Here is a 108176-nt window from a genome sequence, read left to right as displayed (position 1 = left end):
TGATATTGATCGATAACGAAATTAATCACAATATATAATTTGATACTGCTGAAGCCTGAAGAAACCAGAGTTTTTATTAGTTAAACCATATACTTTTGTTTATTACTATATTTGTGATAAGGGAACATTTAATCACACTTAAATATAAACATTTAACTTCACAAACATGTTTTATCTGCCCCCAACAGAACAATATAAGGTAGCTTGCCTTGTAACCTATTGAAAATAATGTAAATAAATATAAAAGCTCTGACTTCTTTCACATTAAACTCCTTTGGCAGGGCTTCAGAAAACATGTTAAATCTTGTATAGGCACAACCAATACATAAAAGTAAAAAAGTCGATGAAGAAAGGCCCTGGCACATGAACTAAACTTTAATGTATAATATATTAACTACGTAGTGCTTACGTAAGTGCAAAATGTAAACATTGTAAAACCAGATATTATGCTACATAAAATAATGTGCTTAAAACTAAAAGATCTGTGAGTGACAAACTCTGTCAAACCCTGTCAAACTCCTTTGACAGGGAGGAAACAATCTCAAATGTTTGTAGAGGTTTATTTCTGCTGTGTGATTGGCTGTTAGTTAAAACCATATCAGATTTTTTTTTTTTATATTGAGCATTTATGTCTAATGATTATCGTCGTTATCAACGTGAGTTTTATCGCGATTAATAATCGTAATTGAATTATTGCCCAGCCCTAGTGTGCATGTTTGCATGCATGATTGTGTGTGTGTGGGTGTGTGTGTGATTGTGTGTGTGTGTGTGTGTGTGTACGTGTGTGCGTAATTGTGTGTGTGTGTGTGTGTGTGTGTGCATGTATGTGTGTGTGTGTGTGTTTGATTGTATTTGTGTGTGTTTGTATGTGTGTGTGTGTGTGTGTAGATGCGTGTTTTACTGTATGATGTATTTGAGGCAGGGTGAAGGAAAGGATGCATATAGTGAACAATGAGGTAAATGAGTTCAGACTCAACAGCCAGCAGGGTTTTCTTCTCAGGATGAGTCAGTGCATCCTGGAGTGTGTGTGTGTCTGAACATGTTACGCGTCTGTGAGAAGGGCGGGGCAGGCAAGGCTAAATCGAGTCAGAGAGGAACAAAGCCCGCTAACGGAGAGGCCTGGAGAACCACAAGTCAGCAGTCTTCAAGCTCATTTGCCTAACAGCACATACCGTATAGCTTACACACACATACGCATACATACATACGCACACACATACACATACATACACACACAGGCATATGCCTGCACACACAGACACATACACACACACCCACGCGCATATGCATGCACACACTCACACATACATGTACATACACATGTACATACACACATACACGCACACATACACATGTGCATACACACGCACACATGCGCACAGATACACACACTCACACACACACTTGCTGTCATAGACACTCACAATGGCACACACGTACACACACCAACACACGTACACACACAGTAAATACTGTATGCTATCCTAAATGCTGTTCAGGGAATGAGAGGCAGAAGACACCTCATCAAGGGAATGTCAGCGACTTTCCTCTGAGAGGATGGGAGAGGAGCGGGGATGTGGGGGAGGAGAGGAAAGAGACAGGAGGCGAGCAGAGAGAACGTCTAACCTCGGAGCCAGGCTACACCATGCAATTATTGCAGTCATTTTTTTTCCCCGCTCCAAACGAGGCGGAGTATTGGAAGACGCCCCCCCCCCCCCCCCCGTATGTGCAGAAGAGCAGGGTGGCGTCGCAGGACTCCTGCAGCCCTTTGCCGTGGCACTGTTCTCTTAGCAACACCACCAATATGCATTATTCATCTCAGCCGTTACGGAATGGAAGAGCCAAGCGTCGTGCCTTCCTGCCTGCACACCCAGACCAGGACTGAGTACACAGCATGGATACGGGCAAATCCACTCTCTCTCTGTCTGTCTGTCTCTCTCTGTCTCTCTCTCTCTCTCTCTCACACACTCTCTTTCTGTCTCTCGCTCTCTCACGTTTGCTCTCCCGCTCTCTCGCACACACAAACACACACACACTTTGCACATGCACTTGCAGACACACACACACACACACACACAAACACACACACACACACACAGACACACAAGCACACACATGTGCAAACACACCTACACACTTACATGCACACACGCTTTCTACTTGCACACAGTGTAACACACCTGCTGAGGGTGCAAGGTGAACGCCAGGATAAGACAGGGTTAGCTCGCTATGCTAGACTGGAGGAAACAGGCTAAGCAGTTGCCCTTAGCTAAGCTAAATGCATCCATTCAGGGGAAGATGCTAAATGCTACCCGAGCCCTAAAGAAGGATTCAATAGTGCTCCTCTGAGCTTTTTAATTACCTCTCTAATAGGCCCTGCGAAAGGATGGTGTTGTGAACACGAGCACCAGGGCACTTATTCATCCCTCTGCTGTTTAGCGAGGAGATCAGGTTGAACAGAGGCCTCACCAACACACCGTTGTTATACAACTATGATTCCTCTACCTGGTATCGACTCACAGAGATGGTACGGCACAATATTATTAGCAAGACTGTAAAGAGATTGCATGAACGCAGAATTCAAAATAACAATCTCGGGAATGATTATGTACACGAAGGAAATTTAGAAGGCTTTGAAACTTCCACGCTCATCCATTATTCAACGTTCTCATCATCAACATCTCGACTGTCTGTCGGTCAGTAAATATGCTCTAAAAATGTCAAAAACGTTATTTAGCATCTTGAAGATCATATAAGATAAGAATATGAAAACGTATGTTTTCAAATGTGTTTTGTGTGTGAATGTCTGTGTGTGAGTGTGTGTCTGTGTCTGAGTGTGTATGTGTATGTATGTTTGTGTGTGTTTGTGTGTGTGTGTGTAGGTGTAAATCTAATTGCATGCAATATTAATAATGATATTCTCAAGGGGATTGTCTGTAATAGAATATAATGTGACCTATCTCCAAAATCAAGTCCCCTCTCATCCTGCTGGAATTAGGGTAAGCTACAGATGTATCCCTCTACATTCCCCTCTCCATCTTGTCTTCAACATAACTGTCCAAAGAAGGAAAAACAGCATCAGACGTCGAATGAAGGCAGAAAAAACGTATGGATAATCTCCCTGGAAAGAAGTGTGCATCACCTGCTCATCTAAACTTTCCTCCGTCTTGCGGGGAACGAGACAAAAACGTTAGATGATGGAATAAGTGAAGTAAGACCTTAACTTCCAGCCTCTTTGGGGCAGTAAATGAGAGGCTATGTCTCCGCTCTGACTCAAGCCACGCTGGTGGAGCAGCTATAGGACACTCGGCTGATGGATTATAAGCAGGCTGAAAACTGTGAAGTAGAGCTAAAGCCATGGGATTTCCCACCCTATTAACCATCTCTATTTATATCCATATGGCCTACTGTGGACAACACTCCTTTCGATGGAAAATGTCAGGACTAATAAAAGCGATATGCTTGGATCTAAGCCAATAGTGTAACGTGTATGATATGGACTTGACCAATTCTCATCTACAGGGTTTGTTTAAGGGACAATTTGAAAGCTGCCTGGGTGTCTCTTTGTAGTTAAGTAGGCAGTTTAAAATCTCAAATTGTATTCACAGAGAAGCATTCATTAATGAAACTACAAACAAGGTGTCCTCTGGAGCACAGATTTCCTATGGAGGAGGGGAGCTAATATACCACACAGGCAGCACCAAGCTGATGGATCACAACATTAGGGAAAGTTGCGCAAGGGTTGCTGCTGATAAACGGTGGAATGGCAGCAGGGACAACAGACAAGGAGGTCTCAAAAGAACTGCCGTCTACCCTTTTCCACCATTGGATTTACGTCGTAAACATCACTTGACATTGTGGATACGATTTGTATGGGAATTGTTGTGCACCAAACGTGTTTATAGTTCTATAGGCCTAAAATACTACGTAACTATATTATTGTTGCAAGCAGGATTTGTGTATTTTTGTTTAATTAGTTATCCTCTACGTACCTTTTTTGTGTGATTTTAATAAACCTTTGCAGCACCACTGCCACTGATTGCTCAGCAATGGTGCTTCAAATCCACACAGGTATTATTTGTTCCAGCCACTAAGAAAGCTTTAACACATCATAGATAACCAATGACATTACCCATGTGCAATCCAATCTCCAGAATGACTTTTCCTGGATCTAATAAAGGTGTTGCTGCTTTTTTAGGTTCACTTGTGTCAATCTTTACCAGGAGTTAAAGTCGAGGCCAGATCATAGTTTTGATCCAGAATAGTGTTCACACTGAAAAGACTTTATGTAATTTTAAACCTTTCTCCTTCAAAGAGCCCAGTAGACCGCTGGATTCATCAGGGGACCCATCAGTCACAAAAGGTTGCATTATAACACGCGTTCATACATATGTGTATGAGAATAATTACTCTGTGGTTTCTCTCATTTTCAGCCATTACACCATTAGCAGAGCCCATTATACTAGTGTCTTTGGTTTCCGTGGTTACTTGACTAAGCACAGCCCTTACTATAGATACTTTTGAAAGGAAACTAAAAATCTACTTGCTTGAATATCATTAAGCTTATAATGTTTATAGAGAATTATACTTGATTACTGTATTAATAAGCTATATGCTAATAAGCATGATAGCCCTATTATTTGTTGTCATTACAACAAACGTTAAAAAATTCCCAAACAAAAAACTTTCTATCATTTTAGATTTGACATGACATATTGAGCTCAAACCCTTTATATGTTATATACGATTATATACACAATATATATCTTATAAGGCAGCACATATCCTGTATTGATTGTTAGATCACAGCCATAGATGGAAACAGGCTACTCTCCAATACAATGCAATAAATCCATGAGTGCCAAACTCCATTCAGCAGTAGTGTTGGCTGTAAATACGTGTAAACCAAGAGGGATGGATCCCACCGGCTGCTATAGCTCGGGGTATGTAGAGCCTAGCCATAGAGCGCTGATTCACCTGTGATAAGAGACCACACCAGCTTCTACTGCTTGGCAAACAAAAGAAAATTCTGCGATGATCAGCCACACCTAACAGACTTTGGGCCTTTTGGGAGCCCAGGCTGTTGTTGACACACCTTGAGTGTCAACAAGACAGGTAGCTAAACGGTCCAAACTATCTTCCTAGTTTGTGCATATACTGAAACACCAGTTGAATGGGTGTTTGTCAGTCACTGAAAGCCTGTCCTTTCTTGACAGTAGAACTTCATATGAAATTGCCTTCTGGGCGTTATTTCTTGTATGCTTCGTAGGTGCTGTTAATTAGAACAGGACATGGAGTTGGGACTTGATGGAGGAATAGGATTTGATGATTGGTATTAATGGGAGTAGCAAAGTAGTTCAGCTCCCAATAGTATTGCAGTTGGTGGTAATGTAATCCCTTGTCTGCTCAGACTTGAAGACACAACAGTGGTGGTTTCACCAAATGTTTCTGTGTCGTGAGGTAAAAATCAACAGGATAGATTGTAGAGGTGCTGAGGTGATGGCGTGGTTGTGGAGGAGGAGAGAGGCTGACATTGTGATTCTACATTTTAGTATTAGCAGGAGACACAGACATGGCATCTTGCATCGTAGCCTAGCAGAACAGCAGTAGCCTACATTTAGCAGAAAGAGACATTTTATACCTGGAAAAAATGCTTTGTCTCAAAATGTTGAACAATGAATTGAGAATATAAACAATAATAACATTATTATATTGGCTTAACACTATAGTATATATATATATAACAATATATATAATTACAATATAACACACGGATAATAATACCTGGCGTCAATTTAAGGGACGAGCTCTGTGAAAACCATACAAATCTGTGTGTAGTAAGTACCACACCCGCCTCTGTTGCTAGTGCCTACGCTGCAGGCTACGACAAGAGAAAGGGGGGGCTACTGAGGCATCACCATGGCAATGCAGTGACGTCTATTCCCCTTGCTCTAATTGGAGGAAACCCCGTGGCCCTAGCTGCAGCCTACTGGTCTTTCAAACTACCCTTGAAGCGCCGCCTCTTTCCCCCGCGCAAAATACCTATTGGTTGGTACTTCAACGATTAACTGTCTATCATGTCAAATAACCGTTTGTGATTGGACGTACAACGTTAAATCGAAACGCCCCGTTTAGCATGTTAAGTTGAATTTTACTGCCTCTGCTGTTCGTTGCCTCTGACCAATCCCTCAAATCGGATCAATTTTGTGGAGCAAATTTGGCCGCAGTAGGTCAGAGCCTTTGAGTTAATATTTATCTTCTGTATTTTTAAAATGATTCTCGTCTATTTTTTATCGTTGATTCGCGCGGTTACTGCAAGCGACGTGTCGGTATAAAACGCCTTAAGGAGCCGCTCTGATTGAAAGGAGTGGCCCGGTGGCTAGGCTAACGGTAGCTTGCGGTTCGGTGGCTACGCTATGTTAAGCTAGCTCCTGCGGTGGGTTGTTCCGCGAAACGCTTCGAAATATCTCGTTTTCTCCTCACGGTTGACGTCGGAGTGGTGTTTCGGTGGTCTTGGATCAGGGCAGGGCGTTTAGGTCGGTGGATCCAGGTTCTGGTTCTTGTTCTACAGCGGGATCTCACACGCAGTCGCTCGATAAGGAGAGTTGAATTACTACCAGGTCGGATCTAGACCTTCGTCCAGACCTCAGTCCGCTGTTCGGATGATCTAGACCTCCATCCGGACCGCCTTACTCCGCGATTCTGATGATCTAGACTAGACCTGCATCCAGACTGCCTTAGTCCGTCATTCTGGTGATCTAGACCTTCGTCCAGACCTCAGTTCGTGATACTGATTATCTAGACCTTCATCCAGACCTCAGTCCGTGATAAGGATGTTCTAGACCCTCGTCCAGAACTCTGTCCGTTATTAGAATGATCTAGACCTCAGTCCGTTTCTCTGATCTAGACCTCCTTATAGACCGCTATTCTGTTGCAGACCCGTGTCTTGATTTCTTGTGACACTAACCAAACATTCCACCCTCCCCTAGGTTTGAGGTTTATCCGGAGAACGACGCTGCTCCAGCCTCCTTGTTGTAGACCTTCACGTCCCGGGACCTGTAGCTCTCTTTGTGCGGCCGGTACTTGTTCTTCACCCGATATAAACTATGGATAAAACGGAGCTGATCCAGAAGGCCAAGCTGGCGGAGCAGGCCGAGCGTTACGACGACATGGCGGCGGCCATGAAGGAGGTGACGGAGAAGGGCGAAGAGCTGTCAAACGAGGAGCGTAACCTGCTCTCCGTGGCGTACAAGAACGTGGTGGGGGCCCGACGGTCGGCGTGGAGGGTCATCTCCAGCATCGGACAGAAGACCGATGGCACGGATAAGAAGCTGCAAATGATCACTGAATACCGGGAGAAGGTGGAGGTCGAACTGCGGGATATCTGCAACGACGTATTGGTAAAAAAACAAACATATTGTGTGTTACTGTCAGGAGATCATCCTGAAGATCAGGAGGAGATCTTTGGTCTTTAGAGATAATGTGCGCGGGTTGATGTGCGCAGAGTATCCTGACGACATGACATCAGCGAGGCTTAAAAGCCACCGTCGTAATGTTGCGGTTCACTAGTCATTGCGTCACTGTCCGATACTTATTACAATGTATATTAGACTGGCTCATTAACACAATTGGTGCTATTCCGAATCCAATCGTGCTTTCGAAGATGGCTGAAATACGTGAAAACGTTTTCGATCTGTTGCCATTTTCTTTCTGGACGTGAACGCCTCGCCGTGTGCAGCAGACCTCCGCGTCTGTTGGAAACCACCCTCAGACATTTGACAGAATAAAGCGACATCAATGCGGGAATCATTCAAAGTGAACATACTTAATAAATCTCATTTCGCTTTTTCTTCGATGAATCAGTTTTGGGTTTCTAATCACATATTCTCGACGGAAGTGATGCGTTATCGACTCATCCTGCCGTTCCTTCTGGGAATATGTGAGCGGAACAATATGCCAAACCCTCGCATGTCCGTCAAACGGTCAGAATGGCTCTGGCTGCCAGCAAGGTGTGTCCGTGTGGACGGGGGTTCTTCCTATCCTCGGTACGGACTGAGGACCCCCCCCCCCTAGCTGGCCCGAGGGGAGGGTATGCTCCCGGCCATGTGTAGCTCAGTGAGGATTTCCTCATGTAGTGTTTGACACACCCAGTCCCCCTGAGCGGCCAGCCCCCCTCTTCCCGAAATGTGTTCAGATGGAAACGGCTGCGATGTGAACACGTAGGTGTGGACTGGGCTGCAGTCGTACTGAGGCACAGTGAAGGATATGGTATCTGTTGGTTATGACATCAGTATTTACCCATGAGATAACGCTTCATGGGGAGCGGGTTTAAGTGAGTTTCGGTGGGCGTGTCAGGCTGTAGCCTTAACTTGTCTTCTCAGACCAGATGAGCTAGTTGTAAATTCATGAAGCAGACTGCAAAGGATGCAGGTCTTACCCTTGGTAAGACCTCAGGGTCTGAGGAGTTTACATAAGAGTACACCGAGCCCATCCTAGTTCTAGCGGTTCCCTGACACAACACTAGACGCAGGTAGTTCCTCCCTGGGGCTACAGAGCAGTTGGGTAAGTTCAGGGAACGTAGGTCTGGATTCCACACGAAATGGTCCCATGGAAACCGTTGCTTGGTTCAACATCATTTGAGGCTAGGTCTTTAATTTCTACGCTGTCTGCTCATGTGCAACCTTGACGAGACCCATTTCAAAGTCAAACGCTACCTGGGTTGTCATGCGGAGCCTCACATTGTTGATGACTGGGTGCTGGATCTCATTAGCGTGAGTTAGTCGTTTGAACACTGCACCATTATAGCCGCCTTGGTCAGTGACCTAGAGGTACAGCCATGACATGCTCCCGGGGTGAGCTTAAACCCACCAAGCTTCGAGGTGTGCGCACGTGTTGAAATGCGAGCCCAGTGAGACGGCACCGTGGAACAGGCCCCGCTGCTCCACCATTGTGCAGCATGCAGCGAGACAGGAATGCTTGGCACTCGAGACATGTGCATGTTGGGGCTGAGCTAATCTTTGTGTCGGTAAAGGCCGGGGAGTGGCTGTGGGACTATAGGCTGGGTCTGGGCAGGGCCCTCTCCCCCGAGGGTTTGTGAGGGGGGGTATAGCTTACCTCAATGTTACTGATCCTCCCCCTCTTTTTGATTTGATGTAGCATTAGGGTGGTGTTCAGGTTCTTCATCCTGTGTTCATTGTTTGTACACCACTGCATCGTTTGGTTTAAATTCGGCGTATCATGTACATAAAATTCAAACAAAATTATTGAAACACGGATAAGTTATGTTGGATTACAATCACATTATTAACGTCATAGACAATCCTTAATCATTGTTTAGACATGGTTACATGTAATGCATTTTTTTTTAACGATGCGTTTATGAAAATATGACAAGAAAAGGCTTAAGGCACCTGGTTGTTGGAAGGTGTAGATGTTATCTAATCAAATGATGCCGCACCCTACTACAAATAAACATTAAGTCATTTGTATTGGGTGCCAGATTCTGAACCACCTACCACTGATAACCTACCTCTTAATTTGAATATACAGTTGAATTAAATGGCTATTACACCTGTTGGAACAGTTTAAACCGATTTATTAGAAACATTTTATGTAATCAATGTTCTGTTGAGAGCGTGTGAAGGGATTCAAAGGCAGTTCAACTCTTTACTTTTGACAGAAGCAAGAGATGACCATGGCAGAGTCTAGGACTATATGATGGTGAGAATAGTTCTGAATCTGGGGCAGAAGATTGTCAGGGGCACACAGGAGGCCTGGCCTCATTCAGAAGGCTTCAGGCTGCCTGTACAGCGCTGCAAAATGGTTCCAACCACTGTCTGAGGCTGTGCACTTGGCTTCCTGATGTGGAGGAATTGTGCACATTCATCTTCGAGGACTAGAGTGGGGAGCGCAGCGCCCTCTTGTGGTTTGTGTCAGTCATGTTTCGCTCGTGATCAGGAAGTGCATGGCGTTGAATCTGTTTTGGAAAAGTAATTTTCAAAACGCCCTCAAGTTAAACTTGTGTTTCTTTTTCCCACAGGGACTGCTTGACAATTTTTTAATTGAAAACTCTACAAATCCGGAGAGCAAAGTCTTCTACCTTAAAATGAAGGGAGACTATTTTAGATACCTCGCCGAGGTGGCCGCTGGAGACGACAAGTCAAGTGAGTCCATGCCTTACCTCCTTCCCCCATCACTCCTCCCTTTGAGCTACCTCTAGTAAGCTCCATTTTACCAGGACTAAAGGAAATCACCTGGTTGTGAAATCATACATCATTACATTAATTTCTTTAGAAATGTCTGGAGTACAGATATACAAACATAATCCAAGTCTTATGCAGGAACATGGAACCTGTACCAAACATAGACGTTTGCATGTCTGAAGACACAATACTGTACATGTTCGGATGCTGGCTTTTGCATAAACAAGCCTGACTCTTTACCTTCCTACTTTGTGGCTTTGCTCAACCTTTTGCGTTTCCACTGCGTTTAATGCTCCTACATTTTTTTCAAAATCGATGTACCTCGCTGTACTGAACGACCGTTTCTTTCTCTCTTCCAGAAACCATAGAGAGCTCTCAGGATGCCTACCAGAAGGCCTTTGACATCAGCCGGAGGGAGATGGACTCCACACACCCCATCCGCCTCGGCCTGGCCCTCAACTTCTCTGTCTTCTTCTACGAGATCCTCAACTCTCCAGAGAAGGCCTGCGAACTGGCCAAGAACGTCAGCAGCCCTTACTTTTCTCTTTCCTTCTCTTGTTTACCAGTTTGATTAGCTGATGGAGCACGGTGTTTGGTAGTTAAGTGATGGCCCTTGTCTTTGTTCTCCCCCTTTCTCGGCAGGCGTTTGATGATGCCATCGCTGAGCTGGACAAGCTGAACGAGGAGTCGTACAAAGACAGCACTCTGATCATGCAGCTCCTGAGAGACAATCTGACAGTGAGTTTCCTCCTCCTTCCTAACCGTGGGCACGCATGACACATGACAGTCACAAGACCGGCTTGGAGCAAAACATGAATGGTGCAGATACTCGTGGTTGATTCACTCCTACATCTCCTTTAAAATCTTGACACTGACGGCTTGATGCTGCTTTATAAGTGCTTCCACTGCAACAGTTGGTCCACTGTAAAACGCAGTGGCTTACAGTGCGTTTACACCGAAAGCGATGTGAATATTCTACTCACGTCGTAAACCATCAAACTTTTCTCACATGAGTGATTTGGCATCAAGCGAAATCCGTGCCAAAGTTCAAATATTTAAACTCAAGCAAACGCGCAAAATTAGTTTTGTTTGTGCGGGTAGAATTGGCGTAAACCGCGTTGTTCACTCCGCGCACTTGGTGGCTGGAGAGAATGCATCTGTTGATGTCTTGGCATTGACTTTGTGTATTCGCTCCGCTCTTGGTGTGAACGTACGGTTCTTATTCCCTATGGCTCACCTCCGGTCTTGTCTCCACAGTTATGGACGTCCGACAACACTGCTGAGGAGGGCGAGGGCGGTGAGGTGGTAGAGGCCAGCGAGAACGAGAACTAAAACCACCGCCCATCAAGTCGGGGTTCATTCCTAAAACAAAAAGCAACAAAAAAAAGAAACTTTTTACACATCCTTCATTCCTTCTTGCTCCACTTAAAAACATTCTTGCATTGAACCCATTATTGAATTGAGCTGTGTGGGGAAATCTGGGGTTGGGTGGGAGGGAGGGGTTCACGGAAGAAAGTATTGGGCTTTCAAATTTGAACAAAAGTGAACAGATTTGATCAAAAGTGACCGGAGCGGCCCTCCAGTCCATCGCTAGGTTTTATCCCCCTCGCCCTCCCTATGTGGCAGTGACTGCCGTAGATTAATAGCTTTACTCGGTATCAGTCCCAGGAGGCTGTAGAGGGCAAACACTCCACAGAGCGTCTCCTTTAACAACTAGAAACTTTTAAAACATTGAACTTGGGAGTTTTCATTTTCAATAAAATTGAATGTTCAATAGAATTTGAAACCTGTTAGATTAAGACCATTTCGTCGTCGTTTCCCCCCCCTCCCCACCCTCTATGTTTTAGTGCGTCTGTCTCTTCACATTTCTGTGGTACGGCTACTGCTGCTGGAAGTTCATTTTGATGCTAATCCCAGAGTTCCATATGACCAGGGAGAGCCAGTGTAACGTTCAAATGTTCTGACTTTTACTATACCACCAGATGGTGCCAATCGGTTGAACACTCACATTTTGTCCTCTTCTAAAGCAACTGTTTCACTTCAGCATGCCCGAGTTGGTGGGAGGGTGGGGGCGTTGTCATTACAGGGACCTATTAATGGGAAAAACAGTTCTGCCATGCATGCAATTTTAAATATGACACTGGAATGGAATTTAAAAAAATGCTATAATGCACACAAAGTCCAATGGTTAAGTTTGGAACTTGTCAGGGCCGGTTTGTACACATTAAGAGGGTGTCGGTTAGTTCAGTGATTGTTAAGAGATTTGGACCACTATTGTGTTTTGCTAATCATCGATTGTAGTCCCCAAAAAGCCTTGTGGAACAGTTTGATGCCCTATGTATCAGCTATGTAACATGAATAAAACATTTTATAAACCCAACTTTGTCTCCTTGACTTTCTTTCTCTTATAAAAAAAATCTTGATGGTAAATCATTGAGATTTCATAATGGGTATTCACATGAACACAGCCTACATAGAGGAATGTACACTGACAAATCAAATAGAAAGTTCCTTCACCGAATGCTGCTTAAGACAACACGTATAATACTGCATGCATAGACAAAAACAAAACTAAACAGAATAGCCACTTTTTTACTGAAGAAAATACTGCCTTGCAACATTATTCTATAATGTTGCAAGGCAGTAACATTATTATTACCGTTTTTACTATGTACTATATACGTATATATTGGGGTTATTAATTGAATCACAAAATATTTACTTCTGCCTATATATGGTATAAACATGTGTTTGTATCTCTATTTATGTATAATTTTCATTAAATTGAGATTAATTAACTATTGTCTGCTTCCTAGTTGTGCATGCTAAAAAGGGTACAACAAACCAGGAAGATCCATACAATCCATAAATAAAAAATAAATAAACAGAAAAATGAACTCCAATGCCAGCATTTTATATTGAGAAGATGTTCTCTGTCCATGCGTCCATCAAGACTGAACTTGAAGGTTCAGGATGACTTGCAGATCAGCTGATCATTTCAAATGCTGTACTTCCGGGTTGACGCAGCTCTCCGTCATTTCCCGTGTTGTCGTTTCAGAGTAATTGTTTAAAATGTCAAACTTTGAATAAGAACTACAGCGTTGTTTAAACCTCTACAATGATGAGGCATCTGCTGTTCTTGGCACTGGTTGCTCCTTGTTGGATCAACTGTGCGGTTAAACGGTCTCCCCCTGCGGGGAAGAGCTCCGAGGACGAGCCTGAGATGGGTGAGTTTAGCTTGGCTCCCTAGCCCTGCTCCCTGGAGCTGGTCGACGCCTCTTAACGCGACGTAACGGGAACATAACCGTCTTTGATTGTGTGGTGTTATCTTCTTTATCTATAAGTCTTCCTTGGTAAGCGAGCTGAGTCATTCGCTCAGTGTATCAGCGGGTTAAAACAACCGTATTACTAAGTAGTAACGTTACTGTGATGTTGATGTTTAACAGACACTTTTTCATCGTTATATATTGGCTGGAATATTGTAATATTCTTCCAGAGTCCCTGAACTCGATCCTATCGGACTTTGAGGTGCTGCCCTGGTCGGGGCTCCAGCTGCACTCTGTCCGGAAGAGGGACGCCCAAACCAGGTCCCACTTGGAGCGGCTTGTCACGTTCCAGGCCCTGCAGAGGTACGGGACCCCCCGACCCCCTTAGATTGTGGCAATGCTTACAGGCCATTGTGTCTGCTATACCGTCTTTGGTTTGGGCTCACCTCATCTGTTGAACTACAATGTCTTCAGTAAAAAAATATCTTTATATGATATATTTATGTTACGCTGATATGGAAATGCAAAACCCGGTGACTACCAGTGTTTTTTGTTTCGTGTTTGTCGTAAAAGTGTTAACAACGCATAAGCAATTCAATTACATTCGTCCAAGCATTCATTTATTAAAGTACAATATTTAATTTTATTGTATTTTATTTGTCCACTGTCAGGAATTTCAAGCTATACTTGACCACAAACACAGACCTGTTCACAGAGAACTTTAAAGCCGTGTTTGTTGATGAACAAGGACTGGAGGAGAAGTACGACGTCCAGCTCCAGAACTACTTCACTGGACACGTTGTAGGTGGGTAGCAGCAACCGAGCCCTCAGCTGTCCATTTCTTTTTAATGGCGTCATATTATTATGTATTATGTATCCCCCTCTTTTCAGGGGAGGAGAATTCACGTGTGCAGGCACACATTGATGGGGACGAGTTCTCTGCCCACATTCTGACGGACAAAGCGGAGTACAATGTGGAAGTAAGGCGTTTTCAACACCATGAACAACCGAACACCGTATGACTGAACCTTTTCACTAGAACCCGCAGCCTGGGCAGGTGATGACGGCTAGGCCTGACTCTGAACCATACGAGGCCTATGTATGGGGCCTGTCTCACGTATGGTTCATCTCTGCATATCTGTGTTCAACTCCAGTCTGCTCTCATGACTATTTGGTCCTTCACTATTCAGTAAAAAATAGGTTGATAGATCCTCTGTGTGTCACCACTGAAACATCTAAATGGTGGAGCCGTTTGCTCGAGGTTCCTCTCTCGTTCAGCGATTAGTTGATCAAGGTGACCCGCGGATAAAATAAAATAGCTATATTGGGGCCAAGAACCTGAAATCTGTCTCGGACCCCATGGCTACTGAAACCTCAAGAGAACTGTAGTGGAACCCAACTATCTCAGCCTTTCCTCGCTTCTCCTTTCCTCCCAAGCCTGTTTCTCCTCCTCCTCGTCATTTAAACTTTTCATTCTCCCACATTCAGTGGGAGTCCCTCTCGGCGTTCTGTGACCCAGCTCTTGACCTATGGTGAACCAAGCCCTTATTCTCCCTCCCCAGCCCCTGTGGAGGTTCACTAACTCTCCCCAAGATGGCCGCGTGCTGGTCTATCGCTCGGAGGACATCAGGAACATCAGCCGCATCGCGTCGCCCAAGGTGTGCGGCTACATCCACGCAGAGGCTCAGCAGCTGCTGCCCGCCGGCGCAGCCAGGTCCGGGGGTCTGCCGGAGGACGGTACGTCTGTCTCCCTCTGTCTCTCTGTCTCTCTGTGCGTCTGTGTGTCTCAGGCTCTGTCTGTGTGTGTGTGTGTGTGTGTGCGCGTGTACGTGTGCGTGTGTGTGTGTGTGTGGGGGGGGGGTCCTACTCCGAGGCCCTTGAGGAAAATGAATGAGGCTAAGGGTTCTAATGGAGGGGGCAGCGAAAGGCAAGGAGGATGGCGTACGCTAGGACGGGATTGTGCTGGCACTGGTCCACCGTAGGGCCACCTTCTCCAGAGACCGTAGATCCAAGGGTGGCTTGTGATTAGCTTGAGGCTATTTTCTGCATTTCAACTTCAGTTTTTCAGTTTTGAATGCATTTAGGTGTTCTGCATCCTTATTGCATAGAAGTCTGGTTTAATAATCATGCTATGTTGCAGTTGTGCAATTCAGAGGAAAGAATTGGTATTTTACTGAATTGGGCACGAGCCATTCTCAGTGTGAAAGTTATCTATAGCTCCTATCTGTATTTTAGGACGATGAGAGGTGTTTTAGGAGACGGGGTCTGAAGAACAGGACGGCAGTAACACAATCTGTTCCCAGGCAAACAAAAATAAGCCATGTCGCTAAATGTGAAAACCAGGGCGGATCAAAACAGGAACACGCCCTCATTGTTTAACCTCTGCATGTCTTTGTACATCTCAATGAAAGCTGACTCTTATGGTGTTGTTACATTAGCATTTTGGCCGTGAGTCAAATCATCCGAAACTGCTCTAGGTTTTGTTCTAAACGGGGGCCGTCTCTGAGGTCGGGTCAAAGCGATCGCCATCTCTCCAGTCTGTTGTCTCCTAAGATGGGGGCGGATCAGTCCCCTGTCTCCCTCTCCTGTCTGGCCCACGCTGACTGTGTGCTGCTCCCCTGCAGAGCTCCTGCACCGAGAGAAGAGGCTGGCCCACGACCACAAGAAGAACACCTGCCCCCTGCTGCTGGTGGCCGACTACCGCTTCTTCCAGCACATGGGGCGCAGGGAGGAGAGCATCACACTGAACTACCTGGTAGGGAGCGCTCTCCATCCCCTCATCACATGCGTTACAACATACAGCATGTACTGGGCCGCATGGAGGAGAGCATCACACTGAACTACCTGGTAGGGAGCGCTCTCCATCCCCTCATCACACGCGTTACAACATACAGCATGTACTGGGCCACATGGAGGAGAGCATGCGGCCCAGTACATGCTGTACTACCTGGTGGGACGCTCTACCTGGTGGGACGCTCTCTCCTCCCCCTCATTCACACTCTGTTGCAGCAGCTAATGGGCAGGTAACCGGATTAGTTGTGGATGATTGTATTGATTCTTGTTGGACGTGTCAAATCGTTTGACACATTGAGTGGACGTAAGATGCTACAAAATGCTCAAGTCGGACATATTAGACGAATCTACAAGATGGTCCACCAAGGGTAAAACAGCTTCGTAACAGATGCAGAAACGTGTGCTGTGTGTAAACATTACTACGATTCCATTCTTCCAAACCAGATCGAGCTGATCGATCGAGTGGACGACATCTACCGCAACACCACCTGGAACGATGAGTTTAAGGGCTACGGGGTTCAGATCCAGCAGGTGTGTGGCTCAGGGTCTTTACTCAGTATATCGCACGTACAGGAGGAACCGCGCCGTCGTGGGCTGCATTTTTGTGACCTTTCAGCACTTCTCTGAGCCCCCCTTATGTGCGGTGGCCTTCCAAGAGGCAGCGCTAGCATAACACGGTCCTTTCTGTTGAAATGGATAACACCGTTTTCTGAGCAGCCACTGAGAGCTCTTGTGTGTGCCTCTCGCGGGGTAATTGAATTTGTTCCACAGGCTCCGGGATTCAATGGAGGGCCCTGTTTGCGAACGCTATGAACCAGGGCCTCTGTCACCCAAAGATATGCAATAATTTAGTCGTCTTTGTGCCATTCTTCCCTCTGGCCCTGATGATGAGTAACAGAACATGTAGTGTGATTCCAACTTTGAGGGAATTATCTTCACTCTCTGCATAAGAGCATGAAACAGAAGAGGGTGTCTGAAGAAATCTAGAAAATATATCATGCTGTTGAATATAGCGGTGAACTTAACGTTTCCTTTAGCGATTCTTTTAAAATTGTGCTGGATGTTGCTGCACTTTCTATACTTCATACACCGTATCTGTCATTCATTTGCAATGCATTTAAAACGCAGAAAATTCTGTTACCACCCCACTGTTATCATGACTGGCATCTCAGTCATTGTGCCAGACGTAGCAATCATAAATCAATAACAGAAAATATTGAATCATGTCGCACTTATCACTAAGGGGATTTTAGATCATTCCACTTCATTCTTTGATGGTCTCACCATGAAAGGACCTCACTACATTTACATTTACGGCATTTAGCAGACGCTTTTATCCAAAGCGACTTACAATAAGTACATTTGTCATAAGAAGTGAAACAATATATCGCTGTCAGTACAGTAAAGATGTTCATAGAACCAAGTGCAAGTACAGCAGTGATAGCAGCTACTGCAGATGCTACACAATTAAGTACTATAAATAAGTGCGTACCTTAAGTGCCAGGACGTACAACATACAATGGTGGCCGGAAGGGGCTGGGAGGCTATGCAGAGTCGAGGTGAACTCTGAACAGGTGAGTTTTGAGGTGAGCCACTGGGAGTTGACTCTAACAGGACGTCCCACTGCCCCTCGCCTGCCTGTCAGTCAATGCATTGTGACGTCCTCAGATCATCATCAACAAGGAGCCCACCGCCACGAAGGGGCGGACCAGGGCGCACTACAACATGAAGGGTTCTCCGCAGGAGGGCAAGGACGTGTGGGACGTCAAGAAGCTGTTGGAGGTGAGGGCCCACGAGGCATGAGGGCTCCCATCACTGCTGCCATTATGGGATGGACAGGGAGACGGACAGGGCAGGGTTAATCCAGGTTTAGACAAGTTCTCAAATGGTCTCAACATCTCAGGGTGGTTTAAATCTGAGCTTTGTGATGCCATATGATGAACATGAAAAGTGACTTGAATAACACTCTTTTTAAATGGAGCACATGAGACGGTTTGCAAATTTGAAGCGTTCACAAAAAATGAAGATCAGATGTCAACCAGTGTCTTCATGATGTACCATCTGTGCTGTAGATGGTTTGGGGTTTTTAAACTCTGTCCATGTGGCGTTTTCCAGCAATTCAGCTCAGACATCGCGGACAACGCGTCCACCGTGTGCCTGGCCCACCTCTTCACCTACCAGGACTTCGACGAGGGCACCCTGGGGCTGGCCTACGTGGCCCCGTCCAAGGCTCAGGCGCTGGGGGGCCTCTGCCCTAAAGGTAAGGCCCCCCGCTGGACTGGCGACATGGGAGCTGTGCTGTCCGCATACGATGAGCAATAGGTTCTGACGATGACATAAGCACCCCTGGCTCTAACCTGTGGAGGTGACGAGCTGCAGGGATGTCGGCACGATTCACTGCTCTGGACGTCGTGTTTGTGATTCACTATTTCAGCCGTTAAAATATAATAATTGGTTCCTCTTCCCTGTATGGTTTTGTACGCAGAGTATTACCCCTCTACCTCGGCCCGGAAGCCCAGCTACCTCAACACCGGGCTGACCAGCACCATGAACTTTGGGAAAACCATCCTGACCAAGGTCTGTTAGAATCCAATCAATCCAGTCGCTGTTTTCCTTTACCGATTTTGCCCGTGCAGAGTCCATCACCGAGTTGAGCCGCACTGAGTTGGGACCTCTCAGAGAAGGTCCATCTCTAAGAGAAGGTCCCTCTCTGATCGTGTCCACAGCCAAAGACACACCTTCCTAGCGGGAAGCTCTGTAATGAAGACACTGATCCCAGCCAACAGTCAGAGCCAGCGGAGACAGACCAGTGAGTTCAGCAGGATGACGCGACACCAGGCAACCTGCCTACTGGTGGAGGCATCAGACTCATGTCTCTTCTTTAGTGTTCAGGGAAATGCTCTGTAGTGCGGATCAAGGAGAGGTCCCATTGTTCACGGCATCGCTGTGCCAGACAAGGAGTCTGGATGACATGAATAGAAGTTGGATCACTTTAACCCCTGACCCATTTCAGGATGGAGTTCATGACACTGTCAGATGATATGCTATAATACCCCTGTGTGTGTCTGTGTGTGTGCCCCCCCCCCCCCCAGGAGGCGGACCTGGTCACCACCCACGAGCTGGGGCATAACTTTGGCGCGGAGCATGACCCCGACAACCTGCCCGCCTGCGCCCCCATGGACGACCATGGGGGGAAGTTCATCATGTACCCCATCGCTGTGAGCGGGGACCAGATCAACAACAAGGTACAAACCGATGGAGAACATCAGATAACAACAGCAGTGCACTGGTGGATACACTGGAGGGGGCTAGATGTAGTGTAGCTGTGAAACGCAGATACCCTTCAATAATGCCTCTAATGGACATTACTCTTTAGAAGTGAAGAAACACGGCCATCTTTCCCTTTGTGCGTTTGAGCACAAAGCACAAATCGTTAACGACGAGTTAAAACCCGCCGGTCTTCCTCTGCTGTCCAAAGCACTTCTCCAGCTGCAGCAAGACCTCCATCGGGAAGACGCTGAGCTTCAAGGCTCACGAGTGCTTCAAGGAGCGCAACAGCAAGGTATGCGGAAACTCGCGCGTGGAGGAAGGGGAGGACTGCGACCCGGGGCTGCTGCACCTCAACGACGACCCCTGCTGCACGGCCGAGTGCAAGTTCAAACCCAAAGCGCAGTGCAGGTACGGCCAATCAGAGACCTGCTCAGACACCTCTTGGGAACTCCAGGGATTATCAGGCTTGTGTCTGTTAGGAGTTTTGTTCAAGAAATGACAGACAGAGAGACACACACGTGCGTGTGAACCCTCCAGCTGTGGAGCCTGTGTGTGGAGCCACACAATGGTTCTTTGTGTCGTGCAGCATTTTCTAACATATTTATTTCATAGTGAGCCAGGCCCAGATCTTTTCAAACAAGCGTTTCCCTAACCCTTGAAGCTCGCTGCTGAGCGGGCTGCTGAATCCCGTGTTCTCCTCCTCCCCCCCACAGTGACAGGAACAGCCTGTGCTGTAAGGCCTGCGTGTTTGAGCAGGCGGGGAAGCGCTGCCAGGAGGCAATCAGCGCCACCTGTAAGGGCGTGTCCAGCTGCACAGGTGAGCGCCCCCTGCTGGCGGTAGGGGTCTAAACCCATGGATAAGCAATGACAGGCGTGCACTATTTAAGTAAATGAAATAAAACGGCAGGAAAACAATGAATGGGGGTTTATTCAAATCTTTTAGGTTAAATATTTTATTAAGTTTAATCAATTAGTTCTATTTTTGTGCAGAGCTGTAGCCAATGTGCATTTCACATTGAACAGAATGATTTCAGGTTTATCTTTTTTTTTTGACTGTTTAAGTGTGAGTGAACACACTTTGAATCGAACAGTCAAATTGGAAAAAAAAACATTTTGGGCTGAGCCTCCGGCCGACCCAGTGTGGTACTTTTTGAGTTCCGTCGTTGAACATGAGCTTCCTTGAGGCCGTGTCCAATCTTGAGCCTTCCCCTGACCATGTGACCCGTCACCTGGGTGTTCTCAGGTGAAAGCAGCGAGTGCCCGCCCCCGGAGAATGCCCTTGACAACACGCAGTGCGTGGACATGGGCAAGTGCCTCTCCGGGGACTGCAACCCCTTCTGCGAGGCGGTGCAGAACCTGCAGTCCTGCGCCTGCAACGGTAAGACCGGGCAGAGCTCAGTTAAAAGGGTGGTATCATGCCACCAGGCAACGGTAAGACCGGGCAGAGCTCAGTTAAAGGGGTGGTATCATGCCACCAGGCAACGGTAAGACAGGGCAGAGCTCAGTTAAAGGGGTGGTATCATGCCACCAGGCAGGTGGGAGTAGGATTAGCCACCTGGTGGCATGATATCTCCCCTTTAAGTCTCAGCAGGCTAAGTACTGTTTTTAAGTGCCAGAATGTAGGCTACATACTGTTTTTAAGTGCCAGGACGCACAACTTACAGTAAGTGCCTAACCTAGCCATTCAACTAGCAGCCCCCAGCCAGCAAGCGTTCAGAACAAAGATGAAGACATGAACATCCGGTTCCGGTTCATGTCTTCATCTTTGTTCTGAACGCTTGCTGGGGGGGGGAACTGAATGTGGAAACCGCACTCAAGATGAAGACATGAACATGTGATGGGTTCAGAACCCACATCAAGACACAAATGTGTGATGGGTTCAGAACCCAGATTAAGACATGCACATGTGATGGGTTCAGAACCCAGATGAAGACATGAACGTGTTTCCGGAAGTGTTGCTGTTCAAAAGGTGTTTGGTAAAATGTAATGTATGACAACGTCTCCCCCCCCCCCCCAGAAACGGAGAACTCATGTAAAGTGTGCTGCCGGGGGAAAGACGGAACCTGCTCTCCGTTTAAGGAGGCAGACGACGACTTCCTCTACCTGCGCAAGGGCAAGCCCTGCACTGTGGGCTACTGCGACGGGAGCGTGAGTCATCTGAACACCCAGTCTTTACAGTACACATGTTCTATACCATTTTTCTCCTTCCCGATACCGATTCCTGAACTTGAGTTTCGGCCGATACCAAGTATATACTGACAGAGCATCTAGCATTGTAACTACTTATAGCACTTGTTCTTATTGAAGGGTTCTCTTACGATGAAAGCAATGTTTAGTCGGTTCACTGACTGTCGACAACATAATTTTTTGCAGATCTAGATCATTTTGTTTTTCTAAGCTATAATTATAATAAATACGTGTGTATTCTTGTAGTTAGGCATCCATGTTTTTCCAACTTGGTAGCTCGAACGCACGTAGGTCGGAGATGACGTGTTTCCAATTCCGACTTTCCCCATCCGTCCATTAACGACACGGCATAACACCTGGTTGTGATGTTCTTTGCCTGTGTAGTAAATCAGCTAGTCAGCTGATGGTATCGGATCGGCGCATAGACTTGCGTACTCGTCGATACCCAGCTGGCTGGAGTCCCTGAGCCTGGGACAGGGGTTTGCGTTTCTGTGCGGTGGTCATTGTGTTATGATTTCTGTGTGATCTCACAGGGAAAGTGCATAAAGTCAGTGCAGGATGCGATCGAGAGGCTTTGGGATTTCATCGACAAGCTCGACATAAACACATTCGGTAAGTCGACTGCATTCTCCTTTTAAATACTACAGCCGTTATGAAATTGCATTTCAGTATTTATTGGCAATAAATTGACATGATAACGGGTACCAAACGTGTTTGGAGACCCGGTTTTTCATGTCCCCTTGTTACTTCCATGGTCTTATTTTATGAGTGGATCTGTGTTTCCTCAGGGAAGTTCCTGGCTGACAACATCGTTGGCTCCGTGGTCGTCTTCTCTCTCGTCTTCTGGATCCCCCTCAGCATTCTTGTTCACTGTGTGGTAAGTGGGAATCCAACTCACAACCCATGCTCGCTTTACAATGAATGAGGATCAGACACCGTGTATCTGATGATGATGATGATTATGATCATGGTGTCTGATCATCATTCATCGTAAATCGAACATGTGAAAAATGTAATAATTTCTTGAAAACGATGATCAGCTGAATGATCATCATGATCAGACACCATGTGTATGAACATAATTTTCTACAAGATTTCAAACCTGAAACATAATTAAAATAATGTCTTGTCCTCACCCTGCGACATAGATAATACAATAGTATGACCAGATAATATGATAGTATGATAAGATAATATGAAAGTTTGATAAGATGTGCGTTTCTCTGCAGGACAAGCGTCTCGACCAGCAGTATGAGCAACAGCAGAGCAAGCCCTACCTCTTCCCTCCCAGTGTAAGTGTCTCTTTATTAGACCACACCCTGCCTCTTCAAGTGTCTGTTTATTAGACCACCCCCTACCTCTTCAAGTGTCTCTTTATTAGACCAGGCCCTACCTCTTCCCCCCCCAGTGTCTCTTTATTAGACCAGGCCCTACCTCTTCCCCCCCAGTGTCTCTTTATTAGACCACCCCCTACCTCTTCAAGTGTCTCTTTATAAGACCAGGCCCTACTTCTTCCCCCCCCAGTGTCTCTTTATTAGACCAGGCCCTACCTCTTCCCCCCCAGTGTCTCTTTATTAGACCAGACCCTACCGCTTCCCTCGCAGTGTAAGTGTCCCTTTGTTTGGCTCAACCTCTAGACTAACTCTACTAATGCACTGTCCTGCCATCATCTCTAACCCACTGACCGCACTGATGAGGAGAGGGGATCGTGATATGAGGCATCACAACAGACTTTCATTGTGGACATAGACGTACTGTTATTTAAATGGCCCTGCAGTTTCACTGCGGCCACCAGGCCAGTTTGAAGGCAAACTGAATGGCAATGATGCCACCATCTAGACCTAGATAAAGCTCAGATAGTTGCAGTGGGTCAAGGAGATTCTGATTGGGTCAAAAGGCCTCAAATGGATGGGGGAGCACAACAGGTCGGACACAAAGCCCTGTGCGGGGTCTGAGCTCCAAGTGACCTGTCATCACCCTGTGCCTTGGCCCCTGTTGTTCTCATTGGAACCGCAGCAGAGGATGGTGGCCTGTAGTTGGGCCCCCGCCCCGGGTCCAGGTGAGTGCCAGCTCGTGGCTCCGTGTTGAATGGCGTGCCACTGGATCTCACCGTGTGCATGGTCGGTCGGGCGGCGCCGCCGCCGCCGCCGGATACTCTCGCAGCCCCTTATTTCTTGACGCAGTCACTTGGTTTTGTTGTCATGGCCACTCAGAAAGTCACATGACCTTCAGCCTGATGCATGCTAACCACCCCCCCTCCCCCCCCTGCCATCCTGTAATATGTTGGCTGTCATCCCATCAGCTCCATCCGGTCTAAAGAGATTTAGTCAAGAAATGAAGGGTGCGTTTTAGAGGGTATCCTGAGACAACATCCAGGGCCGCGTGTGTGTTGTTGTTGTGGTTCAGCCTGCACCGCCACACAGGATGTTGTCCTTATATGGTGTTCTGCGCTTGTGCTTTGACCCCATCGTACTGACCGGGGGAGGCACACACTCCATTTGATCTGTTCTGTTCCTCGATCTGTCAACTACTGACATGGAGTAAACAGACAGAGGAGAAGAGGGAACAGGTTTTAAAATGGAGTGGATCCCAGCCTCGGTCCCGACCAGCAGCCGGCTGTGTGGCCCTCCGTCTCTCACCCTGCCTCCCCCCCCCCCCCCCCCCACAGACTCAAGAAATGCAGAGCGGCCTAGAGGGGGGACACATGCCCCTCATCAAACAGGCGCCCTCCTTCTCCGGCGGCCTGGCCGCGCCCTGCTTCCAGCCGGGTTCAGACCAGCACCCGCAGCCCCCGATGGGCCCGGCGGGGGCCTCGCCGTCGGGCAGCAGTGTTACCCCGGGCCCAGGCCCGAGCTCCGGCCTCCCCGGGGGGACCAGGATGGACACCATCCAGGAGGACAGCAGCACCGAGTCTCACCCCGGAGAGGAGGGCCCCCCGGGGGACGGGCAGCCCACCGTCGCAGCCTGCTGGTCGGGTACGAAGTCCTCCTGCGAGGTTCCGATCGCGCGGAGCCCGGGGGGGCGGGAGCGCCGGCCGCTCCACAGGCAGGCCTGCGTTGACACCAAGGAGACGGAGTGCTGAGCGGCGCCACACGAGGGAACAACCCCCCCACATGGAGGAACCTCCTGCAGAGGCATTCGCTCTAAATCGACACACACATTGATAAGCATTTTAAGTGACACTGGGTGTTTAGCACTCATGAGACCGGAGGACCAGACACACAGGCACCAGAGAGCAGAGCTTCAGTAGGCTCTGCTCGCGTAGTCTCAGAAAGTCAGGGACTGCTGTTTCACAAAAAAACTGCTTATTGAGTTTCATGTTCCTTTTATACTCGTAGATAACTGTACTTTTCCTTTTTAAGTTACGCTTTATGGTTAGTTGTTTAAGAGCCACTACTGATCCGTGTGAAACGTCGGGGCCCCAGTATTACCAGTTTGAAAGTGATGCTTGGTTTGTCTTTAAATCTTGAAGATGGTTGGTCATGTGTGCTTTATAACTATGTTTTGATCTCCTCCAAATGAACCCTGACCCCTAATGAACAGTATAGTGCCTTCTGTGGTTTTTAAGCCTTATTGAGTTCTGATTTGTACAGAGAGCCTAACGATGTGAGGCTTTGAAGGATCAAGATTCCCCTGATCCATGTCTAATCACTCAATCCCCTCTTTCTTATTTCTGTGCACTTGTGTACCATTTGAAGCCTTTACCATCCACGGATTCATCATGTTGTAATGTCTGTATTATAGGTCAAGAAAACAGAGCTCTGTATTGTATCCACTGAATGGATGAGGTTGTCAATTTAGTTCTTATGCAAACAATTTGTCCGCTGTTGGGCTTAAAAATATGCTTGCGTTACTGTACATGTGTCAAATAAATTAAATTAAAAAAATCTTTATTGTGCATTTTAACAAATAGCATTACGATCATTTATATTTATATATATATATATATATATAATCCATAATATAAATGCAGAAATGCTCATCACCAGGCTAGTCACAATAGACTTGAGGTCCTGGGTCTCCCAGGTCTTCTAGTCACAGAGCAGGCTGCTCTCAGGGTCCTGGGTGTCCACATCCCCCCAGTAGGGCAGGATGAAGGGCAGGCTGTCCAAGCGGGCCTCCAGCAGACCCCACAGACGCTCCGACACAAACTGGTTCCCCTTTTCAGAGAGGTGCAGTCCGTCAGACAGGTACACCGTGTAGTCCTGGGAAACACGAGATAGAAACGAGGTCAGAACTCATTGGAACGTGTTTATGCATGCAGACACAGTCTTTGTCATCTGGAGACTGTGGCCCAATTCATTAACCAATAATGATTTCAATAAATAATGATAATTCCACTTTAAATCATCTCCCAGTAAAGAATGAAAGAAAGAAATGTATTTAACAACAACTTTTCCCCATGTATTAGGGTTTTAGACGAGGGATTAGGTTTGGTCTGAGCTTTGGTGGGGACACTACCCAGACACCACCACTAACTTTGTTTGATGCATTATCTGCTGATGCATATGCAGTAAGACATTTAGTATAGCAACATTCCAATTGTACACATCTGCTTGGTAAGCAAAGACAAAGATTCCTTCCACCTATTCAATTATAAAACAAGATCTGTCTCAAAAGACGTTTTTACACTGCCAAATATGCCCGTCTTATGCGCGCCTTTTTCCCGGCATCGTCCACTGCCCGAGGTAAATTGCCGGCTTGAGCTAGCACCCCAATTTACCCTCCCGGACCCTACACACATTGGCGGTTTTATTTTGATGTAAATGCAAATAGACAGGGTTTGGGTAGAGGTGTGGCTGCGTTGTCTAGACAGAGACAATGCAGCAATATGAGTAGTTTTAGCTGGAGAAGGGCATGTGTTCATTCTATTGAAGTCTAGCAATACTATTGTATAGCCTACTATTGTTGTTTATATAATTGCCATTTCACTATTTTCCTCAAATTCATGCGCTGAATAGTGACCTGGTTGTGCGTGCATGCGTGCGTGTGCGTTGGGTTATCTGGATTAAATAGGATGTAGCCGATGATAACCAGATAAGAAAAAAACACTAGCTGCTGACCATCGTGGGAGAGAAGGTGACGCAGGCGCGTTATACGAAGACGGGGAGAGATTATGCGATATACGAGAAAGACGCAGAGGAACTTTTCTTACGAGAAGCCGCGCCCAAACCGGCTGGGCAGTGTAAAAAGGAAGACGTATGTTGGGAGGCGGTACCGAAGTGGGAGTTTATCCCTTTGTGAACCGCATGAGCCGCTTTGTTTTCGCTTCAACCTGAAAATTGGTGGGACATTTCAGTCGTCCTTTGACATTGGTGGGGACACGTCCCCTGGTCCCCATGCAAATCTACGACCTTGGTATTAGACCTGCTGAGGGATCTAAAGTAACCTATGGTTATCGCGGTCAGCGTAGGCCAGTTCCCACCTGTCCATCTTTCTGCATGAGGGTCCAGAGATCCAGGACTTCCACCCCACACTGGCCCGCTGCCTCCACACAGGCCTGGGCATACCGCCCTGCCACCGCGTTGTGGCGATTCAGAGGGAACCCTGGGAGGTGGAGAAACACGGTGGTATGGTTAACCTCTTTAGTTTAACAATGCAGTGGATGCTTACCCAAAGTGACTTACATTAGATGTTAGATACAGGTCATAATGTGGCAGGCAATGGCTGACAGGTAACATCTTGTTCACGGATGCCTACAGATAGGAAATTGGGGGTTGAACCCACATCCTTTAGGTTAGGAAGTTACACCCACATCAGTCCTGCTCCTGTACGATGGCCAAATGTATGATGTAGGTTGATATGAATCTTAGGGTAAAGAACAGCAATCTGCCGAGTTACCTTTAAGCTGGCACTCCTTCTCCCAGGTGGCCTCGTGAAGAGGAGGGGGAGTGATGAAGACGACCCGGTCTGAGGACACCCCCACTGCGGCCAGGTATTTTGCGATCTCCTTCAGGTTCTCCGAGTACTCATCTAAAGGGACATGCTGCCTGGCTTTCATCTCTAGGACCAAGGGAAAGAAAAGGCAATCAGTAGATTTAGTCTTGGATCAACCAAACTGACACCTCAATAGTTACATTTGGGGGAAGTCAAGTGTGTGCGATATAAATGAACGATGAAAAGTTGTATGCCTAAGATGCAAACATGCAACTAATGTATACCCTCAAGAGCGCAGTCGTTGGCCCCAAAGAAGACAGTAACGCCCACTATGTCCTCTGAGGGTTTATTGGGGAAGAGCCGAGGCAGGAGAATCTTCCCCCATCTGGAGTTGTACCCTGATAGTCCTCTGTTCACCACGTCACACTTTCTAATAGGGCCAGAGTTTTCCATATTAAAGAGTTGTTTCCACGTATGAATGCATAGTGCTGAATGCACATGTTTGTGAGTTGCACACTCTGTGCACTCAATAAAAACGAACTATGAATGGCTTACCGAGCAAGTTTGTTCGCCATTTCGGAACCCCAGCCATTAGGTTGAAAAGAAACCTACAAGAAGTGGATCACAAAGTCACAGAGGTGAACAGAAACCTGCTGGACCTCGTTTCATTCAACACCCACTATCAGAACAGCTACTATCATCCATCATCCATCATCTATCATCCCATCATCTCAAGATTTAACTTGAAGGCTTGGATACGACTTCATACGACTCTGGCGTGGCGTTAATTTCAATCGCTAAATAAATATTGAATAAAGAACCAACCTGGGTGATAGAGTCACCAAATAAAACCAATTTAGGCCAAACTATAGTTTTTGTTTTGGACATTTTAAATCCCGGCCGGAGGCAAGACAGAGACAGACACTTCCGGCTTTTACGCGCTAGTGTTTTATATTGTTCTAGTGTTTTTGTGGGTAGGATCTGACCAGCAGGGGGCGCTGAGGCGGACTTGAGGATGGGTGCTAACCGGAAGTAAACAGTGCGGCCTGGCCCACGTAATCAACATGGCCCTGGTGAGGTCTCACATCGGGAGGAGAGCCGTACACCTTTCACACCAAACATGTAGCGGTTCTCTCCTGACCGCGGACGGTTGTCCCTGGAGGGACGTGCTCTCCGTCTGGTCTTCATCGAGAGCTTGTTGCAGGGGAGAAGGTCCCTCAGACAGCGGTCCGCCTCCCGAGGAGGTGACCGCTGCAGGTCAGCCGGCGGGTTATGCAACAGCAGAAAAGTTCCTGAGAAGCTCCCGGCTCAGATGTTGGACTAAATGTAAACCTTCGAAAAGGTCGTGGGTCGGCAGAATGACGCGCGGAGATCGGGGTTTTTTGGGGGACCTTTGGGGACCTGAAGGCCATCTCGTCAGGGCCTACAGCGGTAACAACAGTACACCTCTGTACAAAACCAAGACGGGCTATTACGATGTGCTGGAGGTGTCTCCCGGCGCCACACACTCCCAGATCAAGACCGCCTACTACAAGCAGTCCTTCAAGTTCCACCCGGACAAGAACGCGGGCAGCGAGGAGGCGACGCGCCTCTTCTCGGACATCAGCGAGGCCTATAACGTGCTGGGGAACCAGGGGCTGAAAAAGAAGTACGACCGAGGCATCCTGAGCCACTCGGACCTGGTGGGCTCCCCCAGACCTTCGGCCAAGGAGACGAGCAGCTCCACCAAACCGCAACCCACGTCCCGTACCTCCGTGCTGGGGACGGAGAGCCAGAAGATATTCGACTTCGATAAGTTTATAAAGTCGCACTACGGGGGGCAGCTGCAGAAACAGAGAGAGGTGCAGGTGCGCAAAGAGGAGATGATGCGGAAGAAGGAGTCGGATATACACGAGTGGAAGTTGGACAAGATCCTCGAGATGGCGGTGGGGGTCCTGGTCGTGATTGCGGTTACCATTGTGTTCAGTTTGAAGAAAGGGAACTAATAATATGAGATGAGACGGGAGTTCACTGGGTCTATTGTATAGACTACACGGGGTATTCTAGATTTAGTAACATTCAGAGTTGGCCTTTACATCTCTGTAAACTGTCGGCTATATACATTGTCCAACACAGCAAGACAATGTATGTTATGTTGTGTTTGAGGGTGAGTGCATTTATGGTAAATGGTGCTGCTGGGTATTTGAGGAAACATCAGCCCAATCCGATACACTACAGATCCACATGTCGGGTATTTGTGAAGTAAATTGATTCCGCACATCCACTCAAAGCATTGATAGTTCTACTCACTGGGACAGTGTTCTGTGCATTGGCCAACAGCTCATATCCCTTTGGCTTTTATAAAGTCATTGCATCAGGCATATTGTAATCCAGTAATTTATCTCTATGGGAAAATATAACGGAGCTTTTAAAACGTTTTAAAGCTTGTTGGGGAGGTGTGACAAGGGATAGGCAGTAGGTATATTTGATTAAGCCAAATAATTTATATGCCCGTTTTATTTATTTAATGGAATGATTTGTTCTGAAGACTTTGATCATATCCTTATGTTCATTTTTGCAATATGCCTTCAGGTCTCCTGTCAGCACATTCAAATAAAAATCATATGCTGGTGATTAGCATTGACCTTAACAAAGATGGTTGTTCGCATTTCTTCCTGTATTGTAGTGGCTACAGCCTACAGTATCAAAATGTGTTTTTTGCTTCTGAGATCAGAGCTATAGAATAGTTGGTACAGAGCTGCTAACCCTCAGACATGGACGTGAGACTCACTCAAATGACCCTTCTGCACTTAGAAAAGTGACTGCCAATCTACATTGTTTTGAACGGTAGTGCAATTTTGAGCCGTCAAGGGCTTCATGGTGCATTCAAGTTCACCTCATTATCTCAGAAATATGTCTTTCAAGAGCGATGAAAATTGTTAGAATCGGGAAAGTGACATTTTCTACCTTATCCCAAATCAAATATGCATGCATTGATATTTAGGCAGATATAGAAGATTCAAAAATATGTCAAATTAATTTATGTTAGAGTGGTGGAGACCCAGGTTCAAGTCCTGCTCATGTTTTTATTTCAACGTAGTCATTGTGTGAATATAATGTGATCCATCTTTCCGAATACATACCAATCTCCAGCTGTGGCTTAGTGGTCGGACACTCTGGATACTAAAGTGTTTTTTTTTAAACATATCAATGTTGTGATTTAATGTAAAATCAATCCTCCGACAGACTATTTCACAACTACTCAGTGGTAGAGCGGAAAGAACTAACGCTTAACATCACCAGTCCTTGGTTCAATGCATACAAAGGCAGGCAGAGAATTTCATAAATTCATTTTATTATTTTTTTTAAAAAAGGGTGACTTCAGGAATACTTCAAGGCAAGTAAATTTCAAACAAAAAGGTACAAAAATGTTTCAAGACCCTTTTTGCAACAAACATCGGCAGGAATTCAACCCGTGTCTCCAGAGAGTTATCGAACAGTGCATCACTGAGACAGTAATCAACGCTCAATAATAAGAGGTTACATACATGACATCCCTAAGTTTTAAATTAGATTAGTTTTCCTAGCTCCAGAACTGATACAATCAACAAGTTTTTAGTTTGAATACCAGACATTTATTCTAGTTCAAGTGTATTTAGGGCATACATTTTGACAATATTTTTAAAAATAACTTTAAACACACAACAAAACAGTAAAAACTCCAAGGAGCTGCAATAAACATTGCCTGACAAGTAACAACAAAACTCAACAATATTAGACAGTACTGTTTGTCGATTGTAACAAACGTTAACTTATTATCCATGAAGGAACAAGGACTATTTTCCTTCATAATTAGCTTAGAAAGTTATGCTTCTCCACATACAATTAAAATAAATAAATTAAACAAATCACAAAGATTAGTGGAGTTACGCCATGCATTAAAATCTCAAAAACAAACAACATACAGATATATTAAACAAACGAGAGGTGGAAGCTACACTTGTTAGCTGACAAGAAAATAAATGCAAAACGCAAACTAAAGTGCTCAACACAACTCACAACATATTGAATACAATAAGATCAAAAATCAATGTTCACCAATTAGCTTTACTACCATCATTAGTAGATTCACAGAGGCTGATAATTATTGGTTAATAAATTAGGTCCAATTCAAGAGCACAGCCGTCGTGATTTAAGACGGACGCTGGGACTATTCAAGTCCGTTTCTGTCATGTTCTGCTGATGTTCCCTGTGGAGACGCATTCAAGCCCCCCATCTTCACTATTCTGAAAGAAATAACATTCTACCAAAAGACCCACAATGCCCTCTGCTCCACAAGTAGTCCATAATGAATCCTGTGGACGCAGCAGAAGGTTGTTACTAAAGGAGCCAGCGTCTCCTCTCAGGGACTGCTGGTCTGAGCCCCGGTGTGGCTGGTGTTTCTAGGGGACCCCTCAGATGACGGGGTTCAGCGCGTCGTAGAGCCGCTGCACGGCCAGCTCCACCATCTCCCTCAGGGACTCGTCCTCCGTGGCCTCGGCCTCGTCCTCGCAGCTCGCCGTCTGGGGGGGAAGAGAGGAGCGTTAGTAAAACGCAGCTGTGCGTAAACGTGAGTGTGTGAGGGTGTTCCTGACGGCTCACTCTGGTCTCCAGGCAGATCAGCACCGTCTTCCCGTCCACCGTCACGGCCATGCTTCTGCTGTCTCTGAACTCCACACAGTCCTCCCCGAACATGTCTCTGTGGGTTTCACCGGCCACACAGCTGTCACTGTCTGATATATATCATAGTTATGATTAATGCTTCAGTGTGTCCGTGTGGATAGAAGTGGAGCGGACAGAAGACTCACTGCAACATGACCTCCAGCCGGGCCTGGTACACCTCCATGTCCACGATGACACAATGAGACTCCATCACTGGAACCAACACAACACCAGATATGAGCTCACACAGGAAGGAGCTACACACAGGAAGGAACTACACACAGGAAGGGTCTACGCACAGGAAGGATCTACACACAGGAAGGAGCTACACACAGGCAGGAGCTACACACAGGAAGGACCTACACACAGGAAGGAACTACACACAGGAAGGGAACTACACACAGGAACGAACTACACGTGAGAAAGGCCTTCACCCGGGACACTTGGTATCAATATAAGACTATTTTCACTTTAGTCAGTTGATGTTAACCTATTAATGATAATCATACAAAAGAATATTGAGAAGGTCAGCTACCAGCTGAGCTCCCCACGCTGCATCAAACTGAACCCACCTCTCTGGGCCTTGGGGTTGGACTGGACCTCCAGCACCACGGTGGTCACCGCGTCAGCGTACATGTCGTTCAGAGGGTTGGCGATCCACTGGAGGGAGAAGAACACACGTTTAGCTCAGAGCCAGCGGCGGACATTATCCTCATCCATAGCAGGCAGAGAGACGTGATACGGTGCTGGTTGGGGGTTCGACTCCCAGCCCAAAGGCACCGATAGTTCGGTCTCAGGTTGTGAGGTGACGTGGTAGTGGTGGGACAGAAACCCACGGTTAAATACAGCGCGATAGATGAGATCCAGAGCGACCTGAGGCAGCAGCAGGAACCACAGCAGAAATAAAGCGCTCCCCTCATCTCAGTAGAAGATGTTTGTTGCTACTGACCTCCAGCGTCACCATGCCGGCCTCGTGCACCAGGGTGATGCTCTTAAAGATCTTCAGGGTGTTCTTCTCCGTCCCGTCCAGCTCCTCCACATCTCCTTAAAAACAAAGGTTAAAAAGGAAATATGAGGACAAAAGAAACATTATCCAAGGGGAAATGAAGACATACCATATAACATAGATAATATCTATCTATTTATAACAGAGTAGGCTCCTCTCCCACCGGTGAGGTTCCTCAGATGGCAGACCAACAGAGAGTAGGGGCCCGTGAAGGGGATGGCCTGGGTCTGCTTCACCGTGCTCATGGCCAGCTCCGTGTACGCTGCAACACACAACAAGCAGGAACATTCAAATCCTACAATTCAAAACTTCAACCTAAAAAGTGTAAAATACGGCAGATCTTTCTTCTTGGTCTTAAACGTGTTCCTACGCAGCGTGCTGGTGCACTAGTGTTGGATTGACCTATGAGCGCTACAGAACCCGCTCCAGGTGCTCTACTTTGTGGAGGCAGGAGAAGGTGTAGGGGATGAGGAAGTGAAAGTAACCCACTGGACAGGTCTGAGGGGGTGAGGATGTGGTAGTTGAAGTTCTTCTTCACCAGTATGCCCGAGACCCGCTGGCCCTGCACACACTTCTTATCCGCCAGGGAGCCCATGACCTGCGGAGGGAACCAGGATCAGAACCTCTCCCTCCTGTGGAGCGCAGACCTCGTCGGAGCGCATTAGGTTCACCCCTATAAGACAGGCAGTTCGGTACAAATCCCCTTTATAATACAATGCTGTGTTTTTGTGTATACTCAATAACCACATAGTTATTGAGAAGACACACTTCTCAATAACTGAATTTGAATAACTTCTAATTCTAATTGAAATGTGAAGTGATTCTTATCCAAGCTATCTTTGTTGTATACGGGGAAGGAGCTGACCTAGCTATTGTTAGTGCTTGGCACTTGGATCTATGAACATCCTTACTGTACCGACAGCGATATATTGTTTCTCTTCTTCTGACAAATGTACTTATTGTAAGTCGCTTTGTATACAAACGTCTGCTAAATGTAAATGTACGTTCTTCATATCTATATTGTAGGGTCTTTAGGTGAAGCCCAACACTGCAGTATAGAGGGAGTTAGGAGCTACCAAAGGCCAAAGGTCACCTTGGCCAGCTTCTCCCCCCTGAAGTTGAGGGTGACGGCCTCGGTGTTGCGGGGGTTGTGGACCTCGATGTGGACCTGGTCGTTGTCCTCGTACTCCCGGATCAGAGCCGCCTTCAGACGGGCCATCTCGTTCTGCTCCCCGTGGACCAGGATCTGAGCGGCCAGGAGACAGGATGTACTGTTACACCTTCTTACGATACGGGATGGAGCATTACACCTTATTAAAATACAGGATGTACTGTTACACCTTCTTACAATACGGGATGGAGCATCACACCTTATTAAAATACAGGATGGAGCATTACACCTTATTAAAATACAGGATGTACTGTTACACCTTCTTACGATACGGGATGGAGCATCACACCTTATTAAAATACAGGATGGAGCATTACACCTTATTAAAATACAGGATGTACTGTTACACCTTCTCACGATACGGGATGGAGTATTACACCTTATTAAAATACAGGATGGAGCATTACACCTTATTAAAATATAGGATGTAGTATTACACCTTATTAAAATACAGGATGTACTGTTACACCTTCTTACGATACGGGATGGAGCATCACACCTTATTAAAATACAGGATGGAGCATTACACCTTATTAAAATACAGGATGTAGTATTACACCTTATTAAAATACAGGATGTACTGTTACACCTTATTAAAATACAGGATGTAGTATTACACCTTATTAAAATACAGGATGGAGCATTACACCTTATTAAAATACAGGATGTAGTATTACACCTTATTAAAATACAGGATGGAGCATTACACCTTATTAAAATACAGGATGTAGTATTACACCTTCTTACGATACAGGATGGAGCATTACGCCTTCTTTAGATACAGGATTGAGTATTATATTCTGCAGTCGTCTCTTTTCTGCAACTTTTGGAGACAACATTGTGTACAAATGGAAATGCTCAATTCTGATCCGTGTTCTGGACTGGACCGGCTCTAACAAAGGCTCCTACCACGTGGGGCGGTTTGAGTGCCCGGATGAACTCGCTGGTCTGCTGGTAGTCAGTGTGGGCCGAGAAAGAGATGTAGTCCACAGACATCTTGAGCTGCAGCTTCTGGCCCGACATGGTGGTGATCTCCTCGGGCTCAGACATGATGTGCTGCAGGGACACACTGCAGGTCAGCGGGGCTTCCAGCTTTACGTTGTACTTATTCTACTAATTCTATACTAATTGCGTTCTGGCGCAGATTGGCTGCAGTGCATCACCCAAGTGGGTGCTACACACTGGTGGTGGTGAGTGAGGTCCCCCCCTTCACTGTAAAGCGTCTTTGAGTGTCTAGAAAAGCGCTATATAAATTCAATCCATTATTATTATTATTATTAATTCTTATGTCTTTACTAAAGCGCATAGCTAACATAAAGAAACCGGAGCAACATCGACATCTCGGTGAGGTTGCTGTCTCAGCAGAACCTTTTTATGGTGTTTAACTTCCCATGTTATTACATCACCTGACACTTATTCACCTAAAACAGATTTGAACCAATCTGTGAAGACAAAAAGCCACTGCCATAGCAAGCTAGCTAAACCACAAGCTGACAGTGGCTTTGGGACGAGATTCAGGTGCATTGATCCACTACTAGGGTCAGGATTATTGTTCGGGGGCACCAGCACCTTGGCCAGGGTTAGGCCTAGTGCTAGGGCCAGAGCTAGGGCTAGGGTCAGGGTTAATGTCAGGGTTAGGCCTAGAGCTAGGGCCAGAGCTAGGGCGAGGATCAGGGTTAATGTCAGGGTTAGGCCTAGAGCTAGGGCCAGAGCTAGGGCTAGGGTCAGGGTTAGGCCTAGACCTAGGGCCAGAGCTAGGGCTAGGGTCAGGGTTAATGTCAGGGTTAGGCCTAGAGCTAGGGCCAGAGCTAGGGCTAGGGTCAGGGTTAATGTCAGGGTTAGGACTAGAGCTAAGGCCAGAGCTAGGGCTAGGGTCAGGGTTAATGTCAGGGTTAGGCCTAGAGCTAGGGCCAGAGCTAGGGCTAGGGTCAGGGTTAATGTCAGGGTTAGGCCTAGAGCTAGGGCCAGAGCTAGGGCTAGGGTCAGGGTTAATGTCAGGGTTAGGACTAGGTTCAGGGTCAGGGCTAGCATCAGGGTTAGGGTCAGGGTGCGGGCGCGACAGGACCTTGGACAGTCTTAGGGTCAGGGGTCAGGGTTAGGGTCAGCACCTTGGCCAGGGTTCCCTCCACACAGTAGCCGGCGATGATGACGCCGTTCCTCTTGTCGGTGCACCAGCTCTCGAACAGCTCCCGGGACAGGCCGCTCTGCATCATGCCCGGGGACGCCATGACAACGCTGGGGCCGATGTCATCAAAGTGATCCATACTCTGAGGACAGAGTTACAGCACTGAATAGAATACTCTCAACCCGGAGATCATCTATCAAACGGGTTGGATCATTACAAATGACCTAAGGAATGAACCACGACGTGCTTTCCATTCCGTTGGAATGGAAAGCACTTTATATTCCGTTGTTTCCAATGTCAGAGGTAAGGGTCGGGAGTCAGAGTTAGGGTTAGGGTTAACAGCCCAGATGGGTTTATTCTATTAATACCAAAAGAACCAATAAGGATTAGAAATGACTTACTTTCATCTCTAATATTGTATTTTTTTTTATTAACTTAATCATCTGAGATTTTAATTTTCTTCTGCGGCGCTTTGAGTATATGGTTTTTACCTTGTGAAGTAAACATCTGGTCCTATCTGACCGATTAACCAATCGGAATCCTGTCCTCAACATGGGATACATAATTAGAAAATGGTAGGCTGCCTTATACATAGTGCTTCCACCAAAAAGTCTCACGATGCATTCTGGCGTATCATCCTTACCTTGAGGTTGCTGATGTGCTTGAAGACAAAGGGATTGTTGATGTTGATGGCCTTGCGGATCTTGTCGTTCATGGCGTTGACGTACGTCTGGTACACCGCCATGCACTTCTTGGCCAGCGAGGAGGCGTAGTAGATGGGGATGTCGTGGAGCTCAGGGTGGTTCTGCCAGTACTCGTCTGAGGAAAGGGAAACATCCCAACCTCAACCTCAGCCGTGACGTGGTGAGGAGAGGAACCATCACACAGAACCTCAACCATCACAACCTAAACCATCACATGGTGAGGAGAGGAACCATCACACAGAACCTCAACCGTCACAACCTCAACCATCACATGGTGAGGAGAGGAACCATCACACAGAACCTCAACCGTCACAACCTCAACCATCACATGGTGAGGAGAGGAACCATCACACAGAACCTCAACCGTCACAACCTCAACCATCACATGGTGAGGAGAGGAACCATCACACAGAACCTCAACCGTCACAACCTCAACCATCACATGGTGAGGAGAGGAACCATCACACAGAACCTCAACCGTCACAACCTAAACCATCACATGGTGAGGAGAGGAACCATCACACAGAACCTCAACCGTCACAACCTCAACCATCACATGGTGAGGAGAGGAACCATCACACAGAACCTCAACCGTCACAACCTCAACCATCACATGGTGAGGAGAGGAACCATCACACAGAACCTCAACCGTCACAACCTAAACCATCACATGGTGAGGAGAGGAACCATCACACAGAACCTCAACCGTCACAACCTCAACCATCACATGGTGAGGAGAGGAACCATCTCACAGAACCTCAACCGTCACAACCTCAACGATCACATGGTGAGGAGAGGAACCATCACACAGAACCTCAACCGTCACAACCTCAACCATCACATGGTGAGGAGAGGAACCATCACACAGAACCTCAACCATCACAACCTCAACCATCACATGGTGAGGAGAGGAACCATCACACAGAACCTCAACCATCACAACCTCAACCATCACATGGCGGAGACATTAGCTCAGAGTTAAAAAGGACTCATCCAACACGGTCATCAAAGAACCTCCAGAAAGCAGGACTTGCAATGCGTGTTTCTCACCAAGGATGAGCAGCAGCTCCTGGGCTCGGCCCAAGGCGAACACGGGGATCAGACAGCGGCCCTCCCTGTTGACGATGTCGTGGACGGTGTTACAGAACCGGGCCTCCCGCTCCTCCCTCTTCTCGTGGATGTGTGTGCCATAGGTGGACTCCTGGGGACACAATCTCAGCATGAGCACCGCACGGCCACATTACAGCGGGTTCATATTGTATGATGTCACCACAGAACGTACTATGATTAAAATGTCTGGTTTGACGCTGGGGATCTCTGCCGCCATCAGATGTCTGTCCTCTTGGCGCGAGAAGTCTCCAGTGTACAGCAGCTGAGAGGGAACACAGAAAACAGCATCAGGTCAGCTGAAGTAATACTCAAGAGACACAGTTCCACTAGGCCCTAATAAAGAAACCCAACATATCCCAATAAACACATTACCAGTCTACAAACCAAACAAATACAATGAGATAAAAGGAAGCTACTAAATGAGTGATCCTTTGGAATTGGGGCCTCCACCTTGACACCGGCGATCTCGATCATAAACATGGCGGCCCCCAGGACGTGCCCCGCATGGTAGCACCAGAACTTGATCCCCGCCACCTCCTTGACCTCGTGGAAGTTGATGGTCTCGATCTTCTCCATGCTGTCCTCCAGGTCCGTCTCCGTGTACAGCATGTCATCCGCAGAGATGTTGCTGCCATCAAGCAGTCCCATCATTATTACATACAGAACATTACATATACAATGCTACCACTAACTATTAAATCATTCTGCCGAACAAAGAGATACACAGTGATTTATCATCAGTAGTTTGGAGTTAAGCATCTTGCAAACCAGAAGGCATTGGGCATCGGACCGGGAAACTTCCCAGTGAGAGTCGAAGATGCTTAACCGCTAAACTCCTACTGTGATAATTGTGATTGTACACTCTTACTCTCTCCTCCCTGTGCTTCTACACTCCACAACACTGCCGTCGCCGGGTATCGTATAAGAACCCTTCCTTTGTCCAGATTCAAACAGTGCGTGCTTCTAACCTGACTTTGACATAGTCCGACAGGAGCCAGCGGTAGATGGCCTTGGTGGCGTGGGTCATGAAGGTTCGGCCTTTGAAGCTGGTCTTCTGAAGGAACCAGGGCAGAGCTCCACAGTGGTCTAGGTGGAAGCTAAAAGAGGAAGGTCCAGGTTAATGGATCCACCTGGTACTGGTTATAACTGGTTATACTGGTTATATAGTTACCCACAGATACACCAGGGGGAGGCAAAGAGCGGGGATTCTAGCTCATATTAAATATGAGCTACAAATTAAAGACACACTTAATTTGGGCATTTATGTTTATGGATTACATCATTCATTATAGATATGTAACGCATATCGCATCCATTAAGCCTCCACTGAAACTTCTACTCAGTTATCTTTAATATTATTGCCTATTGGTTTACCATAAAGGTGAGTTGAATCTATATAAATATAGAGAAGAGGGATATCTTTACAGGTAAAATAGACTATACTTGTACTTATTGTAGAGGGTGATTGCATTGTAATCTATTAAATCCTGGATTATGTATTTGACTGAAGAAGGTGCCGTTCTCCTCTTCAGTGTGAACTCACTGGCTGATGAGCAGCAGGTCTATCTCTGCCGGGTCTATGAGGTCGATGTAGGGCAGGGCGTCCATCCCCTCTAGGCCTGGGTGGATGCCACAGTCCAGCTGCACTCCACAGTAGACATGGAATAACAGGTATGACATATTAGCAATATAAATAATACTGTCAATAATATTTATTAATATTTTTTTTCTAAAACGTGTCTTGTAATAATATTAAACATACGTGTAGAGGAACAGTGTTGCTGTGACAAACAGTGCACAGTTATAACCATGTATAATCCAAAAGAACCAAGCCATTCGCATAATATATAATGTAAGGATGTTACCACATTATTACCATTATTTTCCTGCCTTTGAATTCCAGGATGATGCATGACCGGCCGACCTCCTGTCCAGCGCCCCTGCGAGATATAACAGTTTCAACACATGAACAGATCAAACACGTGGCTAATATATATAAAGAATATGTATCATATGTTTGTAGCATGAGCGATGGGAACCCACAGGGGTCGGATGAGGAGCTGGTCGCTCTCCTCCGCGGGAACAGTCGCCTCCACTTTACGTTTCGCCGCCATCGCTGCTTCAGCAAATATATTTAGAAATAAAATAAATAGGCTAAATCATGTTCAGTATATTGTAAAATCAGTTTCAAATACACTCTTAATGTGTGCATGTGTTTATGAATGAAGGAGTGGGGCGGGGCGGGCCCTAGACATAGACACTTCCGGTGGGAACCAAAATACATCCGACAAGAATCAATTTCCGTGGTTCATGGTTCCCGGACAATGCATTATGTGTTGTTGCAGCGAGAATGATGCATTCAAATTAAATAATATGATTCGCATAGAGCTATACAATAAGATAATAGGTCAATGTTGTCTCTGTCATGGGAGCCTTGTTGAATATAGTGTGTCCCCCGTGTTGCATCCCTCGGTGCGGCTCCTTTAAGAGAAGTTGGGCGGCGGCTGCGGTAACGGCGCGCGGATGCGGCGGGCGCAGAACACACTGGGGCGCAACGCGACTCAGAAACAGAAAGCAGCCGAACCCACGAGCCGAAACCCCCGAACTCAGCCCGTCGTTCACCGGTACGTCCGGCCTGGATGCCCATCGCTCGTACGGGCAACTCCCTCATAGGAGTCGGAGTTTCTTGAAGCGAATGAGGATCACGTTACGGTGTGTTTATCCTAGCAACCAGTTTAGTTTTATTATTTATTTATTACTGCCCACCGATGGGCCAATACACTTAATATCCGATACTTTCATGTTTCGAAAACTTTTGCAAAGCTTCGAGTATATTTGGGAAGTGCCGAAATGTATTTTCTTTTCAGAAAGAGACAATTATAAGCAATGTTTTCGACTGACTAAACGAAGTAGCCTTCCTTACAGGAGACAGACACCATATGCTTCGCATACAGAGGGCAGTGATGGTCACTGACGTAACCCTCTGAAAGAGAAAGTATAAACTGTTGATTGGAACTCCTTTATATCCGCTGCTCAGGATGAGAAGGCGGTCGTCATGGTGATGAATGATGTTCCGAAAAGTCAAGAAGCGCCACAGCAGCAGCAGCTCTCAAAGCAGTGAGATCAGCACTAAGAGCAAGGTGCACCACGCACTCACTCACTCACTCACTTACTCACTCACTCACTCACTCACACACCCACTCACTCACACACTTCCAAATGAAATTAAATCATTAAAACGTTTCTGTTCATGTTAGTCGGTTGACTCCAGCTTGGGAGGACTCTCCAGATCCAGCACGGTCGCCAGCCTCGACAACGACTCCACCAAGAGTACAGGTGAGTAGAAAACAAGACTTTATTGAAAGTTTCCCTTCTCTATGTGGACTAGTTTGATGGAGTTGTGTGGTTGTAGGGAACGTGCCATCAGACGCATGCACTGAGTTCAGGGTGAAGTACGTTGGGGCCCTCGAGCAGCTGCACTTTGACATGAGCCGGGCCCTTCAGGAGCCCCTGGACCTCATCAACTACATCGACGCAGCACAGGTAGGGGACCCACCTGTCACAGATAAAACCAAAGTTAGAGGATAAAACACAAGTTAACAGATACAACACAAGTTAACCGATACAACACAAGTTACCAGATAAAACACAAGTTAACAGATACAACAAAAGTTAACAGATACAACAAAAGTTAACAGATACAACACAAGTTTACCAAAGTTAATAGATAAAACAGAAGTTAACAGATAAAACAAAAGTTAACAAATAAACACAAGTTAACAGATAAAACCGAAGTTTACACAAGTTATCAAATAAAACACAACTTAACAGATAAAACTCAAGTTTACACAAGTTAACAAATATTATACAAGTTAACAGATAAAACTCAAGTTAGCAGATAAAACACAAGTTAAGAGTCTTCTTCCTCTCATAGCAAGATGGGAAGCTGCCGTTTGTTCCCGGTGAGGAGGAGATGATGCTGGGGGTGTCCAAGTATGGAGTCAAAGTGGCCTCGCTGGACCAGTGTGTGAGTACAACACTAACATTCATACAGGATGGATCGCTAGTTTGTTAGTTATGGTTGACCTGGTAGTCTTGCGAGGCTAGGCTTAAAAAAAAAAAACACAAAACAAAGCAAGTTTAAAATAGAACACAACCTTTGGAGAATCACAGCTAGATTCGATAGGTCGCCTAAAACATGTTGGTATCGTGCTGTCCAACTATTTGGAGGCTGGTGCTGTGTTGCACCACCACCCTCTCTACCTGATCCCGATTGGTTTAAACATGTTGCTACCACGCTGTACCTCATCGTGATTGGTTGTAACATGCTGCTCTCCTATAGGACGTGCTGCACCGCCACTCTCTGTACCTCGTTGTGATAGGTTTAAACGTGTTGGTGCTTTCCTCCTGTAGGACGTGCTGCACCGCCACCCTCTGTACCTGATCATGCGCATGTTGTGCTACGACGACGGCCTGGGGGCGGGGAGGAACCTGCTGGCGCTGAAGACCACCGACGGGCAGCAGGAGCACTGCAGCGTCTGGGTGTACCAGTGCAGCTGTGCGGTGAGTGGACCTCCGGCCCCGGCCCCCTGCTCTCTGACCACGCACAGCAGGAGATATCTGATGGTGTAACGGTGATGGAGTTCAGGGAACAGAGGTGGGGATAGGGGGAGGGAGGATGGCGGAAGGGGCAAAAGAGGAGCTGATGTCCTTCCCCTTCTGGGTGAAGTAGGTTACAAGAGCATCAGCAGTGAGGGAGGAAGGATGGCGAGGGGGGTAGGGGTGAGGAGGGAAGAGAACACTGAAAACAGTTTCCTGGGGTTCGAGGCGCTGGAGTTGATTTTGGTAGGGTAGAAGGCAGATTTGGCTGTTGACACAATGGAGGTGAAGTCTGAGAGGAGGTGAATGTAGTGTGAGAGATCATCAGGACAGTCTGATCTCTTCCATTTCTAGGTGATAAAGGAGCATGTAGGGGGAGGGGCTGTGGGTGGGCTGTGGTCATCAGGTATCAAACCCAGTACCTCGAACCCAGTACCCTCCCCCTCCCCCCTTGTTCAGGAGGACATTCTCTAAATATGAGAATCAATACAACAACAGATGCTCTTGGATTATGATCTCAATATCCTCCAGTGGTATATTCATATGATGAATTTGTTGTTCTTCCAGGAGCAGGCCCAGTCCATCTGCAAGGTCCTGTCAGCCTCTTTCGACTGCGCCCTGACGTCAGAGAAGTCCTGATTCAGGCGACCTTTGACCCTCAGCCCGGTCGGACTCTTCAAAGGTCATGTTCAGGTTGTTTAACAATATCTGGCTCCCTGTTTTTTTCTCACATTATTATTTAAATGACGTCAGTTTCATTAAGATTTACTATTTGTGAATAGATAACCAAATATTAATAATCCAAAACATTTTCATTAATTGATAATACTAGTTATTATCTTCCGTCTGAAGGAGCCTGCCGGGTACAAAGCTTTTATTGGGGTGACAACCAAAGGAAATGGGATCTCTTCTTTGTATTTTACAGCCTTATAAACATGGTACTTTTATTGCACACTGACTTTGTATAAATAGGCGACAGGAAACATTGTGACTCATCTGGGATAAGTGTGGGAAATATTTAGATATTTTTGAAGAAGATATCCTTGGAGCAGCATTCGGATTTTGAAGGTACTGCTAGCTTCAAGAAAGTTGCCTCTCAAACTTGACTTAAGTGGTACAAAAACATTGGTACGTGCAGCGGCCTGCGGCAGCAAGTTCAAAGGTTGCTGTAACAACAACCTCATATATTTAGTGTTGAAACAGGCTATTATTCACCTCCATCCTGATTGCTTCCATCATCGTTGTGTTGCCTCTTATCAACTACACAACGTGTGGAATCATGTTTTCTTACATTCAAACTGCACATCAGGTTGATGTTATGAAGTAGACTGAATGCACATTAATGTTGATGGATTTCTCTTGGTATTTTTGTATTGTTTAAAAGGTAAATGTTGAATGCTAGTTCTGCATACCTCTTCATTCAACTCCATCTCTCCCTGCTTTCAGTTGGGATGATTCAGACTCAAAACATTATTGGCACAATAAAGAATTATTTATATTTTCAATACAGATTGTTATGAAGGCTGGTTTATGTTTTAAAGTCCATAAAACCTTTTTAACTTTAAACTAAATGTTTGGTGGTTTAAAAAATGCAATAAATCCGTCAACCCTCACAAATATATACAGCTTTCAATGATTTCCCTTCATAGGAAGTATGTCTGTTTACATTATTGAATAAATCAATAAACACAACTTGACCAACATTCCAGAGATGAAGGCATGGACATCAGTCCAAAAGGAAGAGCAACAAGACGATTCTTTCATGTTTTTATTATTCCAGTTTCATTTTACTGTTTACTTGCACATTTAAGTTAAGAGTCAATGTAGTAATCTTTAGTCTTCAAGAATTAATGAACCTGTGTGTGTGTGTGTGTGTGTGTGTGTGTGTGTGTGTGTGTGTGTGTGTGTGTGTGTGTGTGTGTGTGTGTGTGTGTGTGTGTGTGTGTGTGTGTGTGTGTGTGTGTACTGTTCCATCACAACAGTGCATTCAAACAACATTTAATCACCAAGGCAAGGTTAACATTTTTTTTTACAATTAAATATCACACAGAAACAACTTCTATTTACAACCTCGACAATCAACCCCCTTAGTTCCAGTGAGGAGCGCTCGTCGGATCCACCAATCACAACGCAGCATCACCTTTTGTCATTCACAAAATCCACTGCAGGCTCTTGTTAGGTCAAATGTGTAAATATCAACATATTTATATATTTATATAGATTTTTTTATAAACACAGAAAGAGATAGAGTACAGTTGCTCTGCAACCAAAATAAAGTTAATTACATAGAATGCTTTGTCAGAATATTCTTGATCTAGCGCTACAGACTGAACATGTGTCCCCTCCTCTGCCAGGTCAGGTGGGTAAGAAGGCTCTGGGTCTGAGGACCGGTGGGTAAGAAGGCTCTAGGTCTGAGGACCGGTGGGTAAGAAGGCTCTGGGTCTGAGGACCGGTGGGTAAGAAGGCTCTGGGTGAGAACCAGTGGATTAGACTGGATTAGGCCCTGGGTGAGAGCCTCCAATAGAGAGCCAGAACACATCTGTTTTCCCCTCATGAGGCAGAGTGTCGCGTGCGAGGCGACAGGAACACGGCCGACCACAGGAGCAGAGCGGGGGGGCGGGTTAGGAGGCGCGGCCTGCAGCCAGGGTGTCAGACGCTACACACGCGACACACGGCCACACACAGCCTAGCACAGGCCTGTGGTGCAGCACAAGGATGTGGAAGAATGGCGGATATAGAGATCGACCGTTACAGATAGGCATGTAGACACGAGGAGATGGACTCGCCCAGGTCAGGGACTTGCCTCCTCCTTTTTCTACATTTAGCACGGCCCCCCGTCTCCCTGATGTCCGTCTGGGGGAGAACTTGGGACGGGGGGGAGGAAGGGATGGGAGGCTGGCAGGTCCAGCGTGTTTCTGGGTTAGCACCGTTAGAAAGTGTCTCCACTTGGGAGAGCTGCTGGAAAAAAAAGGTCAAAGCAGCTAGAAGCAGCATCTCTAAAACACAGACGCTACAAAACGCTCAGCTGGAGAGGAGGTGGAATGTAAGAGAGTTGAGGGTGTTCACATTCGACGGTTCTACGTGTTAGTTACAGTACGTTGCCAGTAGGACCTTCATTCAGTCAGATGAGTTGACCTGTGACCTGTGACCAAGCCCAAGACTTGGAAAAGTGCGATTTATTGCAAGAGGTCATTCACTACAATCATATTTCTTATTTTTTTTTCTTCATAGTCTTTAACTGATATTAACAACTTTAAAATCACATACGGTGCCACTGAGATACTGGGCCCCTGGTGAACCCCCAAGGCGGACGCCGGCCCGTCACGCTGGGGAAATGGCGGCGTTTCATTGGTCATTCAGACGTCAGCTACTCCACAGAGAAAAAGTCGATGTCGGTTTCGTTTAGCTGTCTTTCGTTAGCGTTTTGAGAAAGGAAGTCCGGCGGCGTTCTAGGCCCCGGGTCAGTTCCCGTGCCCCCCCCCCCCCCCCCCCCCCCCCCCCCCCCCCCAGGTCGACCTCTCAGTCGGCGATGAAGTGGACGAAGGTGACTGGGAAGGCTCCTCTCCTCATCGGATCCCCTTCTATGTGACCCAACTGTGGAACAAGAGAACAGACGGGAAGGGGTTTCAGGGCGAATGGCGACACCTGGTGGTGAATAGGGCGCACAACACCGCTGAGGTTAGGGCCCTCCACATTTCCACACAACTCAAACTAGGACCAGTTTGAGGACAAACTGCACAGCTTCTAAAGCACAAACACGACACAAAAAGGAGCTACCTGCTATGGATCCACATGCTAATCATTAAGCTACCTGCTCTGAATACCTAACACACGCTAATAACTAAGATACCTGCTATGGATACCTACCACATGCTAACCACTAAGATACCTGCTATGAATTCCTACCACATGCTTATAACTAAGCTACCTTCCATGAATCCACACGCTAATAACTAAGCTACCTGCTATGGATGCTAATAGTTACAGGGCTAGTACGGAGGCTAGGTCACGCTAAACCCCTCGAACAAGAGTTACATTTAAAATATTACCTTGTGTGATCGGTACTTAAAGTACTTTAAAATGTCTGCTACACCTGAAAACACAAACCTATGACATGAGTTATCTCAGGAATCATTGAGGGTTCAAGTGTAAGGTCATGTCTGTAATACATAATTACTCATTCCCTTCCCAAGGAGACTCAGCATGGCAGCATTAGAAGATAACGACCAAAACAACTTTAGCAACGCGCTGAAATGCCCTCTCATTTTGACTGTGAACTGTAAGTCACAGAAATGTAAATAAAACTTAATGCATCTCAAGCTGAACAGATCAGACCTAATTAAGTCTGGCCGAGATGGAACGAGATCAGATTCATTAGCATCACACACACACACACACACACACACACACACACACACACACACACGCACACACACACACACACACACACACCTCCTCATCCATGTGGGCCATAGATGAGGGGGGGACGTGGGGACTTGGCTGCCTGAACAGAGGCGCCAAACATGGGCCAGAGATGGTGGCTAAATTCAGCCCAGTGAAAAACAAGTCGCAGCTGGTTTGAACTCGGACAAGGGGGGGCCAGAGGAGGACGGGATGGAGGGGGGGAGAGAGGGGCTGATGTTAAAGAATGAGGTCATTTCGTTATCGTGTTTTCGAGCCACCATGGTTACCAGGCCAACGGACATCCAGTGCTGCATAGGAAAACTTTTGTGTGAACAGAGCTGGAGTTGGAACGGAGCCCACTTGGAAGATACCGTGCCACGAAAAACACCTGCATGTGAACGAATCGCACACAGTCTCTCTCACACACGCAAGCTTGTGTACACACAACACTGGAATTCTCACGTCAGGTTCCCACCAAGTCACAGAGCCAACCTGCACGCACACACACACACACACACACACACACACACGGCCCCCCCTGTGCGGTACTGACCCACCACTCCTGGTCCTCCTCCCCGTCCACCACGATCACCTCCCCCTCAGTGAAGGTCAGCTCGTCTGGGTTGTCGGCGATGCAGTGGTAGATGGCCTTCACGCGCTTGGGCTTGTGCTTCTGGAACACAGAGTGCACCGCCGGAGCGGAGTTCACAGGAGAGCATTAATGAGCTGGAACTTAGGGATAAAAATAGCATCACGCATTTTCTACTTCAAGGAATCCTTGCCTAATCCGCCTGGGACCTTAACACAACGGTAGCAGGTGAAATATCACTCATGGTTCAGCGGCTTTAATTCCTCATGGTTTCATTGTTAAGTTATTCATGAGAGTGGAGCACAAAAAGGGGTCTTGAACATTTACGTCCTATGACCTGTTCCGCTTTCTGGACAAGTGCTCTCTTGTGGTCGCTGGTTAATTTCCTCAATAAAACAGGAAATTCACAGTACAGGGAAGGACACGGATGACTGGCACCCAATCACAAGGCCGGAGACACCAACGACAAACACAAACAGAGGACACACAGCCTGCAACGTTGTGTTCCTCCTCCCCACCGACACACAAAAGTACATCAACACAAACGCACAACTCATGTACCAGCCACGGGTGAATCCATGAATGCACACTCAGTTCAGAGGGAGAGGGGGAGAGAGGGGGTGACAGAGTGTCACAGACGGGGGCCTTACCAGAGGGCCCTTCCTTGGAGTGGGGGCCGGAGGCATGGATTGACCAATGGAATTCCTTGGGCATCCAGGGACTTCTTTAGCTGGAACAGGAAAAGGAAATGACATCAGGGTAAAAGAAACACTCTCCGTGTGCTGCGAGGAAGGAACCAAGTCTCGACTGATAAGGGGCAAAGTGGCTAGCGTGTAAAGCTAATATCTCAGGTCTGTTACGTTATTATCTCAGGTCTGTGTTATGTTATTATCTCAGGTCTGTGTTACGTTTTTATCTCAGGTCTGTGTTATGTTATTATCTCAGGTCTGTTACATTATTATCTCAGGTCTGTTACGTTATTATCTCAGGTCTGTTACATTATTATCTCAGGTCTTTGTTACGTTTTTATCTCAGGTCTGTTATGTTATTATCCCAGGTCTGTATAAAGTTTTTATCTCAGGTCTGTGTTATGTTATTATCTCAGGTATGTTACGTTATTATCTCAGGTCTGTGTTATGTTATTATCTCAGGTCTGTGACGTTATTATCTCAGGTCTGTGTTATGTTATTATCTCAGGTCTTTGTTACGTTTTTATCTCAGGTCTGTGTGATGTTATTATCTCAGGTCTGTGTGATGTTTTGATCTCAGGTCTGTTATGTTATTATCCCAGGTCTGTATAAAGTTTTTATCTCAGGTCCGTGTTATGTTATTATCTCAGGTATGTGAAACGTTATCTCAGGTCTGTGTTATGTTATCTCAGGTCTGTGTTGTGTTATTATCTCAGGTCTGTGTTATGTTATTATCCCATGTCCGTGTTATGTTATTATCTCAGGTCCGTGTTATGTTTTTATCTCAGGTCTTTGTTATGTTATCATCTCAGGTCTGTGTTATGTCATTATCTCAGGTCTGTGTTATGTTATTATCTCAGGTCCGTGTTATGTTTTTATCTCAGGTCTGTTATGTTATTATCTCAGGTATGTTACGTTATTATCTCTGCTCTGTGTAACGTTATCTCAGGTCTGAACACGCATGGTTTGATACGAGGTTGATGACCCACCTTGTCGTTCTATGGATCCCTTGCGGTTCAGAGGTATTCGGGTGAAGCTTTTGTCGTTCCTGGAAACAGAGCAGAAGCAGACCAGCGTTGAAGTCCCCTGGGGAGCCGGCTTGTAAAAGCTTTCACGTCATAACAAAATATTGTTTTTAGCTTTAGACACAAATTGTAACTCAGTGACTAAGTGGTTGTGGTTATGTCCCAGTTATAGTCTGAGTTAAAGCCACAAAAGAACAGACACCCTCATCAGCGTTGTGGGAACATGGCAACAGAAATGCAGCTTGGCAGAAGACGGCCATGGAGTGGCTGAAGAGCTCAGGGAAGAGACGAACCGACTAGGGTTATAGTACACACCTTCACCCAGCCCCAAGATAAGGGTGAGAGGAGGCGGCGGGAGTGAGTGAGTGGGCATCAGTTATCTTTGTGTTGTACTGTGCCTCGTAGAGTGGTAAAACATGGAAAAAAGTAAACATCTTTACTAGAATTAGTATTATAAATATTATGCACATGTGTGTGAGTGTGTGCACAGGTGTACCCTGAAGGAGACTTGGGCGGGCCCCCGCGGGGCCCCGGCGGGACCTTGCCCTCCATCACGTTCAGCAGCTTGGCTGCAGGAGGCATCCCCAGCCCTGGAGACACAGCGGACACACAGCAGTGCAGTCAGCCTCTCTGCCCTTTAGTACACACCACATGTTACCGTGTACACAATGCTCTTATCACTCTACTGGAAATATATCTTTATTTTTAGGGGAACGGGGAACGGGGAACGGGGAAGGGGGAACGGCCGGTACCTCCGGTGGAGGTGAGCCTCATGGGGGGCATGGGGGGGTGCATGTTGGGGGGGTCGGAGGAGGATCTCTGCCGCCCCGTCAGGTCCAGGGAGCCGGGCTTCCAGCTGGGGGACAGGGAGGTCTGCAGCGCGCCGCCGGCCAGACCGGATAACTGGACTGAGGGGGGGGGAGAGAGAGAGGGACGGAAGGTGAGGGGGGGAGACCAGGAGGGAGGGAGGAGGAGGAGGCAGGGAATGATGAGGTGGCAGTGGAGGCGGGAAATAAATATGAATGGACAGAGAGAGAGAGCGAGAGAGAGAGAGTCAGAAGAGCACACGCACACGCACACACACACACACACACACACACACACACACACACACACACACACACACACACACACACACACACACGGGGGATGGGGGAGGGATGGCCAGACCAGATTACTCTCGCCCAGAAGGGTGAGACAAACCCTCCCCTTCTGGAGCTCTTTATACTGGAGTGTAATTGGGAGAGACGGTTGATGGGAAGAGGGAATGTGTAGAATGCAGGGATTGGAGGGGGCGGCCATATTGCTTGGCAAGGCGCCAGATGGCCACTAAGGTTATTAAGATGCTCTGACATGGACACACTGTCTTGTGGGCCTGCAGAGAGAGAGGCAGAGGACCTGCACCAGAGGACCTGCATCAGAGGACCTGCCCCAGAGGACCTGCCCCAGAGGACCTGCCCCAGAGGACCTGCCCTAGAGGACCTGCCCTAGAGGACCTGCACCAGAGGACTATGATCCTTAGACCAACAGTGTTCGGTTTTTCAAAGCTTGACGGAACAATGTTCATAGCGGCAATTACAAGCCCAACAGACCCTCTCAATGACGCTTGTGTGTGTGTGAACCTCAGCACCTCTACGGCCAGCTGGCCCCCAGTTACTTCCTTCCATAGACCCCAGACACATCCATAGACCACATCCATAGACCCCAGACACATCCATAGACCACATCCATAGACCCCAGACACATCCATAGACCACATCCATAGACCCCAGACACATCCATAGACCACATCCATAGACCCCAGACACCTCCATAGACCACATCCATAGACCCCAGACACATCCATAGACCACATCCATAGACCCCAGACACCTCCATAGACCCCAGACACATCCATAGACCACATCCATAGGCCCCAGACACCTCCATAGACCCCAGACACATCCATAGACCACATCCATAGACCACATCCATAGACCCCAGACACATCCATAGACCACATCCATAGGCCCCAGACACCTCCATAGACCCCAGACACATCCATAGACCCCAGACACATCCATAGACCCCAGACACGTCCATTGACCCCAGACACCTCCATAGACCACATCCATAGACCCCAGACACATCCATAGACCCCAGACACATCCATAGACCCCAGACACCTCCATTGACCCCAGACACCTCCATTGACCCCAGACACATCCATAGACCACATCCATAGACCCCAGACACATCCATAGACCACATCCATAGACCCCAGACACATACATAGACCACATCCATAGACCCCAGACACCTCCATAGACCCCAGACACATCCATAGACCCCAGACAAAACCATAGACCACATCCATAGACCACATCCATAGACCCCAGACACATCCATAGACCACATCCATAGACCCCAGACACATCCATAGGCCCCAGACACATCCATAGACCACATCCATAGACCCCAGACACATCCATAGACCACATCCATAGACCACATCCATAGACCCCAGACACATCCATAGACCCCAGACACATCCATAGACCCCAGACACATCCATAGACCACATCCATAGACCCCAGACACATCCATAGACCACATCCATAGACCCCAGACACATCCATAGACCACATCCATAGACCACATCCATAGACCCCAGACACATCCATAGACCACATCCATAGACCCCAGACACATCCATAGACCCCAGACACATCCATAGACCACATCCATAGACCCCAGACACATCCATAGACCACATCCATAGACCCCAGACACATCCATAGACCACATCCATAGACCCCAGACACATCCATAGACCACATCCATAGACCACATCCATAGACCCCAGACACATCCATAGACCACATCCATAGACCCCAGACACATCCATAGACCCCAGACACATCCATAGACCACATCCATAGACCCCAGACACATCCATAGACCACATCCATAGACCCCAGACACATCCACAGACAGAAATATAAACATTAATAGAGCCCAGACTGATCCAAAGACAGACCCATAGAAACCAGACTGGCCTAACCCGGGCGAGGGGGCCTACCCAGGTTCCTGGGGGGCAGGGGTGGCGCCGAGGCGGTGGTGGGCCCCCCCGGGCCCCCGGCCAGGGGGGGGTTGTTGTTGAGGATGGTCCCGTAGGTCTCGTTGTTCACCAGGTTGGTCACGTAGCCCCGCTGCTTCTCCTTGCCGGCCCCGTCCCGGGCCCCCGGCCCAGGGGACCCGTGGAGATGGGAGTTGGCCCCTGGGGCGTAGCAGCTGACGGGTCGCTCGTCCCGCCGGTGGGGGCTGGGCTGGAGAGACGTGGGGGGTAGGGGGACGGGGTTACACGTGGGTCTACTTCAGTGGGACTTTATCAGTGGACATGACTTCTTATGAGACTCAGAAGAAGTGGATGGATGTGATTAGTGGATTTGTTTTTTAGCACTCTTTTCACTTCAAAATAGTACTTAGCATCGTGTAGCATCTTAATTTAGATAGCTTTGTTGTCTACGGGGAATGGAGTAACGTAGCGATTGTTAGTGCTTGGCACTTGCTTGACACAAAGAGCCATAGAGTGGAATGCAGAGTGTGTCCTGAGGGTGACCATTATGATCTGCAGGAGAGTGGGAGTCATCAAGGAATGAAAGAGGTCTGGTTTCCTCCAGGAAGGGGGCGAGACAGAGTCCCCGCTCCACCTAGTTAGGTTGAGGGATTTGGAACGGTGTGTGTGTAAAATGAATGAATGAGTGAATGGATGAATGAGTGAATGGATGAATGAGTGAATGGATGAATGCCCCCCCGCCCCACCTTCTCGTCCAGATCCTCGTCGCTCTCGTCCAGATCTTCGTGCTGCAGGCACCACTCGTACTCCACGTGGACGTGGGCGTTGAACTTCCCCGCCAGCGCCTGGTTCAGCTGCACCCAGGAACCCCAACGTTACACACACACCAAGTTATACCCACCCAGGAACCCCAACGTTACACACACACCAGTTTATACCCACCCAGGAACCCCAACGTTACACCCACACCACGTTATACCCACCCAGGAACCCCAACATTACACCCACACCACGTTACACCCACCCAGGAACCCCAACGTTACACCAACACCACGTTATACCCACCCTGGGACCCTAACGTTACACACACACCACGTTATACCCTCCCAGGAACCCCAACGTTACACACACACCACGTTATACCCACACAGGAACCCCAACGTTACACACACCACGTAATACCCACCCAGGGACCCCAACGTTACACACACACCAAGTTATACCCTCCCAGGAACCCCAACGTTACACACACACCAGGTTATACCCACACAGGAACCCCAACGTTACACACACCACGTTATACCCACACAGGAACCCCAACATTACACCCACACCACGTTATACCCACACAGGAACCCCAACGTTACACACACACCACGTTATACCCACACAGGAACCCCAACATTACACCCACACCACGTTATACCCACACAGGAACCCCAACGTTACACACACACCACGTTATACCCACACAGGAACCCCAACGTTACACACACACCACGTTATACCCTCCCAGGGACCCCAACGTTACACACACCAGGTTATACCCACACAGGAACCCCAACGTTACACACACCAGGTTATACCCACCCGGGAACCCCATGTGAGACCCACAACGTTCAACCCACACAGGGGAAGACAATGTTATGCTGAACCCCCAACCCCAACGTCACAGGGAACCCCATGTTAACCTGACAAAGGGGTGCCCTAACATTACATGACACTAGGGCTGCTCGATTATGGGGAAAATCATAATCCGGATTATTTTGGTCAATATTGAAATCACGATTATTCAAACGATTATTTTTGAGTTTAAAAACATGTTGTATTTATTCAGCATGTCTCTACCAAAAAAAACTTTGTAACTGAGAACTTTGAAATTTAAAAAAAATACTTTAAAAAAAATACACGAAAATGGTCAAAAAGAAAATGTTCCAATCTAAAATAATATACAGATATGGATCCAGCTGTTCTGGATACATATCTGTATATTATACATAATCGAAAAACTTGATTATGTTAGCTTTGCGATCGTTTGACGCTTAAAATCTAAATCGTGATCAAAATTTGATTAATCGCCCAGCCCTACATGACCCGGCCCGTGTTGGCCTGAGGCTTTACAGTGGACCCGGGGCTGTTCCCCTCTGAGGTGCCGACAGGTGGGTGCTCACCAGCTCCTCACACTGCAGGTGCTTCAGTCTCCGGGCGATGTCCAGTGGCGTCTCCCCCGACTCGTTGGCTAGCAGAGAGAGAACAGACCGACGAGACTTCAGCGCACCGTTTGAGGACCAGGCTGTGCCACGTTGGGTTCGCTGTGAGGTGTGTCACCACGTGGTCCTCCTCAGAGAACAATGGCCTCTTTCATCCACTCATCACTCACTCAGTTACGTTTCAGGGCAAATGAGAGTAAATAGAGGAAAATGTTGGGAGGAAGATTTCTCTGAGGGGCTTTTGGCAAGCCAGGGGCTTTGGGAACCCAGCCTGGAAACTACTTGGACCCTGCACAGTGTGTGTGTGTGTGTGTGTGTGTGTGTGTGTGTGTGTGTGTGTGTGTGTGTGTGTGTGTGTGTGTGTGTACAGTGAAAGACAGGAGATTTCACTGATTGTGAAAAAGGGATTTATAACCACATGGAGAGCGAGGGATAAAGGGAGATGGTTCTGTAGTAACCACAGCAAAGTGTCCGTCTGTCCCCCCCCCGGCAGACGGGTGGTCGCCTACCGATCTCGATGGAGGCCTTCCCCCGCAGCAGCAGCTTCAGACACTCGCTGTTGTCCGTCAGACAGCAGTAATGGAGCGCCGAGCTGCCCTTGGCTGTCTGCTTATCCAGGTTCAGGCTGCTCAGACACACAGGGAGAGAGAGGGGGACACGTGGATGATGTACAGGACGAGCATGGTTCACAGCCGTCATAAGAACATCGGATCATTTAAGTGAGAGTGAGAGAAAATGAGCTCATTTAATTATCTTTGGAAAACTAACAGGCTGTTTTTGTGACCGAGGATGGTGTGCCATTCTGTGATATAAAGAGTATGAAGCGGGTGTAGGGGGGTATTCCCTGGACCCTCTGAGTACCTGTTCTGAGTGAGGAAGTCCACGATGTGCAGCGAGGTCCGGTCCACGAGTCTGACGGCCAGGTGGAGGGCGGTCTCCCCGTGCTCCTGCACACGCACACGCACACACACACACGCACACGCACACACACTTTAAAGACTTGCCAGAGCTATACAGTGACATCAGAGGATAACTAAAGCCAGGTTCTAATCCCAGCCTAATAAAGCATACAGCCATTCCAGAGAGGGAGATTCATTTGACCATCATTCAACATACCTGGCCAACACATTGAAATATCTTGAAGAGTAAAGTAAGGTTATCACAAACTCTCATTGAACACATTTAACGCACATTGAATAACATTTAATAAAACATTCAATGTTTTATTAAATGTTATTAACATAGTAAATAAGGCAAACACGTGCACCGGTCTGTGTGTGTGCACGCCTGTGTGTGTATGCGTGTGCTTGATGTGCATGCGTGTGCATATGCTTGATGTGCGTGCGTGTGCATATGCTTGTGTGTGTGTGTGTGTGTACTGACGTGCTCGTTGCCCAGCGGGATGGGCTCCATGAGGTCCAGCCCCTCGGCGTACACCTGGATGAGGGAGAAGATGTCTCGCGCCTTCACCGCCTCGCTCAGCGTGTGCAGGCGGGCAGCGGGGCCCCCGGGGCCCGAGGGGCCGGAGGGGCCCGCGGTCTGCCGGCGGGCGAAGCGCTTGTCCGTGTATTTAGCCGTGATGAAGTCCTTCCTCGCCTGCCTGTTGGGGACAAGCAGGACGTCAGGGGCTTAGTCCAATACTGAGCACTACACACACACACACACACACACACTCCACTACAGAACACACACACACACACAAATACTGAATAAACACACGCACAGCCACGAATATTGAACAGACACACACAAATACTGAACGAAGTTCACTCACACACTGAATAAACACACATGCAAGCTAACCAGAAAACCGATTGAACACTCACACACAAGCACACACACGTACGCACACTCAATATCATCCTTGTTTTGCAGCCCAGCGAGGATGGGCGTCCATCACAGTATTGGAAGGGCCTTAATGAGCTCAATGGCATGCAGTGGCTGGCCATGAATACACGGTTCTGTTCTGTGTTAAGCAGCCAAGGGAGGCCTGAGGAGAGGTGTGAGTGGAGTGTGTGTGCGTGTGCTTCTGCTTTGTGTGTGTTTGTGTGCGCGATGGGTGTGTGAGTGTGTGTGCGCGTGCGCGCGCGATGGATGTGTGTGTTTGTGCTTGTGCGATGGCTGTGTGTGTTTGTGTGTGAGTGTCTGTGGAGTGAGAAAGAGTGTGTGTCTTACATGTCACTGGTAGGGTTCGGTTTGACCACATTTTCAGCCGCCAGAGAAGCCTCCATGATTTCATTAAATCCTGCATTCCCCACATTCTTGGCCAGCTGCAGAAGTCAAACACAAACTGTGAGTCCACCACAAACACCCACAAATAGACAAACACGCACATGGCAAATACACACACTTCAGTAGAGAATCTATTTCAGTCCAAAAGATAGTCAAGATCCACGTTCCGTTTCTCTGGTCAAAAGGTCGCCGCTTCCAACATCAGAACGGCATGGAGATCACAGGACGCAGGTACGTGGAGCACAGGTCTCAACACCAGTCAGAACACCAATGGCTTCACCATGGCGACCAGCGCCACTGCCTCACTCCTTCAGCATCGCTCCCTCAGGCTCGAACCCTCAGGCTCGAACCCTCAGGCTCGAACCCTCAGCCTCGAACCCTCAGCCTCCAGCCTCGCTCCCGCTCTCTGGGATTCTTCCTACATTCTTCCTTTATTTTTTAAGTTTCCCTACCCTCCTTTAACCCCTGACCTCCTCCCAGTATGACCCGTCTTCCATGTCTACTCTTTAAAATAAAGAACCCCGAGATTCATCCCCCATACAGAGGGGGCTCCGAGGCCCAACACCGGACTTCATTCTCCCAGGTCTGGTCCAGTTTGTGAACCAGGGCATAAGTAAGGCAGAAACTTGCCAAAACCCAACCTAATTTTCTCATGACACGGTTCTGCCCGACGCATATCAAACAGAGCCTTGAACAGGACTGTGAACCGAGCGGGGGAGAGGGGGTGGAGCCGACCTACCAAGAGCTCGGAGGTGCTGAGCACGTCCAGCGTGAGCGACTGGATCCTGGAGTAGTGGACCCCCAGCTCCCTGTGGATCCCAGAGCACTCGATACACATCAGGATGCCCAGGTTGGTGGCCAGCCAGGTGGGGTCTGGGAGAGAGACAGAACAATAGTTGAACCTCTGTCCTTGCCCAGAGATATTCTACTAAGCACGGTAACAAACTGCTGGAATCCTGAGAAGATTTTCCAAAAATAAAATGCCTTTTTCAAACTCTGTACTACTAGTCGCAAATACTTACTCTGTACTAGGTCTGAGGCTATCAAAATGCCCCCTTTTGGTATGGTATGGTAGTACAATAGTATTTATATACTTCAACCATGTGTGTAATGTGACTTGGTTTTTTAACCTGCTTTGTCTGTTAACATTTCAATATCCATAACTAACTATCTCTGCGCGTGCTGTGGGTCGTGGCCCCAGACCGGTCGGCCCCGGACCGATGGGCCCCCGGACTGCTGGGCCCCCGGACCGATGGGCCCCCGGACCGATGGGCCCCGGACCGATCTCCCCCCCGCTGTGTGCGTGGCGCCGGACCACTCACTGGGCGCTCCGCAGTCGCAGCACACGTCGTTGCCCGTCATCCTCTTCACCTCGGCCAGGATGGCCTTGGTGAGCTCCTGCACGATGTTGTTCTCCCCGGCCCGCGGGTCGCCCTTGAAGGCCTGGTTCAGAGCCTCCTCCTTGCTGTTCTGCAGCACCGAGATCCATCTGGACGGACCGGGATGAGCAGGGGCAGCCAATAGGAAGAGAGACGGAGAGGATGAGGTCGGAGGGAGGATATATGCATGTGATGGAGGGAGGAGGGAAATAAGGTATGGGGAAGGGGTGAAGGGGGGGTAAATAATTTGTGTACACGCACACACACATGCACACGCACACAAGCACACACGTCCTGAAAGGGGCAAAGGCTGAGGTCTTACATCTGGCAGTCTGGGTCGTCCTCCGCCTGGAAGTGGTACGTCCGGTCGTCTGGAGAGGAGAGCAGGAGACAAGAGGGTCAGAGAGGAAAGAAGGAGAGACACGTGACCAGAGGGGGACATGAACACGGTGCCGGGATGATCTCATCATGAAGATAAATGGGTTTCAAATCAAGCGACTCAAGTCTGTCGCTACAAATAGACTCCAGCACAGTACTGACATGCAGAGTGTAGAGAAACACAGCAGAATTTCTCTCCGTGTTTAAATGGCGAGTTACTCTGCAGTCCAGACATATTCAACAGTAGCATCAATAGCCTAGCCACTTGGATTATGCCATCGGCATAGCTAGCCATCATTCATTTAACCATTAGCAGTGATATTAAATGGAAATTAAAGACCCCACTACTGCAGGGGGGGAAAGGCAGGTCTACTCTAGTTGACGCCCTCCTCTTTATTATGAGCTGTCTGGCTCATGGAGTAAGAAGCAGCCATGACATCATAACCAGGGTGTGACATCCACAGTGTGGTCAGACCAGAGGTCACTAGGACCCTGGAGCCCCAGAGGAGCCCTACACCAGGGGGGAGGATACAAGGGGAACACTGTGGGGGAGAGACACCTACGGGATATGAGGTCGAAGCTCTTCTTCTCATCTGGATTGTGCTTCACCTGGCAGGTGAGCAGGTTCAGCTTTGCTGGAGGGCGGTTCGCCTGGGAGGGGGGAGAGAGGGGGAGAGGGAGGGGGGAGAGAGGGGGGAGAGAGAGAGAGAGAGAGAGAGAGAGAGAGAGAGAGAGAAGAGAGAGAGAGGGGACAGAGAGATGATTACATACTCCGTCTCTGTAGGTGATTGGCTTCGATGTTTGTTTGTGTGTGTGTGAGAGAGAGAGAGAGAGAGAGAGAGAGAGAGAGAGAGAGAGAGAGAGAGAGAGAGAGAGAGAGAGAGAGAGAGAGAGAGAGAGAGAGAGAGAGAGAGAGAGAGAGAGAGAGAGAGAGAGAGAGAGAGAGAGAGAGAGAGAGAGAGAGAGAGAGAGAGAGAGAGAGAGTGTGTGTGTGTGTGTGTGTGTGTGTGTGTGTGTGTGTGTGTGTGTGTGTGTGTGTGTGTGTGTGTGTGTGTGTGTCATAATGCATTCACGACTAACGAGGAACCATAATGACAGCCATGGAGCCTGGGCCGACGCCAGAAACACACAGCATTTGAAATACACACTCTTGCGGCTGATGGTTGCCACTGTAGTGTGAATGAGTGAGTGAGTGAGTGAGTGAGTGAGTCTCACCGTGCCGTGGGAAATAGTGAGGTATCCATTTTTTACTGAGCACTTTCTCTTCTGCCACACCTTCCGCAAGCTGGGAGATGGAGAAACGAGGTTCAGTGTGAGGCACCCCCACGTGCACATGTAAACACACATGTATGTGCATGTACATACACATATACGCGCTTCTGCATGTATACATTTACATTCAGCATCAGGCTTTTTATTCAAAGCTACTTACTGTACAGTCAGGATGTTCATAGAACCAAGTGCCAAGCATTAACAATCGCTAGGTTAACCCATTCCCCGTATACAACAAAGATAGCTAGGATAAGATGCTACACACATACAAGCACAGAGCCACAGTGACACAATAAACTCAGAATGAACCCTAGCAATGAAATATTCATCACAAGTCTAGAGTTATATTGAGCGGAAGAGACTGCTCATTAATATTCAGAATGCAAATAAATGATAGACTTTAAAAAGTCCCCTGCTGCTAGAGGTTGTTAAGATAATCAAGTAGAAGCATTTGAATATCAACATAAGGCGATATAGAACAAGCTCATACTGTGGAGCCTTGATGAAGGCAGGGCACAGGTTCAGGAAATAGTCTTTATTTACAAAGAATCAACGGTTAAGGGATGAACAGGATGAACGTCCGGACAGTGGTACAACAGACCCTGTTCACAGTGTCTCTACTTAATGGTAGGACACAGGTTTCACTCATAGCGCCAATTGAAAGGGGGTATCAGCGATGTTTGGTGACGTCACTTCTGTTGGTATTTGAAGCGAGATCCCAAACTAACAGAGCCAGCTCACCCCTCCCTCCCGTGTATTGTGCATCCAGTAAAAACTATCATGAACGCTGCACAAATCCACAAAAACACCCACCCCCTTGTCAATGATGGTCGGAGTACTACTTATTTTGTTTTTCAGTGGTTGGTATTACCATTTGTTTTTGTGTACAATCTCGGAGCAATGGCTGCCTACAGAGAAGCGTTTTTTGGACGGCCTGCTTATGCGAAGGGCAGCTAGCGGATTGTGAGGAAAGATCAGATGAATGTGATCATTTATGTTTTGGCCCAGTATCGCTGACACAACCTTAAAGGGTCTTCTCCCTTATTTACCAGGGCACATGATCCGTCCTCAGTGCTGCTGTCTTCACTAGTTTAGTGTACTTCCGCTCCCTGATGCAGAAATACAGCAGATCAGGATCAGTGCTATGAGCGGTTCTGTGAAAAGGGTCCATACTGCCTGAGGTGAACTGTAGTGAGGGACGTATGAAGTCACCAGACAGAAGCGGGTGATTAAGGCTGGGCTGTAGCTCTCTCCAACAAACTGGAGATCAGGTCGGGACAAAATCCAACCCTTCTAACAGATGGTCAACAGTAGGTTAAGTTAACTTGGGGTTGGTTTTATACGTCTGTCCAGCACGGTCAATGTACTAGTCTGTACTGGTGCACTGCCATAACTTCAATCGAACACAGAACTTGTTTTATGAGCTAAACCCGTTTTTCCTACTGTTCCTACCTTCAATTTGTCTGACAAATCAGTGAGATGACTCCTTGAGGTGAACACTGAGATGACTCCTCTAGGTGAAGTCACCCATGAGGGAGCTGACATTCAGCAGAGTGCCCGCGCTACAGCATGATACTGCTTTCATACACCCGTTCAACAAGCAGCATTTATTAGTGAACAGCAATAAGTGGGGACCACTTATGATTTGTTTGCTTGATTAATCATGGATTTGGCTCAGCGAACAGAGTTCTGCAAATGGACTGGCCTGTTGCCAAGCAACAAAAACTTTCCCTGCACACTGGTTGGCTGCGTTTTGTGGGTCTACACGTTACCACAGGCCCGCTACTCTAACAACTGCCTTTAACTGGTTTTATTTAGTGTGCGACCATTGAGCAACACTTCGCTGGCATACGTGATTCTGATGAGCCAACAGCTGACGACGACCGTTAACCTAATTAACGGTCATCAGGAACACTTGTGAGAGGGAGTGATACATGTGCAGTGAAAAGTCCCACAAACTAGTTCAGCATGCATGGAATGCCTCTTGTCCAATCAAATCCCCTGGTCAGGGACCAGCTGCTGCCTAACCCACACTGACCGTGGACCATGTGACCTGGTGCATCACAGCTCTGTGAAGAGGGTGTATTGTGTAACCTGTGCTTGAATGGTACCCTGCTGATGAAGCGTAGCCATGCCCACCTGCAGGGGGGCAGGGGTCAGGGGTCAGACTCACCCGTCACTCTTCTTGTACAGGTGTCCGCTGCGCTCCGTGCCGTGCTCCTTGTTGCCCTGTGGCTGGTGGAGGCTGTAGGTGGCGCTCTGACGCACCTGGGAGTCCTTCAGGGGAGAGGACAAATCACATGTCACCTTTCAGGGTGGAGCCGGTTAGAGGTCAACAAAAAGGTCAAAAACAAGACAGAATATAACAAAGTAAAGAACAGACAACCCTACCAACCAACTTGTGTTTGATTTACAGTTTTAGAAAAATAACAAACTGTACAGAAACCACTATGAAGACAAACATCAGGAAAATTAGGATGAGTCTATTAGTAGGAAAAATAAAAGTTTCTACACGAATGAGGTTTAATCTGAGGAAATCTACTTACTCTCCTAGACTTGGTTCACAAAAGTTGGAAGCAGTGAACAAGACAGGAAGAGAAAAGAGAGAAAGAATGAAAAGAGCATTCTTCACATGAGACTTTGTGCAACATTAGCTGGCAACTGTTAAAACGGTGTCCTTAAACACCAGTAACACGTTCATATGGTGAAGTTAATATGAAGAGAACAGGGATAGCTGATGGTCTTTGAGCTGTTTCTGCAGATCTCTGTTCTTGGCTAGCTGGAGGTGGGGCCAACCCCAGCTCCACCAGTAACATTGTGTGCATGCGTGCGCGCGTGTGTGTGTGTGTGTGTTACCTCCTTCTGCTCCACCTGCAGAGCCGTCTTCAGGACTTCTCGTAGCTGAGAGAGCTGCTTCCTCTCCTCGTCCTGCACCTGCTTTATCTGGTGTCAATCATACAATTAATAAAGAAAAATAGATCTATCATCTATGCATAGATATATAGATCTAGATCTATCTAGATATACATTTTGATCTATAACTGTATATATCCTAGAACAACATAGAATCTATAACTATATCTATAGATATAGATCTATAATTATAAATCTAGATCTATATCTATATCTCGGATAGACACAATGTCTATCTGAGGCGTACCGTGTGCAGGTCGGTGGCCAGCTTCTCAATGGAAGGCTTCAGGTTATCCACAGCCTTCAGACCGTCCTGGAAGAAACTGAGGAGAGGCGTCAGGTCAGTGGGGGTCAAGAATGTGAGAGAACCCCATGCTTAATGTTCACCTCATCTTCCCGTCGCAGGTCAAAAGTACATTGCTGAGACAGTTCTCAGAAAACCTTCTCTTGGCTGTCATATTTACAACTAAAGTAGAGGGAAGATGAATTTTGCTGTGCGCACACTATGATGTAATGAGTCATATCCTGTGGCCAATTTATCAACTGGTCCATCCAGTTTCATGTTCCAACAGTAACATCTCTGTGCTGAAGGGAAATTTATGCATTTAAACTCAAGTAAATAAACACTAAACCGTTAGTCATGAGCAACTGGTCACCTCCCCCACCAAAGAGCCCGACAAATCAGAGGCCGACAGAGACAGACATGTCTTACTTGCACTGGGCGTGGAAGTACTTGATGAGGTTCTGCAGCAGGTCCACTCCCTTCTTGATCTTGATCTCGTTCACTTTGAGCAGATACTGTTCACATGGACACAGACAGACGCATACCTTCAGAAACACCTGGGGCCGTCGTCGAAACACCACTTCATCATTCAGCCCCGTGCGCGAGTGGGGGACCGTTACGACCGGCCCCTCCAGTGCCCCCCAGGAGACGTTCTCTCTACGGACCTCACACATCTGCAGCTGGAAGAACCGCCGCTCCTTCTCCATCTCCTCCGCGACCTCGGCGCCGCTGATCTCCGTACGGATCATACCGTGCTGCCGGGCGTGCTCCTTCTTCTCTTTCTCGATCTTGGTGCTGAGGAAGAAGGTGAGACAGGGAGTCAGACAGAGAGACAGACAGAGGGACAGGAGGTGAGACAGGGAGTCAGACAGAGAGACAGACAGAGGGACAGGAGGTGAGACAGGGAGTCAGACAGAGAGACAGACAGAGGGACAGGAGGTGAGACAGGGAGTCAGACAGAGACAGGAGGCGAAGAGGGAGTCAGACAAAGAGACAGACAGAGGGACAGGAGGTGAGACAGGGAGTCAGACAGAGAGACAGACAGAGGGACAGGAGGTGAGACAGGGAGTCAGACAGAGGGACAGGAGGTGAGACAGGAAGTCAGACAGAGAGACAGACAGAGAGACAGGAGGTGAGACAGGGAGTCAGACAGAGAGACAGGAGGTGAGACAGGGAGTCAGATAGAGAGGCAGACAGAGAGACAGGAGGTGAGACAGGGAGTCAGACGGAGAGACAGACAGAGAGACAGGAGGTGAGACAGGGAGTCAGACAGAGAGACAGGAGGCGAAGAGGGAGTCAGATGAGAGAGAGTCAGACAGAGAGACGGGAGATACAGAGAGAGAGGCAGAGAGTCCAACGGAGAGACTCCGCAGGCCGGATCACAGAAGTAAAGTCAGACTGAAGATAAATGAAACAGGGCATGTCCGTTCCATGCAGGAGAGCTTCTTTTCAATGTGCTGTGGGTTGTTTGTATTAAGGTCATCTCCCCTCAAGGCTTCGGCGGTCTCTACTCTCTGAAGAAAGGTTTCCCATAAGGTTGGGGTTTGTTTGTGTCACCGGGTCTTATTCATGCGTTTGATACTTTAATCCCCTTTCTAAGAAAAAAAACCCAAGACTCCAACCTGTGACTTCTTCAGGCAGAAGAAAAGAAAGCAAATCAGTCGGATTGGTGTCATCTTGACTTTTGCTGCAAAGCAAGACAACACCGAAACGAAGGCTGAGGCGCTGTCAGGCTCAAGCAAGGCAGTGTGACGGCATGAGCAGTCAGCTGTTACAAACACTGATTGCAATCTGGCGTTTCATTAATGAATCATTAATCATCATCATCATCACCGTGACGACCAGCCTCCTGTTCATATCCCCTTCGTTGTGATTCACGAAGCCACAACACGCTGGAGAGAAGACAACTGAACTCAAGCTTCTGACGTCTCCGCCCTCACGTAACATAAACCTTGGACTAGGCGTTTTGGTAAACTAGTTTCATGTAGCAGCAGTAATGAGGGCCTTCTGTGTCATAAACCTTGGACTAGGCGTTTTGGTAAACTAGTTTCATGTAGCAGCAGTAATGAGGGCCTTCTGTGTCATAAACCTTGGACTAGGCGTTTTGGTAAACTAGTTTCATATAGCAGCAGTAATGCGGGCCTTGTGCGGCCAGTCGACTCAACAACAATCCTCCACCACATAGCTGGGGTGTATTAGTTTATCTAAAGGAGGCGCAGGCCAGCTCATTATGCTTTGAAACAGAGCTGTTCACTTTTGTCCATTAGTTCTTTGACACTTCAAATCCGTCCACGACACTGACTTTGACATATTTAACTGCAGTGTTGACACCGCGTCAGTACGTCTGCCATGTCCTGTCTCTCGCCTCACGTGTCGACCGCCAGCAGCAGAGAGATCAGAGGAGTGAATACTGAAGACGGCCTTCAGAATGGATGAGAGGCTGGAGCATCACAGCGAAGAGGAGGCGGTTCTATCAATCAGCCAGACAATTGGGCTCCATTGATCGCAGAAAGACCATCAGAGTCCAATTGTGAAAGGGGGCGGGGGACGGGGGGGGGGGGGGTCAAGCCGGGACAAGCCACACAGCATCCCGTGGAAAATGTTTGATTCTGGGACAGAGCCGGCGCTGTCCGCTCAGATCGGTTTGGAGGAGGAGAGGAATTACCCTTTCCGTAAGGAATGTCCTTTGCAGCTTGTAACATATATAATAAATATAAATATAACATAAAGATATATAAGAGTGCTATAAGAACACACACGGGCGTGTCTACAGTTGGAACCTCTTCATGTATTACCTCCACTAGTCATCTGAATGACTTCGTAGTCAAAGCTAAAACAAACCCCCTTGTTCAATACTCTCAGGATCCTTACACTTTGGTTTCGTAGTCCTTCCACGCTTTATCAAACGGCTTCTTCAAGTCCTGGGGAAAGGGCAGAAAGTGGAACATTCACTACAGAAACTGTGTTAGACATGTTATAACAACCAACAGCAATCAGTCCCAGAGTGGAGTATGTTGGAGATGGAGATGTTCTCAGTGTACGTTACTCAGATCACCCGAGGCCAACAGCCACCAAGCCAGAAACAAAGACTAATGATGCACAGGGACATCCCACCAAAACAGACACCAGTGGTCACCCTGTGTGTGTGTGTGTGTGTGTGTGTGTGTGTGTGTGTGTGTGTGTGTGTGTATGTGTGTGTGTGTGTGTGTGTGTGTGTGTGGCGTCTCATTAAGCCGTGTTGTGTTGCTAATCCAACAGCGATCACAACAAACCAAAGCAGAAATGACTTTGTTCAAATGACCATGTCATTCATTTTCGAAACACCCTCCCAGCCAAATGGAGGTAATCACCCAACACCAAACGAGCCGGGGTGGCTAATTAGCCCACAACAATAACATGGATATAATCAGCCAACGGGTAACTGTTGTAGGTGTATGCTATAATTAAATATGAAATCCTAATTGCAAACTCCCACTGTGTGTGCTGTAAAGTATTATTTACAAGAAAGAGGTGATGTTCTCCAAACAAGCTCTGCTGTGTTTCACCGCTTCATTCACATCAAACAAACAATCTGTGCAATCATCCGCATTGGGGAGATTTAATTGGTGCCTAAAAGCTTGAGGGTCACGCAGCGACAATACATGGCTTCCGCTTTAGCGGCAGGAGAGAGAGAAACAACAAAGCTTTTATCTGTGAGCGATGGAGGCCGGTGACCGTCTCCATCACAGCCCCATTGTTCTGGGTTCAGAGCGTGTCTTCATGACAACGAGACCCTCAAGCCGCCCCCCCCCCCCCCACATGAAGGGTCTGGGTCACTGGGCTGAGTCCGGCCCACACTCAGACAACACAGCAGGGTGAGAGAGTGAGAGAGTGAGAGAGAGACAGAGCTAGGGAGAGAGAGGGACGAGAGACAGAGAGCGAGAACACTTAACCAGAGAGACAAAGAGTGAGTGAGCCAGCGATAGAGATGAAAGGGAACAGGTGTGCAGTAAAAAGATAGAAGGATGAAACTCAATTGGTTATGACAGACGCTGTCAGCGAGACAGAGAGGGAGGAGGACTCAAGAGAGAAAGAGCAGGAGGAAGGAGGGGTCAGAGCCAGAGAGAGGGACGGTAGACCTGGTAGCAGTGGCTCAGCCTATCAGGACTGGGCAGAATTCCAGCTCACACATGCTGCCACAAAGTGAGCCGTGGCCTCCGGCCTGCTCACACATGCTGCCACAAAGTGAGTGGTGGCCTCTAGCCCACTCTCACTCATGTGATGTCTTTACAGGAAGATGAGGAATTGACCACCCCGTACAATGCCTTCAATACTGAGCTTGCTGCTGCCATCACTACGACTTGTAGTACTACTATATAAGTATCACTACTACTAGTAGTACTACTAGATTATATGGATCACATGTATTACTACTACTAGAAGTACTACTCTATAAGACAGTGGTTCTTAAACTTTTTGTCTGGCGACCCCACAAAAAAAGTATGGCGAGGTCTGACGACCCCACTTTCCCCAAACCCATTCTAAGTCCTTACTCAAAAGTTAACAACTAAATCAAGCAAAAAATAGTAAGCAAAGTAATTAGTTTTATTTATTCTATATGAACAAGAACCGAGAAAACCAAACAATCATGATTAAACAAGTGTAGGCTGCCTCTATCAGATCAGAACGCTATGTGCGTGGCGCGCGCGCACACACAAGCACACGCACACACACACACACACACACACACACACACACACACACACACACACACACACACACACACACACACACACACACACACACACAACTCACGTCATCCTCCAAAAAGTCATGCAGCTCCGAAAACATCTCAAAATCCCCACTCTCCGCACGGACTGCCCAACGCTGCAGCTTTTTTGTGAAAGTAGCGAACAAACACCAATAATTGCGCGACACTTGCCACGTCAGTAGACTCACCTAACTGTAAAGAAAACCTGCAGTTTTTTACTCTCTCGATTATCTGACATTTCATGTCATTAGCGATCTCGATAATGCGCTTGGACACTGTATCATTGGAGAGGGGGATTTGCTTGAGCGCACTTGCAATCTTTTCACCATGCGTTGCGGTGGTCATCGCAATTGCTGCAGGGAGGATGAGGCTTTCGGCAATTGTGTGTGGCTTCTGTGCTTTTGCCACAAGGTGGGCCACTTCGTAGGAAGCTGCCAAGGCTTTGGTGGGCAAGGTAGCTTGCCCATGCACTACGGTCTTCTGCCCTTGCAGGGCAGCTTCGTTTCACAGAAAGAAAGTCCCTGGTTTCGTAGCGTCCTCGGGATGGCGGGTTTCGAGATGTCGTTTCATTTTGACAGGTTTTAAGCTCTCATTCGCCTGAACATCGCCGCAAATCACACATTGTGGGTGGTCGAGGTTATCTTTTACTTGGCAAGTGAATCCATATTTCAGAAATTCTTTCTGATAATGCCGACGCCTCGTTTGTTCCTTTTTATTCTCACCGGCCTGTAGACTTGTCCCATCTGAGGATCGCGGAGGAGTAGACGCACTGGTAGCTGGCACTTCTGAGCTTTTGTTCGATTTTTTAGGCAGCCACCTTTCCAATTTGGCTATTAGGCAACCTCTGTCTTTTTATTTTGTTTTACTTGAAATAGCGGGAACATGTTGAGTTTGCATATAGTGGGAGCAGATAGTTACATTGTTTCTATCAGCAGAGTAGCCCATAGGCTGAACCAGTTCTCGTTGAAAGACGAAAACATATCTTCTCTCTTCTCTTAACTGCGTGTAAATGAGAAAAAGGCAGTTTTTTTCCCCAATATTATTTTACTTTGTTTCACCTGGCATAATAATAATTTCAGACTGAATACAGAAAATAATTGGCGACCCCACGGAAGTTTTTGGAGACCCCATTTGGGGTCGCGACCCCTAGTTTAAGAATCACTGCTATAATATGTATCACTACTACTAGGTTTAATCCTAGATGATATGGATGACATGTATCACTACTACTAGAAGTACTACTGTATAATATCATATGTATCACATGTGTCCCTACTACTAGTAGTACCACTGTATTATATGTATCACATGTATCACTACTACTTGTAGTACTACTGTATAATATGTATCACTACTACTTGTAGTACTGGTGTATGATGTGCATCACATCTATCATTACCACTACTACTACCAGCTTATGACTACTGATTGACCCCTACAGATAAATGACTTTGAGTCGAAACAACCCAAAACGTGTGTGGTACCTCCCTGCCTACTTTTCTCTGCCATTGGGAATGAGGTGTCCCACACACCTGTGATTGACAGGCAAGATGGATTCCCTCAACCAATCACGGAAGAGATGCCCTGATTGGTCAGAAATAAGCCAGGAGTAGTTTAGAATCTAAATTGGCTCATACCGACAGCTATTGACAAAAAGTTTATCGATGGTCCTTTGAAACATTCACTTTTAGGGCATTTGGCAGTCGCTACTATCAAAAGCGACCCACAATAAGTACATTTGTCAGATGAAAGAAACAATATATCGCTGTCGGTACAGTAAGAATGTTCATAGACACAAGTGCCAAGCGCTGACAATCGTAGGTTATCCCATTCCCTTTGTACAACAAATATAGCTAGGATAAGACAGTACACAATGCTAAGATTCTTTTTGTGCCAGGACATGAAAAAATACCTTCTTGCACAAGCCCTAACAAATTACACTCAAAATCCTTCTCTTCAGCTTGACCTACAGCTCCTTTAAAGCCCTCTTCTCTTAAAGGGCCGCCGCTGTGCTCCACCTCTGGATAAGTGGCTCCGAGTCAGGGACAACCAGCAGACCGGCTACTCTTTCATACACAAACACTGCCTCAAACCGGGGCCCGTGACGCAAGCACGACAGTAAGGAGCTTTTGGGAGCCATGGTGGGTTAAAACTACAGAAGCTAGCGGGACAATGGGGCCCAAGGGGAGGCTCCGCTGCAGGTATGACATCATGCAAGAGGCCATTCGTTAAATCCGCTGTTGGCAGAGCAGTCTGGCAGACTCAGCACTACTGTGTGTGTGTGTGTGTGTGTGTGTGTGTGTGTGTGTGTGTGTGTGTGTGTGTGTGTGTGTGTGTGTGTGTGTGTGTGTGTGTGTGTGTGTGTGTGTGTGTGTGTGTGTGGTACTTGAGAATCCCTAGCTAATCACAGAAGTCTTTCCCTTGTTTAGATTACGTAACGTGTCCAAGTTGCCGTAAACTATGTGCATCGGTCTTAGTGTTCTGATGAGGTAACGTTTCCATAGAGCCCTGAGGGTCGGATCCCATACGTCACAATAATCACAACACACATCCACTCTTTTCCTGTCTCCTTTCCGGTGTCCTTTCCTTAGCCCTCACTACAGGAAGCACAAAACAAGACAAAATGGCAGGAAGTTATGTAAAAGTAAATATGTCAGGATCACCCGGATTCACGCACCAACTCTCAATTCTTCTCTTTGGAGAAGAGACGTGTGGCTGATAAGGCGTGAAATGGAAGCCAGAGGCAGGCCTTTAATCACAGAGCCATTAGCCACTGTCCTCCAGGGTAAGCTGATGTGTGGGTTGGCTGATGTGTGGGTTGGCTGATGTGTGGGTTAGATAATGGATGGGTTAGCTGATAAGAAGTTTAGCTGATGTGTGGGTCAGCTGATGTGTTGAGTTAGCTGATGTTATAGGTTAGCTGATGTGTTGGGTTAGCTGATGTGTTGGGTTAGCTGATGTGTTGGGCTAGCTGATGTGTTGGGCTAGCTGATGTGTTGGGCTAGCTGATGTGTTGGGTTAGCTGATGTGTTGGGTTAGCTGATGTGTTGGGTTAGCTGATGTGTTGGGCTAGCTGATGTGTTGGGCTAGCTGATGTGTTGGGTTAGCTGATGTGTTGGGTTAGCTGATATGTGGGTTAGCTGATGTGTTGGGTTAGCTGATGTGTTGGGTTAGCTGATGTGTTGGGTTAGCTGATGTGTTGGGTTAGCTGATGTGTTGGGTTAGCTGATGTGTTGGGTTAGCTGATGTGTTGGGTTAGCTGATGTGTTGGGTTAGCTGATGTGTTGGGTTAGCTGATGTGTTGGGTTAGCTGATATGTGGGTTAGCTGATGTGTTGGGTTAGCTGATGTGTTGGGTTAGCTGATGTGTTGGATTAGCTGATGTAGCAGGGTTAACTCCACCACCGCTGCTGCCTGAATAGCAACAAGCTTCTTGTCCTTAAGAGAGACTTTCAATTCTGGACACAGTAGAAATCAACCCCATAGACTGAAAACGACGGTGTTCAACAGAGACACAGATTTTAAATCTTCTGCGTAGTTCTCGGTTCTTGTTGTTTGTTACCTAGCCCCACCAGCCTGCCACCAAAATCCACCCAGGCTGAATCCATATGAATTAGTGTGCGTCTGACAGCTTACTCATGGTACTTCAAGCAGGCGACTGCCTGCTTGAAGTACCATGAGTAAGCTGTCAGAAAAGCAAAGGTGTCAGGAAGGCAAAGCAACAACATTGCTTTCCTGGATGTCTTTGTGTCTGTCTTTTATCTCATTAATCCTAACTGGAGAGGTTCCAGTCCAATTGTAATAGATTTCAGTGTCCCTTACTCTGATGCCTGACTCAACCTTCCATTCCTCCGGTCGGTTAAACAGAGTCTCCTGCTGGAGGCTCCCTCTTTGGTTCCCAACAGAGCTGTCTGGGGACCGAAGAGGAGAGGCTGATAATGAGGAGATGGAAAAGCAAAAGTCCTCCAGGGGAGAAAATGACAGGTGTGTGCGTATGTGTGCGTGCGATACTTGACAGGTGGAAATGGAATTTCAAAATGGTTTCTTTCTCATTTCACCCATGTTTCGACTTTTCCCCTCTCTGCCCTACTTCCAGACAGACAGGGGTTGAGAAAGCTGGGATTGCCATTGACACGGACACGCGTGTGATCGTTAGTGCATGCCTCATTAGTCCCGTCGTTAGGGTAATGAGAGTCATCCATGGACCCTAATGAGGGCTGGCCGCCTCCACTGAGAAGACCTCACTGCCCACAGCCAGGGAAGAGAGCTGGGTGAGGGAGGTGGGGTGGGGTGAGGTAGTTTGGGTGGAGACGGAGGGGTTGCAGCGATGCAGGCATGAAGGTGAAAATGAAGGGAATCAGACAGAATGAGTGCAACAGGGAAAGGGAAAAATGGGACCTTATTATTAATTTAGCATTGAGCGTCGTGACCCAATATTAGTAAGTCAGTCTGCTCCATAACTACTGTAGTAGTGCCAGTAGTAGTAGCAGCAGCAGCATAGTGGAAGTAGTACTAGTACTAATAGTAGTAGAAATGCACTGCAAAGCGATAATTATAAGAATAATTGTTAAAGGGTATTTCACTGGAAGGACATAGGTTTCGCTTTTGTAATGGAAATCCACCAGCAACAGAAAGTTAAATCTGCATAATATGAACTGAACGATTTCATGTGTGTGGCAACAAATGGAATGAGATCCATACTGCTGAACCGCTGTGAGGAAACGGAAGAACGCAGAGAGGGAGGAGCAGGCTGCAGACAGCCGGCTGACGTAAGACGTGCGTTACTACGGTAACACCTCTCATTAGAGCAGGTAGCGAGCGTAGGGATAGAGGGATGAGCCATGAGACCGGGGTTACAGAGGGGGGGTTGGAGCATCCAGGGAGACTCGGTGACAAACACATGATGATGTTCACGGCCTCACGGGGCCGTTGAACCGGCTTCTCCTCCAGTACCAACACGTATCTTTGACCTGCTACAGCCGGCTGAACAGCTGGCAGATGTGTCACAAAGGCGTCAACCCATTCTACTGAGATCCGCATCTGTAAGGGTTGATACTTCAAATGTACTTTAGGAAATGAGATGGGTTAATTTCAAGGCACTCTGCAGAAGATTCAGATGTTCCACATTGTAGGAACATCAGATGATCATGCTTGTAACCAATGTTGTCCAATATGGACAAAATGACCAGCTACAAACCATCTCCACCAACACACACAGGGTGGTAGGGTTATGCTTGCTATGATTGTGCTTTCACCCAGAGAGAGAGCTGTTACAACAGCAGAGACAACCCCCTACAGTAGTGACAACAGCAGTAACAACCCCCATACAGCAGTGATGATAACCACCAACTATCCCTCGCTTCATAGTCCAATATCACGGTCTGAGAGGTCATCATTGTGAGTTGTCATTCTGTGAGTTGCAGAAGATAAACTCGAAGATTGCTTACCCCTTTGACTCCCTTCAGGTCCCCCTTCAGCAAGCTGTCCAGTGGGAAGGTGATGATATTGTTCATGTTCTGGAACTGGGGCAAACAGAGAGAGAGAGGGGAAGACAGATATGGACGGACAAAGGAGGCCAGTAGGGACACAGCCAGAAAGAAGAGCCAAGAGAGAGGGAGAAATGTGTACAACGATTAACATTCATGAGTTGACCAAGAATGCTGAGACCCTCCCTGTACATGCGTGCGTGCGTGTCCCATTCAAAACCCAGTGTGCTAAATAGTTTTAAATACTACCGTGTAATAGTTTTACAAAAAGCCCATGGAGGAAAAGCATTTCTTAAATAAAATCAGCTAAAGTATAAGTAAGAATCTGTACCAAGGATGAAGGTCCTCTCTCAGTTAGAGTGCTTTAAACAGGGATTGTGATGAGAGAACACAACATGAGAGTGCGTTAGGTGCAGGTGTTTTCTGAGGCTCTTTGTCACCCACAATACAAACCAATACTCGTTCCCCTGAGGGCTTCAGGTTCCTGTCGGACTTCCTGTGTTTTGTGTACGAATAGGTCATTGTGTAAAAGGTCTGAGCACCCCAGCCAGAGACACACAGCGAGTGACGAGGGATGGTAGGTCCTGTGTGACGGCTGAAATAACGCTCACTCCACTGGCCTCTACTGTCGCCTGCTGGCTTCATAGACGGGGGGGGGGGGGGGGGGGGGGAGACACCTCACTTTGTCAGGTAACCCGAACTCGTCAGGAGGTGACCCCAGCTCATCCGGTGACCCAACCTCCTCAGGTCAACACCACTATGTGGTCGTGTTGGTTCTGTCTCTACCCTGTACAACATTCCCACCGTACATGTTCCATGCATCCACACACACACACACTCCACTACTGATGCTGTGGATCTGCACGCCTGACAGGGTCCAACAACATGCGGTATGGGGCTTAGGAGGTAGAGCGGGTTGGCTGGTAACCGGGAGGTTGTTAGTGAGATCCCCGGCTCCTCCTAGCTGAGTGTTCAGGTGTCCCTGAGCAAGGCACCTCACCCTAACTGCTCCTGACGAGCTGGCTGTCGCCTTGCATGGTTGAGTGACACCGCTGTCGGTGTGTGAATCTGTGCGTGAATGGGTGAATGTTAGGCAATATTGTAAAGCGCTTTGAGTGGCCACTGGTTAGAAAAAGCACTTTATAAATGCAGTCCATTCACTATAGCATTGATTTACAGTCATTATGCGCCGTCTCTCTTCACGCCGCGCACACAGAGACACTGAGGACCCACCAGGTTCTTGAAGAGGGCCGTGAGCTCCTTGGTGAACACGGAGAACTTGAGGAAGGCTGACCCCAGGTCAGGGTCGTCTCTGTACACGCAGTTCTCCCCAAACTTCTCCAGGGCCAGAGTGTACTGCTCCTCGTTCTCCACATGGGCTGGAGCACACACAAAAATACACACACACACACACACACACACACACACACACACACACACACACACACACACAGTTAACAATACATTTCAAAGGGCTTTGCTTTGTTCAAAAACCATGTAGATTACTTTAAAATTTGTTTGTCTTGCAGTATTATATTGTTTATTTAGTTCACCACAAACACAAACAAACACCACCATATATAGCCCCATTTTAGTGGTCTTTTAGGGCAATTCTCCTCAACTCTATAACAGCATAAAATACAGTGTTTTTTTTACTTTTAAAAACTAAAACATTTAAACACACACACACACACACACACACACACACACACACACACAGAAACACCAAAATGGTACTTGGATTTAGATCAAGGTAGGGGGGTAATGTTGAGACCCTTTGGCCTCCAAAAATACAGACGCACACTAAACGAACCCATAGAGGACTGATTCCACTTGGAGATCAACTGAGGGATGGAGCGCGGAGAGAGGGGTGTGGAGAGGCAACACGCTGCCGTACAGCAGGTCATGCAAACCGACTCCACAACAAGTCCACTGGGGTCTCTGAGCAGCTGTCACAGCAGGCCCACATGGCCCCCCATCGCCGGGGGTCGGAGCGAGAGGAGCTACTTAGTACACTCTGCGGGTGCCAGGCCACATGTAATGCCGCCGGGACTGAGAAGGCTAGCAAGGGAGAGATGCATTAGCGCTGGAGACCGTTACCATGGCTACCCCTGAAGTAACGATAGGGAGGAAGCAGTGGGGGTCGACTAAGACGGCAGGAGGTGCCCAGTATAAAGATATGTGCAAAAGGACACGACTAGACACCTGCTACTGAACAAACACCATGACTCAGCTCTTTATGGGCTGGTGCACGCCGACACACACACACACACACACACACACACACACACACACACACACACACACACACACACACACACACACACACACACACACACACACACACACACACACACACACACACACACACACACACACACCTGGGCCCCAGAGATACGAATCATATTAATAAGGCAACAGGCCGACCTTCCAAGTAAGATAGCAGGTTATTACCTGCAGACCCCCTAATACTTATTTTTCAGGATTAAATAATAAGCGACATGGTGGCTGAGCTTGGTGACCAAGCCTCTCACAGGGCTGAGGAAGCATGATAAGACAGCGTTTAAGGTAGGCTAGGCTACGCCGTAGCTTTAATTTACTTCCCACATTCGATTCAACATTAATATTCATCCATGTTCTTTAAGGTTGATATACGTTTTCCATCTCATCCATCTTTATTTTGCTGACGATTCCATTTGAAATGTTAAACTTGCCAGGTGCTAAATGGTATTAGGCTGACACACACACACACACACACACACACACACACACACACACACACACACACCTTGTAATTCAAGCACAGCGATGTATCTTAGATCCTGTTCCCACCTGGCATCAGAATGAGTCACAGAGGATGAGACCGTTCAAACCACAGGCGTGAACACATCCGAGACACTCATAACTTCATCAATCTTCCAGGGAACTTTACTACATGAACACTCTTCCATCAACGCATTCCAGGACGCATTTGACCACTCACTCAGACATTGTCGTTGTTATAGAAACTCTACGTCACTCAACTCTTTGAGCAATGGATACCTGTGCTGGAGGATAAAGATAAAGTTTGAACACACACAAACACACACACACACACACTAACAGTACAGGTGCTACTGCAACATGGCCGACGCACATGTGCACTATTGTATGTTTAAAACGGTTTGCGAAATGGAAGAAAAACCCAGAACACATGTCTCTAGTGGCGTGCGTGTTGAGACCCATGGCCGCTCCAGGGTTACTCCCCTACATCTCCATCCCTCCCTCCCTCCCTCCCTCCCTCCCTGTCTGTCTGCAGCAGGAGGAACACATCCACACAGACCCCGGTTTGAACCGGGCTATTTGAGGCTCCGAGTCAATGACGTGTCAGGGAAAGAAAAGAAAGAGAGCAGCGCCGGCCCCCAGCCGCACATCAACAGCCTACTGTTGATGCCCCGCTTTGTAGTGGCACTGCCTGGGCGGGCTGCCAGGAGGGCCGGCCCCCTCTGGCTGCATCTGAAGTGGCAGATGAGAGCGCTTTGAGCACCGCTCCTCATGAACAACAGAAGGCAGAATACCCCCCGCCCCCGTGCATGTGTGTGCGTGTGATCTGAAACATGCAGGGTGTTGCGATGGATGTGTGTGAGTAATCAGTGGCAGCCGACAGACCCGAGCAACGCCAGCCCCAGACGAAGGTGGTGTGTGTGAGACGCTGACACACACACACACACACACACACACACACACACACACACACACACACACACACACACACACACACACACACACACACACACACACACACACACACACATTCATGGAGACAACCGTGGGAAATCTTCTGACCAAGAAACAGGGAGCGTGTTTCAATCAGGGAACAAAATGGTGGCCTTGTCTCACTCTCCTCAGGAGAGTGAGACTCACCCTCTTCCCTCCCTCACCCTCTTCCCTCCCCCTCTTCCCTCCCTCCCTCTCTCCCTCACCCTCTTCCCTCCTCTCTCTCTCACCCTCTTCCCTCCTCTCTCCCTCACCCTCTTCCCTCTCCCTCAACCTCTTCCCTCCTCTCTCCCTCACCCTCTTCCCTCCTCTCTCCCTCACCCTCTTCCCTCCTCTCTCCCTCACCCTCTTCCCTCCCTCTCTTCCTCACCCTCTTCCCTCCCTCTCTCCCCTCCTCTCTCCCTCTTCCTTCCCTCTCTCCCCTCCTCTCTCCCTCACCCTCCTCTCTCCCTCCTCCAACAGCCGAGTTTGTGATCCATTGACAAATTCTTTAAAACATCCTGGGACGCTGTATACACTCTATACACTGTTTATTCTGTTTCTCAGAATCCTTAATGTCTTCCCTTCCCTTTTAGAGATTCAAGCTATCCGCAAACAATATTATGGCTAAAACCAGAACCAAAACGCCTCAGAGCCGGTTATTTCTGTGTTATTCCCCAGCTGTATCCAAGCCAAACCACACCCACCCCCCACCATGGCAACAAGTCCTCCCAGCTCCTCCCGTCCCCTCTGGTTCTCCTCTGTCTCTCGGGTCTGCAGAGCCCCGGGGGTCCAGGCCTGCTGCCTCCGCACCCACCTCAGAGGAGGTCCGACCGCGACGGAGGTCCAACTGGGATGGAGGATGCGCTGCTGATTTACCCAAGCCCCCCTGAAGCACCGCCTGATGAGCTCTGCTCATCTCTCAATGTTTCCTGGTTTATATTAAACCAACTACAGTACTTGGGATTGGTCATATTTTCACCAGCACAAGGTGAATCATTTCAGCAGGGAATAAGTAAAGATTTAAGCTGACGTTAAAACAGAACAGGCCTAATTAAATCAATCCACTCCATTAGTGTGTTTTTTTTTTTTTTGGTATTTATTACTCTGAACGGTGGCAACGTAAAAATGACTCTTTCCCACCCCCCCAATTTTAAACTGGTTTGATGATTCACTTCCACACTTGAAGTATGCAAGAAAGAAACGCTTCTTGAAACGTTCAAAAGGGGAATATCCTGCTAATGGCTTACAAATGTGAAGCCGCTGTCTGAGGCTCCTTATGTGTATCCTTATGTACCTCCTCATTATTCTCCTCTCATCCACTGCTGCAGGACAACACACACACATGGTCATGTGACCTGGGCAGTTGTCGACGTCATTGATCACGTGACACATATCACGTGACACATGCACGTGACAGAAGGCTTCACCTTCCCCTTGAGGGGAACCAACAGTCCTGGTGGAACACTAAATACAGGCGCTTTTAATGTCAACACTGGGAGACTTCTGAACCCACAGCAAACATGTGGCTTCACTACGAAAACAGCAGAGCCCCTGAGGTCTATCGAGGAGGAGCTGGCCTCATGATGCCTTCTATTGTTTCTGGGGGGGGGTTACTACGTCTGTGCACCGACCCTGAACCATGAATAGTTAATGCAAACACACACACACACACACACACACACACACACACACACACACACACACACACACACACACACACACACACACACACACACACACACACACACACACACACACCTGTTTCTTATGGGGTCTGGATCAGACAGCTGTGACCGGGTTCTGAACAGAGCTCTGCACTGTTCCCGGGTAAAGGCCAGGTCTCCCCCCCCCCCCCCCTCTGACTCATTAATCTGGGGCTATCTTCCTTCTATAAAAAAAAAAGAAGTATTTTTTAGGATTTTCCCAAAGCCTCAAATAGTCGACAACGTCACCCAGCTGAGGCAGAGAACGACTCACAGGGGGAGGTGGGGGAGAGAGGTCACAGGGGGCGGGAGGTAGGGTGAGGGAGGGGGGAGCGAGGGAGAGAGAACTCACCCAGCCCAGATACGTAGATGGCCTTCACAGACTTCTTCATCTTGTACAAAACACTGCGGTCGACATCCAAAGCCTGCAGAGACAGGGAGAAAACCAGGGATGGTGAGGGTTTTAAGGCTTGATCCAACAGTACGTCTTGCTACTCCATCATGGCTTCAGCTGTCAGTCTTTACCTCAGGCTAGAGGTCTTCATCAAATGATAAACTCTGGAATCTCACGTTCGCATTCACTGTGTGTGTGTGTGTGTGTGTGTGTGTGTGTGTCTGTGTGTGTGTGTGTGTGTCCTCTGACGTCTCGTTGCTCTCTCCCAGTGATGCATTATTGAACAGAGAGCTATAAATAGACCACAGCTCCCCAATCAATCTAGTCTGAGCACAGAGGGGGACGTGTGTGTGTGTGTGTGTGTGTGTGTGTGTGTCTTCATACGCAGGTGGTAAGGCATGTTGGGGCAGGCAGACACACACACATATTTGTGAGCCCCAGAGCGAGGCAATGTACCACTGTACACCTGATGACCGTCTCAGGGGGCTCAAGGAAATTCGTTTTTTGGGGGACTTTATGTATAGGTCGCTGCAAACCAAGACAGGCTGGCGCCGTGTGTTCTCTCTCTCTCTCTCTCTCTCTCTCTCTCTCTCACAGCAGAGGACCACTGGGCCCACTGTAAATATAGTTAAACACACACAATGGCTTCCATTCAGCTGCCCCCCCCCCCCCCCCCCCCCCCCCCCCCCCCCCACACACACACACACACACACACACATATTGGCCTAATATCCATTTAAAGGGCATTTCCTCGTTTCGAATGCAATAACCGGAATCACGGTGAGTGCCCTCAGGTAATAGCTGACACAAGGGGAGAGGGAGGGAGAGAGAGAGGGAATGAGGGACGGAGAGAGAGAGGGAGGGAAAGAGGGGAGGGAGGGAGGGGGCGACAGAGGAGAAAGACCGGTAGGGTAGACAGAGACAGAGACTGAGAGAGACCGGTAGGGTAGGCAGCTAGACAGGTAGACAGACAAAGATAGAGAGGGAGAGGGACCAGTAGGGTAGACACAGACAGGGGTGGACTGGCCATCTGGCACACCGGGCATCGTCCCGGTGGGCCGTTGAACCAATGTGGGCCGGTTCGGTCCGCTACGTTTGTTTTTTTTTCTCTCTCTCTAAATTCCCTCCAATTGGGCCGGACAATTGACTACAGAGGGCTAGCAGTGTGTTGCCAGCATCGACACATAATTGGTCTATGTTTGTCATTGTCAATCAATCATGGGCTGACAGGCTCAGAGAGCCCTGACAGTGCTGTCAATCAACACAAAAACCAGGGTGGGCGGGACCTCATGGCATGGGCCGGAATCGCGGGACGGAGCTGAAAATGGATAAGCGTAAGAAACGCCCGGATGGCGCTGAAAAACTGCGACTTAAAAAGCTGAAGTCTCTGGAGGTGGAAGCTGCTAAATGTTCAAAATTGACAGACCTATTTGGTGCCGGGGTTACCACCCCAGCAGGTGCTGCTGCGCCGGGAGACGAGCGAGTGGAGGCATATATGGTAAGTAACGTTAGCCTGGGGCTAGCTAGGCTACATTTTGAGACCTGTCCAAAACAAAGTAGAAAACGTTTTTACATTGAATGTGATGTGACCTAATTAACTGCATACTTGTGACAACATATTAGCCCAGAGTTGAAGGGCTGTGACTGTTGGTAGTTGTGGTTGATTTTGTTTAAATATGCTGAATTGTGATATTATGGGTTATTATTGTTCAGATGATTTAGCTAAGCTAGCTAACAGCTGCTAATGTCAGCAGTCTCTTGTTGCCATAGCAACAGTAAACATTGACATGGACTAATGAGCTGTATATAGAGATGCAGAATCAAGCTGTATTGTAAATACAGATGAGATACTTTGAATTTTAGCACAAAATACAAGTAAACTTTAATATGCAATATTTGCCATTGAATTTATTGTAATCTTTCAATTAATTTATTGTTTACTGAGGTGATAACTATTTCGCAAGTATAATTTGTGTTTAACTTTAATTTCTGTGTAAATGTGTTACTTTTACTGTAGTTTTCAAATGTCTGTGTATAGTGCTGTCTTGAGCATTTTCAGGTATTGTCACCAAGATCTGACTTTTTTGCACTGAAAAAACACTAGTGTCATAATCAAAACATGACAAAGCCATTAGTGTTGTTACGCTTGTGAACGTTTAGTTCAATATGAACTAATCTTTTATCTTGTACATTATTCTGTGGTTTTGAGTTATTTCCCCATCCAATGATAAAAGCTTTCCCTATGTCCAGCCCAGACAGGTTCAGGGCAAGTCCAGCTGGTCAGTTCAGGGAGAGAGCCAGACCAATGCAGGCAGCCCAAAGACTGCGCCACCTGAGAGGGAAAAGGCTGTAGAGAGTGAGGAGTGTGTCAGCCTTCACTGCACCAAAGTTTGGCTGTTGAGTCTTCTCCAGTATGGTGAGTTTATAATTTTTTATGTTTTATGAAATCATACTTAATTTGTGATGATTAGAGACTTAATAATGTATCCATGTCCCTCCCAGGTTGACCACTTGACATGTGAGAGCCTGAGGAGTTGTTCCCCCTCCGTCCATTTTCAAGGACTTGCTCTCTTACTGCCTCCACTTCACCACTGTATGGCTACTGAGACGTCTCTGATTTGTTGAGTATGTCATGTGTCTTATACGGTTATATGAATTCATACTTGATTTGTGATGATGACTCTTTTAGGTTGACCACCCTATATATGAGAGCCTGAGGAGTTGTTTTCCCTCTGTCTTTGGAGGACCTGCTTTGTCTCCTCCATCATTCACTGGGCCACTTTTGGGTTCCCTTAGCTTATTTCATGTGATGAGAGGAATGCAATATGTGTATGTTTAAAGGTTTATGTGAAGAAACATACTGTATGTGATAAAATGACAATTGGTCATTCATAAATGTCTCTTTATATTCTCTGCTACCATCATCTCCTGTCAAACAGGTTTTCCTGACCTGCTAGAAGTTCTTCTATGATGCTTAAGAAACAGAGAGAGCTTTGTCTTTACTTTGTGAGTTTATTATGCAACTTTTTTTGTCTCAGATTGAAACAAAAGGTTTGATTATGATTATTTCCTAGTTGAAGATTTTCATATTGATGATTTTAATTTCAAACATCTGCATATCTTTTAAGTTCAATTAACAGTTATGCAGGTAGGCCTTATGGCTCTTTTGAGACTCAAGTCATCCTTCATGACAGATAAATTTGTTCACTAAGTGTCACTACATCACAAAAAGGCTACATGGCTACATATACTTCTCAGTTCATAGATACTGAGTACAAGTTCTGTTTGCTGTTTCTTGCAGGTCATGAATTTGGTGAGGAGTGTAGCTGGCTAGCTGCGGACGAGGAAGTTGGTCAATATCTACATGTGCACATACACGGATATGAGAATGCATATCTATTCAGACCTGTAAATCATGTCTTAGACTTTTTAACACAGCTATAGATAATTATCATTTTTTTTCAATTCTCTATTTATGGTTTCATAATGACTTGAGTCACCATTAAAACAAACGAGTTTCAGCTCTAATGCAGCTACTGTCTGTAATATGTTTCTATTTAGATTATTTGTCAGGATATCTTGTTATCCGAGTCTGGTTTTAAACTAATACTGGGCTTACACCAAAAAATTTTCACAGTCACAGACTAAAAACTGAAAGGGTAGCATGAGGGTTAGTCTCGTCCAACCCCTAGTCATGACATAACTTCTGTTGTGATTTGAAACTATAATGAATAAAGACTGAGTGATTGATTGCTATAGCTGTCAAATTTTAGTCCTTGAGTTCATAGTTACTTGCTTTATTTGTTAATTGCTATCAAGGAATATGACTCTCCTTTGTAGTATGCATGAGAGGAGATGCTGCGAGATTTGTGGAGATTTGTGGACACTACGTAGTGTCTGCTGATAATGTATGGGGCTGGTCTGGCAGAAAATGCCAGGGCTGAATTTTTGTCCCAGTCCACCCCTGGACACAGACACACTTACAGACAGACAGACACAGAGACCAGTAGGGTGGACCGAGGGAGAGACAGAGAGTTGATAGAAGATTCAAAAGATGTGACAACATGAGAGCGCTGTAGCTGGATTAATACAAGTGTATAATGATGAAACACCAGAGCATCATCAGAGCTAATAATATCCAGGCTTGTTCTTCTAGGAGCGTGTGAGGCTGTCTGATGTTCGCTGTAACAAGCTCGCTCTAGGGCTGATCAAAGCTCAAGAAAAAAACTGATTAAAGCAACATGAAGTCGATCTTCCTTGGGAATACGTGTGTGAAGTTCAAACCCTTTGGGTTTTAGCTTGGACTTCGTGTTGATGTGAGCGTGTACAGGACTCAAAGAGATGAGCAGCAGGGTGAGACCTGGAGTGAATGGGCCCTCACCAGGGCCCGTGGAGACCCCCTGCATGCTCTCAGCCCCCCAACAGACAGCCGGGACCTTAGATGGGTCCAGGCAGAGGACCCTGGTTTAGACCACCAGGAGAAGGCCTCCATGGGATAGAGTATAGAGTAAGATAAGATGAGTAAAAAATTATGCAAATCAATGTTTTGTTTAACATCTTTGGCATACATAAGATTTTGCATATAAATAGTAAAAAAATACTTGCATCCAGGGGTACCCAGTTACGGTAGCTTTGATGATTAACTACCTATCTATGACCTATCTAACTATCTATCTATGATTAACTATAGATAAACAATTGTTCTTACCACAACATTTTTAATTTTAAGTGTACTTCAAGAAGCTTACTGCTAGTGACCACGCCTACATCTAGAAACCCTTCTCCAGCGCTGTGTGGATCCAGCCTTGGTCCAGTAACTAAATCCTCTGCTTCACATACCATCATCTCATTAGGAACACACACTCGCTCACCTCCCCTGGGACCATACACACACACACACACACACACACACTGTACCAGTTCTGTTAAAGCACCCCGGTCTGCTAGCCACAAGGCCAGGAGGGAAGGCCAGGAGGACCACAGGGAGGGGACCAAGAGGAGGAGAACAGGAAGAGGAGGAGGACCACAAGGAGGAGACCAAGAGGAGGAGAACAGGAAGAGGAGGAGGAGGAGGAGGTGGAGGAGGACCACAGGGAGGAGACCAAGAGGAGGAGAACAGGAAGAGGAGGAGGAGGAGGAGGAGGTGGAGGAGGACCACAGGGAGGAGACCAAGAGGAGGAGAACAGGAAGAGGAGGAGGAGGTGGAGACCAGGAGGAGGAGACCAGGAAGAAGAGGAGGAGAACAGGAAGAGGAGACGGAGGAGAACAGGAAGAGGAGGTGGAGGAGAACAGGAAGAGGAGGTGGAGGAGAACAGGAAGAGGAGGAGGAGGAGGAGGACCACAGGGAAGAGACCAGGAAGAGGAGGAGGAGGACCACAGGGAGGAGACCAAGAGGAGGAGAACAGGAAGAGGAGGAGGAGGAGAACAGGAAGAGGAGGTGGAGGAGGAGGACCACAAGGAGGAAACCAGGAGGAGGAGAACAGGAAGAGGAGGAGGAGGAGGAGACCAGGAGGAGGAGAACAGGAAGAGGAGGTGGAGGAGGAGGACCACAAGGAGGAGACCAGGAGTAGGAGAACAGGAAGAGGAGGAGGAGGAGGAGACCAGGAGGAGGAGAACAGGAAGAGGAGGTGGAGGAGGAGGACCACAAGGAGAACAGTAGGAGGAGAACAGGAAGAGGAGGAGGAGGAGGAGGACCACAGGGAGGAGACCAAGAGGAGGAGAACAGGAGGAGGAGGAGAACAGGGAGAGGAGGAGAACAGGAAGAGGAGGTGGAGGAGGAAATAGTGTTCCTGTATCATTTATTCACCCTCCTCACTGTACAGTAAACTCCATCACTCGGGTACAGACCAGTTAAACATAATCTGTTTGTAGATAGCCGTAGCCAAATGAGCCACAAAACAAGCAGCGATTGATAGATTACAGAATATTTGAATGCCAAAGCTTTTGAAAGCGCTCCAATACACAGACATATTGATACTATTTCAATGACATTGACACACTTGGCAGAACCAGGGCATTTTATGAATGCGCAACCTTAATCCTTGACCAGTCGACAATCTGTGTGTTCGGTTTAAGTGTTCGCTCACCAATACAACGGGATTCTTCCCGCTGGACAGAAGCTGAGGGCCACAGGAACCAAGCGGGGCCCATCTATTGTGAGGACTGTGAGGGACCCATTGAAGCCCGGCTGTAGAGAGCAGCTGGGCCCCCAGCGAAGGGCCCGATTGTTCTCGGGGCCGGGCACACTCAATGGACAGATTTATAGCGACCCGAGAAAGCTGTGGTTTCGCTCGCTGGGAGGCTCTCCGGAGATGAGGGCGAGTAGGAAAGCACTGGTTTCCATGGGATCGGTATTAAAAAGGAACTCATGAGTTCAGGAAGAAATGGTGAATTGATTTGGCTGGAAGTCAATACCACTGTATAACTGTATTATCTGAGTGGGACAGAAGGATGGGTTAGGAAGCAGCTGTACTCCTCTGCTGCATTGAAACTCTCTGCGCTGAATGAGTTGTCAATAACTATGATTGTATCGGAGCTATAGATAATTATATCTCACCAGAAATTATTAGCCGAGCTGATCAGTTGCCATGACAACAAGCATTAGCTTGTTGTGGCTAATTGACCTGTTCGATGCTTAATGGTTGACCCCCCGAACTACATCACCAATCAGCTTTAAAATCAATATAACCAGCCATGGCCTGCATGTGTATATTGACACATTAATGTAAAATTGTTATTGACCAGGGAGTGCCCATCTCATACACACACACACACACACACACACACACACACACACACAAACACAAACACACACACACACACACGCACACACACGCACACAAAATAAAGAGAAGCTGCCACTCTCTATACACTATAGAAAGTCCTCCATCACCTCACACACACTCCAACACGCGGATCCTGCATCCTCTCCTACCGGACCCTCTTTTGTCTTCTCCTCAGCGTTAGAAACACGGCTCTCTAAAACACTGCTAACCCACAGTACAGTCAGGGGGAAGAGGTGCACTTTGGAGATGTGCTCCAGCAAATGAACAGCGCAGCTAAATTGCTAAATTAGCATTCCTCTCTCCTGATGGCAATAAAGCTAAATGAGCGTGAGCACGTCCTAACTGTCCTCATAGTGAATGTGCCCGTTTTAATAAGCACTGAGAGGTACCGGAGTGATCTAAATTAATCCTTATGTTTATGCATTACCTCAACATCATCATCATCAGAGTGTTCAGCAGCAGCTGCTGGTAGCTAATCTAGAAAGACCCTCGGGTCCCAGGGGGCTGGTGTGTTTCCTCCCCGTCGCCCCCCTGAACCCTCAGAGGGGACCACCATATGGGAGCAGGGTTTCATATTCTGGATGTAACGTATTTGTTCATTGGATACGAAAGCCAAATTATACTGAATACCAACTCAGTAAATGAAAGATACGAAGATTGTAAAAATAATGAACAATACTGTTGAGGGAAAATATTATATTCCAGTCCCAATAAATCAATATCAATCAATATAATGTGCGTGCGTGCGTGCCCTTATGACTGTGTGTGTCTCCTTATGACTCTTTGTGTGTGTGTGTGTGTGTGTGTGTATGTGTGTATGTGTGTGTGTGTGTGTGTGTGTGTGTGTGTGTGTGTGTGTGTGTGTGTGTGTGTGTGTGTGTGTGTGTGTGTGTGTGTGTGTGTGTGTGTGTGTGTGTGTGTTTCCTTATGACTATGTGTCTGTGCGTGCGTGTGTGTCCTTATGACCCTCGGTGTGCGTGCGTGTGGTTCTTCCAGCATGGTCCAGAAAAAGAAATCAAAATGGCTTTTCATTTCCTTTAACCGGTTCTAAACGCCTTCCAAACTTCCTGCTGACCCAGCAGTTACCACAGCCGGATCTGAAACCAGAGGCCATGAGTCTACACCGTGGCCCTGGATCGACCCGCGTGGCCAAACAGAGCAGCCCATTGACTCTTTGTCACCAGGCTAACACGGCAGCTAAGCCAGTGCTTAGCTAGCTCAGCCAGGCAGACACGATTCTGTCTGCCGGCTGAAACCTTCCTTGTTGTGCCCGGCTCGGAGTTCCCTTTCCCAAGGGCTCCACCGCCAAAGCCGGGCGGGGGAACGTGCTCAGGGAGGTGGAAGGGGTTTTGCATTGCCCTTATTGTCTGCCTCATAGCGATATCCAACTCTGTTATATTCTGCTACTTGTGCGTGACTAGAACTCAGAGGCCCGCCTCCGCTTCAGTCATACTGGGTTAATTACGTTTGGAGGGATTCAAATGATTAATTATGTCTGTGAAATAATGATACTCTCCGGAAAGCGGAAAGCTTACTTTTCTGCAATTGATGCGAGGCGTGCCTTTCATGACAATATAAGACTATACGAAGCAGCATTATCACAAAGATAAGGCCAACACAGACAGAAAGAGGAAATAAAGGCAAAGTAATCAGAGTGAAACAGGGGGGGGGGGGTTAAAGAGACGATGACAAAGCTGAAGTAGAAGAAGGAAGGGGGTGGAGAGAGGGTGATGAGTCCATGTCCACCTCCTACTCTCTGGGCCTGGAGAAGAAAGGCATTCCAGGATGATTGCATGTGGCAGACACTGACAGATGAGACGGTCCCCTTTGCCTCATTGTTCCAGTGGGGAATCATCTGCAGATGACAGCACGTCTGCTTGGGCCCGCGTTACTACGGAGGGCCTCCGTCCACCACAACAAGCACCCACACGGGTTTTGGTTGTGTTACAAACCGTCCACTCTGCATTCTTAAAGCTACACAAACGCAGACAGACACTTTGTTTTTTGGATCCAAGCCTCCCTCTCTAGATCGGAAAAATCCAAAAGAACACTTGTAATAGTGTGTAAAGAAATGTATCAGACACACTGGTTCCTGGAGTATTCTGCCAAATAGCAGAGTCTCCTGACCCCGTCTGATCCCTGCAGCCTCCCACCCCCGGTCAGAGTCACACCAACCAACCTGTCGGCCACAGACTGCGGATATAAGCCAATAAGAAGGTCATCGGGACTCAAACGTGCTTATGCAATTCCTTTTGTTTATGTGTGTGTGTGTACCGTGTGTGTGCATGAGTTCAACACGCTTACGACCTACACTTTCATCCACACACACACACGTATACGAAGCAATTGATGTGCAAAAGTGAATCACCGACACGGTGATTCACTTCATGTCTCCACTGGGGCCACGGCCCCATCCTAATTCTGACACTTTCAAAGTTAGCATCTTTCCATTTGCTGTACTGCCTCAGGAAACACAAAGCCAGGGAACATCCCTTTGTATGTGTTCTTTGTGGAAGGCAGGAAGTTCCAAAACACACACACACACACACCCAAACACACACACACACACACACACACGGTAGAGTTTACGCGCTGCCGCACTAAGTAATGATGTGTAGACGCGGTGCCAGCCTCTCTCTGCGGGGTGCTGGTAGTAATGGCATACAGTGCATTAGTGCGATTGGAAAACGGCTCTCTTCGTCCTTCACTCATCTTCCCCACACCTCCCCCCTCCACTCCTCTTCCCCCTCCCCTCCTACCTCGCATGATTGGCTCCGCCTTTCAGACCCCAGCTTATCGGGGCGGGGGGGGGGGGTGATGCAGCACTTGGTTGCACCACAGGGGGTGGGTCGAGCAGGGTTCAGTCCCGCCTTAGCCAGGGGCTCCAAAAGGAACAACGGTGGGCACGCGATGCATTGCATGACAACGCTGTTGACAGGCTCCCCAGGTCTAGAGGAGACGCACACACAGACAAACACCCTGTTCATTTGCCCCGGTCCCGCTGCAGTAGTAGCAGGACAGGGACCCAAGACAAGCCCTGCTGCCTAGCGGCTCGTCTCTGGACGGAGACCTGCTCCACACAGCTCCTTATGCGTCAACATGTGGGTGAACAGAGGAGGAACTCCTGCTCGGGGTCCACCGGCACGAGGCCCAGACGCCCTGCAGGGAAACCTGCAAGTGGTTTAGAACACGTGGGTCGGATAAACCGCTCACACGCAGCCGCCCTCCACCAGCCCTGGAGAGGAGCGGCGGAGACCCCTGGAGGAAACTGGCTCGGCTGGAGAGGGGGAGTCCAGCTGATTATTAGCCACAGCAGCAGAGTGATTTCAGAGTGTCATTTCATACCGGTTCTTTGCTTAAACACTGCTGAACATGGTGTATACTGCTGAACACGGTGTATACTGCTGAACACGGTGTATACTGCTGAACACGGTGTATACTGCTGAACACGGTGTATAATGCTGAACACGGTGTGGTACAGACGGATTTAGAATCCCGCCTTAGAAGGTGCAGATCCACCAACGTGGTCCAGTGTGTGAAACGAGTAAAGTCAATATTGAACTGGTAGAGGGTATCGTCGGGGACGACCGCTGGCTCCAGGCCTCCAGAGCCCCAGGGCAGGCTCACAGGGACTCACAAGTTTCAGTGTTTGGGGTCGGGGGGGGGGGGGGGGGGGGGGGCGCAGGAAAGAGAAAGGGATGGAGGGGGTGGTTCACTTATACTGTGCCCCATAAAACTGACACACTCTCTGTAGACGTCCCACCCAACCCCCACCTCGAGGTGAAGGCCTGAGAGCCCTGAGGGCCCTGCGGGCCTCACAGGGGCTCTGAACAGAGACCTCCACTCAATGTTGGGACAACATCACCATTTCAACTTGAAAGTTTCTTTCTCTGAGCAGGACCCTCGGTGGCACTACATGGTGTTCCCATCGCAGGACCCCTTCAGGAGCGGTCAGGGCTCCTGGAGAGAGCAGGCCTGGTAGTCTGGGGCCCGGCCGTTAACACCACCTGCCAGGGCTTACACTCACTGCAGGGGGGAGGACAGAGCCGGGGGCGGCTGTTTTAAAGAGCTAAAGAAAACAAACTTATGTCGTCGTGCCCCCCCCCCCCCCCACACACACACACACACACACACACATTGACTCCACCCCCACCCCCCCACACAAACTCCAACCCCTAGACACACACACACACACACATCCACCCTGACCCGACTCTCGTGCCTTCAACACCTCCTCCACTTTAACCCCTGTTAAAGTGCGCGACTGAAGTTTATTGTGTTCTTTAGTATAATCAACCGACTTTCAAGTGCGATGAAAGGAGTGAGCAGCAAATCAACAACAGGGGTGGGGGTAGTAAATATAAGATGAGAAACCTGAATGAAAATCACAGGCTTGAAACACACACACACACACACACACACACACACACACACACTTGATATTTACAGAGAACTGCAACTGGCGTTGATAAAGGTGACTTGATGCCTTGGTAAGAAAACTAAAAACGTGTGCGCTGTACTCAGAGGGAAGTATCAGATGAAGTGTGTAAAGCAGCGGGGGTCTTGATGGAGGCAATGAGCACCAAATGTTCAGCGCTTTGAGGGGGAAGTCAAATCCTCAGACCTCCTGTTTGCTTTGTCTCCCCTATTCTCTTCTTGCCCTGGCGCTGTTCTCCTGACCTGTAAGGACCTCATGGGGGAATGTGTTCTTTGGTTAGTGTCCGCTTCAAAGAGCCAGGCAGACACTTAACACAAACGACGCGCTTAAGTCTAGAAAATATCAACTTACACAGTGTGTGTGTGTGTGTGTGTGTGTGTGTGTGTGTGTGTGTGTGTGTGTGTGTGTGTGTGTGTGTGTGTGTGTGTGTGTGTGTGTGTGTGTGTGTGTGTGTGTGTGTGTCTTCAGCCTCAAAGGGAAAGCAAGGGTCTTAAAAAGGAGTATAGTCGTCTTGTCAGACCTTTCTAAAAACCACAGGAACGTGGCTCACATGACCTTAATGTTGGACGCTACCACCGGGACGAGGTGTGATTCATCTAACGAGACATCAGCCGCAGGCCCACGTGGGACTCACACACATTACTAAAACCAACATGTTCAAGACCAGTTCCCCAGTTCAGCTTCCTGTTAGAAGACCCCGGTCCAGTCTATGAGCTGCTGTGAAACGAACAGCATCTGGTGAGGAACCTCAGGAGATTGGAAACATAAATATAATAAATACGTTTCTTACATTATGGCCCCAGTAATACTGCAATCAGGTAACATCCGGTCATAAAGTTCTTCGACTTGGATGGCGTACAAGTAAAAGTTTTTCTGAAACAAAAATACACATGAAAGGGAGCCAGGATGTAATCACTTTACCAGGAGGAGGGGCTCACTGCTTTATTATTGGATTGGCGCATGTGGTCGCATATTTCATTTGGTAAACATTAGAAAAGTGAAAACACTCAAACCCAGCAGAAGCCCACCCTCAAACAAACACACTTTCCTCCACCCTCTTCCTCCTCCTCCCACTCAGCCATGCTGAGAGACAAACAAATCAATGATGAGTTCATTAATGGAGAGCCACTCCCTCCTGGAGCCCAGAGCTGGGACTCTCCGACGGGACGGGGTTCTATCCCCTCTGCCCGCCCCCCCCCCCCCCCCCCCCCCTCCACACCCAGGCTCCCTAACCCTGTGACCACAGGCCAGAGCCCCCCTCCAAGGCCTGCTGAGACCAGGGTTCCCCAGGGTTGTGTGGACCAAACCGCCCACTGAATCAAATCTTACCAGGCATGATGATGGAGCCCAGACTGATCCCTCCCCTCCCATACCCACTCACCTAACTTTGGACAGAAAGACACTTTGTTAAACGTTCCTAACCCGACTGACCTACTGTAGTATGCACGGTGCACTGCTGAATGCAAAATACCTCAAGGACAGAGGCGTCGTAGTAAGAGTAATACAATTATTCCTGCCAAACTTCCCGTTTCAATTACAGTCTGTATTCAGATTTTAACAAGACATGTTGAAGCCTCATTGGATAGAGGTACAGCCTGCCCCCTCACGCACACTGCTGACTGCTCACTGAGCGGCTGAATGAACGCCTGCTTCTGCAAACTCGGGTCCCTCGGACCTCTAGGTCTGAGTGAGGGGGCTACAGTCGGGGCTAAGGCCGGGGCTGTATACAGACATAAGCCCTCTGTGTAGCTCTGGGTGAGGGGGCTCTTGGCTGTGTGAATGCAGTCTTAAGCCCGCATGTGGCGCTGTGTTCAGATCCCCTGCCGGCCACCTGCTCCGGGCAGCAGCTGCGTGGCTGCAGCCGTTCCCGCCGGCAGCAGCGGCGAGAGGAATCTGGCGTGAGGAGGTCAGCCCCCTGGCCTGGGAACCGCTCCAGCACCAACACATGCTGGCTGGCTGATACGCCAATAAAGCCTTATGATGGTGGTGCTGGTGGTGGTGGTGGGCACACAGGGCCCGTCTCGCAGTCAGGGGAGGAAAGGCTTTGAACCCCGGGCTTTTGGGCTTTGGGAGGAACAATGGAGTGATGAGAACACAGGAGGAGCGATCGTCCACCAGGGAGTTGAGGAGATAAAAATAGAAGCCGTCTTGGTGCGTTCTGCCGGCGGTGCTCCGCCCACACACTGTCAACAACTGATGGGGAGGAGAGTCATGTGTGAACCCGAGCCAGGAGATGTGTGATGATCCGTCTCCGGGCCGCAGACAGCAGCAGTCTGGGCCCACAGCGGTTTTCCACAGAATCCTCAGAGTACTCCAGACAATATGCCACACACGCCAGCTCTCAGTACGGTTGGAACAGGGCCTTATCGCCGCACACAGCAGCCACGCCCGGCCCTCCATCAGATGAATTAACAGCCCCATGTAAGAGCTAGGAGTAATGGTTTCATCCCACAAATTGAGTTGTGACAAGCCCCCCACCTACCCCCCGCCATACCTTGATATAAATAATTCAACAGAGAGAAATGAGCAGAGTGGGGGGGGGAGGGGGGGCCTGGTGGGAGGGGGCCCCCATCACTGGAGGAGCTGAAGAACCTCACCACAGGGGGCAGGGTCCACCAGTGAGCCAGTGTTGTGGGTTATTGTTGGTCTCTGGCCGGGCATGGAGAACTGGGAACGTTGAACAGTAAATTAGATGGATAATCACTCAGAGATCAAAGGGCCGAGGGCCGACAGTGGTTTCTATGCAACGGATCTCTGAGACTAAATTACAAGAATGCGACCTGCACCGCATGAATCACTAGAGGCAAGACATGAGAAAGCAGAGTGATATCTGGCGGTAAACACATGCAGCTGGAGCGTTGGTTACCATATTGACACCGGAGACGTTTTGATTAATGTTTCCATGTTCGGACTCATATGGGGTTCATTTGTATTTGACGCTCGGAGTGGGCTGTTGCTGAAAGACACAGCCAATACCAACCCAGTCCTCTGTGCCACAGAGTGAATACAGTGGAAGATCCATTTATGGCAGCAATGCTTTTGAGAAGCAAATCAATAAACCAAAGTTTAGATCACCTGGGAATTCCACACAAAGAAGGCCTTCAGTTTGTATTCGGAAGGCCAGTGTGGCACAGACTGAGCAGAGACAGGAGTGGAACAGGAGACAGCTGGATAATGCATTTTTTCATAATAGATACAAGAGACACAACAAGTCCCTGGAGAGGAGAGGGACCGTTCTCTGGGCTCGATACCAAAGCAGAGTCCAAAAGGCCAGCTCCTCTCCCAGGCGTGTGGTGTTGTTGTACTGGTCCAACAGCCCTATTGAGCCCCCACCTATTGAGCCCCCCAACGAGACCTGATGCATCTCCAGTCACGTTGAAAAGCTCACATGAAATGTAAGAAGCTTCTCCATTCCCTGACCTTCTGCCTTCATCAGAGGACGAGAGCAACAAAGGGGAACAGGGAGTAGCCATGTTTGGGTCAGGACAGTCCAAACATCCGACTTACTGGACAAACTGGTTTAATAGCTGTGGTTTTGAGAGGACGCGCAAACACGTCAAACGCAGTCATTAAGTAGTTTCCGTCAATTTCGGAAGCCTTCCTAAAGCTAATGAGGTTATGTCAGATGTAATTGATTACGGGCATAAATAATTACACAATAGTTTGGTCCGCCAAAGTTCCTACTGGTTTTATCCCATCGCCTGTCAATGTCTTCAGGGAAACACAAGAGGGAGAGGTCAAAGGTCAGAGGTCCTCCTAAATAAGGCAATTTGGCATCAAAACCGGATATTGTTGGAATCTTAGATATACTCTGAAAATGTGCTCTCCATTTTGGTATTTCATCCCTCAGGATTTAGGATCAGAACCTCAAAGTCGTTAGCCAAATACTCTGGGCCATTTGGGTAACAGACTCCCCCGCTAATCGCAATCCACCGACAAATTTAAAACCTGCTTCTCCGGACACAGAGTCTCCGAACATCAGTCCTTCAGCCCTGAAGACGGTCCATCACTGCCAAACATTGCCACCAAAATGACAACTGAATTTTGTAAGCGTTTTTACTGCTCGCTCAGATATTTCTTTGCCACCAAAAACGACCATTCCTTTGGTCGTCTTCGCTTTGGCACTAAGTGGGTGGGGACCGAAACTCCACTATATTAACAATAACCTTTCTGTGCTCCTTTCCTTCAATAATAGAGGCGTTCATCACAAAGTGAGGTCCGGGTGTAAAAGCCCCGGTTCATTGTGCGTGGTGATCCAGCTTTCATTAATGACATACATAGTAACATTTTGTTAACAACTGTAACATTGCTAACCCAAAAAAATAGTCCAGGACCTTCAGGTGGTGTTTGGACTTGTGAACATGTAACCGATCACTTCCAGGGCTACAATGGCCCTGGCTAGCTCTTAGGAAACACAAAGTATACCCGAGTGAGCAGGAAAGCACAAGAGCAAAGACAGCATTTGCACTCACAGAGTAATCATTTGTTTGCACAGATGTGTCATCCTTGCTCACCAGTTTCAGCACTGATATGGTGCCAAAGGTCTAGATAGAAGTTAACCTTCTTTTGTTTTAACAAGTGTATCGTTTTTGGGGGTGTGCAAAGTGTTTTTAACCACTGTGAAATGGTGTGTTTGTGCTGAACTCTGACTTTAAACAATAGTTCTACATTGATGCATCAGTGATGCCTCATGGACAGTTGACATGTGGCGCTCAGGGGAAATAATAACCTAGCAGTTGTCAGAAACCACCAAGAACTCCAGAAGAAGGGTGTTAATAAGACGCCGCTCCCTGGCTGACGGTGTCCTCACTGTCAGCACAGCAAAACTGCCATTCCAAGGTAAAAAGGGCATCTATAATACTGCTGCTTCAGTGGAATATAATATGTGTTCTCTTACTGAATAACCAATTCATATGCAGAAAAATAAATGCAAAAGGAGGAAGTTATTATATCCTATACATAACATTTTCCGTCTTGGGCCATTTCAAAATGTTATTTTTAACAAATTACGAAACATGACCAAAGGCCCTGAGACGACCAGACGGTGCAGATTCCTGCGGGTTTGATGTAGAGAATGAGTGCAGGAGAGAGGTTCCAGCCATAGCCAGCCAGACAATACACGGATGTGTTCCTGCTCCCGGCCGCTGCGTGTGTGAGCGGGCCGACGGAGCGAAGTGAAGCAGGCCTGTTGTCCCAACAAGCTGGCCTTGTGTTGGTTAGGGAGGATAGGTCAGCCTAAAAACAACAACACAGAAGAACAAAAGCTCCCGGCCGACTATATGGCCCCGTTCTCTGGACAACAATGGTGGACGCATACGAAGAGCTTGGAGACCGCCTCTTCCAACAAACGCACAAACCAGAAACCACCATTTCTTAGAATAAGGGTGTTAGCTCTTTTATAAACTGAGGCTCTCTGCATTTAAATGAGTCTCCTAATCTCTCAGACACAACAGTACACAGACTCTGAGACACGCTGTCGAAGGCCCAAGGGCACCAGACATCTCTATGGACCAGTTCTCGTTCAGAAAGAGGAAGCTATGAGCACGTGGCTTTCCTCCGGCCCGCTGCACCTGTCCTCAGAGCAGGTGTGCAGCTGGCAGGCAAATGGAAAACAAAAGCCACAACCCTCACCAAGGTGCAAAGGATCAGAGCGCTTATGGTAAACCTGACATTGAGCCGGGACGTGGATTAGTGGAGCAACACTGACATTATGACCAGGAGCTCAGAGCCATTCTCCTTGTGTTGCTTTACAAGCAAATGGTAAATGGACTGCATTTATACAGCGCTTTTATAACCGGTGGCCACTCACAGTGCTTTACAATATTGCCTAATATTCACCCAATAATGCACACACTGAAGGCGGTATTAACCATGTAGGGCGAGGGAGCAGTTAGGGTAAGGTGCCTTGCTCAGGGGCACATCGGCCCTCAACTAATAGGAGTCGGGGATTGAACTAGCAACCTTCTGGTTACCAGCCAACCCGCTCTACCTCCTGAGCCGCATGTCGCCTAAGTGACCCAATGTAATAACTTATACCATTTAGATATTCTCTTTAACTATGACAAATAAACAACCACATGGAACTCGAGCAGCTGCTTATAACGGAGGAGAATAGAGAGATAGAAAGGTTATACAACTTTTACGTGCTTTGGTTATATATTCCCCTGCCAACAAACCCATTTCAACTGAATGGACATGGAGGGAGAAAGCTCTTCAATCTTGGCACACGAAGTGGGGGGGGGGGGGGGGGGGGGGGGGGGGGGGGTCTTAACATGGACGGATGGAGGAGGGCACCCTAAAAAAGCGGAAGTGTCCTTCCTGATAACGACCTGAGAGGCAGAGGGACTGTAACAGACTACTCCCGCAGTATAGGTGGGAAGAAGAGTAAACTGGGTCAAGAACATTGAGCATCTATTCCTGTATCTTTTGAAACAGGGCTGCATCTATTTTCGCAAACAAAGGTTTACGATTAATCCTGGGCAGTAAACTATGATGAGATTACATATATAGATGAATGGATGAATTAAGAAATACCTATATTCCTAAATGAAGACCTTTTATACAAGTCAAAGCCCACTTGGTAGGCTACCTATATTCTAAATGTCACCCTGAACTACAACGTGTTGTCTTTGATAGCAGACTATATTTATGAGAAGAAAATCTACCGTGTAAGTGTTACCAATCTAAAACACATCACTGTACCGTTAGTTACACACTAAAGCTGACGCTTTAACAGACACACACACACACACACACACACACACACACACACACACACACACACACACACACACACACACACACACACACACACACACACACACACACACTCTCTCTCTCTCTCTCTTACCTCCTCAAGAGCAGCCACCGTGTTCCTACAGTGGGACATTCGGGTGGTGAAGTTGGAGGCGGTCGGCGCCTTATAATCTTCATTTGTCTCCGTCACGAACTCCGAAACTGTTATCTGGTCCGGCATTATTAATCCTTTATGGTAGAAAGTGTTGCAGTTGGATTCGGCTGGTTATACCGCTGTCAAGGGCTCCGATCACAAAAGTTCACGACGATAGAGTGTCATAAGAAACTCCAAAGTGAACCATAGCTCCTCATCTGTCCGTCATTCCGCTGGTCGGACCACAACAAAACAATCCCGTCCACAGTGCTGCACGCTGGCTCCTGGTGGCTCCTGGTGGCTCCTGGTGGCTCCTGGTGGCTCCTGGTGGCTCCTGGTGGCTCTTGTTGGCTCCTGGTGGCTCGGTGCGCCCCGCTGGTAGACTGGTTGATCTTAATTAAGATCTCATTAAGTCAACACACGGCAGAGCAGATCGGATACCGTCTCTGAAAAGGTCAGTTTCTCCGCCAACGGTGCGTGATCTTCTTCGGTGGAAAGAGGGGTAACTTCTGTAGCGAGGCTCGTGCCTGGGAAACACGACTAGGCGTTTCAACCGGAGCGCAGAAACTGACAAAGGTGGAGGAGGAGATTTCATGGATGTGCACTGGCCAATGGGAGAGACTTGCTGGTGCCAGCGGGCTAATCAGAGTCCACGGGAGGCGTGACCGCTGTCTTGATTCCAGCCGCACCGAGACTCCTTTTTTAAGGTGGAGAAGGGAGTTGGGCCAACAAAGAAAGACTGTCGGACGATTCAGAAATATCAAAGACAAGTTTATGTTACAAATTTGCTTTCTTCGGGCTGTTAATAGTTACTTTATTAAGTTAAACACAGAGAACAGCAGAAAGGCCTATAATGTTTATTACTATTTGGCCTAGCATGCATATAATGACATAGATTGATGTGTGCAGTATGTGTGTAGTAGCCTATCAAAAGTACACAAAAACATAAAAAAGCACATTAATCAAACACATTTGATAAATACTCCGATTTAGCTTTACCGTTAAACAGATACAGTCTCTGGATCTGTATTGGCATTTACTTAGAAGATTAGCTGAAAGCCTTACACACAAATGTGTGTGTGTGTGTGTGTGTGTGTGTGTGTGTGTGTGTGTGTGTGTGTGTGTGTGTGTGTGTGTGCGTGTGTTTGTGTGTGTGTGGGTGGGTGGGTGGGTGTATGAGTGCCTGTATGCGTGTATGCATGCATGCTTCTATGTGTCTTTGCGCGGGCGTGTGTTTGTACATGATCGGATACTGAGATTGATTTTCTTATAAACCTTAATAGGGTCTGGACCCACTCTGCCTCATGTCCGTCCCCAGACTAGACACACTATCTGATTGAGCCCAGGAACCTGCTTTCAAAACCAGAGATTTGGAAAATGATCCAGAATGCTATAAAACAATGTGTTTCCTTCAGTGGGGACGAAATGCATTCCTCTACAGGCCTCCAGCCTGGAGAGGAAAGTGTAAAGTAAACAGTAAACAGTAAGCACTGATAAGCTGGTATGATTACAGTATGGAATATGACCCTGTTGTATGTTAACTGTTATGGATCCAACCGTCACCCCTCACCAGACAGAGAGTGTACAGCAGATCACCGCTAGTGTAATTAGCGTGGCATCCTTCTTATCTACAGGAGAGTTGTTGTAACTAACTGGAGCTGAGTTGCCATGGTAATGTCACACGAGAAAACACCCAATTTGTCTTTATAGGGCAAGGACCAAAATAGACGATGAGGTCGTCCTGCGACTTACTTAAGTCCCACAAGGGAGAAAAAAGAGAGAGAGGGAGAGGGAGAGAAAGAGAGAGATGATAAAATATTCCATCATTAGCGTCTGAGATTTGGAAAGATTTCGGCTCTCGACTCTCACACCTGGAGATTTGGTCGCCATGCGCTAGAGGTACTGAAACTCTCTGCTCACTCTCTCTCTCCCTTTCTCTCTCCCTTTCTCTCTCTCGCTCACTCTCTCTCTCTCCCTTTCTCTCTCGCTCTCTCTCTCTCTCCCCTTCCCCCCTCTCTCTCATGTGTGTTATTTCGGTGCTTTGTATAGGAACAATAAAGAATTCTGCTGACGTGGTGCAGTTCATTGGGGCCAGACGGAGACCCTTTGGTATAAATAGAGTGTCTGTGGTCAACAGGGGCCAGAGCTCTTGGTAGAGTCAACCCGATCTATTCCAGGGCATCGGCCCTGCTGATAATCTGGGGTCTTCTGTCTCAGGTGAAGCCAGGCTGATCTGGGAGCAACTCCTCCATGCAGGAGGATGTGAACACACTGCCTGCCGCTGAACATCTGTTCCCATGAGGCAGAGGGGCTTAAGCCTGGGGATGCATTTCATTACCTCACATAAGACGCCCATAGCAATGCTTGAAAGGGCCTGAGTAGGACCCAACAGCTTATCTTCTTAATATCCGGACAATACATAATATAAAAGACTTGCTTGGCGTTGAGTGAAGATTCATTATCTTGTATTAATAATTGTGTATTATTTAATTATTTAATCACTGCATTGACAATGATTGGACTTCATCCAAGTTCTTCAGCCAGATGCCTGTTTTGGATTTAATAATGCCTCTCACTTTTTATTGAACCTCCCTGGAATGGGTCGCCATGCGTGTGGAAATGTAACTCAAGGTAACAAGGAAATGTAAAGATATTGGTTGGATTAAAACATATTCCATCATTAAAATTCCTACTGAAAAGCATGTATTCTGAAAAGCATGTATTACATCATATAACCCAGTACAGAACATAAGAGATTTAATGTGTAACATAAGAGACTTAAAGCAACAATGCCAATATAATACTTAAGCAGCACTATATTCATTGAAACAGATTCATTTAACCCACTTTCTAGGTGTCTCTCTGACATCATCAACTTTGCATGACAATAGATTTGAATAAACACTGATGGTCTATACTAGTTTCCCTTCCTGGTTTACATACGGACAACCTTATATCCTCTATTTAATATATTCTCTGCCTAGTGCCTCAATTTATAGGTAAAAACTAGCATACAGAGTTGAAACATCTCATTGTTTCAACTTTAAGTCATCTCCTACTCAAACACAAGCAGCTACTGAGAGACATTAGCTTATATTTCTCTTGAAAAGCAACACAAGAGCCTCTTGCGATGTGTGTAATGTGATCATATTAGGTAAAAAAAAGTATGAATATTTGCCTTGTGAATGCATCGCTTGTTCAGATGAATCTGAACTAACGTCTACAACGGTTTCATTGGCTCGTTGGTGCCCACATGTGATTGGAAACAGGCAGCTCTAACAGGGGCATGAGGTAGGGGACCACGACTCACTCTTTCCCTCCAACATGACATCATGATTGTGCAACAGGTGGAATGGGAACACAAGTGGGCTTCTTATACAGCCTTCAACACACTTGGTTGAGGGGACGAATACGGCCCTTGTTGAAAACCTTGAGCACCAACTCTCACTCAGGCAATTCGGCATCCATTTTTTAAACATAGGAATACATTTGGGATGTATAATATATATATGGGCTGACGGGTTTTATCTGCAGAACCAGAGAAATGCACCAGAGCTGCGATGAGGTCGCTGTGTGGCCCTGAACCGCAGCTAAAGAGGCTGAGAAGTGGAGGAGGGGGTCAAGTACGTAGACAAGAAGAGGAGAAGGAGAAGGAGGAGGAGGGAGTCAGGGATGCAGACAGGAGGAGGAGGCTGAGGAGTGGAGGAAGGAGTCAGGGACGCAGACAGGAGGAGGGGGAGGAGGAGGAGGAGAGAGTCAGGGACGCAGACATGAGGAGGAGGAGGAGGAGGAGGAGGAGGAGGAGGGGAGGTGGTGACACAGACAGGAGGCGGAGGTTGAAGGGCCAATCAGCCCAGGGGAGCCAGTGCCCAAAGAGGGCGGGCGGTCAGCCGGAGAAAGCCTACTCTTTCCTCACCAGATAGAGGAGTCTGACCCTGGTTCTGCTGGGAAATGAACCCAGACTATTCAGCAGCAGCAGCAGAGCACTGGGATCTCCCCGCTGTGTAAAAACACTCGCTTTGCAGAGGTCATATGACCGGAGCGAGCTCAGCCGGGGTCGTGCCCTGAATTGACAATATGGCATGATATGGTATCTTTACATTTACATTTAAATTTACAGCATTTAGCAGACGCTTTTAACCAAAGCGACTTACAATAAGTACATTTGTGAGAAGAAAGAGAATCAACAATATATCACTGTTGGTAGAGTAAGGATGTTGATAGAACCAAGTGCCAAGCACTAACAATCGCTAGGTTAACTCATTCACTGTATACAACAAAGATAGCTAGGATAAGATGCTACACAATGCTGAGTACAATTTTGCAAGGACATACAACATACAATAAGTCCGTAAGAGAGGTGTGGGGGGGTATATGACTTTATGACATTTATACATCTTGGATAAGAACTCTTATTTGAGCTTCTTCATTTCTAGAGAGGCCATCAGGAACTCATTTAGCATGTGTTTCCTGGCCTGAAATAGGGACCAGCTGTTTGGTCATCGAACAGCAACAACATCGCACAGACCAATCGTATTGGTCTGTGCGATGTTTAGTATGTGCAACCCTGCATCTTATGTGATGTGATGTGAATGTGAGTATTGTCTATAGGCACTACTTCCTGTCTTTAAATATGTTATGTATATTATATTGTATTATAAAATAATTTAACTAGCAGGTCATTTCACACCAATGAGATGTGCGCAATGGAAAACTCACGCAATGGTAAACTCACAATATAATCCGCCAGCGGACTATATTGACAATCTAGAGGCCCATAACATACATGCAATGCAATGAGAAGAAATCGCATAACATCAAACACTATCTTCTCCTTTCCTATGCTTATTACAAGACTGACGTTTTTAAAAAGCAGCCTTCACTGCTCTAAACAGCAAGCAGCTCTCCAGTAAGTTATTTGTCTGAACTAACGTGCGACTGAAGAGGTGCCGTTCTGTGCTGGGACGTCCAACGCCCGTCCTCCTATGAGGCCTTCTGCTTACGTTTCCATCTATCGAAGCACTTCCATCTACTACTCCTTCAAACCTTCGACCCCCATGGAAAGAGAAAGGATTCACTTATGCAGACATGAAGACACACATCCCCGTGTCAGTTAACCAGCACTTAACCCCAGACTCGTGGGTTTGCTGATATCATCTTGCAGATCTCAACGTGCGACCGCGTGGGGGTAGACTCTCAATCTGCTGCATATTGCTACAGCTCGCATCCAATGTCAAGGTCATGACAACTTGTTTATGCTATCCAGACTCACAAAGTGTTCACATTATCATTGATTATTATCATTGAATACCTTATTTATTCACAATTGTATTTATTTGCATTTAAAATCTTATTCACAGACAGTGACCCCAGGAAGGTTCAGGAGTTCCTCAAATGAAAGCTAAAAAAAAAAAGAAGAAGAGGACAAACAAAAAAGAAACCAAAAGAAAAACAGTGTGGTTAAATAAAACCAGCTGCACCGAATGAAGAGAGACGGCCAGTAACCTGGAGACTCAAACCTGCACACTAATACAGTATATACTATAGTACTCTACTCCTTTGTGGCCAAATCCAACCGATCTCCTTTAGAGTCTGCATTGAAGTAAGATGAGGAAATGACGACTGGAGGATTCTTGTTAACAGTCGGGTCACATAGTGGCGGACTGCGGACGGGATGTGCCATTCCTCTATTCAGCTACGCAGGACCTTGTGTTCAGCTGGCACTACAGCAGTCAGGCTCTCTGTGGGCTGAACAGACATTGTCTGTCCTGCAGCCAATTTCTTGGGGAAGTAAAAAAAAACAAAAACTTTGGGCCCTCGACAAGAGGAGACGGAAAAAAACACACACCTCAACACCGCCTTCATCATCCCTGACGATGAAGGCGTTCAAGAAGAGGAGTCTTTTACCCCCCTTGCGCACTTATTGTATGTTGTATGCCTGGCACTTAATGTGCGCACAAATTGTATGTTGTTTGTCCTTGTACTTAAAAATAGTATTTAGCATTGGGTAGCATCTTATCCTAGCTGTCTTTGTTGTATACGGGTAATGGGTTAAACTAGTGATTGTTAGTGCTTGACACTTGTTTCTATAAACATCCTTACTGTAACAACAGCGAGATATTGTTTCTCTTTCTTCTGAGAAATGTATAATTATAAGTCGTCTTAGATAAAAGCGTCTGCTAAATGCCCTAAATGTAAATGTAAATGTTAATATTAGTGCTCATCTTGTTGGCCACACTGTGGCCTTCCAGCCCAGTCAGTCACTTCACAGAGCTGACCTTGTGAAGCCAGCCCCCTGACAATCCTATGAGCTCCCAAAGTCACTACCGTATCTCACCACCACTGCTGGAGGTGGTGATGCCCACCCTGGTTTCCCATTGGTTACCCTTACACACACTGACTGCAGTCATCTGAACGGCAAGAATCCATCCTCACGCAGGGAGGTCAAGGGGGATGGAAGTGTCTCCCAAGGGTTTTTGTAGTTTTGTCGTTTCAGCTGTGCTTTCAGCTCAGATGGTAACCATGACGACCTCCTTGAACCGCCACCACGATGCTGACTGCGAAGTGTGCAGCACTCGAGTGTTAAGGAGGGCAGCCACCAAGTGTAGAACAGTTGAGTGTGTTCACCATTTTGTGAACTCGGATGAATATGTGTGGTCTATGTGGTCTGGTGATCCATCAGTCACAGCATAGAGGGAGACTAGTCTCACTCCATCACAGCATAGAGGGAGACTAGTCTCACTCCATCACAGCATAAAGGTAGACTAGTCTCACTCTATCACAGCATAGAGGGAGACTAGTCTATTGTCCTTCATCGACCTGAATATTTCCTGACATTGATGCATGCCTGGTGTTTGATGACCTGGAACAGGTCACAGGTTGAGGACAATACCGGGACCCTGCAGTACCCCGCGGTACACAGCTGTTTGTAGGAGCACTGTAGACTAAAAGGATGTTTTCCGGATGATATACATCGGAGGATTGGTGGAAACGTTGAAAAACAAAATCCATCCACATTCCGGATTAATCTAGAGATCAGGTCAGGGACACATTGGGCCGGATGAGACTGATTCTCTGATAAAGCACAGCTCCATCGGTTTATTGATCCGTTGCTAGAGTCACCTTGAACAGAAGGCCCGTATCAGAGATTATCTACGTCCCTGATCCGAATATATTCAAAGCATTAACAAGGCCATCCCGGTGACACCTTCAAATAACAGCAAATAAACACCTTACATTTTAAAAGAAGAGATTTTCTGTCTAAATACCTCCAATTTCTCCAGTCGTTTTCTGCTAAGAAACTTTAAAGAGAATACATGTCATTGATAAGCACCTCAAACACCCAAACCTCTACACTATCCTGCCTCCCTGATTTAGTATATTCAGATTAAATGCGGCTATGATTCCTGAGCTGAAATCACTCAGATGAAGCAGTATAAGTATAAGTATAATACTCATGCAATGTGAATAGTTTAATTTAAGTATGATTACTGATAGGGCATATGGTGAAATACCTTATTATTGCAAGAAAGTGGAGGGGCTTCCTTAAATCCAGCCATGCTGCCTCCGCTCTCTCATCACCCCGACCCCCACCAGCACCCCCTCACCACTTCCCCACCAACCAAGCCTCTATTGTGCGGTCACTTTGCATGCTGCAATGGTTTACACTGCCAGTACGGCTAAACTTTTGTGCCCGGGCCATGGAGGGCTTATCCTAGCCTCTTAGCACATAGACATCATCAGGGAAAGGACTTCAGTAGGCCTACATATTTTATGGATTCCTGTTTCGCGCTCTGGATATGGGTCAATCTGCTTTGAATGTTTTTTTATATTTTTAATTCTATGAAGTGAAAAAGGAAAGAACGTATTAACACAAAATAAAGCTTAGTGGAATTAGTGTTTAACCATTTAGATAAAGATGGAAGGAGAGAATTGCATTTTCAAGAAAGAGAGAGAGAGCGAGAGAGAGAGAGAGCGAGAGAGAGAGAGAGAGAGAGAGAGGGGCTGAAAGTGAGTATTAGTGAATGTGGTTGGGAGGAGAAAGCCTCATTTCTGACTGAAGTGAGACTCAAATGATCGCCCCTCCCTCCAGCCTCACACTGGAGGGGGAAGAGACAGAACAATGAGTTGGGAGAGAATTGGGAGAGCTTGTGTTTCTGCCACATAAATAGACGCGGTGGAGGATTGCTCTCAGTGTCCTCAGTGAGGGGAGTGGAAGGGTGTGGATTTCATAACAGAGCGGTTTCAAAATCCATCTCATTAACTCTTCTCTCCTCCTTCTCCTCACTCTCCTACTCCTGCTCTCTCCTTTCCTTCCCTCTTCTCTCCTCCTTCTCCTCTCTCTCCTCCTGCTCTCTCCTTTCCTTCCCTCTTCTCTCCTCCTTCTCCTCTCTCTCCTCCTGCTCTCTCCTCTCCTCCCCTCTTTCTACTCCTTCTCCTGTCCTTCCCTCTTCTCCCCTCTCCTCTTCTTTTTTCTTTCTCTTATCTCTCCTGCTCTCTCCCCTCCTTCCCTCCCCTTACCTCGCCTTGTCTCTTTTCTCGTTATATTTTTTCTCCATTCTTTCCTTTTCTCCTACTCTTTTCCTTCCTCCTCTCTATAACCTACATTCTCCACATCCTCTATGTCCTCTGATGTCCCCCAGCTCTGCCCTCCCCCTGAATCATGACAGAGTGACTTCAAACACCACGTCCTGTCACATCACCCCCTCAGGATCGGTTAAAAATAAAGAAAATAAGGAGCTGGATTGATCTGGCAGCGCGGTGATATCCACTGAAAGGTATGACCTCATCGGCCACTGGCTGCAGGTTGGTTGGAGCAGCGTCTCAGAGCGAAGGCACCAGCAGAGGAAAGCCCCAGGGATTGAAACAACACCATTAGGAAGTCTGAGTTCCTGTTTGCTCAGGAAGCATTCTCCGTCTCTGCAGGCGTTGTCAACGGAAGATGGGAAGGAAAGGAGAGGAGTTGGGGGAGGAGGGGGGATGGGGAGGAGGGGAGGGGGTAGGAGGGGAGGGGGGAGGAGGACGGGAGGTGGGGAGGAGGACGGGAGGTGGGGAGGAGAGGAGTGGGAGGAGAGGAGTGGGAGGAGGGGAGGAGGACGGGAGGTGGGGAGGAGAGGAGTGGGAGGAGGGGAGGGGGTAGGAGGGGAGGAGTGGGAGGAGAGGAGGGGGTAGGAGGGAGGACGGAGGACGGGAGGAGGACGGGAGGTGGGGAGGAGAGGAGTGGGAGGAGGGGAGGGGTAGGAGGGGAGGAGAGGAGTGGGAGGAGGGGAGGGGTAGGAGGGGAGGAGTGGGAGGAGGGGAGGGGTAGGAGGGAGGAGAATGGGAGGAGGGAGAACGCTACAGAGTGGTGATGTACCAGAAGCTGTTGTTCTCTTCTCAGCTTTGTAGATGAACACAGCACATTAGTGTTAGTCTTAGACTAATTTTTCTGGAAACTTTATTGGGAAATGTCAGCCTGACCCGATGGCACAAAGACACTTCCTGTCTCTGCTCAGAAACAGAAGGAGAGGCCGCCTACCCCCAGAAGGATTAAAGTAAAGACCTGTGAAATATGGAGTGTCTCAGGGCTTATGCACCCTAGGGATACGGCTAGTCCACTACAGTCCATCACCTGCCTCATAGGGACACGACCGCTGGAGGAATACATTAAAGAGAGACAGACAGAGAGGGAGAGAGAGAGTAAGCCAGGACATCCCGATACAAAAATCCAAACATTTGATTTGAGTTCCTCTCCTGTTCTTTGTCCTGTCCTAGCCCCCTGGAGACTGATCTTCATTAGGAGTCACCTGGTTAGAGCAAAATGAGCATTGGTGCAATAAACGTTGTCATCAAAACACAAACATGACGACCTCCTCGTCTTTTGCATGATGGAAAACACCATGAGCGTGTGAGTTTACTGCCATCATCCCAAAAGATTCATTGAATGCATGCCCCTTGTTTAGCTGATTCTTTGGTCATGCATGCTTGATGAAGTAAGGATTGAAATATATCTAGTGAGTCCTTCTTTGACGAAAACCATTCACTGAATTTAGACATCATCCTTAAAATAATATCACTCAATAATACTTCTTATTTTTATACATTGTGTAGACAAACACACATGCTTTCAAATGAAATGCTTTCTAAATTTTCCTGATGGTAATCGAATATTAATGAGATTGGTGGATAGGATAACCGTCAGTTATTTTACTGATTAAGTGTGGCAGCGCATGCACGCACACACACACACACACACACACACACACACACACACACACACACACACACACACACACACACACACACTACAAAATGTTCCCCTCTTGGTAGAATTACTTGCCCCCCCCTCCATATTTTATCAGTTCATATTTTATATTCTTCAATTCACTAAAATCAGGAAGTCGGAAATATGAATAATCGCACATCAGCACTCTTTGCTTGTGAGCAGCGCCCTCTGCTGTTGACTGCCTCGATGCAGTCCACACCCGAACCAAACGGAGGGGAAGGGGGGGCCTGCGGACCGCATGAGAGGGGCATGACTTGAATCGGGCGCAGCTTGTGGTCTTGGTTCTTTAGACCAGTTTAAACTTCTCA

The 108176-nt window shown here is 47.5% G+C and overlaps 7 protein-coding genes across 12 annotated transcripts; 4 read left to right on the top strand and 3 right to left on the bottom strand.

The window, feature by feature from the left end:
* Positions 1-6126: 6126 nt before the first annotated feature.
* LOC307087030 (14-3-3 protein zeta/delta-like) lies at positions 6127-12582 on the top strand. Of its 2 annotated transcripts, none has more exons than XM_079752425.1 (6): positions 6127-6230; positions 6990-7400; positions 10040-10163; positions 10562-10725; positions 10845-10940; positions 11460-12582. In XM_079752425.1, exons 2-6 carry the CDS (start codon positions 7107-7109, stop codon positions 11532-11534), a joined length of 753 nt encoding a protein of 250 aa, XP_079608551.1. In that variant the 5' UTR covers positions 6127-6230; positions 6990-7106; the 3' UTR covers positions 11535-12582. The 2 variants fall into 2 exon arrangements, with proteins under 2 accessions (XP_079608551.1, XP_079608552.1); XM_079752426.1 differs by having other exon boundaries at positions 6134-6226.
* A 639-nt stretch (positions 12583-13221) lies between these two features.
* adam17a (ADAM metallopeptidase domain 17a) lies at positions 13222-25546 on the top strand. The gene is made up of 19 exons (XM_079752832.1): positions 13222-13429; positions 13699-13831; positions 14140-14273; positions 14360-14448; positions 15031-15205; positions 16093-16223; positions 16706-16792; positions 17930-18043; positions 18377-18521; positions 18747-18838; positions 19354-19506; positions 19740-19939; positions 20245-20348; positions 20775-20909; positions 21549-21679; positions 22252-22330; positions 22507-22595; positions 22948-23010; positions 24387-25546. Exons 1-19 carry the CDS (start codon positions 13321-13323, stop codon positions 24798-24800), a joined length of 2577 nt encoding a protein of 858 aa, XP_079608958.1. The 5' UTR covers positions 13222-13320; the 3' UTR covers positions 24801-25546.
* A 45-nt stretch (positions 25547-25591) lies between these two features.
* On the bottom strand, positions 25592-28542 carry iah1 (isoamyl acetate hydrolyzing esterase 1 (putative)). Its single transcript, XM_079752835.1, has 6 exons — positions 28421-28542; positions 28151-28203; positions 27880-28025; positions 27560-27721; positions 27144-27265; positions 25592-25923 (listed from the first exon to the last, which is right to left on the bottom strand). The coding sequence occupies exons 1-6, from the start codon at positions 28481-28483 to the stop codon at positions 25750-25752; spliced, it is 720 nt and encodes a 239-aa protein (XP_079608961.1). The 5' UTR covers positions 28484-28542; the 3' UTR covers positions 25592-25749.
* Positions 28534-30128, top strand: LOC307087304 (dnaJ homolog subfamily C member 30, mitochondrial-like). The gene has a single exon (XM_079752834.1). The coding sequence runs from the start codon at positions 28660-28662 to the stop codon at positions 29578-29580; it is 921 nt and encodes a 306-aa protein (XP_079608960.1). The 5' UTR covers positions 28534-28659; the 3' UTR covers positions 29581-30128.
* Positions 30129-31955: 1827 nt separating this feature from the next.
* On the bottom strand, positions 31956-40505 carry LOC307087303 (cleavage and polyadenylation specificity factor subunit 3; the record flags this gene model as incomplete). Its single annotated transcript, XM_079752833.1, has 18 exons — positions 31956-32136; positions 32216-32312; positions 32422-32488; positions 32848-32935; positions 33225-33319; positions 33445-33543; positions 33771-33879; positions 34375-34527; positions 35362-35508; positions 36561-36719; positions 37221-37396; positions 38332-38482; positions 38564-38653; positions 38842-39019; positions 39360-39488; positions 39935-40032; positions 40268-40331; positions 40435-40505. 18 exons carry the CDS (start codon positions 40503-40505, stop codon positions 32029-32031), a joined length of 2079 nt encoding a protein of 692 aa, XP_079608959.1. The 3' UTR covers positions 31956-32028.
* A 410-nt stretch (positions 40506-40915) lies between these two features.
* itgb1bp1 (integrin beta 1 binding protein 1) lies at positions 40916-44525 on the top strand. Of its 2 annotated transcripts, none has more exons than XM_079751898.1 (7): positions 40916-41015; positions 41429-41531; positions 41649-41727; positions 41804-41934; positions 42326-42418; positions 42805-42954; positions 43558-44525. In XM_079751898.1, exons 2-7 carry the CDS (start codon positions 41457-41459, stop codon positions 43627-43629), a joined length of 600 nt encoding a protein of 199 aa, XP_079608024.1. In that variant the 5' UTR covers positions 40916-41015; positions 41429-41456; the 3' UTR covers positions 43630-44525. The 2 variants fall into 2 exon arrangements, with proteins under 2 accessions (XP_079608024.1, XP_079608023.1); XM_079751897.1 differs by having other exon boundaries at positions 40951-41103.
* Positions 44526-46509: 1984 nt separating this feature from the next.
* On the bottom strand, positions 46510-98136 carry asap2a (ArfGAP with SH3 domain, ankyrin repeat and PH domain 2a; the record flags this gene model as incomplete). 4 transcript variants are annotated; one of them, XM_079751863.1, is made up of 28 exons in its annotated part: positions 97566-98136; positions 79451-79523; positions 74891-75036; positions 73619-73693; positions 66294-66343; positions 64088-64217; positions 63852-63937; positions 63387-63462; positions 63083-63169; positions 62400-62503; positions 60170-60239; positions 59518-59605; positions 58899-58947; positions 58520-58686; positions 57937-58070; positions 57141-57235; positions 56349-56565; positions 55827-55912; positions 55475-55590; positions 54927-54994; positions 53502-53609; positions 52759-53005; positions 50450-50605; positions 50194-50287; positions 49662-49720; positions 48634-48713; positions 47948-48067; positions 46510-46584 (listed from the first exon to the last, which is right to left on the bottom strand). In XM_079751863.1, the coding sequence occupies exons 1-28, from the start codon at positions 97689-97691 to the stop codon at positions 46510-46512; spliced, it is 2982 nt and encodes a 993-aa protein (XP_079607989.1). In that variant the 5' UTR covers positions 97692-98136. The 4 variants fall into 4 exon arrangements, with proteins under 4 accessions (XP_079607989.1, XP_079607986.1, XP_079607987.1 ...); XM_079751860.1 differs by lacking the exon at positions 46510-46584 and having other exon boundaries at positions 47413-48067; XM_079751861.1 differs by lacking the exon at positions 46510-46584 and having other exon boundaries at positions 47413-48064.
* Between the last annotated feature and the right edge of the window lie 10040 nt (positions 98137-108176).

The sequence above is a fragment of the Pollachius pollachius genome, assembly GCF_949987615.1.
Source record: "Pollachius pollachius genome assembly, chromosome: 15".
In the NCBI taxonomy this organism is placed as follows: domain Eukaryota; kingdom Metazoa; phylum Chordata; class Actinopteri; order Gadiformes; family Gadidae; genus Pollachius; species Pollachius pollachius.
Note: the sequence above shows the minus strand (reverse complement) of the source record. Positions and strands in the feature narration are given on the sequence as shown.

Bases quoted from the DNA above. Each gene is read 5' to 3' on its own strand.
- LOC307087030 (XM_079752425.1), top strand. From the start codon at position 7,107: ATGGATAAAACGGAGCTGATCCAGAAGGCCAAGCTGGCGGAGCAGGCC. The intron at 7,401-10,039 runs GTAAAAAAACAA...TTTTTCCCACAG, and splicing joins ATATCTGCAACGACGTATTG to GGACTGCTTGACAATTTTTT. The intron at 10,726-10,844 runs GTCAGCAGCCCT...CTTTCTCGGCAG, and splicing joins CCTGCGAACTGGCCAAGAAC to GCGTTTGATGATGCCATCGC.
- adam17a (XM_079752832.1), top strand. From the start codon at position 13,321: ATGATGAGGCATCTGCTGTTCTTGGCACTGGTTGCTCCTTGTTGGATC. The intron at 18,839-19,353 runs GTCTGTTAGAAT...CCCCCCCCCCAG, and splicing joins GGAAAACCATCCTGACCAAG to GAGGCGGACCTGGTCACCAC. The intron at 20,349-20,774 runs GTGAGCGCCCCC...GGGTGTTCTCAG, and splicing joins GGGCGTGTCCAGCTGCACAG to GTGAAAGCAGCGAGTGCCCG.
- iah1 (XM_079752835.1), bottom strand. From the start codon at position 28,483: ATGTCCAAAACAAAAACTATAGTTTGGCCTAAATTGGTTTTATTTGGT. The intron at 28,026-28,150 runs GTAAGCCATTCA...TGGCCCTATTAG, and splicing joins ATGGCGAACAAACTTGCTCG to AAAGTGTGACGTGGTGAACA. The intron at 27,266-27,559 runs GTAACTCGGCAG...TCCACCTCCCAG, and splicing joins GAAGGAGTGCCAGCTTAAAG to GGTTCCCTCTGAATCGCCAC.
- LOC307087304 (XM_079752834.1), top strand. From the start codon at position 28,660: ATGGCCCTGGTGAGGTCTCACATCGGGAGGAGAGCCGTACACCTTTCA.
- itgb1bp1 (XM_079751898.1), top strand. From the start codon at position 41,457: ATGATGTTCCGAAAAGTCAAGAAGCGCCACAGCAGCAGCAGCTCTCAA. The intron at 41,532-41,648 runs GTGCACCACGCA...TGTTCATGTTAG, and splicing joins AGATCAGCACTAAGAGCAAG to TCGGTTGACTCCAGCTTGGG. The intron at 42,419-42,804 runs GTGAGTACAACA...TTCCTCCTGTAG, and splicing joins TGGCCTCGCTGGACCAGTGT to GACGTGCTGCACCGCCACCC.